Source organism: Eulemur rufifrons, chromosome 5 (assembly GCF_041146395.1).
Source record: "Eulemur rufifrons isolate Redbay chromosome 5, OSU_ERuf_1, whole genome shotgun sequence".
NCBI lineage: Eukaryota > Metazoa > Chordata > Mammalia > Primates > Lemuridae > Eulemur > Eulemur rufifrons.
This window is the reverse complement of record NC_090987.1, coordinates 5,623,156-5,767,334: the sequence shown is the minus strand read 5'-3', so window position 1 is coordinate 5,767,334 and position 144,179 is coordinate 5,623,156. Positions and strand designations below refer to the sequence as shown.

General features: G+C 40.4%; 3 pseudogenes; 1 reads left to right on the top strand and 2 right to left on the bottom strand.

Annotated features, from left to right (window-relative positions):
- Window positions 1-50,615: 50,615 nt before the first annotated feature.
- LOC138383214 (cytochrome c, somatic pseudogene) lies at window positions 50,616-50,978 on the top strand (annotated as a pseudogene).
- A 2,645-nt stretch (window positions 50,979-53,623) lies between these two features.
- On the bottom strand, window positions 53,624-54,428 carry LOC138383212 (farnesyl pyrophosphate synthase pseudogene; annotated as a pseudogene).
- A 35,912-nt stretch (window positions 54,429-90,340) lies between these two features.
- On the bottom strand, window positions 90,341-125,978 carry LOC138383524 (low molecular weight phosphotyrosine protein phosphatase pseudogene; annotated as a pseudogene).
- Window positions 125,979-144,179: the final 18,201 nt, after the last annotated feature.

The window sequence follows — 144,179 nt, the reverse complement described above, 5'->3', positions numbered from 1 at the left end:
CTGGTTTGGTAATCTGGTAATTTATATTTGTATTTTGGTAATTTATATTTTATTGTAAGGTCATCCCTTCCATCCAGATATTCAACTTTATATGGCCAGAGTTGAGGAGGGGAATCTCTTCTGATGACGTACTTTTTAAAAAGACGTAAAATAGTTTCAGAAAACCCTGGTGAACTTGTGCCAAGATAGGCCCCTCCTAAATTGTACCCTTAATATTTTTTGGAAAAAAAAAATGACTTCCTCCCAATATTTTCAGTTAGTTTGATAATTATGTCAGCTTGATTATTACAGCATTGATCTATACTTGAATCTCAATTTTACTTTGTTCCTGGTAATCTGTAGTTACAATTCCTTTATCCTGGAAGGCTTCATCCCTTAAATATTGACATCAACTGCAGATGCCCACCCTACTCAGTCAGTGTTTACCTGACTGAAACCTATTGAATTCTTTTCATCTAATTTAGCCTGAGTTATATAAGCATTTTCATATTCCTCTTCATATTTGTTTTCTGGACTTTTAGTCACTGGAGAAAATTGCAATTAAAAATTTATGATAAAAACCAGTTTTCTCTAATATAATAAAAACTATTAGTGTAAAACTAATGGACAATTTAGCTACAAAGTCCCTGAGAGCAAGATGACAGAGAAAACTGGAAGGACTAATGACTTACTGACCCCTTACAGCACGAGGGACTTGGGGAGGTGTCCTGGCTTAGACTCATAGAAATCCCCGTTTATAAAGAAACGGTTGAAAGTCTGACTAAGAAAGTAACCCAGGCCGGGCGCAGTGGCTCACGCCTGTAATCTTAGCACTCTGGGAGGCCGAGACGGGAGGATTGCTCAAGGTCAGGAGTTTGAGACCAGCCTGAGCAAGAGTGAGACCCCGTCTCTACTAAAAATAGAAAGAAATGATTTGGACAGCTAAAAACTATATAGAAAAAATTAGCCAGGCATGGTGGCGCATGCCTGTAGTCCCAGCTACTTGAGAGGCTGAGGCAGGAGGATCACTTGAGCCCAGGAGTTTGAGGTTGCTGTGAGCTAGGCTGACGCCACGGCACTCTAGCCCGGGCAACAGAGTGAGACTCTGTCTCAAAAAAAAAAAAAAAAAAAAAAAAAAGAAAGTAACCCAAAGCAACTTACTCACTGTCATTGAATTCAATAAGAATAAATAGAACAGATTAGGTTTCATGGTAGTTTAAAATGTAAGTTTTAAATGTACTAAAAATCCAATTTAAAATGTAATTAATTATGCTCTTTATTATTAATTCCAAGGAGAAAAACAACTGAAACATACTCATTTATTAACTGTGCAAGTGGGTGTTTCTAGATAGCTTAGAGTGACAAGGCTACACTAGGGCAGGTGGGACTTGGGGAAGAGGAGACTTCGCAGACTTCCAGAGCTGTCCTTGTCCCCCTGACCTGTTTAGAAACAGAATACCCATGATAGAGCTAGGTGTATGAGTGATATTCTTGCTAATTTTGAAAATTATGAAGAGATGACCCTACTGTGGAAGCAACCAAGTGTAAATACTCAGCACATAATACCCATGTGTTTGTTTAAAGGTTTAAAAGTCAGGTTGATGCCTCTGCAGTAGGATTTTAAATTGCCCCCGTCTCGAGTGGCTCTTAGGATTACATGACAAACGGCTCCCTTAAGTGATGGCAGGAGCCTGAGTGGAAGGTTGGGGTCGGATTGGGAGAGACTGTCTAACTGGCCTCCATGCTGTGTCACAACTAATTTCTTGGGACGTGCCAGGATCCAACCTAGGCGCTGGGGGGAACACAGGAAATGAACAGTGACAGTGTAGTGTAGTATCGTGTGGTTGGTGCATCTGCTTTCCAAGCAGGTGAGTTAGTTGGTCTTAAGATCAGAGAATGTGCTAGATGACTAGACACAAAAATGCAAGAGGTCAAGGGCATGCACTGACTCCTTTAGTCCTCACAAAACAGTCAAGGAAACAGAGGCACAGAGAGGTTAAGAACTTTTCCAAGGTCACGCAGGTAGTGAGGGAGAGCTAGGATCTGAGCTCCCACTGCTTTATTGCTAACTTCTCTTGTCCTGCTACAAAGATGGGGAGTGTAAAGGCATATGGTAAATATTAACTTTAACTACTATTACTATAACCTTGACCTGAAGAGAACATAGCTGGAGTTTCTTTTCCTCGTTTTAAGAATAATCTTTCCAAAAGAACTGAATCCAACTTCCAAATATTCATCCCTTGAATCTTCCCAGTTCCCTGGCAGTCATCAGGCGCCACTGCAGTTCCGACTGCTGGTACTTCTGGCCAGGATTGCTGCGGATCTGCGAGCTCCTCGTCCTGCCTCCAGGCCTGCCCTTCACTTGCTCTCTCCACAGGCAGCTCCGTCACTCGCTAACCTGATGGCATGTGTCTAAGTCGTCCAGCTCCGGCAGACGGGTGAAGACGAAGGCGTTGAGGCCAGTAAAATGGAAAAGGGAACAGAGTAGAGGCTGGAGGGTGGGGTGGGAAGTGTCAGGAGATGGACTCTCCTTGCTCCAAGACTTTGTCCAAGCCCGAGCATTTAAATCCACTGGATCACAAACAAGCCGAGATGGTGCAACAAGTATTCCCTATCCTTCTTAGTCAAGCAGAACTGCAGTTACTGGGTAGGAGAAGACAAAAGAAGTGGACACGTCTCATTCATTCTTCACATTCTCCCTGGCTTTGTCAAGTGACTTTGCCAGACTTGCACTCCCAGGGCTTCAGTTACATAGGACGTTGGGCTTTGAGTCCCCCCCCTGCCCCCCCCACACACCCGTGGACGAGGGGTGCCGTTTGCATTCCAGCAACTTGGGTTCCAACTCAGTGTTTCAAGGTCATCCCCCCAGTCCCAACCCCTCACCCCCTTTAACCCTCTTAGCTTTAAAAAAACTTACTATTAAAAAACTTTAAACTATTATTTCCACCTAAAAAGAAATGATTTCTGACTAGGTCCTAAATATTATATCTGTTTTAAGGTAAAGGTGAGGAAGTGGGAGTCAGTCAGTGAAGGGCAGGTAAGGAGACGGTGGATCCTATGAAATCCTATCGGGAGGGAGGAACTATGGCTCTTTCTCAAGAGCTCTAGGCATTTGGGGCTGTTTCTGGTGTTTTGTACCCAAATCTCACCAGGTGCTTGAGTTGGTCACCATGGTCTTCGGTTGTTCTGGATTAGACACCAGATTGCCTTAGTGATGTGGGAGCCAAGGAACATTCCAGAGCCTACTGGAGCTGTCGTGAGTCTTGCCCGCCCCCCTCTGTTTTGGATTCTCTTCAGTCGGCTGGACTGGTCCCCCCTCCACCGGGTGCAGCAGGACTTGCGCTGGCACTGATGTCGCGGGTGGTAGGTGGCGGCTGCCCGGCGTCTGTGGCTGACTTCCCCCTGATCGAACCACTCAGTGTTGCCCTCCTGGACAACTGGAGGGCTGCAGAGACTTTTTTCCTTGGAATTACCAGAAAGCAAATTCAGGATTTCTTTTTCTTCTGACATCATTTCCTAACCAGGTTTAGCTTCGTTTGGAGCCCAAGCTTTGAATAAAAATAGCACACTTGCTGGTGCTCAGCTAACTCTTTAACGAAGCAATCAGGCTTAGGCGGTGACTCAGGCTCAAAGCCTGTGCCTAGGCAATTACCCACCTCCCGAGGAGGCAGGGTAGGCGCTGGGCGGGAGCGAGCGGGGTGGGGTGGCGGTAATGTGTCACTTGAAATTGCACTTCATTCCACTCCAGACGCGGCCTGCTTCACTGCTCGTGGGAGCGAACCAAGGGCATGAACGGGTTTTATAACACTCAGGGTTGCCAGGGCACCCAGCCCTGCCGTGCAGAGGGCACGGAGGCCGGGCCAGGTAGCCAGGGCTGGGCCGCAGGAGCAGAGGAAGGCACAGGTTTGGACGAAGGGCGATTTGAAAAGAGAGCAGAGGCATTTACAAGCACAGCCTTCTAATGTCACTCAGTGAGAGGTGCGTGTGGGGACATGAGTGGCCGGAGTCAACACACTCCTCCGAGATTCCCATTCTGTCGTTTCCATTCACTTTAGCTGGAACGCAGCCATGCAAGGATGACACGCAGGGACAGTCAGGCCTTTGCACAGTGCTCCTGGTGGTGAGAGGCAAACGCTGTTTCCTTCTTGATTCTCCTATTCAGCTAATATTTATCCAGCATTTACCAATGCATGACATCCGTGCATAGGCAAAAATATATGTGTGATACCATTCACTGAGAGATATTCAAAGAGCTTGCTTTACGTAGAACAGTGGATGAAGTTTTCAGCCTGGGAAAATTACTTTTTCTGATTGCAAAAAAATGTATGTCTGGTCTGAGAAAATATATTCTCTCTGAAAGAAATTCAAACATACAAGATAAAAAGGTAGAACTACTCCATAAATCCTCCCTCCTCTCTGTTAGCCGTAGCCATGGTTAACAGAGTTTATCTTTAAAACCTTTTGAATATACTTAATCAACTCTCTGAGAGATTTGTCTTTAAATTTAAATTAAGAGAACAGTAACAATATAGAGGACGTGACAATATTGGCATTCCAGTCGAGGAAAATAATCTCAAAAACCTTCCCCAACCCTATTATTTCACTAAAAAGGATTTTATTTTACTAGAAAAATGTTATTGGTTAATTCGTCTATGAGATTCATAGTGAGAGCAGGCTCCTGAGACGTCAGATGTGTTTTCTGACGTCCTGCTGGCTTGGGGCTGCTCACCGGAGCTGAGTTCTTGAGACTCTGCCTGTCCGGTCCTCCCTGGAGTTGCTCACCCAGGTTTAAGGCAACACAGTGCAAGCTGTCTCTCTAGAACACAATGCTGCCCGGGACCCTCAAGCTTGAAATGGAAGAGCTAATTTTCCCCAGACCAGTGAAGCAAACACTTGATGTGACAGCATCCGGTTTCCTGAAGGCCCGGGAGACGGATGGCGATGCTGTAATCTAAGTGGCAACACGCTTATCCCAGGAGGTGACGTGTTCGCTCCTCCACAGGGCTGGCTAAAACGGTGCTCGAGACACAAGAGTGTGTCCAGGGATTTTCCCCCCACCAAAGATATAACCCAGTAATTGTCTACGGGAAACAAAAAGCCCAGAAGTAAATAAATTAGAATTCATTCTGCTAGGAATATCTCTGCTCTGAATGTCGAGAGCAATAAATGTGTCGAGTGACATCTGTAGTGAGAACCTCAGGGAGCCACGTGTACTGTCATTGTGGACACTGTAAGTCTGAGGCCAAAGTGGAAATGGGGATTTTGCTACTGGCTGGGAGAATAGATGTATTGTTAGTTTGTATTTTTAAAAACAATTTAATTGTTAATGGCTAAATGAGAGTGGAAAAGTGAGGAACATAAGGAGATACAAGTAAAAATAGTGATCAGGCATCTCTGCTGGATGAGTTACACACACACATACACACACACACACACACACACAAACATACACGGCTGCCAGATTTAGCAAATGAAAGTTAAGGACACCCAGTTAGGTTTGAATTTCAGGTCGACCACATCCACCTGCGTTTCCCTCCCGGAGTTCACCGTCCGTCCTGCGTGCTCCCCATGCTCCTCGGTCACCCCTCATCACAGACTGCGTGTCCCTGTTCAGCTCTCTTCATCCTCCCGCCCACGGTGAGCTCATTCCACCATTTCACCCCCAGGCGCTTCGCCGAGCCTGGCTCGAATCAGATGCTCGGTTAATAGATGCTGGATGCATCGGTGGAAGGGGGAGTCGGCAGAAAGCAGGTCCACGCCTGAAGACAGCCCCGCAATGCGGGCAGTTGACCCTGGGTCGCGGCGAAGAGCCAGGCTGGAGCAGCAGATGGCACCAGCGGAGGAGACGGGGAAGACGCATCTAGATTTCCTCCTGCCCTCGCTGGATACTGGGGCTGGTCCTGGGCACAGGGGCGGCAGGTGAACGGTTGTGTCTCAGAGAGAACATTCTCCCAGCGACTTGAAAGGCCCTTATGGCGAGGTGAGGTGCGAGGCGCTCCGGCCATGAGATGCAGGGAGAAAGGCAGGGAGATTCGTGCTTCACAAAGGAGCTGGACCTGTGGGTGTTTCGTGTCTGTGGTCTCTGGGTTTCAATACTGGTTATGTCCTGCAACCAAAGGTAACTGATTCAGAGCAGGGTTAACCCTAGGTCTCCCCTCCACGTCCCTGCCTTGGCCCTGTTGTGGCCATCATCATAGGAGGAAGAGGAAGATGTCACAGGCTCCCAGCTGGAGGAGGCCGTGGGTGGGAGTGGGCAGAAGGCAACTGTGTCATAGCAGTTATTCACCGACGCCCCCTTAAAATAGCAATCACGTGTGTTGGTGTGAACAGCTAGTCGGGCAGAGGGCGAGTTACCTGTGGAAGAGGAGGAGCTAGAGGACAAACCTGTGACCCAGCGTTTAAGAAGGAAGGGCCAGGAGAGCTGGGGCTGGCAGATGGCCCCGCTGGTTTTCAAAGGTTCCTCTCCAACCTCTCCCCACATCCCACAGCGAGAAAAAAATTCTCCAAAATTGGCTGGTGTCTGAGATTCCTTTCATGGAAAGCAAATCCTTTGATTCCACGTTGGAGACGAGAGGTTTACTCTAAAAGCCCAGATGAGGAGACTCTTGCAAACAGCCCCAATCGATATTTAACTAGTTAATAAATTTCTGTCCTTTTAAGTTATAACGACAAACCCGATCATAGGCAGCACAGCTCCTGAACTACCAGGAAGAATTATAAGGAGATGATCAAATGGCTGCCTTTTATTAATAGATTAACACAACAGTACAAAACAGGGAATGAGGAAATCTTGAGACTATTATTTTCTGTATCTGACATGACAAAGCTTCCTTAATTCCTTAAACACGCCTTAAGGAAATGAAAATTACTTTCTCATTCTCTAAAAACAATTAACAAAGTAGTGGAGGGCAGAGAGCCTAGGGGCATGTGAAGTGAATGAAGAAGAAGGGCTGGAGACAAGGTATCTAAAGGAAGGCTAGATACGGTACATGTTTTGCCAGAAACTGAGTACTTACGATTTGGGGCACTGCTGTTATGAAGACAGAAGGTTCTGATGGATGTATATTAGGATTCCCAGATAAAATACGTGATGCCCAGTTAATTTGAGTTTCAGTGAAACAACCAATACACACGGGACAGTTATATTGCGTAGGACATGCACATATATTTCACGGGACTGAAAAACCATCCTCTTCCAGGAGACAGTGATGTTCTACAGCAGGGGTTGGCAAACTATGACCTGTGGCCCACATCCAACCCTCCCCTGATTTTGTAACTAGTCATATTGCAACACAGCACGCTCCGTTGTTTAAGTGTCGTTCATGGTTGTTTTCACACTGTAACGGCAGAGTTGAATAGTTGTGAGAGACTGTATGGTCTGCAAAGCCTAAAATAATTACTTTCTGTTTTAAAGGAAAAATAGGAATTTTCTAGGTTAAGAGGTTTAGAAGAAAAGTGTTCCTGGTCCTGAGGTTCCAGAGAACGTGGCAAATAAATAGAAAGACTGCAATAAGTTTGCTGGGTGGGGGGAATTATGAGCAAGAAATTTAAGCAGAGATCAGATATGGAAGGGTTTTGTGTACCATTTTAAGGAATGCTTTTGCTCTCTCTGTGCCATCTTCCTAGAATGCTCTTCCTCTCAATTAGCCTATTCATTAAAGCTAAGCTCATATTTCACCTTTGGCATAAGAATTTTGCTAAAGTATTTTTTTCCCATTGTTCTTTTTATTTATACTTCTGCAATTGCACTTCTCATAGTGACTTGTCATTAGCTGTTTCCCTCCCTTGACAGCAAACTTCTTAAAAGCAAGAATTAGTTATCTCTCTGGGTACTAAAGTGATTAATTCAGTTATGTATAAGTAGATGTTCAATAAAGACAAATTGAACAAATATGTATAGTGGTTTCCCTGCAGGAGTGTAAAAATAATTACAACACTGTTTGGCTGCAACAGTTGAATGCTTCCACAGACACAATCTCTCAGCACTTGAGTGTCTAGAAAATAGGAAATACACGGTCCACATCTTCCAGCGTTGGCTGCTACCATTTACACCTGCTTCTTCACACTGCTGAGTAATGGAGCAAATCTTTTCTACTTTATTATTGCTCTGGCCTTTCTTTCTCATGACTAGTAATGCATTGGCCAAGCTAAGTGTCAATCATCTTATGCTTTGCTCACTTTCTTCCCCTTCCAATTGTGCTAGCATGCATTCCAATTTTAGCTTGCTTAGTCAGGATGAATGCTCCTGACTGCAGGACAATTTTTTTTTTTTTTTTTTTTTTTTTTCCTGTGCAATTTCTTAGAGCAATGGTGATACTTCTTTGGTAGCTTTGTTACAATCTAGTAATACCTGGGTATCTATTTTCCATATTGGAAAAACAACATGGTCAAGTGATTCAGTATTGAACTCTATATTTAGTGACTAAAGAAGACATTTAATTGGAAATATCACTTGTTCCAAACCTGACATTGTACATATGAGAAACCCGAAATTCAAGCAAAGATCAAATGACAGGCTGCTGGTTTGCATGCAAATCCAGGAAATCACTTTCTATCAAGTTGCAAACTTCTGTCAGAAGATTTCAGCTAATGTCTTTCTGTCTCCCACTCTTGGCTCTTGTTATCAGACAACCATCAGTTTTATCATTGTTTCTTCATTTGGAGACAGAACTAGTAAGACTTGGTCAACCCTATGATTCATTTCCTTATTTTTTTTCACTGAGTTCCCATTCAGAGTTCTGCCAAGTGCTCCCCTGTGTGGGGGAGGGGCGCAGCCTGTGTGCTCTCGACCTAAGAGAGCTGGGGTGGGGCTATGACTCATTAATTCCCTAATGTCTTTTCCCACTGCAGATAAAAATCACCGCTGATTAAATGATGGGGCAAGGTGTGGAATGAAGGTTGGCATGCCTCTAGGAAAAAAGTACATTTCCTTTTCCAAAGTAAAATATTTATTTTAATTGGCTTGCAGTAAATAGTAGAGGTAATTGTAACTCACAAAAGAGAAGTGCACTTTGGTGAACTGGTATAGCATAGGAAAAAAAAAAAAGAAAAAGAACATAGAGATGGAAAAATTTTATATCAATCCTGATATTTGTGACTTAGAGTGATTTTACAGGATTATAAAATTTGCTAGAATTACTAGCTCTGTAGTTTAGAATCACAGAATTTCAGAGCTGGAAAGTAGTTTGCAAAATAACTGAATCAACCCCCTTATATTTCAGATAAGAAAAACGAGGCCATGAAGTGTTCAGGGATAGGATGAGCTCCCCAATTCCTTTACCTTCCCGTACCTCCATTTGAAAGTTTTAGGTGACTCACAGGTCTTGACCACCACAGAGCTCTAGAGTTGCCCAAACACCGTGGAGAAGCTGCAGCTGCCTACTCCTCCCTCACGTTGCCTCTGACTGCCGGGTCTGGCCCAGGTTCCTAGGGTGTCCAAGGCAGGTTAAGGGGACAGCCCCCCTTGAGATGCACCGTGCTCCAAAGACTCATCAAGCTGATCAGGACTCCTCCCTGGATAGGTGGGGTTTGAGGCTCCCCAGGCCCCACTGTGTTTCTCAATTAAATTTTCAGGTTGGTTTTGGGCTTCCCAGGGTTCTAATGATGCTATGGGCATTCAAAACGTGGTAGAGAGGATGATGTGTGAGAGGAATACTTTCAAAACATAATGATGTTACTCTTCTGCTTAAATGACTTTGACAGCCCTTTCTTGCCAACACCAATGTTTTAAATTGTAGGTTTTATTGTTATTCAGGGATGGTGTGGTAAGGCCAACGGATTAGGGGATAATTGCAATTGAAAAGGTCATTTGTTACTAATAGTTCTGGGAGTGGGGGTGGCTCAGGAGGCAGAAGTGTGACCGAGAGCCTTCACCGTGGTTTCCGCAGGAAGGCAGGGCAGGCTGGGCAGGTTAGGACCGGCGAGTTTGAATAACGTCAGTGGGTTCTGGGGTGTAGAGGCTGCCTCTGGTTGTCTGGGGTCCGGCCCTGGGGTGATTAGGGCAGAGGATACCGTCTCCTGGGGTGTAGGTACCAGGTGGAGGATGTAGTGGGGTGTGTGGGCTCTGGATGGGCCAGTGTTCATATGAAGGGTGGGTGGGCACCTGGCTGCCCTGAGAGGGGATGTCTCTCCTGTCAGCGAACATCGAGAATGCAGAAAATACTGTTCATACAAGCAGCGTTTGCAGAAGTGTGCGCCTCGGCACAGTTTTCCCGGAAGATGCTCTGGAGAGAGGATTCTGTCCTCCGTTTTGGGAACTGCCACCTGTGGGACCTTCAGCCGCTGCCCCTGGGGCTCCTCTGGCAGCGCGTGAGCAGGTGAAGGTCGTGCGGGATGCACTGCTTTAAAGAAACCTGTTAGTTTTTATTTACCACTATTTTCCAAACTTGTTTAACCATAAAATACTTTTGGAAAACATAACATGTAGTTTTTAAGACATCTCAAATATGTTGTTTAGAGGTAGAATCTAGACTTTGCTTTGTTCAAAACCTGGCACTCGCTTTCTCTCCCAGGGATTGGGCAGGAACCATGCGTGGCAGGCAGGCTGGTTTAATTAGAGTCAGGATAACCAGCTCTCCTCATCACTGTTTGAGCCTGCAGGGTTTGCTCAAACCTGTTTCCCCATTATTCGGGATCGAACCTTGAGTTCCTTCCCCAATCCAAGTCTTTCCAGCACCACCTCCGCTGTGAAGTCCTTGCCGGCCTCCCCAGCCCACAAAATATGTGTTGCATGCCAGGTGTCCAGCACTGTTCTATAGACTCTGGAAATACTAACTAACTTGGTCATCACAGGGGTCCTATGAGGCAGACGCTGTATGCATCCCTGTTTTACAGATGAGAAACCCGAAATGCAGAGATGTTGAGTGACGTCCAAAGTCATAAACTGAAAGGTGTTCAGGATGTCACTGGCATTCAATTAATGCTATTTGGATAAATGAAAATATCCATGGGGATTAGGTAGTTACTTCCTAATAGATGTGTGTATGTGTGTGTGTGTGTGTGTGTGTGTGTAAATATGTGCTTTAAATCAGAGAGAAGGAATATCTTCCTCTCTCTCTCTTTTAAGATCCTGCAACTTTAAGATGCTACTTGTTCGGAATAATTCAAATGGAATTTAAATTTAGCATTTCCTTCAGCTTAGCAAGATGATTCTCTGAGTCCTTCCTCTGAGAAAGTAGAAGTTCACAGGTGAAACAAGAATACAGGGAAAATGTTAAAACCACTTAAGAGCACCCTTTGTAGAACTAACTTTTATACACACACACTATACTACTGGTTCATTCTTATATGTTGATTACAACTAACATTTTAAGAACTGTATCCATTAGGGTCCAACCAGAGAAGCAGAACCGGTAGGAGACAGACATTAAGAGGTTCATTGCAAGGCATTGGCTCCCGTGACCGCGTGGCCTTAGCTGAATCCACAGGACAGGGTGGGCACCTCTGGAATGGGCTGGAGCTGAGTCAGCCTCATCCAGATTACCCGGGATAATCTCCCTTAACCAAAGTCCTCTGCCTGTGGACTCGGTTCACATCGGGACAGTTCCTTCGCAGCAACCCTTAGAGCCGTGTTTGATCGGGTGACTGGGGACTGTAGCTCCACCAGATCCACACATCCAAAGGCTGTTACAAGAACCTTTGCTAACTGTCATGTCATTAGTATCTTTTATGTTCCCAGTTGTATATGAAAAGAGAAATAATTTATTTAGAAATATTCTATTGAACACATAAGATGCTTTAATCATTTGAATGGACTTTCCTTCAGCTGGTAATGAGGGAATGTGACACTGTTGGTACTTCCTTGCTTTCCTGTCACCTTCCCATCCCTTTCTGCCTACGCTTGCTTCACTCCCCCTTTGTGTTTCAGGTGTGAGTATCTGGTTTGCATTAACCCGGAGCCTCAGGCCCTGTATCCCAGAGGGGATAATCTCAGTCACTACCCAGGGGGCTGCCCGCAGGACTCACTGCAGGAGCCAAAGCACTGGGGCAGGGGCCCGTGCACAGTGGGTGGCTCTCTTTGTAGTAGTCACGGAGGTAGTTGCTGTTAATTTCCCTCTGCTCAATTTCCTCTGACCAGGCCCGTGAGCCACAGAAGTCTTTTGCAGAAGACATCCAGAGGTGGTGACATCACAGGTTGACAAATAATTTACCAATTGCCTTCCAATATAAAATGTGTCATTTTCAAAGACCTGTTTTCCATCACCTCTCTGAGGCACTAGAGACTCACACACTCCGTCCGCGCAGTGGGCTGGCCTAGCTTTGGAAAATTCTGGGCTACTTTGCTCCCTTTCACGGGGAGGAGACTCGCACAAACCTGGCAGGGTGACATGGGCCCTAAACACGGAGTCTGTCCAAAGACCTTGCTAGGCAGTAAGCCAGTTTTTCTAGGTAGCTCCCTTTGGACATTTTGTAAACAAATGTGTTTTATTGTTGTCTTGAGATGGAAGAAGATACTAGAATGCAGAGCAAGGGGGTTTTCTCCAGCCTCAGCTCTACAACCCGACGAGATGGTCCAGATGTCCAGGCCTTCGCCCTGCCCGCCCTGGACAAAACTGGCTGTTGCGGAACACGGAACTCACCCTTCTTGCTAGGTGGGTACCAACATGGGTGCGGTTGTGGGGAAAAACTCTGATTTTCTTCCCAAATTCTTCTTTTCTTTTTCCTGGTACTCCTGGCAACGACAGGAAGACAAATTTCCTTTGCCAGCAGTGATATTTTCCTAAATTGCTTTCAGAAGAGTACAGCAAATTCCTGCTGGGGAGAAGAGTGACAGTTGCTGGCGTGCAAACAGGAGGCGAGGGCTCGCCGCACCGGGGAGTGCTCCGAGCTGCTCGGAGGCTCGCGAGGGGAGGGTGCGGAGTGGAGAGGAGGATGTTTTCTTTGCACATCCACCTCCGTACACTGTCCGTGCCATCTGGTGGAGATTGTGTATGTTGTTGTCCCATACACAGGAAGAATTATCTCTTGTGTTCTGAAGTCTTGATGGAAAGCTCCTGACAGGGCTGCTGACAGTGTTCGTGGAGCCAGCAGAGCAGGTCCCCAGCCTTTATCTGTGTCCTTCCCACCCACTCCATGTCTGCCTCACCTACGAGACCGTGACGTCCTCGCAGGTGAGAACATGGGCTCGTTCCTCTTTGCGTCACCACACTGCCTGGAGGAGAGCTCAGGAGTGCCCGGTACTCAGTAAATGCTGCTGGAATAAGTGGATTCGTGGATCCACTAAAGTGTTCCTAGGTTTGCCCAAAGGAATATATAGTTTAAGATGTTTCTTAGGACCCGAAGCTACTGAGAATAAGAATTCAGAAATGGTTGTCACAGGCGAAGTGTGCGGTGGAAGAGAACTTCTGCCTTAGAAGAGACTTCAGATGTGGACCAGGCACCTGGACACAACATCCATGAGAGGAAGCCACTGCTCTTGTGGTGCTGGATTTTGGCAGCAGCATTATATGGAATGATGTATGTATCGGGATAATGAAAAATACACCACCCTGCTTTTCATTTAAAGGTTGCTACTTAGCTTAATGATAACCTCAATCTAGTAGGTAGGACTAAGAGAATTACCGACTGTTAAGAATTGATGGTAAGTGCCATGAGGAATAATCATGAGATTGGGTAAAAAAAAGTCACTCTGTTTAATTCTAATCTGAACAATCGATGTGTTAAATCTTCTCAATAGTTTATTCAAATCAACTCTCATATAAATAGGGTTGAGTTCACAGATTGAGACCATTTCCTGAATTCTAATTCACAGAGTTTCACGTAAGTGTTTGTGGCCAGAGGTAGGTAGCTGGGGGTAGTATTTTACCCTCTGCAGGACTTTCATCTCGAATAGCACCACAGGTCTGTCGGTGGTGTCTGAAAGTCAAAGTGAAACTGTGTTGCTTGTGCGTATCTAGTTCCTGAATTACAAGAGAGACTATTGATTTTTATTGCTGTTCTTTTTCCTGCTGAAAGATCCAATATTCAATAGGCTTTACCAAGTACACCTGTGTGTGTTCACGTTATTAGTTAAACTAATATTTACTGCTCACCCCTCTAAGCACTTCACATGTATTGACTTATTTAATTCTTGCAACGGTCCATGAGGAAGTTATTATCATTCTTTTGTTTTAAGATAAGGAAACGGAAGTACAGGGAGGGGGGTCACATAGCTGTGGGTGGCTGAGGCCAGGGTGCCCCAAGCTGTCTGGCTCCAGCATCCACACTTAACCGCTGAGCTCTGCAGCCTCTGATGCACAGAGGCTGCTGGTTAGAGTTCCTATCTGGCCCATCTAATATGTTCTTTCAGGGAAATGATGGAGATCAGAGGTAGACAACATTCAGACATTGATAGGATGCCATCCATACACATCACGATGAGGCATAGTGTACTTACTTCAGCTTTTGAAATCTACTTACAGGATTATTAGAATGGTCAAAATAGGGGTCACTTCCGAAATAAAACCTCTACGACCAGAGGAACAGGGTTCATCGCAACGCCTGATGTGCTCTCTGGACATGGACGAAGGAGCCCTGGTGCTGCTGAGGGCTGGGACCCAGCCTGCCCCATTTCCCCTGCTGCGGCCTCACTTCCTTGCCTGGCTGAGAGTGAAACGCTGGCCTCTAGTTGGGATGGAAACATTTCAGAGTCTTTTGATATTTGTTAAAATTCAGCCAGTCATTATTGACATTTTCCTGGAAATTTGCACAATATTTCTTTCATTTGTTTTAACACTGGGACACATTCCAAATGAGAAGGCTCATTGTTTTTTTTTTTTTTCCTTAATTATTTCTGAATTTCGCCTCTCCAGTTTTAGATGAATAAATATGGAGAGAAAGAGATGAAAGAACATAGAATCTAGAAAACTGACATGTATCTATTAACCATGCCTAAGTTGACAAATCGAGCCTCCTGAACAGTCTCTATGTGGGTGACACCTGCCTGTGTCATACTCGGGCAGTGCAGCTCAGAGCGTGTGCCAGCATGCGCCAGACTTAGGGGTTTTGTCTGGAAGGCATGCAAGAACAAGAAACAAAGGGCATTAAACAATAATGACTAATATAAATACAAGAACAGCTTCTAAAATAAGGGCTGGTTATAATATGCTGGGTGAGAGTTCTGACAAGCCCAGACACCAGGCAAAAGGAATTCTCTGTTTAGAAACACTGTCCTAACTGTACCTTCTGTCAAGAAGGGTTACGCAGCAGCATGCTGGCCAAAGATTTGAGGACGCAAAGTACACGTGGTGAAAGAGGAAGAGTCATCTCGAGACGGTTTGGCACTCAAAATGGATCAGACTGGAGCCCAGGAACTGCTACACAAGATCTCCCTACCTGACACCAAGTGACCTTCACTATCTTCATGACAATGGGCTGTAGAAATTGCATCACAGCCAGAGGGTGCAGGTGGAGTTTTCCTAGGATGCTGCAGAGCAGGAGCAGTGTGGGGGATCCAATAATACTGTGAGGTTTCAACAATAGTGAAGGCACCTCCCATAGTGTCCCTTTGCTAAGATTGCTGGTATCATCACATACTCAACAAGAGCCCACCAACCATAGATGTGTATTGCACAAATGAAGAACCTTGGGTGGCTAACATGAAGTGTAAAAAAAAGTTTAATTCAATAGAAACCAAAGAAAGGCAAATAAAAATGTTAAGTACTTTTCCACTCACCAATTTGGCAGAAATAAAAAAGATATTGGTCAGTATCTGTAAGGCATCAAGAAATGGCAGATCTGGCCGGGCGAGGCGGCTCACACCTGTAATCCTAGCACTCTGGGAGACTGAGGCGGGAGGATCACTTGAGCTCAGGAGTTCGAGACCAGCCTGAGCAAGAGTGAGAGCCTGTTTCTACTAAAAATGGAAAAAATTAGCCGGGCATGGTGGCACATGCCTGTAGTCCCAGCTACTTGGGAGGCTGAGGCAGGAGGATCACTTGAGCCCAGGAGTCTGAGGTTGCTGTGAGCTAGGCTGACACCATGGCACTCTACTCAGGCAACAGAGTGAGACTCTGTCTCAAAAAAAAAAAAAAAAAAAAAAAAAAAAAGGCAGATCTCACCAGTGTGCTAAGAGTGTAACCTGATATGATCTGTCATTTACTGTCTTCTCAGGAAGCTTGCTATGTAAATATATATAATAGTATGTAAAACTGTAACTTATTTTTTTCTGTACTGCTCAGGAATTGCAAATGGAAGCAATTTAAGTGTCTTCATAGTAAGAAAATTGTACAGTGAATTATGGTATATCCATACAGTAAAATTCCCTGTCGCTATTAAAAAGGATGGTACAGATAGATGAATATTTAAAGATGTGAAGGATACTCAGGATACATTTGTGGTAGGTAGAATAATAACCCCTCAGAGGTGTCCACATCTCTCTCTGGAACATGTGAATATGTTCTGTTACATGGCAAAGCAGGATTAAGGATGCAGATGGAATTAAAGTTGCTCATCAGTTGACTATGAAAGGGAGAGATTATTCTGGAGTATCTGGGTAGGCCCAGTGTAATCACAAAGGTCTTTATAAGTGTAAGAGTGAGATGGGAGAATTCGACTCAGAGTGATGCAAGATGAGAAAAACTTGATTGACTATATTGCTGAAGATGGAAGTGGCTATAAGTCAAGGAATGTGGGGAGCCTCTAGAAGCTGGAAAAGGTAAGAAAATGACTTTTCACCTGGTGCCTCCTAAAAAAAATCCCACAACCCTGTTGACACCTTGATTTCAGCCAAGTAAGATCCATTTCAGACTTTTGATCTCCAGAGCTGTGAAGGTAATACATTTGTGTTGTTTTAAATCACCAAATTTATGGTAATTTGTTATAACAATAGGAAACTAATACAACTTTGTTAAGTGAAAAGCATCCAGTTTTGTAAGTACTATATTGCTATGGTGTGAATGTGTTCCCTAAAAATTCATGTGTTGGAAATGTAATCCTCTTCCCTCAGGAATGGATTAATGGATTAGCAAGGGCTCTACTTTCATGAATGGATTGATGTTGCTATAGTGGGAGTGGGTTTGTTATCACGAGAGTGGCTTTGTTATAAAAGTGAGTTCTCTCTGGCTCTCTTGTTCTTGCCCTCCTGCCATGTGATGCCCTCCACCGTGTTATGACACAGCAAGAATGCCCTCGCCAGATTGCCAGCGCCATGTCCTTGGACTTCCCAGCCTCCAGAATCGTGACTTAAATAAACTTTTCTTTATAAATTACCCAGTTGGTGGCAAATTGTTATAGCAACAGAAAATGGACTAAGGCATGCATTGAAGATTGAGTTAAAAAAATAAAACATACACACACACACACACACACACACAGACACACACAGAAGAACAGACTGAGATGTTATACAATATGGTTAAATTAATTGTGGTTCTAGTGAGGTTGTAATGTTACAGTTGATTTATATTATTTTTGTATATTTTATTATCTACATTTTCTGCAGTATGAATGTACCATTTTAAAATAAGAAAAAAATTTTTTTTTAAAAACAGAGATCACTTAGTTCATGTTGTTTCAAGTTCTATTATAAATTTTCAGTATGGATCTTTTACAGAGAAACTTTAATTTGTCATTCTTTTTAAGATTCAATGTTGCTTTGGGAATCTTTTTCTTGTGGGATAATCTTTTTCCAAAATTATAGGCAGCTGGTCACTGATAGTCATGCAGAAACCCCAATAAATATCTTTTATTGAGGGATATTCTCAAGTAAGCACTGAAAATTTTTTAGTATATTACTACGACATACTTTTTACTATTCCAACTGTAGTCCTATGTTTTGATAATGTGACAATTCATTATTTAAATGTTTATTGCATTCTTCTTGTGTGCTGAACATGGTGTTTACTTCTTAAAACATTGCAAAGCCATATGCCAGTGGCAATTATAACTACTTTGTAGGAACATTGAAAACAATGATTATACTTTGTTCCATGAAAAAGCACAATGAAAAATTCTATGTACCTCTAGTTATAACTCTATAAAAAAGAAAACATAAGAAGATTCTCTTTATTTTGGTTATACCTATCAATATAATTTTCATGCAATGCAAGTCACAGCATAGGGATCATGTTTTTCTCTACTTGGCCAATGAAAACAACAAACATGCATAAAAGAAGTACTATGGCGGCCTTAAAATATCTAATATTAATATTACCTAAGTGCTATGGACTGAATTGTGTCTCCCCCAAATTGATGCATTGAAGCAAAACCCCTTATGTGGCCATAATTGGAGACAATTAAGGTTAAATGAGATCAGAAGGGGTCCTGATTGGATGGGAATAGTGTCCTTGTGAAAAGGGACACCACAGAGAGCCCTCTCTCTCTTTCCCAATATGCACACAAAGGAGAGATCATGCGAGCACACAGAGAGAAGCTGCCATCTGCAGGCCAAGAGAAGAGGTCTCAGAATGAAACCTAACCTTGTTGGAACCTCGATCTTGGACTTCCAGCCTACAGAACTGTGAGAAATAAGTGTTTGTTGTTTAAGCCATCCAGTCTATAATATTTTGTTATGGCAGCCTGAGCTGACTAAAACACTATGATATATTTAATACCTATTTTTTTTATGTCTACATCAATCTTGGGAGGGTAGCTACTATTACTATCCCAATGTGGTAAACTCAGGCTTGTAAAACTAACTTGTTTAGTGTCATATGGTAGAACCAGAAATCACATCAAAGTCCTCTGATTCCAAAGCCTATACTGTTAATCATGGTTATTCTCAGATATTATTTTAATTCTTAAAAATAATTGTGTTACTTTTATAATTATTAATCAATCTCTGGCCTTCCTATCACCTAAAATAGTGCTTACCAAAACTACCATAGCTTTACCTTAGCCTTTTAGTTTTTGAAACATCATTAATTATATTTCAGTAAGTTGTCTTGATACTATATAGCTAGGTATAGAAAGAACAGTAACCACACTTTAGAGGTGGCCAGGAATAATCATGGTCCCCATCATTTTTTGCTGGGGAATTTTTTTTAAATTTCTTTTTTATTTCAGCATATTATGGGGGTACAAATGTTTAGGTTACGTATATTGCCCTGCCCCACCCGAGTCAGAGCTTCAAGTGTGTCCATCCCATGGCTGAGGAATGTTAAAAGAATATCTGAAAAATTAATGCTTTCGAGAAGATTGTGCTAATGATCCTGCTATTGTTAGGTCACCCCAAGGAAAATAAGTCTTAGCCCATCAACTTGGTGATGCCACAACTCCTTTGGGACAGGGGGACATGTTCTCAAAGGAGGCGTTGAGTACTCACTATTTTAGAGATAAAACATGATTTAAAACACCTGTAAGGAAAGTTGTTTGCTAGAAACACAAGCATCACAAGGAAGGCTTGTTGTTTATTCACAGTCTTTGCTTCCATATTTCTGTGTTTGATTATTGTTTAATATTTGGAGATCATATTGTTGTTATTAAAGTAGTGGTGTTCTTACTGAGGAAAAAAGCATCCAAAATGGGTAAAATAGTGGAGAGGAAGCACTACAAATATTCAGACATGAGTTAGGTAAGCATGGAGAACTTCTGACTTGGAGCCAATTTGAAGAGGGCTGGGAGGGGTATGAACAACATTATAGATAATAACAGCTTGCACAGAGGCAAGGACTTGTCAAAAGTAACCTAACGACAATATGACCTTGCCTATCAGATAATAAGAATTATTACAAAACCATAGTCAATTAGGAGAGTGTGTTTGTTGCAGAATTCAGTGCTCTGAAGTACTAGCCAACCAGACTGGTGCTTCAGAGAGCCCAGACACATACCAGTCTTTTCAATAAATATGAGACAATTGGTCATCCACATGGAAGATATTGTATCTCTCACTCACAACACATACAGGAATAATTTAAAATCTATTAAAAACCTAGGCATGAAAATCAAATCCATTAAAACATTTCAAAGAACTATAAGAGCAAGACTTATGATTTTATGGTTAAAAAAAGTATTTCCTAAACAAGATTTATTTATATGAACAAATGATAAAAATACAAGTATAATTGATTAGAAACATTTTTTAAAACTTCCATTAAACAAAGACACCATAAACAAAATGACAAATTGATAAATAATATATGCAATACTCAAAGAAAGAGTAAGAATCAAGAATCCACAAAGGGTGATAAATAAATAAGGAAAAGATAAATAATCCGATAAAAAGAAAGACAGAGGGTACAAACACACAATTCATGGAAGAGAAAATACAAATGGTCAAAAAACATTTGACAAGATGCTCAATCTCACTGTTAATCTGAGAAATAATAATTAAACCAAATATTCAAATTAAACCATTTCACATCCATGAGATAAGCAAAAAATCCCAATTCTAATAATAACAAAAGTTGAGAAATACATGGACAAACTTGACTGCATTTATTGCAGGAGGGAAGATAAACAGTTGCATCCACTACGGAGAACAATAGGGTCAGATCTAGTAAAGTTAAAGGTGTACCTGCCCAAGATGCAGAAGTTCTACTTCTGGGTATAGACCATTGAGAAATTCTTACATGTGAACCAAATGATACATAAGGAACTATTCATGGTTTATAATGATGACAAAGCAGAACCATCCTAAAAGTACATCAGAGACTTAGAACCCCTAGCAGCTGTCCTTTTAGCACTCATTTTCAGACCCTGCATTTTTTCATTTTTTGCTACTTAATGCATTCATGCAAAGCCAAATTCAAGCCCTTCCCATTTCCCTCCAACAAAATCCCTACCCCACTTCTACTTGGACTTTTAAAACTGTCCAATTTCAGCTGCTGCTTCTTATGATGCCAGTTGTGTAATGGGGTAAGCCTGATTCAGAAATATTAAGATAGTCAGATCTGTAAGTCCAGAGGCATTTCTGATGCTTGTCTGCAATTGGAAGCTCCACCCTCTCCCACTCTGCATTCATGAGATGTTATCCTAGAGTTTGCTGCTTCTACATGAATCAGGAATAAGCACAGAGATTTTGATTGACCAGTAATGGCTGACAGGGGTGCACACCCTAGACAGAGCCAGGAGACACGGTCACCCTGGGAAAGATCGGCTGTGACCAAGAAGGCTTTACTGACAAGCTTTCTTAACAGACCCGCCAGTGGTTAGAATGTTTTGACTCCCCCACAAAGTTGCCCATGGGTGGAGGAAGGACAGGAAGGAATAACATTTTAGATTTATCACATTTTTATGAAAAATAAAAAGATAAATATTGGAAAAATTCTTTGTACATTTTAAGAACTAAACTATATGTTTTATATGTAAAATATGTGTAAATAAAAGAAGGATTTTTTTGGTAATTTTTCTTATGATATTACTGATCTGTCAGCTTCCTCTCCCACAGCAAACAGAGGACTCAGGATGACATTCGTAGGGGTGAGGTCACAGCCTGAGCCTATGTTGCGGTCATGCTAGACTTCAAGCATTTCTGCCAAACCCTTGGGAGCGGCCTTTTTTAATGTGTAGCTTCTGACAATTAGGAAGGAGAGAGGTGGACCCAACTTGTGTGACAAAAATGCCCCAGATTTATAGAGAATGTTGGATGGAGCTATCCACTGTCACCCGGCCCTCTGTCTCAGCTCTTCTCACCCAGGTCTCAGACCTCCTGCCTCCCCTATACACATGCATCTTCCACGGGAGGCTCTCAAGGCTGGGGACTGAAAACAGATACATCTAATTTTACAAAAATATGAGAGAGGCCATTGGGAGGACAGGGAAACACACTTATGGGGACCAATACATCCGCGTGACCTCAAGGGTTTCGTGTGTGTGTGTGTGTGTGTGTGTGTGTGTGTGTAGGGATTCTCTCCTCGTTGCTGGATAGCACAGTGTGTCGCAGTGTTGTGTGCACTGAGGGCCCAGCACACTGGGATCTCCCAATGGTAGTGCCAGTGCAGAGCAGTGACTTTGGCCCCAGGCGAGGACTCAGTGCCCTGGGGCGTTGGCACGGGGGCCTTAACTGGCACCCATGGAAAATGGCACCAATGGCAGCGGAGCTTTCAGACCGCAGCCACAGCATCGGGAAGGAGCCAGAGATAAGGATGTGGCCACAGTGGTAGACTAGGGATTAGGTTCTTTACTACGGGTGAGGTGCCTTCAGGAGATTTCCAGTTTTAAGGAGGAACAGAGATACTATCCTGATGAGAGGGAGAAGCAGCAGAGAAATATGGTCTGTACGGCTTTTTGAAAATTTTAAATCCCCAAAGAGGTATGGATTAATTGGCAAATTATTTGCATTTCATAACTTGCTAATTTACAAGGATTATTTCTTTTTAAAATCTCAATTTATATATTTGTCTAATATTAATATAAATTATATTTATATGGTGACTACAAATGTAGTCTTACCTGATAGGCATCAAAGTGATGCGATAATTCTTAAGCTGGGTCACATCAGAATCACCTAGCAAGCTGTAAAAATATGTACGCCTTGATCCCATCCTTAGAAAGTCAAATTTAAGGACTTGAGATGAAGCCAAAATAGTTGTAGTAAAAAAAATCTCTTAAGGAGATTTCAGTATTCATTTCTTTATTGAGAACTAACAATAAACTATATAATACTGTTATATAAAATTATAATTATATGATACTTATTCTCCACTTAGATGATAAGGTCTATAGCTATGATAAAATGTAACAGATAAGTCATAAAAGAAAATTATAATTAATTATAACGTTGTCTTGCATTTGTATCACACTTTTTATTTTTTCAAAACACTTTACAACCATTACCCTGCTTTGCTCTGACCATAATCAGGAATGAGAAGAGTGAAGTGTTCTTGGGCTGTTCCTTACAAGAGACAGTGATGGGGACAAGGCATTTTACAAGGTACAGGAGAGTCTTGCAAAGACAGAGGCAGGTAAATACTTTGCTTGCCAAGCCTAAAGGCAGTGTGGTTGTGAACACGCTCCTGGCACTTAATGGAGACTGCCCAGCGCCTTGTTTGCTGTTTGCGTGAAACTCTTTTACAGGAAAGTTGTAGTCGTTATGGTTAACTGCCTTTTTATCGGTACCTTCTATAATCTAAAAATATTTCCCAATTCCCCACAAGTGACGTCTGCACCTGGGAACTACCAGGAACACTTTTGAAATCTATTCACTTAAGACTCTACCACTAAAAGTTGATAATCTGGTTCCGCCAGATGAAAACCAGCTTGCCCAGGTAACCTCCACTTTCATTAGAAAGTCCAGAATTAATTTAGCATAACAGCTTTGCCTATTAGGAGTGTTTTAGTTCTTGTACTTTAAATAAGGTTTAGAAGCATCCACAGCCCCATCATGTCTCCTGTCAGTTGCCTGACTGAGGTAGATACTGTTATCACACTGTTTGCATATTGTTGAAAACGCTCCTGTAGAATGAAAATGAAATTTGACTTTAATTTATAGATTTGGGAGTGAATATTTTTGAGTTCAATATAGGCATTTTTCTATGAGTATTTCTAAGAGGGAAAAAAATCAACAGAGACTTTGGATAATGAATATATTAATAAAATCAGATGTCAAGGGAATAAACATCTTTTAATTTTTTCTTTGTTAAATTTTCAATTTAAAAGTAATTGGTTAAATATGCATTTACTTCTATTATCATTAAAAAGTCATTATTTTATGTACGCAAATCAACACAATGATTTTTAAAAATTTTTTATTTCAAAAACTTAAGAGAGTACAGTGTTTTTTGTTACGTGGATGAATTGTTATAATGCTAAAGTCAGGGCTTGTAGAGTACCTGTCACCAGAATAGTGTACATTGTACCTGACAGGTAAATTCTTTTCCCTCACCCCTTCACAACCTCTCCCTTTCTTAGTTTTCAACGTTCATTACACCACTTTATGACCATATATACCCCTTGTTTAGCTCCCACTTATAAATGAGAACATATATGATCTATCTTGGAAAATGTTCCATGTGCTGATGAGAACAATATATATTCTGCAGTTTTGGGGTAGAAGATTCTATCAATGTCTGTTAGATCTATTTGTTCTGGAGTCTCATTTAAGTCCAGTGTTTCTTTGTTGATTTTTTTGCTTCAAAGATCTGTCCAGTTCTATCAGTGGAGCATTGCGGTCCCTGGCTATTTTGATGTTACTATTCAGTTTTTTCCTTAGATCTAGGAGAATTTGTTTTATGAATCTGGGAGCTCCTATGTTAGGCACGTATGTATTTATGATTGTTATATCTTTTTGTTGAATTGATCCCTTTATCATTATATAATGATCATCTTTATCTTTTTTTTTTTGAGACCATTGTTGATTTACAGTTTATTTTATCTGATATGAGAATAGCTATTCATGCTCTTTTGGTTTCCATTTGTGTGGAATATTTTTTTCCAGTCCTTTTCCTTGAGTCTATGAGAGTCTTTGTGAGTTAAATGGGTTTCTTGAAGACAGCATCTCACCATTCTCCCGTGGTTCTCATGGGTGGTCCACAGGCTGCAGAGTGTGTGGTTGCTCCAGCTAGTTCTGTCGGCAGAGAGGATTGTCCCTAGGGAGGCTTGAGTGCTGCCCTGCCTATGTCTGCAGGTGCTGGTGATTGTTGGCCTGTGTCAGCTTGAGCACTGCCCCACTCAGATCGACAGTGGTGTCATTTGTTGGCCCTTTTAGGCTTGAGCACCAACCTGCCCTTGTCCACAATTGGTGGCGTTTTTCTGCCTGTAATGGCTTAAGCGCCACTCCACCCAAGTCTGCAGGGAGTGGTGTTTGTTGGCCTGCAGTGGCCCGAGCATTCACCTCATCCAGGTCCCTCGGCAGTGGTGGGCATGCAGCTCCTGCCCACGGGACATGCAAGAGGGCCCATTCTCCCTGCTCCCTCCCTGGCCCTGCAAGGGCAATGGGAGGCAAAAGCAACAGATCTGACCCTTAGATAGACGCAGCACTCCCGGTTTGGGGTCTCAAAATGGCACCAGCCACAGCACCTAGGATTTGCAATCCAGTGGGTCCTCTCTGTGCCTTCCTTCCAGAGCAGTGCTGCCGCACAGACAGACTCCAGTGAGCTCCCGCTGCCAGTTCCACAGCCTGCTGTGGTGGAGGGTCCCTCCCACAGCTCAGATAGCAACATCCATGGGGGAGTAGGGAGCCGGGGATTCTCTCCTCTGTCCCTTCCCCACCTGTGGGTCCCTTCCCGTGTACCTCCTCTCTTCCCTCTCCTTCACTTTAGGAGCCTCCTCTCACCTCTCTGTTGATTCCCAGGGCTCTCATCTTGATGATTGATCTGAAGGTGAAAGCCCACTTGCCACCTTCAATCCTCTCCGTGACAGCGACGTGTGCAGGATGCTTCTATTCCAACATCTTGGCCCTTTCTCAACACAATGATTTATTATTATTTGACACTTCTTTATGTAAACTGATCATTTAGTGATTTTGCTTTTTAGAGGAAAAGTTAGTATTTTTTTGTGGGAATTAGGTTTCACAGTGCAAGCATACGTGTACACACACACACACACCCATATGCACGCACACAAAATAAGCAAAAATACTGACTCCTCTCATCTGACCCCCACCAATAAGACTGGCTGGTTCTACCTCTAAATATCTTGAATCTGTTACTTCTGTCTTTCCAGACACCATCTTCCTGGACAACTGCCCCAACTTCCTACCCACATTTGGGTTCCCCACTTCCCCTGTCGCTGAGTTCCCACTCCGTTCATTCACACAGTTAAAGTATGAATTAGACCATAAGATTCCACCCTCACCTAGCGGTTTCCCATTGCACTTGGGGTGACATCGAAACTTCTTGAAACCCAGCATTCTCTCTCCCTCTCATTCACTGTGCACGAGCCACCCTGGCCTTGGGGTTCCAGGACCTGAAGTCTGAGCACAACTCTTGGCCTGAATGGTCCTCACATCTCAGCTCAAATGTTGCTTTTTTGGAGGTGCCTTCTCTGGTCACTCTGCCCTGTTCTTCCAGAGCCTTTGTCACAATGGATAAGTGCATAGTCAGGAATTTGTTCATTCATTTAACACGGCTCCATGAGGGCTGGGCTCTGTCTGCCTTTGTCCATCCATTACTTTGTCCAGAGCAATTAATAAATAAGTATCAGAAAGTTTCAAATAAGGCTGGAACTTGGGCAAAATGGATGATTTTAAATTACACAATATACACAAACACTGGTCCCAATCATCTCAAAGGATCTTCTCAACGGCTTACTTATCGTTTTTCATCCATATGTTCACAGTGCTCCCAATTCTCCTTTCTTTTGTCACGTCTTTACTACTCAGTTCTCCTAATCTTAGAATGAAGACATTGCAAACAATTCAGTCAATACTAATCTCTCTGGGCAGCATCTCCTGTAATTCTCACAGCAGCCCTAGGCAGTGTTACTATCTGCAGGACAGCATTTTTAATTTTTGTATTTTTACCAAAAGGTGTCATACGTGTACGTCTGACCACTTCAGTTACATAGTGAGGAATTGAAGACATTGTTCTTACTTTTCCTTGGCACGAAGTTCTGAGATGAATTGAACGCATGCATCTTATCTGAGATATATATATACACATATATATGTAAAAATAAAAATTTTCTCCCCTCCCATAATTTCTAGTATTGCTTTTGAATGAGGAGGATCCAAGTTCATTTTTGCATGAGATATATATTTTTAACAAGTTGATTTTTTTAACAAGTTGATATTTTTTCACATGTTGTAACCATCTGTCACTCAGTAAAGTCTAAAAATCAGATATATCAGAAACTAACCTTTTTTTTTTTTTTTTTAAAGAAGAAAATAGAATCATTTTTTAAAGACCATTATACTCCCTACAAGGGATTTAGGTTAATGTTGTTTTGAAGCAACACTGACCTCCTGTGGCCAAGAGAATCCTTTAATTTTTTTTTTTTTTTCAAACCAAGAGGTTTTCTTCTAATAAATAATTACTCTATCATGGTAATATTTATTTTCAGTCTATAATATTTATTTTAATTTAGCAGCATTGATATATTCAATCTATAATTCTAGCTCACCAAGGCAATATTTGTTCTTTGTCGCTTGTGAGGGGAGAATACAACCTGATGTTGCAAAACCTCAGAGTACGGAAGGGACAGTATTTGGAGTGTGTTCACTCGAAGTATGTTGCCTCCCCCCCCATTTATTGCACTTTTCTCCTGTTCCATTTCTATAAGTGATGCTGTTTTATTGACCTCAAGAAGGCCTTGGGGCCAGCTGTTTCTTATTTAGCGATAGATGATTATTTTCACCGTGTATCAATTTACTTTTCAAAACACCTTACGTGTGATTCTGTCTGTCACCTGCATCCTCACCACTTTTGTCTTCTGCTTCCTTGAAGAAGATTCCCGGGCGCCTTCTCTGCTCTGCCTCGTCCTCTGCCCAGACCTGGGCTCACGTCTCCTCTGCCAAAGCCCCTGCCACGCGCCGCCCGCCACCAGCTGCTCCCAGGGGTCTGTGCTACTAAGGCAGAAACTGGGAGTCAGAGCTTACAAATGTTTATGGCAATTTGACAGAGGAATGTTAGGTATGTTTGAATCTAATGATAAAAAATTGAGCTTGTGTTTTTGTAGCTGTTGTCTTGTTTCCATTTCACGTTCTAGAAATGTGTTTCTACTGTGTGTTGCAGCAGCAGCGGTCAGCCAGGGATTGGAAGAGAACTGGCCTTTCGCCACGCAGGCCCGAGGACCTGAGTCCTCTACTCCATCCTGCTGGACACATCCTTCCTGCACAGCCTTGTGTCGCGAGTTACTCTCTGACTCAGAGATTTGAATGTCTTCTTGTTTTTACATTGTATCACATCTTAACTCCCCACAGGATTTCTAGTGACCTTTACCATCATCCTAGTGGTCCGACCTTGTTAATTGAGCCGGCCAGGTTCTCCAGGCCGCTGTGTACGTTCCTTCACCTCCATTCTTTGCTTACATTCCTGAGCCAACCCCGGATGTCTTTCCTTCTCGGGGACCCGTCCCAGTGGGACCGTTGCTTCATGGTCCACTTCATGAGGAGACAGACACAAGGTATCAAGTTTCATACCCAAGGTCCATAGGTTGTAAGAGGTGGAGAGTGGGTCATGGCAGTCTAAATTGTTTTTTGATCTCTCTATTATGAACTCTAGTTTAGAGAGGAGGACATTGAAAGTTTGGTGCCCTGGGCCACAGAGCTGGTGAAGAATTGACTTGAAGCCATGTCAGCTGTGTTGGTTTCCTTAGGCTGATGTAACAAATTACTACAACCTGGGTGGCTTCAAACAACAGATTGAGCATCTCGTGGTGCTGGAGGCCAGAAGTCTGAAATCAAGGTGTTGGCAGAGTGGTTCTCGCTGAAGGCTCAGAGAGAGGATCTGTTCCATGTCTCTCCCTTCTGCAGCTGCTTCTGGCGGTAGCTGGCAATCCTTGGCGTTCCTTGTCTGTGGTTGTATCACTCCAATCCGTGCCTCTGTCTTCACAGGGCTTTTCCTCTGTGTTTATCTATGTCTAATCTCCCTCTCTTTTCTCTTATAAGGACACGAGTCACTGGATTTAGGGCCCACTTTCAATCCAGAATGTTCTCATCCGGAGGTCCTTAGTTGTGTCTGCAAAGACCCTGGTTCCAAGCAAGGTCACATTCACAGGCACTGGGCCTTAGGGCTTGAAGATTTCTTTTTAGGGGGGACTATTCAATCCACCATATCAGTCTAACTATGAAGTCGAACATTCCCCTGCCATGCTGCCTCGGGTCAGTCGCTTTGTGCCATGCAACTGCGTATTTGATCACATACGTTCTGTGTATAAGCTCAATGTTTCACAGGCTCCATTTTATTTAAGCTGCTGTAATTAAGGAGCATGATTTATGCATCACCTGTGGTCATTCAGTGCCTCACACAGCACAACACATAAAAGGCACAGTCCCAGGAGGGAATGTCAGGCATCAGTATGGTAAATCTTTGGGTGAGAGAACCTTCCAGATCTCTACATCACAGCATGGAGACAGGTAGCCACATCATCTATGGATAAAGTCATTCCTGTGTGTAAGCAAAGGAGAGGGCGTTCTTCCACACAAGACAGGAAGCATATTGGGAGTACTGGAAGCTTCTACTACATGCCGGGCCTGTCACCCATTTCATTTTATTGTTATTGAATTAATGCTTTGTTCATTAAAGTTCAGAGCAGCAGGAGGGAAAAAATGAAGTATCCAAAATAGCTAAATTGCAGTGGATTTGAGCATAATAGGTTAGGGTAACAAGATTGAAGAAAACAACTTTTTAAAATTTATTTTGAAAACAATTATTGAAAAATAATCGAGTCTCAAAGTATCGTAGGTCTTATTAATCAAATAAATGCTTTTACTGAAAAGACAAAAACCTAGAACTGTGAGAGAAGTTTCGGTTTTTTTTGTATTGTCATTCACATGGAAAGCTTTTAAGCTGAATAATAAAACCGCTTATAACTTTTAGTCCTAAAGTTTCAATGCTTCTTTCTTTGGTGACTTCACTTGAGGGAAGTTAAAAATAGTGGAATTAATTCTGAGCACAGCAAAGCCTGACTCAGAATCTCAAAACCCGATTTGCATTTTAAACATTCAAGAGTAAGGACTTTTGTTTATTTGCTTTTGTTTTTTTACTCAGCCCTTGAGAATGTGATGTTGAAAGACAGCACTTTTAACCGATGCGCGCTGTGGCCTGTCATTGGAGGCTGACGGGACTGGCGGGGTCTGCATGGAAGACCCCCCCGGGACACTCAGCTTTGGAGTTGTTTTCCAAGCGGATTGTTCCCCGTAGAGAATGAAGAGTAAACATATCTCACGTTTAATGCTGTCTTGAAAAGAAGCAACAGCTTTTTAAAACGACTAAATCTGTGATGAGAAAATAAGGTAAGGGAAAGTAAAGGCCTGCTATTCCCTTCTGTTGGCCTTTTGATAACTTGTTTTTATGTTTGAGGTTCTGTTTTGCGGATATATGTTATTCGACATATCCTTATTTTAAAATCGCTCCTCTCCTGTTGTGTATTGCCTGAGTGCGTGTTGGTATTGCACCAGCCCAGACACAGATTTCTTAGTTGTGTGTTATCTGACTGGCCGGGAAAGGGCTGTTGTTGGTTTATCAGCAGCACCCCCTAGCGGGTATTCTATGCATTTCACAATTCTAAATAGTTTTAAACATTTCAAGGACAGGGTAAATTTGATTTATAAACAATATTTTATTCTGTTTCTCAGGTTGTTAATTTAATTACTCTTATCTCTTGCTCTAAATTTCAGTCCTGCCCAAAACACATTTTTCAGGTTTTAAATTTAGGGATGAAGCCTGTGGCTTGGAACAGACTGAGCCCCGGGTTCATGTCGGGATTGAAGGCGTTTTAATAACACTGCACGCTAAGTTGTTGCCAGAAATCTGTGCCAAATCCTTGCACTTGACTTGCTTTTAAACACTTGGATATTTAATTCTAAAATAAACTTTTCTCAAGATTAAAGTATTTTAAATTGCCTTTATTGTTATTTAATGGTATAGTATTCCTTTTACCTTTATTTGAACTCCCAATATAAATTCTCAAGCCTCTCTCATTAACCACTAAAATGTATCTCTTGTGCAACACCTTATAAGCTCATATTCAATTCAATTAAATTCTATGTGAAATTACTTGGAAATTAAGTTGCTTAAATGAAAATTTCATATGCAAGGGGTATAGACTCCTCAGAGCAAATTAGAACTACCATAGGCTTTACATGCCTAAGAAAAAACCCAAAAATCTGCTTGTTTCAAACCAAAGAAGTAAAACTCAAAATTAATGCATTTCACATGAACCGAATATCTGGGTTTGGGCTTTGCTCTCACTCTAGGTATTTTGGCATGCTAAGGAACTACTGTTAAAAATGCTTCTTGACAACTTCTTACTTTTTGCTATAACCTCTTTTTCATCCGCCCCTCGAAGTTTTGCCATTTTTGAGTAATTTAGAATAGAAGGTCACTCAGAGATCATTTAAAGTACACTTCTGCCCAGACTATATTAGATAGTACTTTTGGAGGTCACTACATGAATGAATGCTTAGTTGTGAAAATGATCAGACCTAGGGCAATTGGGTTAGAGGCTCAGGGCCTTGTTCTTGATGAACCTCAAACACTCTGAGGACCAGGGTTGGAGATGTAGGGCAGGGACTCCCAGGCAGCTGCTGGGAGAAAAGAAGGGAGTCTGGTGGTGCTAAAAACACTAATTTGCATTGTACTCATTCTAGTGCACTCAGCTATTCTCCACGCAAAGCAAATTAATCATATGCCACTGATTAATATATCTTCAGTATTTTTATGAACTCATTTTTTGTTTTCCCTCCGGGCTGATTTTGTTTATTTTTAGAGTTCAGTTTCATGTATTGGGGAAGTCCATAGTGTGATTTGTGCTAGGCAGCTTTGATTTTTTTTTTTTAAATTTAAATCCTATATTTAAAAGAACTTTCTAATAAGTGTTTGGAAAAAAGGTATATATTGACATTAAATCTTGAGGCCTGAAGAAATGAATTTAGGTATTTTTGACTACTTAGAGGAGAAAGGTGTCAGGGACAGTGTCTCTGTTTATCCACACCCATTTGTGAACGTTTGGAGGCTGCTGCCTACTTAATGCACTCACTCTGGAGATCAGAATCCTTTTTTTTTTTTTTTTTTTTTGAGATGAAGTCTTGCTCTGTCACCTGGGCTAGAGTGCCGTGACATCAGCCTAGCTCACTGCAACCTCAAACTCCTGGGCTCAAGCGATCCTCCTGCCTCAGCCTCCTGAGTAGCTGGGACTACAGGCATGCAACACCATGCCCAGCTAATTTTTTCTATGTATTTTTTTAGTTGCCCAGCTGATTTTTTTTTTTCTATTTTTTTTTTAGTAGAGACAGGGTCTCACTCTTGCTCAGGCTGTTCTCGAATTCCTGACCTCAAGCAATCCTCCTACCTCGGCCTCCCAGAGTGCTGGGATTACAGGCATGAGCCACCGCGCCGGCCTTGGACTTGCCGTTTTTATTCATGCTCTGTCTTGCTGCTGTCACGCAGTCTCATGGCTCTCAGCATCATCTTTATGGAAATGACTCCCAAATTTACATTTTTGGTCCAGATCTATTTCCTGATTTTCAGACTTGCTTATCCAACTGCCTACATGAATCTCTGCTTGGGTGATCTCTGCTTGTCTAACATGTATCTAAATCTCCTGTTCAAAATGAACTCCTGATCTTCCTTCTTAAAAGCTTTCCATTTCTCTATTTTTTCCCAAAGTCTTTATTTTTTTTCATAGCTCTTGGTATCTTCTCACATATTGCGTATTTTACTTCTTTTTCTATTTTTTATTTATTTCCATGTTTTACTTATTTGTATTTACTGTTATTGATCTCTGCCCTCTGGAATATAAGCTCTGTGAGAGCCGGGATTTTTTTTTTTCTGTTTTGAGCAATATTGTATCTTATTTAAGTATATGGATATAGCTGAACATATAGTGGCAGTCAGTAAATATTTGTTAAATGATTAAAAACATAAATGCAAAGGATGAGTTATATAACGTCAGTGAAGTGCTTTGGAGAAAGAGATCGTAATCTTGTTCCCATTTTTTGGTACATACCAGGAACCCCACGTCTCCTTCATTCCACTTTAAAACAATAGCCATAAACCATATACGCGAATATGCCACTGAAGAAGGGACGCTGGGGACAGCAATTCTAAGAACTGTGGGCCCCTAAGTGGCAGCAGTCAGGAAGGGAAGTCCTGCCGGCTGCTCGCTGCGGCCGACTCCGGTAACTCCCGTAGCCCGGGACCCTGTGGCAAGCTGGGAGTGTGGCGAGAGGTGATTAGGAAATTGAGAAACAGATTGGTTTTTATTGATTTGAGAACTAGAATTATTGAATTCTAGCACAGAGCAACATGAGAAACAGGCTGCGTGGTATTGCTAATTTAAAAATAAGAGTAAATTACTTCATTTAAAAAAAAAAAGGGGTTTTAAATATAGAAAAAAATCCCAGCAAATGGAACAGAGCTTTTTTCCTTCTTACCGCGAAAGGTCGCAGCAGTTCTAATTCCAGTGTCCAATTACCAGGCGCAATCACCGCGGCAAAGCAGAATCAACTCAATTTCAATCTCGGGCATTTGCCTCACCTTTAACTAGCTTTGCTGTGACTCACTGCAATTTTCTCATCAAAAAGCTAATTTTAGGAGCAAAATGTCAAGAAAAGATGAAAAAGAAGAGGCTGGTTCTGCGGAGGCTGGGACTTTTTGAAAATTTGGGCTGCGCTCATAAGCTGCCTGTCACATCAGTCACCCACGGGGCCTCTGTGCTGCTTGGCTGTGATCCCAGGGGACGTAAAGTAAGACTGAAAGACAAACGTATTTGTCCCTTTCCCGAATCGCACATGTAGGGTGACACTCTGATCCAGATGGTCACTACATTTTGACCCGACCTAATGATTTTCTTTCTTTTTTTTTTAAATTTTCAATTGTACGAGCAGACTTGACAGAATGAACATCGAGCACGGTGGCTCCTTACGTGACTGCAGGTGCCCCGTAAGGAAATAATAATACTCCTAGTGGGTGAAACCTATGCAACGAGGGAAAAAAATAGATTTTCATTTTCTAGGCTGATATTTCTGCTTTTCACTACAAAAAAGGACCGTTTGTTTGTTCCCCGAGTGATGGTGAAGAAGCCATGGCAAGTCCTGGCTCGTTCACCGGCACAGCCCCCAGGGCAGGGCGGTTCTCCCTGTGTCTGGGGTCTCAGCAGCTCTCACGTCCCTGCACGTATTTTGTAGAGAAAAGAGAAAATCCAAATCCCTTCTGCGCAATTCTGGAAAATCTTCTTGAATCAACATGAAAATTACAGAAGAGTTAAACGATCACCTTTTGTATTCTTGAAAAACCAGAAGCCTCGGAGCCTTGTCCTCTGAGTGTTGGTTCAGAGCCTTTGCTTTTGGGCCCTTAGCCGCGTCTGCTCCCTCCCTGGGCCCTGCCCGTGTTTGTCCTGCCTGTGTTTGTCCTGCCTGTGTTTGTCCTGCCGATGAGCAAAGGTACGAGCTGCTGTCGCCAGTTACCTTTTTAGCCATTTTGCTTCAAGAAATGCTCTTTATTTACTACTAATCTGTTCTGTGGATGTATGAGAGAATGGAAATGTAAAAAACAATTTTTTTTTAAATGTTGCTTCAGTCTTACTGCTCTTTATAAAATCATAAAGTTTGCAATTGGGTGGAGTTAGACGTTTTTGTAGGTGAGTAACCCAAGCCCTGGAGGCCTTTCCTCACCGTCACCAGGTTAGTTGGTGGCCATTTAGACTCTCCGGAGACCCATTGCTTCGTGGTCATAGTCATCTGAGAGTTGCAACTGTCCCTGCACCCTTAGCGTCCCCTCCTGCTCATGACGGAAATGCTCCCGTCCTCATCCCCTGTGCTAGTCCAGGACCCTTGCCTGGCTCCTGCTCTTCAGATGTGACCACTGGGATGGCCAACGGCATTGTGAGAGGGTTCGTGTGCGTGAGTGTGTGGGACCAGGGAGGCTGGAGAGGCTTAGAAGGCTAGCCGTGGGTGGTGGCTAGCTGCGAAAGAGGAGAACAATGTCAAAAATTGAGAATATAAAAAATAATTCCCGTCACTCATAACTCTGACCATAGATGGGCCTTGCACTATTGATTTAAGTGACAAATCATGTGTAAAGTGTCACAATTTTTCATGAAGGAAAAAGTTAGAGATTATTATTTTTTATTCTCAGAAAAAAAAATGTGACCCATTGAGACAGATTAATTTCAATTTTTTCAATCCATTTTTTAATTTAAAATGAAGACTTCTTCCAATGGTGGCGTGAGAAAGCATTTAATAAATTGTAAGGTTACAGCAGATTGCTTTTGGTTGACTATTCCTAGTCAACAAATTAGGAGAACTTGAACACATTAACACTCAAACTTTATTCTAATGAAAATTTTCAGATAGACGGTACTAAGCACCTACAAATAAATAAAGAACTCTCAGCTTGCCATCTTGGAAGATTTTAATGAACAGACACAGTTCATGTCTATTATTAGCACACAAGCACTGCCAGGTTCTTTGCTTTTGAAATATGCTATCATTTGCAAAAGTTTAATGTTTTAATATGAAAATTCCACATTAAATCTTCATCAGCATTCATAAATCACTAGACCTATTAATACCAGGGAAAGCATTGCAGAAATGCAGCAAATAACAGCTGCAAGATGTTTCTTCTCTTTGTGCTTTTGGAAAATTCCTTTGAAAAATATATTCAAAATAAAATATTATACATCTGTATGACACTTTTTAGTAATCCAAATATTTGTATTATATTACATCACTTAATCCTTGTGACAATACCGTATGTCTTGGAGGGAGAGGGCTGATATAATTTTACAGGTGAGGATTTAATCAAGGGCACGTGAGTAGCAAGTGAAAATTCAGGGTTTGCGTGAAGGTTTTTATAGATCCTGGGTCTGTATTCTTTCCATAACGTTACAGTGATGCCTTTACACTTTTATCCGTAAACTGTCTTTATTTGTTTACAAAACATTCATAATGTTGGAGTGCTTGGGGTTGCATGTTGTAGTTCCATTTGGACCACAAACCCTGTGACTATCACAATAACCACATGCATCGTTCTGTTGTCCGTGTCTCTGGCTGCAAGGCAGTAATACATCACTGTGAATTAGTAGTGATGCTGATTTTGCCTGGCGTATTTTTACAGGACTGTGAGTCTCTGAAAAAGGTAAAATGGTAAAAAAAAAAAAGTTACAGGCCAGTAAAGTTTTATTTTATCTGCAGGGCTGCCATAAAAAGTGTACTCTGGTTTCTGGTACTCCCCTCTCCTTGGAATGAGCAATTTATGCGCGTTCAGTTTTTGCGGAGATGACTTACTCTTTGGAAACAGCCCAGTCTATTTATTTGAGCGCTTGCTTCGGCGACAGGTGCTAGTCTTTTGCTGGCAGCACGCCCAGACAGAAGAAAGCCCGGGCTGCGGGCTGCGGGAGTAGCTGCCTCCACGGATCCGGCCAGGCCCCGTGATTGTCTAGGCCAAGTTTACCTTCCAGCCGCACGAAGAACCAAAGATCAGCCAGAGGGACCGTGTTCTCCCAAAGCATTAGAATCTTCACTTAGCTTGAAATAGTCTGGGCCTTTGATTTTCTGCGGTGGTGATAATTTGTTCCAGCTGGGGAAATTGGAGGGGGAGATCAGCAAAGGGCCCGTGGATCTACTTTTTCTTCGCCTCCACCCCGGATCCAGACGGGGCCGTGATCAGTGGGTTGAGCTCCCAGAGCAGGGCAGGTTCTCCAGATGGAAGGGGGCAGAGTGGGACGGGCTGGCGGATTTCACAGGAATAGATTTTACTTTGCAGCGGGGTAAGTGACGCCAGTAGCAAAGTAATGCTAATGTTTTTGGAAACTGATACTTGTGGTCCTTATGAGTCTTATAATGCTGATGAGCATTGAATTTTTTTAATGTTGATACTGCAGGATCACAAAGCAAGCAGATCATCTTATCTTTAGCACAAACAAGATTCTATTGCAATTACCAATCCTCATTAAAAAAATATGTTTTCTTCCTTTAGCATTCTCTTGGTCTTCTTTGACATGATGGACTGTTTAGCAGAGAGAATAATTAAAATAGACTGTTGAGCTGTGCAACTATTCACAAATTCCACTTCAAACAGAAACACAGTGCACTGTTGTCAGAAGCTGATAACAGACTGGCGAACTCAACCCCGGTAAACTCTCACCAACCATCCTTGGGATGGTGGCACCAGTCGGGGGGGAAGTTAGAACTAAATCATGAGCATAGCAGCCGTCAATTTAGTCCTTATGGCTAACTGACGTTCTAATTGTGCCAGTCAATCTGGGAGGGTTATTTCATTGAAACTTATTTTATTCTTTGGTATTTTAAATACATTCATTTAAAAAATAAAATAAAAACATAAAAGACAAAAATGTATTAATCAAAATAAAAGGATTTGTTCTGTGAAATTTGAATTCTATCAGAAGGCCACACTTAAGAACCTACAAGGCCACATGTGGCATTAAGGCTGCAGGCTCCCCACCCCTGCTTTTGCCCATTTAAAAAATTGTTTTCTTCTTATTAAATTACATGAGTTTCTTATCTATTCTGGATACAATTCATTTATCAGGTATATGATTCAAAATTATCTTTTTCCCAGTTTGTGCTTGTTTTTTTTCACTTTCTTGGTGCTATCTTTTGAAGTGCAAAGATTTTAATTTCAATAATATACAATTAATTTCTTCTGTTATGAAACATGCTTTTAGTATTGTATCTGAGAACTTGTTGCCCAAACTAGGGTCACTACAATTTTCTGTTATGTTTTCTTGTAGAACTTTTATAATTTTAGATTTTACAGTAAGATGTACAATCCATTTGAAATGAATTTTTGTGTAAGGTATGTGATAGTCTCTACTTTTTTCTGCATATGGCTATACAATTATCCCAGCACCTCTGTTGAAATGACTTGGCACTTCTGTCAAAAATCAATTGGCCATTAGTGTAAAAGTTTATTTTTGGGCTTAAAATTCTGTTCCATTGATTTATGTTCCTGTCCTTATGCCAGTACCACTCTCTCTTGTTTTCTGTGACTTTATACGTCATTTTGAGATTGAGTAGTACAAGTCTTCTAACTTTGTTTTTCCTTTTCAAAATTTTTTTTGGCTGTTTTAAGTCCTTTGCTTTGTGAAAACATACTTTTTAGGAGCAGCTTGTCAATTTCTACAACATACCCTGCTTTGGTTTTGATAGGAATTTCATTGAATTTACTTATTTTATCAGAGCATTTTCTCATGTTTTTATAATTATGATACTTTTAACTGGGATAGTTTTGGGGCATTTTTGGTGGGAAGAAGGAGGTTGGAATAGATTACCTTTCAGTTTCCCTTTTCTTCTTAAAATTCACTCAGTAATTGCCCTATGACACACATATCAGAGAAGATGGGCCTTTGCAGTTGAGAAACTTGTGGCTATACATTTGTCAGTGGTGACATCTTGCTGAGTTCTCCCTAGCAGATTCCAGGGGTAGCTTGGACAAGAACGAGTGGCTGAGGAAATCCTGGAGGCTGGCGATTTCACTGATGAGTTGGTCAACACCGGGAGTGATTACTCCTTATGCCACCAACGGTGCAGGTTGCCAGGATGATTCTCAGGATGACACAGACACATGCTGCATCACTTGGTGGGCTGGGCAGTCAGCAATTGCTGTCGGGAAGGCATCTGCCAGACTGGGGGAGAAAGAGCATCCTGCCATTTCCTGACAACCAGCTATGTCAGAGACGGCACAGCCCAGTGCCAATGGGAGCACGTGAATCGACTCTCTGGCTTCTTCCAGATCGAATGGTGCACGATGGGTTTACAGCCCTCGTTTCTGATGGCGTAAGGTTAGAGGCAGTGACCTTGGGAGAGTTTACACTCAATTTAATTTTTATTGTTTCATGAAATGGGAATTGTTTTCTGCCAGTCAATAAAGCAGCAGGCACCCTGCTGTATAACGGATGTGATAGACTGCTACTGTTTGTTACAGCCGTTCAACGGCAGGGTAGTCTTATTAGTGGGGATTTTGGAACTCCAAGACTTTTGCCAGCCTCAGGGCTAATTCTTTATCCATGTCAGCATTAATGCTGTTACACATAACAGGTTATGGCCACTTCAGAAGGAAGGGAAAGTTCAAAGTCTCTGAAGTTTAAAATGCACCAAAAAGGAAAGGCACAGAGAGTACCAGAGACCTGAACCAAGGATCTGAGCTGTCAGGACATTCAGCGGAAACATGTCTGGAATGTAAGCCAAGCAATCAAATGTTCCAGGAAGTAATGGCAACACCAACCTAGCAGGTAAAAGAAATATGACTGAAGAATTCAGCTACATCACAGAGGAGAAGCACAATGCTTCAGGCAAAAATCATTATTAGTTTAGAGATGGGAAAAATGATCAGTCGTTTTCTCTGCATGTTATGTGAAAAAAAAACAAACGTCCTAAATATTCCCAGTTCCCAATCACCTGTCCAGATTGAGGAGAAGCCCTGCTGAAGTTTATGTGAAAGGGCAGGTTACAAAAGGAAGCATAGCTTGATGTTGGAGGGCCATAAAGACTTCCTCTCATACTTGTGTTGGATAATCTGAGAGTGATTTTGCATTCTTGGTCAAGGACCAAGGAATCAAGGGCAACTAAATGGCCTCAGATGGATGAGGATGAGAGTCCCAGGTCATGTTGAATACAGGAAACAGAATATTCACAGAATTGCTTCCTTGAAGGTGATATATAACATTGAAGAATACTGCGGGCAAATAAGTCTGGTAATGCTAATGGGCCAGAGAATATGTGTGTGTGTGTCTGTGTATGTGTGTGTGCATGTGTATATGTGCATGTGTGTACATGTATGTGTGTATGTGTGTGTGCATGTGTGTGTGTGTCCATCTGTATATGTGTGTGTGTCAGAGACAGAGACAGAGAAAGGGGAAGGGGAAGGGCCTCCACTTATTCTTTAAGCCTGTATTCATAAGCCTAAGTTAGCCTGGGACTATGATGGTTATTATTAATATAATGGATCCTTCTATTTTTATACTGCTTTACAGTTTAAAACACATACAGGATATTTTAGATCTTGATTCTTATTAAACAATTTAATGAAGATATACATGATAATATCCTCATGTTGTAAATGTGCAAATTCAGTTACTTTTAGTAAATGTATTATATAAACTTGTGCAGCCACCACCACAATCCAGTGTGAAAGCATTTCCATCTTCGAAGTGTAACCTCCTGCCCATTGGCGTCCTCAGTCGGCCCTAGGCAACCACTCATGTGCTTTCAGTCTGGGGACATTTTAGATAATGGAGTCACACAATGTGAAGCCTTTGTGTCTGGCTTCACTTAGCATATGCTTTTGAGGATCATCCACGTTGTAGCATGGATCAGTAGTTTATTCATTTTTATTGCAGGATAGTTTTCCATGCATAGATATGATACATTTTGTTTACCTATTCACCTGTTTTTTGTTACGAATATTGTTGCTATGAACATTGTTTTTTTTTTTTTTTATTTCATATTATTGTTATGGGGGATACAGAATTGCAGGTTACATACGTTGCCCACGTACCGCCTTTCCCCCCAAGTCAGAGCTCCAGGCGTGCCTGTTCCCCAGATAGTGCGCGTTGCACCCATCATGTAGGTATATATCCCTCCCTTCCCCACCCCCCCTTCCTGAGTCAGCACCTTCAAGCGTTACCATTCCCCAAACGGTGCGCAATGCACTCATTGTGTAGGCATACCCCCATCCCCTCCCCCCACCCCCCACCTCAGTCTGATATCCGATTGGTGTCGTTCCCAGATGTGTATTTAGGTGATGATCAGGGAAACCAATTTTCTGGTGAGTACATGTGATGCTTGTTTTCCCATTCTTGGGATACTTCACTTAATATAATGGGTTCCAACTCTCTCCAGGAGAACCATAGAGATGTCGTATCTTCATTATTCCTTATAGCTGAGTAATATTCCATGGTATACATATACCACAGCTTACTAATCCAATCGTGTATTGATGGGCATTTGGGTTGTTTCCACATCTTTGCTATTGTGAATTGTGCTGCTGTAAACATTCAGGTACATGTGTCTTTGTTACAGAATGACCTTTTTTCCTTTGGGTATATGCCCAATAATGGGATTGCTGGATCGAATGGCAGGTCCACTTGAATCTGTTTAAGATATCTCCATAATGCTTTCCACAGGGGTTGCACTAGTTTGCAGTCCCACCAGCAGTGTATGAGTGTTCCTGTCTCTCCACATCCATGCCAACATACGTTATTTTGGGATTTTTTGATAAAGGCCATTCTCACTGGGGTTAAGTGATATCTCATTGTGGTTTTGATTTGCATTTCTCTGATGATTAGGGATGTTGAGCATTTTTTCATATGTTTGTTAGCCATTTTATATCTTCTTTTGAGAAGTTTCTATTCATGTCATTTGCCCACTTTTTGATAGGGTTGTTTGATTTTTTTCTTGCTGATTTTCCTGAGTTCTAAATAGATTCTTGTTATCAGTCCTTTATCTGATGTGTAGTATGCAAAATTGTTTTCCCATTCTGTAGGTGGTCTGTTTATTCTCGTGACTGTTTTTTTGGCTGTGCAGAGGCTTTTTAATTTAATCATGTCCCATTCATTTATTTTTGTTCTATGAACATTCTTGAACATGTGTTGTGTAGCTGGGGTCTTGCTGCCCAGGCTCAAATTGCCCAACTGAGAGCTTCCCATCCCCCTGACACTGGGTGTGGCCTATAAAGAAACTTTATTTTTTCTATTTAAAAAGATTTTTGGCCGGGCGAGGTGGCTCACACCTGTAATCCTAGCACTCTGGGAGGCCTAGCCGGGAGGATGGCTCGAGGTCAGGAGTTTGAGATGAGCCTGAGCAAGAGAGAGACCCCATCTCTACTAAAAACAGAAATGATTTGGACAGCTAAAAAAAAAAATATATATATATACATATATATATAGAAAAAATTAGCCGGGCATGGTGGTGCGTGCCTGTAGTCCCAGCTACTCGGGAGGCTGAGGCAGGAGGATCGCTTGAGCCCAGGAATTTGAGGTTGCTGTGAGCTAGGCAGATGCCACAGCACTCTAGCCCAGGTAACAGAGTGAGACTCTGTCTCAAAAAAAAAAAACAAAAAAGATTTTTATTTAATAATATTGAAGAAGGAAAATCATGTGTGGATCCTGGTACCTGGCATGCCAATAATAAATAAGGCCAAAATGAAAGTAAAAGGAATGTTCTGTGAAATACAATCATTCTTAACAATTCATCTTGCAGTAAATGTAGAGGGACTTTTGCCCTGTCCCCATCTCTCCCAGCAGATGCACGTTGACTGTGAACGAGAATCCTTTTCTCTTCATCTCCCTCACAACTTCCAGAATTGTGACAGAGACCGGGTGGTCCTTGGACCGCTCTGCTGGCTCCTGAGACGTATTAGTCCCTGCATCTCTGTGCGGCCTGGTCTCTTACCCTGTCCTGGTTACTGTCTTTCCCGCCCTGTCACCTTTCTGCCTGCATCAGAGTCTTTCGCAGGTTTAATGTTCTGATGCTTAAGTCTGGTTAGTTCTCCTGTTTACATAATTGCTCTGGCTTATTCTCAATGAATAGATTTGGCTACCCCTTTAAAAAGTGGTTTTTCTGTTGCTCATGTTTATTAATCCTCCAGAATCTTGCTCTCCCAAGTTATCAAGTAGTTATTTCTTTTATTATTCTAGTTCCCATATTTCGTGGTTGAGTAATCTTTAGTTTGCAAACCCCAGGTCCTAACTTCTAGCTCACACTTTCATATTGCAAAGAAATCCTTCTTATTGATTTTGCAGTTTTACATTTTGAAATACAACATCCTTATAATAATTTTAAAGATGAAGGATATTAAGAAATAAATAAATAAAAAGCCATTCCTTCTTATCCCATCCACACTCCAGATGGGATCATCTTTAGAAGTTTGATGTTTATCCTTCCAAACCTCTTCTACGCATATTCAAATATGCCAGTTTATAGATATTTACAAACATAACATCCCATTAGTTTTTCTAATGCGTATGTTTCACTTCATTTTGATTGAAAATAGTCATCCTTAACTTTTACATATCTAATGCTTCTAGCAGAGTAAATGCTTAATAAAGGGTAATAGTTATGATTGTTATTATTAGAATTTTTACATGAAGAAAATATACTGCAGCATTTGTGAAATTGCTGCAGTCAAAACAAAGTGTAGTTAAGGAAGGGTCTCCTACTCTAGTGGGCCTTACCTTTGGCTGCACATTGGAATCCCCTGGGAGCCGTGGAAACTTCCGAGGCCTGGGTCTCACCTTCAGCCATCCTGATTTAATTGGTCTGGCCTGTCCAGGCCATGGTGAGTTTTAAATGCTCCCGGGTGACTCTAATGTGCAGCCAAGTTTGAAAACCATTGTTCTACACAGAAGGCCCAAAACAAAAATTAAGGATTGTCAATGTTAAACTGCAAAATATATTTAGATGCTGCCCCTTGGAAAAAAACTCCTTTTCTTAATTAAAGACTTTTGATAGTCACATGACTCCTCACAGGATTTTTTTCATGGAAAACAACCAGCAACTCAACCACCACAAAACACCCAGGATGCAGGTCGATTGTCTTTCCCAAGGTATGACTGTTGGTTCGTGATGGAGCAGGAATTCACCTGAAGGTCTGAGAGTGCATCTGTGCCTTTTCTGCTCCTCTGGGCTGTGTCAGGCACAGGCACGAAGTCTGGTGGCCCCTCCCGCTTTCCTCAGCAGGAGCTGAGGGTGGGGGAAGGCACTGGGTGGAGAAGGAGGGAGTAGAAGGCAGGGGGTGGCTCATCTGTTAAGGCCAAATGTCAACTGGGTGTCCATAAGGAAGTGGTAGGTAAGGAAAGGAAAGAAGAGTTGGAAGTGGGATGGGAGAGGGTTGCTGGGGGGCTGTGACATCACTCCAGCAGCACCAGACATCAGTGATGCCAGTCTCGGATTGCAAGCCAACGTCCTGTAGGGGTCTGTTCTCAAGTGGGCTATGTTAACATCCAGCCCCACTCCCCTCTCCTTCCACGTCGGAAGTGACCTGAGCTAATTGCTGGACGGGCAGGCTCCAGGTTAACGTGAACTGTCGGGCATGGCTTGCACCGATGATGGGGTGAATGCAACAAAGGAAGGCTTCCAAGTCCCTTAGATGGGGCAACCCTGTAAGGGGTTCAGGTGTTCACAGTCCTATTTTCTTTAGGTGAAGGACAAATGCAACCAATTATACATTCAGCCACAAAACTTTTAGAGAGGTTAAATTATACCCTCAGAGGGTTAGAGGTAGTAGCTTTTGCAAATAATCAAGTCCCTAGTTGTGCATTTATAACCATTTATTTGGGGTTTGGACAGGGAGAGGGTGAATGTGCTCCTTCTGGATACCATGTGCATGAAAGAGCCATTGGTAACCGATATCTGCTCCTACACGTGAAGGGACAGCCTCCCTGGACACTCTCACACTGGGCAGAGGCATTTTGTCACTGAACATTCCCTGGGGATTCTAAAAAGAATGATTCTTTGTTCTTCAACAGAGTCAGAATAAAGTACAATGCTGGAGGTTTAAAACTAGGATTTTGTATGTATACATTAGTGTGCATGAATAATTTATTTAAAATCTATTTTGTGGATTGAGATATTTCCCCCAATTGCCCTTAAGAATTTTTATTGCAGTCTGGTTGAAATGATAAAGAATGAAAACATTGTATTCCTTTTCTCTCCAGCCGATTCTCATGGACGTACAACACAACGCCCATGTGTTCACACTTGATGTGAACTGAGAATGCCCCTGGGAGCCTCAGATGGTTTGCTAAACTTTGGTGCTTGGGAAATCCTACAATACCACTTTACTCTGAAATAGTTTGCTACTGCCGATCATGATAACATCACAAAAGTTGGTGATAGGGAAGGACTGGTCAGTTTGTCAAGAGGTCCTGCCAATGAAAAGGAACCTACTTCCCTTATTTAAGTCCCAGTTGCAAGATCCAGCTGCAGGCTGGCATGGCCCCAGGTATAATTACGAGACTTGATTCAGTTACAGACCTGAACGAAGGAGAGGGTCAAGCTTGCCTGCGGTCCAGAGTCCAAGCAGTGAATTCCCAGGAAGCTCAGATTCAATTATGTGGGGGAGGCCTCTGCCAGTTCCAGTTGTGTTATTGCACTTTTGAGACTCCTATCTGCGGCAGAATGCCTGCTGGCCGTTACAGTTGATAAACTAAGCAGGAGTTTCCCGCTCTGGAGGGAGCAAAGGCTTCTGCCGCCGAGACCCAGCGTTGGCAGCTGCCCCTGGCAGGTGGAAGTCCCGAGCTGCCGCACGAAGCCGGAGGTTATCTGGCCGCAGCTCCTGATGACCCGGGCTGGCAGCCAGCATCGGATGCAATTCCGTCTCTTTCTGGATTGATGCAGAAGACTCTGGAGGGCCTGGTAAGTTGGAGCCTAAGATGGCAGGAGTCCTTGGGAAAGTGACATGTAAAACATCGGCAGCTAGAAGAGGGGCTGGCGGTTTAAATGCCGCTCACACTGCACTGATGTGGCTTTGACAATAAAGACAGGATTACAGCTCTCGGGATTAGGATAGGATTAATCTAGTTCTTTCTTCAATACCAAAGACACAAATGTCCTGAAGGAAAAACTGATGCTCTCTTAAACAAATAAAGCTAATCATTCTGTAGAATGATAATTCTCCTAAGGAGATCATCTTTTGTGAGTCAGATGATTTGGAAGAAATTCGTTCCCTGACCAGCTTAGGTTCGTGATTAATGTAAACGTTTCTCAAATTGCCACTGGTGCCAGCGGTGTGGTACTGACTGAAGGAGCACTGAGTTCTGGCTGACGTGCAGCGTCGGAGTTTGGGAAGCAAGTTTCGTGTTTACAACTCAGAGTTACCGATGAAATACTAGCTTGGAAGTGTTCCTGGTTATTAACCTTTGAAGAAAGGGAACTCATCAACATTTTATTAAACCTATTTTCCTTAATGTGGCCTTCTTATTTACTAATCATTATTCAGCTTTTGCATTTCACCGCGGGCAAAAGTTTAGGAGCATTTTGTGCCTATTCTCTTCTCCATCTTAACAAGCAATCATCATTGATATTTAAGATGTTAAAATCGATATAGAGAAAAAGGATGTTGTAGTCCGAAATCTCCATTATTTTTGGAACTAGCCTTTAGATGGAAAAAAGGATAGTATTGATGAAGGGTCCATTCTCGATGAAGATTGTAACTGTGGAAGTTCAGCACCCTGAATCTTGAATTATGTGGTCAGTAATTATGGCGGCCATAAGGGGGGGTATGTATGTGGGGGCAAACTGAAGAAAGGTCTTCTGACTGGAGTTACATGGGGCACCGGCGTTATAAATGAACGTGTAAGAGTTCGAACTTTGGAAACTGACGGACTTGGGTTCAAATTTTGCTGCTGCTGCTGTGTGCACTGGCCGTGAGACCCCAGCTAAATTACTCAACCTCACTCAGCATCAGTTTCCGCATCCCTAAAATGGGGACAATGACAGTGCCAACGTTACAGGATTACTGCGAGGATTCAATGTTCATGTTCCTGGCAAATGGTATCTTCTCAGTAAATGTATGCAATTGCTGGGGGGTGAAATGAGGGGTCAGAGGAGGTTCGCACCAGGTAGAAGGAGAACATCGATTTTTGACAAGGACTGACTCTTACAGCCCTTGGAACTTCCAAGACATTTTAAAAGAGGATTAAGAAGGAACTTGCCCTAGAGATATACTACTTGGGGCTAAGGAGAAAATGAATTTTACTGGCCCAAGAATAGCAGAGTATAATTTATGGATTACATCAAATCTGGTTGCTGGTAAAGGCAACAATATATCATAAAGTCTTACATCTGCATTATACTCTTCACAACTTTTCTCTCTTGCATTTTTGGCACTGACTTTCCCTGGAGTTTCAGCTATTTTAATTTAGGTTTTCTCTAGGGAGGTTAGGGGATTGTGCTAAATGTTGGTGGTGGGCTGGGTTGAGCTTTCCTGGCAGAAAAGACAGTATGAGCCAAAACACAGAGACATGATTTACTGAAGGTCACAACTAGTAAGTGGTAAAATGAGAGTGTGTCAATGTGTGTCTTGCCTTATGGATGGATGAGTGAATACAGGAACTATAATTTACACACAATGCTTTCTTTCACTCCAGAATACCTCCTATTACTCCTCATTTTCAGTTTTCTGAATATCAAGAGTAATTTTTTGCAATGCCCAAGTAATTTGCAATTGAAACAAATCAATTCATTGATTCAATGAATATTTATTGAGATTTTTACTAGGTACATTGTATTATAATGTCTGTGTATGGCAAAGATGCCATAACGATAGATAATGTTATTTAATAAAGATGACAAGACAGATACATAAATGACAGTGGTGGGCACAACCGCACTTTTACCTTTGAACAGGGATTTTTATCTAGGGGGTGCGGGTCAGCCGCACTGCCTGCGTTGCAGTGCACACAGTGGGCATTTCCCACACGGAGCCCGCATAGCCCTTTCTCCTCCTGAGAAGCTGGCTGCCTCCTCCTTCTGCCCTTTTTGGTGGGGCCCTTCGAGATCATTCCTGTCAGCTGTCTCCTTTCTGTTACTGTATCATTGTGCCCAGCTACTTTCCTTTATAGCACTTGTTCCATGTTATAATTTTGGTTTACTAATTTATAATTTGTTTCAACTACCAAATTGTACATCCCACCAGAGTAAGAACACATCAGTTTTGTTCACTACCTCATACTTATACCCAGGGCTTGGAATGATGCACGGTCTACAGTGTATGCAAGTGTATACTGAGTGACTAAACGACTGATCTGGCAAGTGATTGAATGTGGGAAGCGAGGTAGCGTATGGCTTAGAGCAGGGCTCCTTGAAATGCATTCTCCCCAGTGTTGTGCTGGTAGATTGGCCATCCCTACCACACCTCTGTGCCCCAAAGCCCTGATTTATAGTGAAGGTTTGTATGACTCTACTATGGCCACTTTCAAGCTGCCAATGGGACCCATGTCACAGAACTTGTCTCCAGCACAGCACTGAGTCTTCCTAGCCCTGGTGGCCTCCAGTGGTCTAACGGTTGTGCCTCCAGGGGTCTGGTAGTTTCAGAGGAAAAAGTTATAAAGCATCCCATGAACATTTCACATATTTGTGATTTATGCTTCATTATGATTTTCATAGAAATGCCACTACATTCTTAATAATAGTTTTAGTTTTAGAAGCTGTGCATGAACTGCATGGATTGGATTGGAGTCTGTCTTGTCTAACTTCCAATTGACATGATGCATCTCATCTCAGCATATTTGCAGATTATTTGCATGGTACTGTTTAGATTTATTAAATTTGCAAGTTAGATTGTTAGTAGTGTGTTGCATCATACTTACAATTCACAAAAAGTGGTCAAAGGCTGAAAAGTGTTTCATAGAAGAATACAGGTAGTGATGAAAATAGCAATGCATATATTAAAGTTAAAATAATTTCATAAATGCAAATAGTAAATGGGCCTCTAGTTGAATATGGAATTCAAATCTACATATGCTTATAAATGTTGACTCTTTGAGTGTGAAGATTTTGAACAAGCAGTCCAAAGGTTATATGTGAATGCCTTAAACCTGGATATATTTGGATTTATAATCCATTCAACCCTGGTCACTGTGGTGTGATGTCTGAGATGGAACTCATTTAAAGGGTGGCATTAGCTCATCCAAGCTTTGAGTCATTTTGAAGCAAAACACCATCACCCTTTCCCCTTCCCTTTGGTAAACCAATTGCAGATTTGTAGAATAATTGCAAATTAGTATTTCCAATTTTTAAGATGGACTTTTTCTCTCACTAATGATGGAGAAATGACCAAAGCTACAGAGGGATCATGGAAAGATATTTTATGTATACATATATATAAAATGACATTTTGCATCTTAAATACATCTCAAACTTATCCACTGGTAAAATTTATACATTTGATTGCCAAGATGCTTGTAAAACCAGCTACGAAATCAACTCATTTTGTCCAGGGAACAAGGCAATCAAACCGCTGGCAAGATTCCATTATCAAACATTCAGATCAGTGTTGGAGGTTGTACAATACCAATGGCTGATAATGGAAAATCAAGGACTGTCCGGCACATGTGCTCAGGGATACAAGCTTTATGTTTGACATGAAGCACCAAGTACAGAACAGCTCTTGGTACGTGTGCTGCAGAGATGAAGGGAGGTCAGTCGATAATTGTTTTTTAGCTGAAAATGCATACTCCAGGAATTTTGTATGTTTAGTTAACTTTGTGAGCTATGATAGAGCTGGAAAAAGGTCAGGGCATCCAGTATTTTTAAGGTGGCAGAAATATGTTCCATGAACAAGGGCTTTGATATAAAAATACAGCAATTACACCAACAGTCTTTATTCAAAGGGAAAGATTAATAACCAACAACATGACTCTGGTTGTTGAAGGAAATAGTGAAAATTGTGGGTAAGATGAAACCATAGACATCAAATGTTTTTTCTTTATAATATTTTGAGTGAAGAAATGGACTATGAAACTGCATTTTTGAAAACACTAAAATACATTGCTGCTGGTGGGAAAGTTATTCATATAAATTTACACTGAGGTAAAATCATTTCACATTATTGATAAAGCCAGGAATAATGATTCTGTGATATGAGGTGGTTTAAGGATGTATTACTACTTGGCTTAGCCTGAACCTGTCACCTATGACTGAATGATCACAGGTTCACTGTTGGGGATGTAATATTAATTTTAGGATTTATTAAAGAGACCAAACTCTGCCACCCCAAGACCCTGACTCTTTCCCAAGCTGGGATGATTTTCTTTGCCACTCGGAGAGAGAAATCAATGAGGTCTTATTGGGGATATTTATAAACTGCATATATCCTAATGCTGCCACAGGCAAAAGCAATGTTTTCCAGAGCCAAACCAGTCAAAAAGAGGATTAGGAATGTATTCATCATGACTTTCTAAATTTGTGTAATTCCTATTTCCAGCTTTAGAGTATGAGAGCCCTTTGGTTTAGCATCTCTCCAATCCTGTAAGTGATTTTTAGTAAGAATTTCTTTACAGTTTCTGAATCCATGATCGTGGTTGAGCAGAATCTGTCGAGCTAGCTGATGGTCACTGTGGAGACAAAAGTGACACCATCGTAGACGCTGACCTGCCAGGCTGACTTCTGCTTAACCCCAGTCCTGGGAATGCCTCCAAGATTTGTACCTTACCGACCATCCCCAGTGTAAGAACACGTACTCACCCTACTTCTTGCTCTTATGTCAAAGCAACCTTGATGTTATCACACAACTTATGGGCCGTGACGCTTATAGAATTGTTGCCCGTCCTAGAGGGTTGACCTTAATTGCTGTGCACATTCTTTCCATGTGGTGTATAAGCTCCGGGTCTGGAGGGCAACGGCTTGGAGATCACGTGTCTTGCTGCTGCCCAAAACCACGCTTCTGTTTGTAGGTTCCCACCTTTACCAACAAGACAAACTGTATTTGCCTGCCTCATTCTCATTCTTTGGCTTCTCAGCATCTTCTGCATTTGGGGTGGCTTTGCATCCATGGCCCTTTCACGAAACAGTCACCAACAGTTGCCAACTCTGCAGAGGACCACAAGTTTGGATTGGAATTTTCTACCTACTAGAATAGAGTAACCAACTGTCCTATGAATCAGGAAATCAATCTTCTGAATTGCATATCATCCTTCTCAGTCATAGAACAGAGAAATTGTTTCACATTTAATGTTGACTTATTTTTTAAACATTGTAATAAATTTTTCTCCTAATGTCACTAAACATAGTAGTCTCTATAAGCACCAAAATGCATTAATGATGTGCAGATGCTAAAAGTGTGAGGGGCACTGTTCACAGCTGCCAATTCCAGATGGTGAGTGTGAAAGTAGGAAAACTATTGATCTTTATAGTTTATCTTATATGTAAAATTAGTGTTTTGTATTTGTTTGTAATGTGCACAATATTGAGTAAATATACTTACATGAACCTACATAGAATGCAGGTACATGCTCAATGTTTTTTTTTATGGTGGGGACCCACAATCAGAATGTTTGAAGACAGCTGATACACTCATTAGAAATCATTCTTGTACATTCCTATATTGCCAGCATTGTGCACTTCTTTTAAACCACTGAAAAACAGTGCCAAGAGAGCAGGACGTCCGGCTTCTGACTGGAAACCTTCGTGCTGTCAGCAACCAGAGAGAGAATTAAATATGGGTGATGTTGAGAAAGGCAAGGAGATTTTTGTTCAGAAGTGTGCCCAGTGCCACACTGTGGAAAAGGGAGGCGAGCACAAGACTGGGCCAAATCTCCATGGTCTCTTTGGGAGGAAGACAGGTGAGGCTGCTGGATTCTCTTACACAGACACCAGTAAGAACAAAGGCATCACCTGGGGAGAGGATACACTGATGGAGTATTTGGAGAATCCCAAGAAGTACATCTCTGGAACAAAAAGGATCTTCGCTGGCATTAAGAAGGGAGAAAGGGCAGACTTGATAGCTTATCTCAAAAAAGCCACTAATGAGTAATAATTGGCCACTACCTTATTTATTACAAACCAGAAATATCTCATAAGTTTTTTTATGTGTATTATAATTTATTGGTCTCATACACCAGAATTCAGACCATGAAAGAGGGACAGAATATTTTTGTTGGACAGTCCTGATTTAACTAGACTGCCTTGTGGTTAATTCGGTTTTTTGAATTTTGATAGTAATTCCAATACAGTAAATGCTATCACTGTTTTATCCCTCTGAAGATATGATTGGATTAATTAGTAGTGTTCAACTTTTCACAAGGATGGTAAATTGCCATTTCAAAACCTGTTGAAGATTGGTTTTATATTTAGATTTATATAACTGGTTATGTGAATATATTTAAATACTAGGGAAATCACTGTCTTGGAACCAAGCAGGACTCACCGGTGTTTTAACTTGTGTTCATTAGCCTGTTAAAGGCGAGGGCTGGAGATAAAGTAGCAATGTTTACTTTATATATTTTTGGTCTTCACTATGCCAACCTAATCTCCCTCTGTCTACTAAAAGGCTGCCTTTTATTTATTGGAAGGCATTTTAGTGTGGTTTATGTGTAATATCAAATAAAGAATATTTAACACTTCTCACAAAAAAAAAAAAAAAAAGAAAAGAAAAACAGTGCCCACATCCCATATATTTTGCAGCCCATCCAACTTTGTGTTTTAGCTGCTGGAGACACGTGCTGCTGGTCAGGGCGCCCACGGTGGCCCGTGCAGCTGCTCCCCCGCCCAGGTGTGGCCTTGCAGGCCCACGTCAGCTTTCCAGCTGCTTCTCCTTAAGCTGTACTGAAGCCACGTTCCTCATTCTCAAGTAGAGCCAGGGATTTGGTTGAGTGCGATCGCACACCCGGGAGCAATTGAAGACGGCTGACCCGGAACGGTTGCACTGCTTTTAAAAACGCCCTCAGCCCCTCCCGGCCGGCCTGCGTTCTCAGGCCAGCACCTCTGCTGAGAATGCGCGTCTCCCCGGGGAGCAGTGCGTGGCTGAGCAGCCTTGAGATTGATCCTAACGTCCGGTTTTTATTCTCCAACAACCACGAGTTCCTTCCCAGGAAGCTGAGTGCTGGTCTCCTTCGTCTGAACATCCCTGTGTCCAGTTCCCTGCGTTTGGCAAATTAGAAGCTGTGGGGAAGGACTTCGTTGTAACTGTAGATACGCACCTTGCATGGCAGAGATGAAATTGCTGGAGGTAGTTTTCTTTTATTTTTTAATATAGTTTTTACAACTTCTTTTTTTTTTTGAGACAGTGATGTAAGAATGAAACAAAAATGGACAGTGCCAGAGTCTATGTATTATCTGGTGGGAGCTGGTCTCCCTGCTGGTCTCTCCTCCCAGCACGACCTCTCCGCGGTGGCTCCATTCCCTCCCAGACAGATGCTGTTCCTAAACAAGCGTGCGTGTCTGCTCTGTAACCACAAAGTGAGAGTGTATGATAACCTTTGTTACGCTCATTTTTTCAATGAACAGTGTCTCAGAAATCGTTCTATGTAGTATATCTAATTCTCCTACTCCAAAGGTGGGTGTAGAATTCTATGGTGGGGACATATTGTGCTTTCTTTAGCCTCCTCTGATGGAAATGTACATTGTTTCTAGATTTTTTGCTGTTAAAAATTATGGTACAATGACTGTCCTTGTACCCCTGTGAATAGACATGTAGGGTAAATGCCTAGATATGTGTGGGCATATTTGCAAGATTGATTATGATAAATACTGCCAAACTGTCTCTGTAAAAGCCGTAGAAATTTATTTTCGTGCCAACAACATATTCGAGAGGTTGTTTGCCCGTACTTGCTTTCATACACAAAGATTACTAAATATTTTTATTTTTACCAATTTAATAGATTAAAAAAGTATCTTCTTTGCCTTTTATTAATCATCAGTGAAGTGGAGCATCTTGACAAGTGCTTAAAAACAACCTGTATTTCCTTCTCTGAAAATTGCCCATGTGAGCCTTATTAGGTTTACTGGTATTTTTCTTACTGGTTTGCAAAAACTTTTTAACTAGTAAGAACATTTGTTTTTTCATATATGTTGCATATACTTTTCCCAGTTTGTCACTTATTTTGACATTTAAGTAAAACTATTTTGCACAGCAAAAGCTGTTACTTCATGTAGTCAAATCACACAATTTTATCTTATAATTTCTGGGTTTTGTTTCTCACTTGAAAGGCCTACTGGTATATTGCTTAAATGTTCGTCGACAAAGATTTGGTTTCTCTTTCTGTCTTCCCAATGCTCCTGTAGCACCTCACAGAGTGTGACTCTTAAGGATTTACTAACACGACTTCCAGATAAAATGGAGTCAGTTTGAGCTCTACAGTGGAGCCCAGAATGATTCCTCCTCCTCTCAGAGGTCCACTTCTACCTCCTCCTGACCCTTGTCCCGGAAGTCTGCCTTCTCTTCCTTACCTAACCTCCTTAGTGGCCTCTGGAACCAAGAATCTGGCCTGGAGCCCAAATGGGAATTGTATGCAAAAGCCCATCTAAGTCTTAGCAACAGTGCTGTACTTGTCTTAAATTTCTAAAATTAATGAATATACAACAAGAGATTTGTTATGCTACACATACTGTGTTCTTCATCACTTTTTATGATTAAAAATTATACTTCTGGGGTCCAGGACAACTTTTTTTTTTTTTGTTACACAATAATTTATTGAGAGCCTCTTCTCCCCATCCTTGGAGTCTAGGTCACCTCTTCTGCTTGTAGATTTTGTGTGCTAGCTCCAAGAAGATGCCCCGGGGAAGGGGTGCAGCGTACTGCTCGATGAGACTCATAATGTGGCTGTAACTGTCTTCCTCATACTGCAGGAACACAGCCTGCAGATCCAGCTCCTCGTATAGTGCCTTCACCCGGGCTACCTTCTCTGCCTCCTTCTGCCCGTAATTCTCCTGCAAGATCTGATGCTGTTCCGGAGTGGCCCATTGTAGACACTGAACCACCAGCCAGCTGCATTTGTTGTCCTGGATGTCAGTGCCAACCTTGCCTGTCCCACTCGGGTCCCCAAAGAGGTCAAGGTAATCATCCTGAATCTGAAAGAACTCTCCCGTCTCCGGCAGGATCTTCTTAGCGTTGGCATGCTCCTTCTCCCCGTCAATGCCTGCCATGTACATGGCCGCAGCTACAGGAAGGTAGAAGGAGTAGAAAGCTGTCTTGTACTTGACAATAGATTTGTACCTCTTTTCAGTAAATCTTTCAAGTTCCACATTGCCCTGGGGGGCTGTGATAAGGTCCAAGGTCTGCCCGATCTCAGTCTGATATGAACTCTGCAAGAAGAGCTCGATCAGGTTCAGGTAATAGGGCTGCTCCCTGCAATAGTGCTTCAGCAGGCGGTAGATACATACTTCCAGAAGCAGAGCATCATTGACGGCATCCAAACCTATGCCTGGCTTCTGATACCAGCAGATCTGCCCCCGGCGGGTTAGGGATGAATCCATGATGTCATCTCATCAGGAAGAACACTTGCAGCAGTTCCACACCCCAGCCCATGGTCAGGGCCCGCTGGAGACTATCAGCATCCTGTTTCCTTGGCTCCACCAGCTCCCTGAATGCTACCAGCACCGTCATACCCCGGTTGTATTTGCGTCCAATGGCATTGTACTCCAAGACCTCCTTAAGCCGGGCAATAGCATCTCCTGGCTCTGGGTGCCCCATCTCATCCTCAGTCAGCACCCTGACAATCTCGGAGAAGTGCTGGATGAAATCCTGCTTTTCTTTGGCATAAACGCAGGACAACTCTTGAAATTCATCACTAAGAAGTGTATTGAAATATCACTGTTAATAATTCTGGCTTTATAATTCTACAGCTTTTGAAAAGAAAAACCTGGACAGTTACTGAACGTTCATAATGTCCAAGGCCTCCAAGAGGAGCAACACATGGCCCTGCTGTGGATGAGTGTACAGTTCCAGTGGAGAAGGTACGAGCTGAAGGATTACAGTACAAATGGTAAGTGGAACCGCGTGGAGGCTGTGCAACATTGAGGAGGCTGTAAATTGAGAAAGAGGTAACAGAGGGGGTAATTTTGACCTGAGGCTTGAGCAGGTGTAAGAAGTCTGATTCTCTAAATGTGTTCTATTCTTTGCAATGGATGTTTCTTTGTACAAGGTAGATTTACATTTGTTTTGTTCCATAAAGGTAAACATTTGTTCACTAAAGGACCTATAAGAGTGAATGGTGACTATCTGGAATTATGGCTCTAATTCCAAAAAAAAATCTTAGGTTCCCCCTGCCCCCATTGTAACGTTAATACGAATTTTGTTGATCATGATGTCTAACAAATCGGCCAGCAGAGGGCACTGCATACTGACAGTCTCTCGACACTGAGCGCTCGCGTCTCCCAGTGCTCCAGGAGTATCACTGCCTAACTCGGGGTGTTGGCAAGCGCTTTACTGCTCCGTTTCAGACACAAATACGTCAGAAATTAAAAGAGGGTTGTGAAGAAGGAAATCAGATACACAGTATAGTAGTATAATATAATTTCCCTCTATTTGTTAACAAAGAGAAAAAAGTCTGTATATCCATGCCTACATGGTTATGGATATAATAGAAGATAATATAACACTAATTTCCTGTGTACAGCCACAAGAATTCTTAATTCTCTTAGAAAATGTTTTTGGTTTCATATTATTCTCAATCATAAACTAAAAATAAAAACCCCCAATTCTTAATATATTACTTCCAGACATTGGGATAGGTATTATTGTTTGAATAGTATCAGAATGTTGTGGTTCTGCACAAATTCTTTTCATAACTGTTCACAATGATATCTATTTTTGCATATCTTAATTTATATCTTCCTCCTATGGATTTGAGGATTCTAAAACGTTGTTAAACCAGTGTCTTCTCTCCTTCCTCTCCCCAGTATAAAATTTTAAAGGTGTGTCTTCAAACCCATTTGTACTTGGTTAATGTGGCAATGTGGAGACCCCTTCGTTTGCGTGCCTCGTACTGTGAGCTAATGCCTGGGGTTTGTGTTTTTTATTTAGGGAACAAACTAATCTGGCCCCATGCAATGCTACTGACTTGATCTAGGTGATTTAAATATGGATTCCATTACATTTGCAGAGTTAATGCAGTCTCCAGGGACTAAAGTCCAAATCATACAGATACAGTTGAGAAGCTACTGAAAATTTCTTACAGTAGAAAGCACTCAAAGTGTTTTTTTTGTGTGTGTGTGTGTGTGTGTGTGTACAAACAACCTTATCCCCTGTAAGCTTGTGTTCTGGTGATTTCGTCCTTAATTTATCAGCTGTATTTAATGAGTCTGTTACACGTTCCCACTAAGTGAACCCGTGGTATTCTGACAGGTGTAAGGAATCGAAAGTTTTGAACTTCTCTGATGCCTTAATCCATGCTCAATTTAACTAACAGCTTTACTCAGGCTTATTGCTTGCTATATAGTAAGTTTAGTTATGTAAGTAAGATACAACCTAATTAATACCATTAAATATTACTGTGGAATCTTTTCAGGGGAATAATTCTAATTCTGACTAACACCAAATACCAGTTCTGCAGTATGTTGAGATTAAAATATAGATTAAATCATGGGTTGCCTTTTAAAATTGGAAAGACAATTAACTTTTGCCCCTTAGTTCTCTTTGTGGTGAGTCACCACCCGGCACACGTGGACACTGGCATTCCGCACCATGCGCACAGTGCCCTCTTGTGCCTGGCGTCTGCATGCAGAGCGAATCCTGTGCTGTGTATTTTCAGCTTCTTGTTTCCTTTTGGCTTGGTGAGGCTACAGGAATAGGAGGGAGGCTGGTTCGTTATCTATGAGTAGGATATTGGTACAGACAGCGCCAGGAAGATTAATACAACCTTGGGCAAGGGGTCATAGCTTGATGTTCTAAAGATTAGCTTCCAGTCATTAAATTTTTAGCCATTTGTTTAAAGTGATTATTGCCTCTAAATTACTGTTATTTTAAAAGAGCCTTTCTCTGTTTGCTGCAGATCAACAATGACTGGTAAGAGATTCTGTATAGAAGAGTCATTGCTCCCTAATCACCTGTAAATCTTCAGCTCGGGCCTGATCAGTTTTACACTGGGGCATGGCTGGTGTGGACGCCAGTCCTCCGCTGTCTAAATAACGCGAATGTTCTGAACACAGGAAGAACCCGAGGGTTCCACCCCTTATCCCACCCAAGGCCAGGTGAACAGTTCCCCTCTTTAGCAAGCATTCGAATGCTGTCCCCTAGGGCAGAGGCAGTGCGTAGATTTCTATGGTTAACACCTGGGTTCTGGAGTCAACCAGACCTAGGCCAGCCAATAACAAACATTGTGAATCTAGGGAAATAATTCCACTTTACTGCTTTAGTTTATCATCTGCAAAATGGGGATTGTAGAAGGTTGCTGTGATAATTAAATGCCAGTAGGCTTATAAAAAAAATTGAACAGTTATTCTTAAATGTCAGAATTGGTGCTGAAACTGGCCTTTCCTATACATCTTTTTTTATCTTAATGGACTTTATTTTTTAAAAGAATTTCAGATGTGTAGAAAAATTGAGCAAATAGTACAAAGGTTTCCCATAAACTCTTCTCCCTTGCACACAGTTTCTCCTATTAACATCTCCCACTGGTGTTGGTACATTTGTCACAATTGATGAACCAATATTAATACGCAGTTACTAACTGATGTCAACAGTTTACATTATGGTTCACTCTGGGTGTGGGACACTCCATGGATTTTGACATGAATAACGACATGTACCCGCTGTTAAGGTATCATACAGACTCGTTGCCCTGAAAGTCCTGTGTCCCACCTGTTCGTCTCTGCCTCCCCCTCGCTCCTGGCAACCACTGACCTACTCTCTGCACGGTTTTGCCTTTCCCAGAACACCACATAGCTGCAGTCACACGGTATGTAGGCTTTTCAGAATGGCTCCTTTTGTGTTAGTAGTTTGCATTTAAAGTTCCTCCATGTCTTTTCATGGCTCTATGGCTTTCATTTTTATCTCTGAATAACATTCCTTGTCTGACAGTAGCACAGTTTGTTTATCCACCTACCTCTTCTTTCCTGTAGTGTTTTAACTGCTTCCTTTCCTGGGCTGCCCACTACCGTGAGCCGATGGAGGAAGAAAATTGCAACTGGTACATCACCGTAGCCTTAGAATCGGGGACAACACTGGCTAAATAATAGCTCTTCAATAAATATTTGTTTAAATACGAGAAGTGGAAAGCACATTTGAATTGCTTACAGTAGCATTTATTTTGGTAGGGGGTGCTCAGGGGCAGGTCTTTCAAAGGGCTGCCATAAACGATTGCAGGTACGAACTTGCTTTCTTCTTGGGCACCTGGAGGGTTTGGTGGTCCAGGGAGCAGAGTCCCTGCTGCGGAACCTGTGGTACAGTAACACGCTTCCCGACACGAGCTGCGCTGGCCCAGGGACACGGGCCAGCAGGACACAGATTTCCGGCTGTTCTAGGGACTGCTGCTGTCGGGAGGACCCCGTGCCCCCTGGAAGGTGGCTCGGTGGAGATCGTCACATCGCTGCCCAGAGAAGAGCTAGCGTGGCCAGGGGGTGTGGAGGAGAAGTGGCAAATGATGTGATCAATCGTGGCTGCCTGGGGACCCCTGCGAATACATCTGTAAACCATGGAGGGTGGGAAGAGCATGGCAGCGAAGTCTTCATTATCCAGCAGCTGCTGCCGGGGAAGTTTAGAATTTCCACAGGCAACGTGGGGCGGGAGGTATTCTTCAAACCAGTATTATGAGCATGAGAAAAGAGGGGGGAAGAATACGCTCTGGTGTAGCAGGAACCTGAAAGAAAGCTCTGTCCGAAAGGTATTTGTTAACGGAGGAATGTTTCTTCCGTGGACTTGTGTCTTCAGAGAAAATGTGTAATTATTCAAGAAGAGTAAAAGATTTGAGATGTAATCAGTTTTACTATTTTTTTTTTTTTTTCCCCAATGGAAAAGCAGAGGGTCAGAGATCCATGCCGTGGTGAGGCACGAGAGAGGCCTGCCCTTCGGTGACCTGTCACAGCCGCTCAGACTTCATGTGGGGACAGCGCGAGGGAATTTGGGGGAATTGATTATGAAATGTGTTGTTAATCGCCTCCTGCTCACGCTGTCGGTGGAGGAGGGGATTCCACCCTGGGGCTATGGAGATGGCCGAACCCCTGGCACCTGACACTGGACAGGTGACACTGGCAGCAGTTTACTGGTCACAGAAGCTCACAGCCTGGGGAGGAGACTCCCATGGCAGGCGGGACACTCGGGCTGCTCTCGGGAGCAGAGGAGAAAGCAGGTGTGGTGGGAGGCGGCCTTTGTAGTAATGAGGGTGCAGTGACCCCTGGCTCCCGTGGGAGGACGGGACTGGCGTGTTTGAACAAGTCCACCGGCTGGCGGGGAACTGAAGCCCGTGACTCGGGGGTAAGTGGGAGGTATGTGTGGCTCCGTGATGGGAGTGTCCTTTAGCTGGGGGATCTTTCCCACGGGAGCACAGTGGGGACGGGACCTAGTGGTCGGGCCGTCCAAGGCCTTCCTGCTTTCACCAGATGCCAGACAGCACCGTCATTTCAGGCCTCACACCCACGTGTGCGGGTTAAGGGTGTGCAGGGGAGAGTGAACGGCTGAGGCTAATTACTTAAAAACAGTTACATGGCTATCCACGGTAACCAGCTTACCCGTTTCTGCCTCGTACGTGGCAGCCCACGTTTCAGGAACAGTTCCATCGTGTTCTCCCCGTCACTTGCTCTGAGCTTCGTCACGGAGAATGCATAGAAGGCGCACAACTCACTTTCCAGCGCAAATGAAGGGAAAAGTTCCAAAGCGATACTTGGGGCTCCGCAGCAGGTGATCCATGAGTAGTGAAAGTTTAGTGCCCCAGACACGAAATGTGAAGTTTGGTTTTGTGTGCGGGTCCTGTGTGCCCTCATACACCCACATCTAAAAGCAAGTTCGTTCATGTGGACCACAAAGCCCGGAATAATTTCTTTCTGCAGAGTGGATATAGAGTTTTCATTTATTTTTAATAATTTATTTTGTCCTCTGGTGGGTCTTTTTAATATACGAGTGGATCTTCTCCAAAGGCAGATAGACACAGAGCATATATTTACATGATACTGCTTGGGATCTTGGCACTCGTTGAATATGGTGTGGCTGATTTGTTCCTTCATGTCAAAGATCTGTTGATAAAAAGTGTTATTTATTGTCTTTGAGTCTTTTTTATACTAGTATAGGATTGCTGATTTTTATTTTTATTCTTGGGTATTGCTATATTTTATTCCAAGAATCCATCAGATGAGATATAGGTGAAATGGTCAGATTTTGCTAAAAAAAAAAAAAAAAATTACGTGTTTTCTAGATTTTCTTTCAGAGACACTGAAGACCAAAACTCTGGTTTCTAATTGTTACCACTTGTTCTTAATGTTTGACAGCCTGTTTACTCCCCCAAGGCTTTCCCTGTTCACTGGTAATAAATAATAAAGTCCCTAGTGTGTCCCTTTCTTGCAAGGAGAGGGGGATTAGTGAGTGGAGATGTCCAATGCACCCACTAGCAGTGAGGAAGAGGCTGTCTTCACTCTTGAAACTGCTTGTGCTTCTCCCTATTTCTAATCAGCTGCCAGAGGTTCTGCCAGTCTCAGCCCCTGCCTGCCTGGCACCACCATGGCCCTGCTGAGGAATTGCATCCAGCGTGGGCAAAGGCAGGATTGGGGCCAGTTGTTAAAATCCTGAGCAGAGTTAATGCATACCGAACAGAGATTTACATTCTAGCTTGAGGGTCATTAAAAATGAATGCTATGCTGAGCTATTTTATCTTGGCTTTGGATTTGGAAAAGCCTCTAATAAAAGCCTCTAAGAAAGTCTATGAATAACTTTTGAAAGTCCCTTCATATTCATAATAGATTTTTTTGCAGCAAAGAATTTCCAATGTCCAGTTGTAATTGGTGACCAATAGTCAGCCACCAGGGTGGGCATTATTACTCTCTGTGACTTCTGAGGCATCTGCTTAACCTGGACAGGCAGAAAGTGAGACTGTTTTATGTCAGTAAATTAAATCTGTTGCAGGCAGATCAGCCGATTATGGTCGATGACAAGCTTGGTTGCCGCTTTCCGTCAATAATAATATTGTAAGTATGTAGGGGGACGGTGGGGGGTGTGATGTGTGTCAGTATCTCTATAATGGACTTCTCACCAAGATGTGAGTATTCAGAGATGTGTTTGGCAGATAATAGGTTCAGTTTTATGAGCTTTATTGTTATCTTCGTGATGTGCTGATACCCAAAATCTCAGCCTGGGCATAGCTATAGCAACTGGAATTGCCTGGGGTTATAGATTGCTAAATGTAATTATTCAAGCACAGTTGTGTTGACAGGTGACTTCAGAAATATAGAGATTCTAGACATGGCTCTGCAAAGTTTGGTGGAGATGGCTCCTTGAATAAATAAGATACAAAATTTATACTGATACCATGTAAATGAGCTTCTAAGAGATAGCCCTATTAGTGAAAAGAATGCATGTTGCATTAAAGGTCAGATGTACTACTTTTAAACTCTGAGACAGGAGAAGAATAGTTTAACAAGCATTCATGGACAGCATTTTTTGGATGTCACTTAACGTTACAGGTGAGCACTGAAATAATTGCAATCCCAGTTTCTGACTTCACAGACTTTAATGAAATGACTGAAATGACACATATGTAGACAAAAAAGTCTGCGATTAAATATAAACCCCGATTAAATATAAACAAAGCATTAGTTTAGATGACTAGAAATTGATGCAAAAATATTCTCTTTAATCCTTGGGCTCATTAGAGAAAGACAAACTGTGACCAATTAACTGAACCCAGCTCTGGGGTATCCGACCCATCTGTATCTCCGCTTCCCTTTACTGGGGCATCTCAGCTGGACGGGGACAAGGAGAAGCTCCAAATATGCCCAGGATGTTACAATTTTCATTACAATTTGTATAATTTGTGCTCTTTCAACAGGGCTGTTAGATTTAGCAAATAAAATTACAGGATGCCCTGTTAAAATTGAATTTCAGATCAACAAAGGATAATTTTTTTTCACTTTTACTAAGCTTTTATTTTAGAGCAGTTTTAGGTTCCCAGAAAAATTGAGCAGAAAGTACAGAGAGTTCCCATATAACTGCTGACCACTGCCCCCCAGCCTCCCCCACCAGAGCGGTACATTTGTTACAAGTGAGGAACCTGCATTGACACATTATTATCACCTAAAGCCCATAGACGACTTTGGGATTCACTGTTGGTGTCGCCCTTCTGACGTTGCACGGGTTCCGGCAGATGCGTAGTGACGTGGACCCGCCACTGTAGTATCATACAGAGTGTTCTCACAGCCATGAACATCCTCTTTGCCTGCTCCTCCCTCCTTCCCCCAAACTCCTGGCAACCACTGATCTTTTTACTGTCTCCAGAGTTTCGCGTTTTTCAGAATGTCTTCAGGTTGGAATTAGACAGGACGTAGTCTTTTCGGATTGGTTTCTGTCACTTCGTGATACGTATTTACATTTCCTCCATGTCTTTCCATGTGCTCGAGAGCCCATTTCTTTTTAGCCCTGAATAATATTCCATTGTCTGGATGCGCCACAGTTCATTTATTCCTTCATCTGGTGAAGGATATCTTGCTTCCAAATTTTGGCAATTATGAATAGAGCTGCTATAAGCAGCTGTGTTCAGGTTTTGGTGTGGACAGTAGTGGTTTTCAACTCATTTGGGTAAATACCAAGGAATGCAAAAGCTGGGTTGTACAGTAAGAGCGTGTTTAGCTTTGCAAGAATAATTTTTTTTTCAGTGCATGTCCCCAATTTTCATGGCACCCCTTCCTGCCAAAGATTGGAGTGGCTTCGTGCGGTGCCATGGGCATAGAGGTCACAGTGTGTCTAGAGATGGTTATGAAAAATAGGGCAAACTTTTAAATTTCCATCTAGCCCTCCAGTTGGGGTAACTCACCCCTAGTCCTTGGCTAGATTTCTTGGCAGCCAGTGGTGCCAGGAGACTGATCCCAAGTCAAGGAGGGCTGGACCCATGCACTTTTTTGATCTGGGGTGAGCCTGGCACCTCAAAGTCCCTCACTGGCCTTGGACTCTGGCTATAGAGGTGCCCTAAGTTCCAGCACTGCCTCTGTGACTCCCCACGAAATGCTTCCTGATCCTTCTCTCATACCTTTCTGCTTCCTGGTTGCCAGGCCTTATTCTGGCTGCAGCTAACTTACTTGGTTGCTCTGGGCTGTTGCTGCCTGTGATGATCCCAAAGATTCCTTGGGGTAGATTGAAGTTTTCAAGGTTGAGACCTGAGGCCTGGAAGGCATCAGCCCTTCTCTGTGGGCCTGTTTTAGGTTTAAAAGGAAAAGCAGCTGCTCGCACGTGAAGATGATCCGCAAACACACTCTGGTGTTGCGAAGTCTGGGATCCGCGGAGTCGGTCAGGACTTATGGCGGCGTGGGGCCACAGCAACCTGTGAACCAAGGCTCTAAAGCGGTGCTCCTCGGCTCTGCCACACCATAGTCGCCGGGGGGCTGTTAACACCCCATGGCCGGGCCTCACCCAGACCCATGAAGTCAGGGTGCCTGGGGTGGGCGCAGGCACCAGTGCTGTGTGCAGCTGAGGGCAGCACCCCTGGTCTCGAAGGAGCTGCAGCTGGTCCCTGGCTGGGAGGCACCTGTGGGAGGGACAGGGCCTTTAGGCCTGTAAGGTGGACGTGTTCTCATTCTGGGATCTGCCAGGGGCCACCGGCGTCAGAGCCAGCAGCAAGGGGCCAGGACTGCTATGAGGGAGAGCCGTGGCCAAGAGGGCACCTGCCCAGCAGGCTGCCCCTACGGCCGTACCCCTCTGGGTTCCGGATGTCTGAGACACCAGGCTAACCTGTCCTGGCATCCTTCCTGGCCACCGGGGGGCGGGGAGGGGGGCGGGGAGGAGCACAGCAGGTGGGTGTTTGCACTCGCCACCCCGCAGCCCGCTCTGGCTGTGGGCTGGTGTGTGTGGCAGTTCCCGAGACAGAGTGGATGTTGCCGGAAGCTGAGAGGCGACTTGCGGAAGTCACTGATTATTTCTGTGCCTCCATTACCTCCTCTTTGGAAAATCTCAGTTCCCTAAAATTCCAAGAGTTAATCTGGTCAAATAGGACATAAAATATGTATTTTTCCTTCTGTGTGATGAAATGAAGATGAGCTTCAAAGCACTGTCCCCAAAACAAAGAGGGTGCCACCTGGGGAGAGCGCCCGCTTGTGCCCAGGGTGCCTGGCAGGCCTGGACTCGTTGCCATTGTGACACGGAGCGGGCCGGAAGCTGACCTCGTCAGTGGCCTGAGAGGAGAGGTGTCCTGTCGGCCAAGCTCTTGAGCCAGGTGAACCAAACCCAAGTTTTGTAAAATCCTCATGCCGGTTGACTAACTGTGGAAACAACAACTTGATCGTAAGGTTTGTGAGTAAGCATGGAGTCTGAGCAAAGGGATTTAGGTGCTTCACATGCTTGTCACCAACATTTCCACAAAAGGGGCTCTTTCGCTGGAGGATTTTGGCACTCATCGTCCGCTGGCTGAGACTTTTCTCGGGGACTGTCCTTGGCAGGCACCGTCCCTGCAAGCCTGTGACTCACATTGTTCGGTCCTCCGGGGCAGAGAGACTGCTATGTGGGTTTGAAAACCTAAATATACAATTAGGTTACTGTCTAGTCTTGCAATGTTTGAGCAGTTTTTTTTTCAACTTGCTTATTTGTGCTCTGGTAGACCCTTATATTCATGCTTTGGTTTCAGTGATTCTCCTGCTCTTATTTCAAAATACTCGGGTCTCATCTCAACCAAAATAGGCTGTTAAAAACTAGGGAAATGTATTGGTGATTATATTTGCAGATTAAACACCTGAGGATCACAAAGAAATCAAGTAACGTTTATTCGTTAAAGACACATAAATAGATACAATGCAGAAAGACCAAGAAAGTGGTTGTCGTGGACCTGGGTCCGCGGTACGGCCACCACTGTTGGCGATCTACTGTGTGTCCGACACGGAGTTTGTTATTGATCAGCAAGTGCAAATGTGATGTCCTGTCGTTAAGGTGCTGAGAGAGGGAATGGATGTGTCGCAGGTAATTTTCATTAGATCGTCAAAGGCAATTTGAGATCTATGTAATATTTGGTGATAATTTTGTTATAAAATGTGCACTTTTAAGGCTTTTAAATGGTGATAGATACGGATGTTGAATTGAAATTTCAACTAATAATCACAAAATTAGTCACTGCATGATACACTAATACATAAGGCTAGGGAAGAAATGGCTGTAACAGTGGAAGAAGCCTCTGCTGTGTCTAAATAGAGGTTAATGCTTTATGATTTATGAATTTTTATTAAATAGAAAGTACATTGTATGGCAACGTCTATGAATTCACATATATTTTAATGACTATGTTTTCCTTTGTCACTTGAAAACAGAGTAATCTAAAGACATTTAGTATGGCCATGGACTGGCATTGAAGATTTAAGATGGATTTACTCTGATTTGCTTTAAATAAATGCTTTATTTTTAAGTTATTATTATTACAATTTAAAACCTCAGAAATTTCTGCTCTTCCAAAAGAGGACATGGAATTTTTCAGAATTTGAAGCTAGGGGATATTTATACTTATATTCCACCTTTGGATGGAATTTTAACCTGTATGTGCTGTTGCAAATAAATCTTCTAAAAAAGGAATGGCTAAAAAAATTGCAGCTAGATGTGCACCGAATGTTTTTCTAACAGGCAGTTAAACTGGATTATATAAATCAAATGTAATGATGGTTTTTAAGTCTCCATTTTCTCCAGGTCCATTTCATTTTATGATTCTGTTGTCAGGTTTCTTTGGTGACACACAGACTTTCCTCTATCTTTTTTCTGCATTCTTGTCATTTTATATCTGCTTCAGTCTTTAATTTGAACTTGAGTCACAGTAAGTCATACTTGTCATCTGTTCTTTCCTTTTTCTCCTTTTGGTTTTGCTTCAGTTATTCCAATTCTGCACCTTATATATTCTTTCTGAAATATTTCATATACAAATAGCTTTCATTTCAAGTACTGAGAACTCTTCTCCAGGTTTTCTTTACTTTAGAATATGCTCCAAAAAGTACTGAGTTGAATGGAACTCACTGGATTAAAAAGGCTGTGATTAAATATTTTAAATTTTGATTTGTGATAAATCAAAGATGATTAGAAGTACAATAAATATATTTGAAAAATAATTTTGGCTCTTTTAGCCCAAATTGGAATAAGATTTGTGAGGGAGAAATTTAATCTGCTCTTCTTGCCAGTGTATCTTGTACGGACATGGCACTTAGGAATATGGAAAACATAAATACAATGTTGTCACGCTGGAGACAGATTGTGGCAAATGCTTCTGTTGCAGTCTACGCACATGTTTAGAATTTTGAACCAACTTCTGGTATGGAGCTCTGTATTTATTATGAAAACAAGACTTCTCATTAAAAATCAACAGTACAGAAATCCTGCTCCTCAGAGCTTTCCTTCTTAATTCTTGAGTGTCTGTTCTTCCCAACTTTGTGTGCGTCCATTGACTGTGGCTCTTAAACTTTAGTAAGGATCAGAATCCACTGGAAGATTTTTAGAACAGGTTGTACCTCAGAGTTTCTAACTCATTATGTCCTGGCTGGGGAATGGTTAATTTTTTTTAACCACGTGCATGTAATAATACTTCAATCAAATTTCTTAGAAGTTTTCAGGTGTTGCTGATACTACTGGCCTAAGAATCACATTTTGAGGCTACTGGTTTATAAAATGCCACATGTTAAAATTTTTCTCTTGGTGACTCTCCACTAAATCTATCTCAGTGGAAGCAACTGATTAATTTTGTGGTGAAGAGTGTGGCCTCTAAAGTCAGACTACCTGCCTTGAAATCTTGGTTTTGTCAATAACACAAATTATGACTACTGTTGTTACTATATTGCGATGTCTAAATTTGATCTAAATGTTACATGCATGTGATTAAAAATTATATGGTACAGAGGCATTTGTAGTGAAAAGCAACCTCCTCGCCTTCCCTAATTTCGTTTCTTGGAGGGAACCATTTTTAACTCTTTCAACAATTTTCTCTGATATTTACCTTCACATTGATAAATAATATGCATGTTATTTCTTGATTTATTAATTTTAGACATTTCCTTATTTTGTAAGAGGAGTCCTTGAATCAATAAACCAAACTTCTATTTCTATTCCAATGTGATTCATATTACTGTTTTTAGTTTCTTGATTAATTTTGAATTCTAAGTAATATTTTACCTTTTTAATTCTTGTTTCATCAAATACAGACAATATCTCCCGATTCCTTACTGTGTGTTGTGAGGATATTAATAACATCATTCTGGCCGGGCGCGGTGGCTCACGCCTGTAATCCTAGCACTCTGGGAGGCCGAGGCGGGTGGATTGCTCAAGGTCAGGAGTTCGAGACCAGCCTGAGTGAGACCCCGTCTCTACTAAAAATGGAAAGACATTATATGGACAACTAAAAATCTATATAGAAAAAATTAGCCGGGCATAGTGGCGCATGCCTGTAGTCCCAGCTACTCGGGAGGCTGAGGCAGTAGGATCGCTTAAGCCGAGGAGTCTGAGGTTGCTGTGAGCTAAGCTGACGCCACGGCACTCACTCTAGCCTGGGCAACAAAGTGAGACTCTGTCTCAACCAAAAAAAAAAAAAAAAAATAACATCATTCTTTCGGCTCTTTCTACTGATGTTCCAAGTCCTGTGTTCTGTATTTTTACATTGTCAACATAACCTTTCAGTCCACTCTTTAATCATGATTGTTGTCTTTGTGAAAAGTTTGGTAAGAACTTGAAAATAAAATAGTTTTCTTGACCTGACTGCAAGTAATGTACTCTAGAGGGTTATGTAGTACACAGTGATGACATTTTCTTTGTTTTTGAACCCTTTGTTTTACATGGAGTTTCTATTGCTTTTCTTTTTGACTGGACTGTATACCATAACCTCATTCTTTTTTTTTTTTTTTTAATTTCAGCATATTATGGGGGTACAAATGTTTAGGTTATTTATATTGCCCTTACCTCATTCTTACATAACTCAACATAATGCCATCTATTCTCTTGATATCCCCTTTGCCCAAAGTCTTCCCTCTGCATCCTTATTTTATTATTTTATGTCTTTCTCTGATCTTAAGTGATTGCTCACTAGGACTGCTACACAGCCATCATCCTGGGACTCTTAGTTGGATCCTACATCCCCCTCAATCCTCTTTCTTAGTCCGTCCTCTGAATTACACCCCTAATTAACTTCCTGAGAGGAAAATAAATGTACCGAGTCCTAGCATATTTGAAAATGTCTTTATTTGGCCCTTTCTAGTGATTAAGTGGTTGACTTAGATAGAATTTTCCATAGAGAATGATTTTCCCATCAGAAATGTGAATATATTGCTACATCATCATCTACCATCCAGTATTAGTGATTCTTTCCTTTGTATATGATTTTTCTTCTACCTTCTCTGGAAACCTTAATATCTTCTCTTTATTTTCAGTGTTGTAAATTTATGTAATTATTTTTTTCTCTTTATTATCTCTGTTGGGAGTCAGTTTGATGGGAAACTCAATACCTTCTCTGATTTTATTTAATAACTATCATCTATCTGTTCTTTTTGTTCTGCTTTTCTGTAAGAGATCCTTTATTTAAACTTCTTCCCATCTTCCTACTGGTTGTTGGCAACCATGTTTTTACTTTCTAAGAGTCCTTCCTGATTCTCTAATTTTTCTTTTTTCATAGCAAATTATTATTACTTGTGGATGGAATACTCCTTAGAGGTCTCTGAATATATCAAGTAGACTTTTTAAAGTGTTTTTTTTCCCCACCCTGGGATCAATTTCTTTGTTTTCTTAAATCTTGGTCTTTCTGTTGCAGGATTTCCTCAAATATCTGGTGATGCTTGGTTGCACATTCATATTTAAGAATGAGACACTAAAAATCTCTGAGAGCTGAGACTGCATGGGTTGGTTAGTTGTGTGTGTGTTTTCCCACTTAACAAGGATTTATTCACAGGAATACATGTAAGTGAAGAAAAGTAACTGAAAAGCTAAACACATGAAATGAAGAAGATCCAAACCAACTTTCATTCTGTAGCTTTTAACTTTGCACCCTCTGCACATACATGTGGGGCACAGAAGGCCACCAACATGGGCCGGTGCAGTTGGGGAAACCTGGCTCACATCCTGACATCCTGCGTGCTTAGTTTTGATAGTGTGGGGTTTTTTTTTTTTTTTGAGACAGAGTCTCACTCTGTCACCCTGACTAGAGTGCCATGGTGTCATTCTAGCTCACAGAACCTCAAACTCCTGGGCTCAAGCAATCCTTCTGCCTCAGCCTCCCGAGTAGCTGGGACTACATGTGCGTGCCACTGCATCTGGCCAATTTTTCTATTTTTATAAAAATTATAGATGTTCTTCTTTTACTATCATTCTAATGAGGTCTGAGAAATAGGGGCAATGAAAACATGTTCTCAATCTTGTATCCAAAATATAAAATGTCACATATAAAAGTTTATATCCAAGATACATTATATCTTGGTGAACTCACAAGTTAGAAAGAATTATGATTGAACAAAATTGTAAAAGTAACAGGAGACTTTCATACATGAATCGGTATTACACAGTCAGCTGTTAGTCAATGGGTCTCTGACAAAATCCTTACTTCATTTCTGTCAGTTAGGGGAGACTTTTTTTTTTTTTTTTAAACATGGAAACCGCTCTAGAACGGCACCGTCTGACAGAGCCTTCTGTACGATGGAAATGTTCTGTTCCCTGCACTGTCCACGATGACGTAGCCACTAGCCACAGGTGGCTACTGAGCACTTGAAATGTGGCCAGTGCTACCGAGGAACTGAATTCTACATTTTATTCAATTTTAATTACTTTAAATGTGAATAGCCACATGTGGTGGTGGCTGCCTTGTTGGACAGGCAGTTCTAAATCCTTGGATTGTCATTTATCATCAGGATTTACCTAAGTGGATTCTTTTTCTATAACACATAAGAACTTTTAATTTTCCTAAAATATTTACCTATTTTTATTTTGAGCCTATCTTCATTTCTTATGGGCAGGGACAGCGTGGCTCTTGCTCACTCTAGTGTTTTCAGTGCCCGTAGCACCGCCAGGCACATAGTAGGCGCTCAAGGGTATGGCTGACTGAGTGAACAGAGAAGGGAGGATCTTGCTGCACATGCAGATGGGACTTTATCAGGCCATTTCTAGGTGCAGATTTAAGACGAGTGTTGAGCTGTAGAGGACAGATAGATGCATCACTTTGCACTTCAAAGTGTCATGTAACAAGAGCTTTTGTTATCATAGAAACACTTTTTATGTTTCGTGTGAAGCTTTTATCCTACTTGGATGACACATTTGCCCTTTCCTTTGTGCCCTTTTTTCCTGAGCTAAATCCTCTCTGTTCTTTCCGACTCCATCCAGGTGACACTGCTCTCTAGGAAATGTACTTCGGCTCTGCCCTCACCTCCACCCCACCCAGCCCATCCTGTCCCGGGTGTGGTTTGGATGCAGCCACGCTCGGGGGTGTTGGCTGCTCTCACCTTGCAAGGCTGCTGCGGTGTCAGGCCTTCTCCATGCTACCGGGAGCCTCTTGGAGACAACATGGCATCTCACCTAGCTCTGGCATCTAGCGTCACACCTGAGAAATGTGGGCGTGTGGCCAACTCTTTTGTTCATATTCACTGCCAAACTGAACTGTTTTATACGGTGCTAATGGCCTAGGAGGTAAATATTTAAAATCCCAGGGTGTGTGTGGTTGTGGCTGCTGTTCTCTTATTTTAAGTGCAGTTACAGGAGATTGAGAAAAAAGATGTATCTTACCTTTCTTTGTGTTTCATATGTATGATATTATTTAGAAATATAGAAATACAAATGCCAAGAATTCATAGTTAATAAATAATGTTAATCTTCATCTGTGTATTTACCAACGTGATCGAGCTTTTCTCAAGCTGGCATTACTTTGTCTATGCATTTTCTCTTTTTTGGAGGCACGAGTAGAATGCTAAATGGCATTTTGTGTCTTGGTCGAAGGCGGTGCTTGCTAATTGTGGAGCTGACGTGAAAGGCAGCTGCGGTGCTGAGGGGGCCGCTGTGATGTGGGGAGCGCGGGGTGGGCGCCACCCTCTCAAGTGAGGTTCGCATATCTGGGAAGCACATTTCACCGAAGCAAGCAAATGCTGATAAACCGCCTCTTAGTAAGAGCAGGAAACAGGCAAACAACTCCGTGTTTTCTTTAAAATGAGACGTGCAGAGAGACATGGGCCTGATAACAAAACAGCCCAGGATGTTTTGTGTCTTTCTAGGAGAGAGGAGGGGAAGAATGACACAAGCTAGGGACCGTCACAATAAAAGCTGTAAGAGGATTAAATATCACAGCCCGAGGAAATGTTTCCAGACCCTGATTTCCCGGAGCTGCTGAGACAACATGAAGGGAAACAGCTTAGACGAGTTTAGGCAGAACTTCAGGAGGCAGAGTGGTACGACTGACGGAAGGACAAGGATGGTTGTGCGGACCTGAGTTGTCTCCACCTCGGCCCAGAACTCCGGGGATGTGGTCTGAGGCAGAACAGGGGGCGCCGTGCCGCCTCAGATGGCACCACGGGGTTCTGGGCTGAGGCAGGTGCTCCTCTTTCTGGGCTGCTGGGCGAGCTGGATGCTGCCCATGGGTGGCCATCGGTGGCTGTCGGTGGCCAACCCTGGCAGTGCGTCCTGCTCCCCCTCGAGAGGCAGCCACCTTTGTCCCCCACTCCATTGGTCTTGGAAGAGGATGAAAGGCCTTTACCTCTGAGGCCCCCGAAGACACACTGGACTATGCTAGAAATGTACAAAATTCTATACCAAGGCTCGGGGGAATCTTGGGAGAGTATTACAGCATAGGTTGGGGTTCAGCACACCCTTCCTGTAAAGGGAAATGTATTAAGGGGAAATGTTTGCTAGGGCTACCATAACAAAATACCACAGTCTAGGTGGCTTCGACAACAGAAATTTATTTTCTCATAGTTCTGGAGATGGGAAGTCCAAGATCAAGGTGCCAGCTGGGTTGGGTTCTCCCAGAGCCTCTCTGCTTGTCTTGTAGACGGCCGCCTTCTTGCTGTGTCCTCACGTGGTCTTTCCTCTGTGCACTCACATCTCCGTGCTAATCTCATCTTACAAAGATAACGGTCATAGTGCATAAGGGCTCACTCATGTGACCTCATTCAGCCTAATTACATCTTTAAAGACCTATCTCCAAATGCAGTCAGTCTGAGGTACTGAATTTTGGAGGGACGCAGTCCAGCCTGTAACAGGATAGATGCTAAATCTTTTAAGCTTTTGCAGCTACTCATCTGTGTGTGAAAGCTGCCCAGGCAGTACATAAATGAATGAGTGTGGCTGTGTTCCAATAAAACTTTATTTATGGACACTGAGATTTGAATTTCATACCCTTTTCACACATCATGAAATCATCTTTTTACTTTTTTCCAACCATTGAAAATGTAAAAACCTTCCTTAGCTCATAGGCTGCCTAAAAACAGTCCACAGGCTGAGTGTATCAAACCCTGGGGTAGGAGAAACATCTGTCATCCTGTCCAGTGAAATGCCAGATGTGGCAATCCGCCCTCACAGTCTGTGTCTTGACCTGCTTGGGTTTGTGTGGGTTTATGTATCGTGACAAGTATTTCGTAGTGAACTCGGCCTGCTGTGGAGACACTCAGCTGTCTGCTGGGATACACTTGGACACAGTGAGCACAGCCATCAGCGTGAGAGTATTGACAAAGTCCTCCCTGCCTGGTGCCAAGAATGGGAAACACATCACACACCCATTCTCCCGGATGCTGGGTTGAATGCCCCCTAATAAGTCGCCTGTTTGAACTCCCCTCTTTGGGATGAGGAGTCACAGGTATTGCCTTCAGTTTTAACATTCTCTGCCATTTGGGGCTTGAATTGATTCCAATGATGCGGGGCAGTGCCTAGGGGGAAATTGGTAGTTCCTGTGATCCTTCCACAGGCGGCATTGCATTTACCAGCGCCAGGTGTGGCCGATGCTGGAGCAGGGATCCTGGGCCTTTGATAATGCTCTATGTTCTGTCCCCGGAGGGCCTGCATCGTCCTTCTCGCTCCCTAGTTTGGGGTCTGTCCATTGAGCTTATGGCTGGTTCCATCACTAACTGAAGAAGAGATAATTTTTTATATATGTTTTTATTCCAAGAATATTATGGGGTACAAGTGTTTAGGTTACATACATTGCCTTTGCCCCACCTGAGTCAGAGCTACAAGCGTGTCCTCCCCCAGATGGTGCACACCGCACCCATTAGGTGTAAATATCCCCATCCCTCCTTCCCCACCATCTGCCCGACACCTGATGAATGTTACTACTATGTGTGCACAGGAGCGTGATCAGTTATACCAATTTGCTGGTGAGTACACGTGGTGCTTGTTTTCCATTCTTGTGATACTTCACTTAGTAGAATGGGCCCCAGCTCTATCCAGGATAATACAAGAGGTGCTAGAAGAGATAATCTTTTTCAGGGTGAGTCCTAAATTTTGGCCATATCCCTCACTGAAGAGTATCTAACTTCCTTGTATCCTTCGTGGCGTTTGCCGTCTTTGTGGGATGGTAATGCAAGCTGGAGCTCTGCGGGGAGCGCACTGAGACAGTCCGGGTGTTACGGCCGGGTCTGGGTTTGTGTAGGGTACTGATGTTTGGCCTGTCAGCAGGGCCATTCGTTTCTGCTCAGTGGCACCTGTTCTGCACTGGCAAGCGCACCTGGAAGCAGGTGTTCCAAACCTAAGAAGGTACCTTGTCCGTACACATACGCTCTGAACTTCATATGCTATTCAGATAGCATTCTAAATCTGTCCTGAAACTGATTCTGACTAAAGGGTTTAATCAGTTTCCCTGTCTCCCTTTGAGTCCAGTATGACTGCTGCACCCTCAGAGCAGGCACGTTAAGATATCTGGTGCAGGTCAGTAAAAGTCAGAAGGAGATGCCAACTGAGGGTCTTGGGGCGTGATCACAGTTCTCTCTCCACCAATTTCTGCAATGTGGGGAAAGCCAGGCCTCCAGTGTTGCCCCAGAAATGTCCGCAGCACAGCCCTTCTTGATGGCCTTCTGGTAGAAATCGAGTTTTAGGTTAGCATCTTGAGCAGTGTGGCAGGGCTAGAATAACTTTTGATTAACTCTCATGATATCAAGTGAAACTGCAAAATGTATTTAGTTCTCTAAGGTTGGTAGAAACAGATACTTTCAGAGATACTGCCCTTTGCTAGGGTGCCAGAGGCCATGGGTCAGGAAGGGAGAACCATGTACCATGAGCTTAGGGCCAGGCACTGCCTGGTTGCAGGTTGCTTGGGGCCAGGCTCTGCAACAGGAGCTAGAGCCAGAGGAGAGGCCGCGAGGATTTGCAGTGGTGTGTAAGTGGCATCCAACACAATTCCCCCTGCCCACCCCGCCCCCTATGTACCACTAAAATCTGCTTGTGTAAGCATCATAGAGTTCTCCTCAAAGTAGTGGCCAACTGTACTCTCCAGGAAATGACTAATACAATTGGGTTAGTTGGCAGAAGAAGAAACTGTAGTACTTGCTGCTTCAGCTGCCCTCGAGACCATAATCAGGAATGTCAGCTTTCTCTCCACTGCCCATTCTAATTTTCCTCATCATTGGCCAACACTTTAGCTGGTCTTCGCAACATGTGTGAGCTGATTCAGGGGTTTTCCCTGGGGCTGGGTTTAGGGAGGTGTGTTCTTTTCTTCCTGTTGCTAGAATTGGTTGCTGCAAAGCCCTGTTCACTATTAAAAGCATCAAGGGTAGCCCAGCATTCTTTTTTTGTCTCTTGATCCACTAGCATAAGGAGATACAATGACCTGGTGGGAGTCATAGCTTTTGATTTGATGGAGCATGACCATACCCTCTTGTGGAAGTGATTGCCCTGCTGGAAACCAAGCCCTCTCGTCAAGCAAACCTTAAGGTTGCAGGGGGCTGGAAAGCATAAATCCCCCCAGTGGATCTCTAGGATTAGTGGGTAGAAGGATCAAACCTGCTTTACCACTTGGTTCCCAGGGGTTTCTTTTAGCTGTTGGGGACACAATGCCATACCTCAGTGTATTAGGGTTCTCCAGAGAAACAGAACCAATAGAATGTAGAGAGACACATACACACATAGATACAGATGTATAGATATATAGGTATACACACAGAGATACAGTTACAGATATATAGATATATAAGAAGGGGTTTATGACGACAATTGGTTCATGTGACTATGGAGGCCAAGAAGCCCCAAGATATCCCATCTGCAGGCTGGAGTACCAGGAAAGCTAGTGATAAAATTCAGTCTGAGTCTGAAGGCCTGAGAACTAGGCAGGGGACGCTGGTATAATTCCTGGAGTTCAAAGCCCTGAGAACCAGAAGTTCTGATGACCAGGGGCAGGAGACAACAGATATCTCGAGAAGACAGAGCAAATTCACCCTTCCTCCACCTTTTTCTTCTATCTTGGCCCTCAACATACTGTGTGGTGCCCTCCCATGTGGATGAGATGAGGGCAGATCTTCTTTACTCAGTGTGCTGATTCTAATGCTGATCTCTTCTGGAAACAGCCTCCCAGACATATCGAGACATACTGTTTTGCCAGCTATCTGGGTATCCCTTAGCTCAGTCAAGTTGACACCTAAAATTAACCATGACAAATCAGCCTTTGATTTAGTGCAGACACTGCAGCCTGGAAGATAAAGCCTGTGTAGTAAACTGCATTGGCAGACCTGTTGGATTGGAATGTTGTGAGTAGACTCTGACACTCCTAACTTACTCTGAAAATTCCAAATTCTTCCAAGGAGCAAAAAGCTTATGCATTCAGCCACCAGTACCTAACCCTGCTTGTTGTTGTTGTTGAGGGTCTTGGGGACAGTGCTGATCACAGGAAGATGGTAGCCACTTGTTCCCCACTGTTCAACTGAAGGGCCTTTGCCTGTGGCCTCGCTGGTTGGGGAGAGGGTTGTTTAAGCTTGTGAAGGGGTGGGTTGGCTCACCCACAACCCAGCACACGCTTCCCTGCAGTGCCCCTGCTGCCTCGTCTAGCCTGCCCTGCACAACAGCAGAAAACCACGTGTGCCTGCTGAGGTCTTGCCCTGGCTAGTGAGGTTTGGTGGTTGACAGTCCTCCATGCCCTTAGATTTATTGTCTGTAACTCGGTCTTTCGTGGCCATAACTTGCCTTGGTGTCTGTGAACAAAACTTAATCCCGAACTTGAGACGAGGACTCTTTGGCCTTCTCCTAGCTCGTGATGCTGAATTTTCACTGTGGACCAGAAGGTTCTTCAGGTCATCATGGAACGTGAGCTGCCTTAGCAGCAGTGCCTCTAACCCGTCTCTCAGCCGAGCCTGCGTCTCCAAAGTGTGTTGCTTGGTTCCTTTTCCTTCCGCTTCATTAACAATTTCTACAATGTCATATTTTTAGGCATTTTCTACACTCCTCTGATTTTCATCTACCCAGTAGAGGGTAGAGGAAAGTAGTTGGAAACTTGGCATGCCCTTCCCTGGCACTTTCTGCCTCGCTAAAGAACTGCTCCAAGGCAGGCATTTGCAGACGCTAGTGCATTCACGGCTCTGAAACCATGAGCAGATGCTGTCACTAATCCTTCAGAAAAGCCATGGCTCTCTGTCCTTTCTATCTCTGGACCTTGACTTTGCTACTGTGTCCTCTTGGTGCAGTAGAGACAAGGTGTAACATCCTTATCCCTTGATGCAGATAACCCACTCCAGCTGTGCAGTCTACGTTTGTGACAGCTAATAGAATCCACTGTTGTTTGGTGGTCACTTGTACCATGTCATCATCTCTGTATCCCAGCACAGTTAGAGGACCAGCCAGCAGCAGTTTCCAACAGAACTCTGCAAGGATGGCCGTGGGTCTGTCTCCTCACGCGAGAGATGGCCTGGCTTCTATAGGACATTCTCATCAGAGAACCAGGACTTAGATATTTATTACTTTCTTTCCTTTTGACCACATGTCGCCTTCTTTTCAAGGTTCTAAAGCTATTAACCATGATCCTCTCCTTAGAAAAACTGTTTTTCCACATAGGAAAGTGTTGCTCTATGGTTAGCTCAGCACCTTGCAAATTATTTAAAACTGAAGCCAGAATCAAAGGGGAATGCTGTGAGAACAACTTCTAGGTACTTAGGTGATTTGTCTGTAGCCTCCTGGAGTTGCCTAGACCACATATTCTCAGGTTGGCTCTGGCTTATTAATTAGTTAAGCCCCTAATCATGTTAATACACGTCAGAAATTTAGGTCTGGGCAGGAAAAAGACAATTCTGTTTGGTCCTTGTTACATTTGATGGCTGGCAGTCAATTGATTTACAATTTAGAAATCACAAAGAGACCAGAAATAAAGATTTAGATTTGGAAGCTTTCAGTGTCTATGTGATGATCAATGCTATAAGAGTGGATGGTATCATTCGCGAGTACAGAAAGAGAAGGCAGAACCCTGAACGCCAACACCAAGGTATGAGAAGAAACTGAGAGAGCAGAAGGAAACACTAGTAATATTAAGAAATCTGAGCACAAAATTTCAAGGTTTGAAAAATAAGTAAAGTCCAATGTAGCAGGAAAGCTATGTGAGATAATGCAAAGGTGTTCACCTAGGGGTAATTGATGTCAGAGCAATTCCATTGGAACGGCAGAAGTAGAAGTGAGATTTGAGGGCTGGAGCAGTGACTGGGAAGTTGAGATGGGGAATGTAGGCTGATTTTTAAAATATGCCTAGTTGAGAAGGGATGGTGGAAGGGCAGTGGCCGGGGAGTAATACTTAAGGGAAAGAGGCATAAAGATTTCATGGATAAATTTGAGGTGTTGGAAGGAGATGGAGGATAATAGAACAAAGCCCAGGGGGAAAAGGCATGAATGGGATGGAGAAGACTCGTAGATGAACTGGCTTGGACAGCAGGAGGGGCACTTATTTCTGAATGGTGAAAGTAAGTATAGAGGCAGATGCGGGCAAATTTGTAGGGATGTAGGGGTGGCAGGGAATTGAGGCAGTTCATGTCCAAGGACCTCAGTTTTCTTACTGAAGTAGGATCTCAGCCAAGGGGGGATGAAGAGGTGGGTGTTGGTAGGAGGTATAGTCAGGGGGCGTTAGGACTGGACCTCACCAGGGTCATACCGGGTCGTCAAGTTGTGACTTTGATCTTTAGGAGCAACTGTGTGTGTGTGTATGTGTGTGTGTGTGTATTGTGGTGCTTCTGATACAAAGCAAACCAATTGCTTTACTAATCTGGCAGTTTGCATTATTATTTCCTCAAATCTAGTCTCTGACTTTAGTGGGGTTGTAGTCAGAGAGGAAACAATGATAATGATATTATTTCCTGATCAGGTATCCTTAACTAATGTTAAATCAGTTCTGTGATTTCTGATTTCAGAAACAGAATGTCTACTAGATTCATACATATAACAAACTTACTAAGTGCCTACTAGATACCAGGCATGATACATGCTTGATTTTACCAAGAAATAATTAAACATATGGACTTAGCCACTTACAACTAGCTTCCCTCCCTGGCCACACCCCTTTCTCTCACCGTCGCTTTCCAACTTAACATATCTTAAAAATCAGCCTACATTTCCCATCTCAACTTCCTATTCACTGCGCCACCCTCTCAAATCTAGCTTCTGTTGCCACCAAGAAAATCTAAAATATGTTTAAAAAATAGTTGATTTTCATTTTTTGAGGACACACATTCAAAGAAAACACAATAGTGGCTTCCCAAGTAAGTAGCTGTGGGAAAACTGGAAATGATTGATCAGAAAGTAAACTGGGGAAATTGATAGAATAGGGCCCCTCAAAGCTATTTCTTTCTTATGTTTAATGACTTAGAAAATATTCAAAGTTAGGACATACTTCCTATTAATGTATTATTTTGTATTTAGTCATTTTTGGTTTTTCTTATGTTCTCCTATTTTCCTGTATTTTTTTGTTATTGCTATCAGATGATTAAGAAATAAGGTTTTTTCCCCTCTTTTTTTCTTAGCTAGTGCTGGTTAATTATTGAACGAAATTTAAAAGGTCATTCCTCTCTTATCCTGTTTGCGATCTCATATCTGTATCAGCATTTCCAGGTAAGAAAAATAGATACTGTGGAAATGAATGGGCAACAAATTGGCTCATTCTTAAACCATTATGTGAGGACAAAACTCAGAAAGGCTTGAGTCAAACTATTTGAATATGAATAATTTTGATGAGAATGAATCACAGGGAAGTCATTATCAGAAATGTCTTGGAATCTTCTCTTCAGAAAATGGGTGAGAAAGGCCAGATTCCAGAGGGTGGAAAGTGACTCTGTATGAAGTGTATTTGTGCCGGTCTTTTGAAAAGCTAAATTAGCTGGTTATGTAGAGAAACATAAAATAAATGTGAGGTTATGTACGTTTGTAAAATAAATTTAAACTCAATTTAAATTCTTTAAAAATACTATAGGTACATTGAAACTACCAAACTGGTACGTCATAGTGTGGGGGGCTAAAATTTTGAAGACATTAGAACTTATAACTATTCCTATTGTTCTGAATGATTGAAATAGCTTCGATACAGTAATTTCAGGTGTGTGAGACTCATTCAAGCATAAAGTGTATGAAAATGTTAAAAACGTGTTACTTACAGTTGCCAAGATAAAGTCCTGTGTAGGTGACCACCTAGCTGGCAGTAAAATATGCTTGTCAAGTGTAATCATGTCTACTTTGGCAGCATTTTACTATAAAAAGGGGTCAAATAAGTCACTGGTTATAGTTCTCATTGACTCTTTTGGGGGAAAAAAGGTAAGTCTCTTTACTGCTATTGATATTTTACTTCTTTGGATGAAATATTTCCCATACTAACCAACTACTCTTAAATTCTGAGAAAACCTTGTTAGTTCATTTAAAGATCAATCTATTTTTCCATTTATAGAGTTTCCATACATTAAGCAATAATTTTAGAACAAAATAAACCTAAACAACCAAACAAAGCTTCATGTATTTTTATTTAAAATCTGATAGTGACCTCATTTTCGCATTCTACTCATATTCTAACCACCCACAATGTTCAGATTTAACCCTACTTTTTGAGCTGAGGTTGGGATTTATAATTTTAAAATGAATTTGGGGATGTCATAAATGTATTCTTGTTAAAAGTTCTAACTGAAAGGTGGCCTTACTAATAACCTATCAGAGGAATAAACTCGCAGCACAGAATTGTCCCTTTGAAGAGAAAACTCACAGCATAACTTCCCCTTTGTTTGATCACACACCTGTGGCTTAAATTGTTTTAAGAATTTTTTAAGCAGCTCTGTTTAGGGGTGTGAGCTCTCTGCCTCAGTTGCTGCCAGTACCACATTTCAAGGACTCTGATAAAACCGGCCGCACAGAGAAAAGAAAAAAAAAAAAAGGAAAAAACCAGATGCAGCCACTTCTGTTATTAGTCTGTAGCAAGGAAAAAAGAAAATCACGTTTACCCTTTAAAAGCACCAAGCTGCTTTGCCTCAACTGCCCGGGACTTCCACTCCTTCACTCATGTGCCGTGGCCACTCCTTCCTTCTCTTCCTCTCTCTTTCCTTTTCTTCCTCTGGCTCCTCTCCTCCTCCCCTCCATCTTTGTGTGAGAAGTCTTTCTCATCCCGTGCACGAATTCACACCCTAACAGTACCTGTGAACCTAAATCTCCTCTGATCCCAATCCGTCTTATTCCTCTTTTCAGAGGTAACCATATGTAATTTGTTGTGTAACAAATTACCACAAATTTAGCAGCTTAAAACAGCCCATGTTTATTATCTCAGTTCTGAAGGTCAGGCCAGCTGGTTTCCCTGTTGAGGATCTCGGAAAGCTAAATCAAGCTTCTCCCCTGGGGCCTGGGGTCCTCTTCTGACCTCGGTCATTCCTGGCAGATTTAATTTCCTTCACGTGTTTTGCATGTGGCTCCCTCCATGTTCAAGCTGGCAAAGTTCGAGTCATTCTCAGGCTTTAAATATTCCCCTACCTCTCTCTGTATCTCTTTGAATTCCTCTTTTGCCCTCAGCTGGGAAAAAGCTCTGCTTTGAAAGGCTCATATGATTTACGTTGGGCTCATTGGATCATCCAGGATGATCTCCCTATTTTAACGTCAACTGGGTGGTCACCTAAATGAAATCTTTTTCATGTACCTCACGGAAGTGACACCAGGGCTGAAGGCTGTGAGGCAGAAATCTGCCTACTAGACTGTGGCTGTCCATTTGGTGCTTCTGAATTTATTAATGTTTTGGGGGTCAAGTATGTAGCTAATTTTTACAAATTGCTCACAGGTACTTACCAAGAATGTTGCCTTAACTATTTTCAGAGTTTTATATATAAATTATATATAACTTACTAGTTGTTATTTAAATTATTTAAATCTTGATGTTTTCCCTTCATATATATTTCTAAATTCAATACATACTGCTGTACTTATATGCTATGGATATTATGAATACAAACATATACATCAAAATAAGATATAAAAGGAGAACATGCATATAATAGGACTAATTAAACAGGCATTTCCTACATGTTTTAAAAAGTCCCCAATGACATATTTCCTTCTGTCTCAAGATACAAAAGAATGTTTTTCCACTTTCTGTCTCCTATTTTAGCAATGCTTCTCTGAACTACCTGAAGCCTTTAAGACATCCTTCTTTCATGGGTAAAACTGAATATAGTCAAATGTAAAATTCATGTGACTTGCAGCTCTGATCTTCTCAAACCCACATTACACTGATTTCTGGTGTCCAATGTGATGACATTAAGCTAAATATCCTCTTAACAAAGTGTTTGAGCATGGAATACTGAGGATTTTACTTGCTAACAAGTTTTAAGTCTTGTAGGACTTGTTTTTATATCTATGTGCTTTAGACTGAAAATGAACATTTCCTACTACTAGCTTGTTTCTGTCTCTTTGTCCTTGTGTCTCCTGCATTTTTTTGCTTTGGAGATGTTGATAGATGTTGCAGCCATGCTATTAGGACCATGAATATTCCTAAACTATCTTCATTGTGAATTGTACCTGTTAAAATTTTGAATATCTCCTTGTCCTTGTAATTTTTTTTGACCTTGAAAAGCTTTTTGTTCTGTATTTCACAGCATTTCTTAATAAGATCATGATCTCTCCTTCCTCTACCCTCCTCCCCCTCCCCACCTCCTCTTTCTGGCTATGTTTGGGTTTTATTTCCAAATATACTCTAACTTTTCCTTTCAGGGCCAATCTCAGTTCCATTTAGATTTTTCTTTTATACACAGTTGTTTTTGTTTTGTGATCAAATGAAAATTCTTTCTTAATTGTTGAATTTAGCTCATTTACAGTTATTGGTAGGACAGATAAACTTGGTCTTAGTTCTCTAATATTACACTGATATATTTTCTAGTTTTGTAGATGTTAAAAGCATTTTTCTTTGCTTCTGTTTTTGGGGTGTGTGTGCATGTGCATGTGTGTTGTGTAGTATTCCTGATACTACAGGGTTTATATTTCTGTGGTTTCATTCTAGGGGTCATTATACTTTACATTCCCACAAAATGTTTGGCTACAGATTGTTCTGATCTTTTTTCTTCTTTTGGTGAGTGTTATTCATCTGTTACTATGTTTTACTCATCTCTTCTCTCTGTTTTTTATTATTGCATCGATACCCTACCGGGTCCCTCTATGTATTTTGTTCACCTTTGAATGAATTGGGCTTTCCTGGACCACTTATTTGCAAGTTTCTTGAAGGGTATCAGAGCAGAATTCCATTCTTTTTGCTTTTCTTTTCCTCTGCTTTGGAAATTATGACTTGTTTGCAGCCATATCTCATCTGGTTTTTGGGGAAAAAAAACAACAACAACAACAAAAAACCTCCACTGCTTTTGATGGAGTTTGTTTTGGCAGCTCAGCTCAATCTGTTTCTAACAACTGTGGTGGCAAGAAAGGGATCTACCTCTTGCCCTGGGCACGTGTTCGTGTTTTCGGAAGGATCATGTTCACTTGTACTTTCTGAGCTGTGCTGCCTTCTGCATCGCTCTGGTTCTAGCTCAAGAATATTTTTCCAGCTCTTACCAGAAGGAGGAAGGAAGATGCTTCCTGACTTATGAGCAATGCTCATACTGGGAAGTTGAGTAGGGTAAGGGGAGGCTGCTGGAAATCAAAACATTTTGGATATCAGTTCTTTGTGTTATATTTCGCAAATATTTTCTCTCAGGTGGAGCTTGCCTTTTGTAATGAAGATTACAGTTTTTATGTAGTCAGGTTTATCCATTTTTTCTCCTTCTTGCTCCTCTTATTTAAAAAAGTTTCCCCCCTCTCCCAAAGGTTATAAACAAGTCTCCTATCTTTCCCCACATTACCAGAGTTTTGTTTTTTCACACTGAGTCCTTTAGTGCATGGAGAATTGATATGTTATTAATGCAATGCAGGGATCTAAACTTATATTTTTAAAAAATGTATGGCCAATTGTTCCAACACTGTATGGGCAAGTTGAATAGTACATCCTTTCCCACTGCTTTGAAATGCCACCTTTTAATATTTTCAGCTCTAAATAACTGGGATTGTTCCTGAATACTTTGGTCCAGAACCTTTATTCACACTGTTTAATTTCCTACAGTGCTATATTATACCAAGCAAGTGTTCCTTCCTTCTTCTCTCAAAATTTCTTTGCTATTCATGTTGTGTTTCTCTGTTACATGACTTTTAGGATCAGTCTGTCAAGTTCTACAAATACTAAGATATTTATGGAACTTTCATTGAACATATAAATCAAGGAAGATTGATCAGCAGTATTGGCATTGAGTGGCCTCCTGTAGGAGTGGATACCTCTCTCCATTTAGTCAGCTTACCCTTCCGGAAAGTTTTAGAATGTTTACCTGGTTCTTGCACATTTGAGAGGTTTATTCATAGGTGCTTTATAGTTTTTTTTTTTTTTTTTAAATTATGACTCTTGCGAGTGCAATTTTTTGTTATATTGTTCATTTGGTTGTTCCAAGTATATAGAGAAGATACCAGTTTTTTGTTTGTTAATCTTGTATATGATTGTTTTATGGTCTATGCCTCACTCTTGGCATTCTTCACAGTTGGAACATGTCCCTGCTACTTCTGTCTTCCTCATTCTTCAAGGGTTAGCTAAAATCCTAGCTGCCTTCCTAAGAGTCTTTCTTGAAAACGCATTTTCTCACCAATTTCCCTTTGCTCAGAAAATTGACTTTGCAATCTATTTATTTACACACATAAGGTCTTTACTGTTTCTCCAGTGTCTTGTTTTCTCCCCAGATTATAACATGTGTAAGGATTATGATCAAGTGTCAAAATTATTTTTATACCAATGATTTAGTTATGAGATTGTAATTTTCAGTAATTTTCTAATATGCATTGTTATATCCACAGACTGGAATTACTGTAGCATATTAATTAGTTGGGTTCTAAGAGTTCTAAAAAGATTTATAAAGAACATATGCTTTTCAAAGGAATCTGCTTGTTTCTAGTTTTTTGTTTTTTTTTCCTGCTGAACCAATTGATGATAACAACTAAGATAACTCATTCCTCTGCTTGGACGGTTACCTTCTGGAAAGAATTTGAAATGAGAGCAAAACTCTGAGAAGGTGGTCTTCTAATCACACTTTTCCATCCACAAAGAATGAATAAGAGTCATGGGTTGGGAGGTGTTCACTTTCGCATGCAGTTTCATTGGTCCTGGGTATAATACACCCTGAAGCATTTTGTCATCATAAGCAGAGGAGGTTTATGAGTCTGAGACCCAGGGGGTCAGATCTGGTGTGCTGCTGCATTGCCTATTACAGTTATTTACATTCACACTGGAACTGAATTGGTTTCTTGTTTCTTTTCATTTAATAATGTTTACATTGTGGAAATAAGCTGGCAATAAAATTTCTTGGCCATTTTTAACCTAGCCAGTGATTTCTGCCTTCTCTGGAAATAGAGGTGTTGCTTGGTTGATTTTGCAGCCTCCTTTTCTCATTCCTCCCCCCTCCCGAGTCTCTGCCCCCTGTTTTCCAATCGGGTTCTAGATGCTGATCTGTTTACCTACATCACCTGCCCCAAGGAGCCTGGATATTTGTATTTGACTCGCTTTATATTACACTTGGGGGATTAATTACCAAGTACAAGCCTATAAAGAATCTGGAAGAATATAAAATGCTTTGGTGCGGGCTCAGTGGAAGGGAAGTTTGAATCAGCTTCTACTCATTAAAGCAGTGGGGTTAGAAATCACACTTTATAGGAGACTGTAAGTGACTTTAAGATGAGGTTTCTTTATTTTCTTGTGCAGGGATCATGAATATCTGATTCTGGTTCAGTTTACGGGTAGAAGGAATGTATAATTCTTCAAATTAGGATTCATGTGTTATGTGTGAATGTATCATCTTAAACACAAGCCATGCCCTAATTTTTATAGTGCGGAAGTGTTTTTCTCAGGGCAAGCGAGAACCTAATAGCAAAATCACTGGGAGGCGGGTGTATTAAGGGGCAGATGAAGAGTCACTGCGCCACCTGGCACGTTCTCCTCAGGGGTCTTGAAAGATAGAGAATTGTCATTCATCTAGAAAGAGAAAAAGGAAATATCTCCTGAATACATACATCTTCCAAACCTGTGTTAATGAATAGAAAACCCTTCTTTCACTTAGGTAATCTCTTTAGATATACCTTCAAGATAACTGCAGAGCAGCCGTAGGAGTTTGTGGGTGATGGAAATATTTTGTATAATATTTTCACTTTAGAATGTGACTCTGGTGTGAGTGTTAAGCCCCGGCTTGGCAAGCATGTAGAAGTTAGGGCCTGAAATTAGCATATTCTTGAATGCTCATGCTGGGCCTTGCAACTGAGATTTACACATACTCCTTTGCAGCCAGGCGGCCAGAAGTACGCATCCCTGGAAGGGTAGCTTGGGGGAAAAAAAACTTCTACACTGACACATGATAAGAAGACCTAATAATCTTCATTAGCAGCTATGCCAAACAGGGAGTTTTGCATTTTAGTCAGGTTAAATGGAAACTAAAACAAATGAGTGGTCCGAGCACACAGGCTAATTAGTAATTCTCTTGTATCAGAACTCCTGGCAGAGCCCTGGTACCGAACTGCATGATACTTGGCCACGTAACTCTTCTTCTTAATTGTCAAGATTTGTTTTTTTCAAGACTGGCTCGACTTCATTCTTATGCTGTGTGTTCTGTGATAGCCCTGCCTGGAGGCTGCTATAGCACGCATCTTGGCTGTGTATATAAATATGGAGATTTCTATGGAGAAATAGTCCTTTCTCACAAGTGGTGGAATAACCAAGGTGGGCTGTGAAGAAACACATCTTGCTGGTTCTAAATCGGAAAGTGTGAACCTGAGTGTGTTCAAGTAGGAGTGAAAGCACCCTGGCTGAGTCCGCACATGGAGCTACCCCGTGGGGGTCCCGCTCACTTGCGTGACCCGAGGAAGGGCTGGCTGGGCCACTGGAGAGAAGACAGTGTGCTCTAGAAGCAGCCAGCGTGGTCCTCCACTTAGACGGGAAAAGTTACAGGCAGAAAAGGCTTTCCTCTAATTCTTCAAACCAATCAGGAGCTTTGATCTGGGTTCTGCCGTTAGAGACTTTGTTAGTGGCCCAAAGGAAAGCCCTATATTTGGCTAGAATAAAAACGAAGCTTCCTGGTAAGGGTGGAGTGTTCTGTGTTTCCATCAAGACCTGGCGATCTGCTCCCTTTCAGCCTAGCTTTCTGACTACTATTTCTGGAAACCAGAGCCATTTCAATAGGATTCCGAGTTGTCAGGAAGGTCATACCACTTTGATCTTGCTGAACCACTTCTCCAGGTAGGAGCCAGTGGGAACCTGGGGAGAAACCCATTATTTCTCTGTTAGATATAAAATATTCCCACTGCCTTGTACTAAATTTGACACGGACAAGTGATAGGCCATGCTCTGATACTAGGTGAAATAAATGACGGGTTATACGGTTACGAGCTGTCCTTGCACTAGACTGTGAGCATCTAGTTGACGCCATGTCTTACCTGGGTGCTCCGCAGGGCCTAGCACGGGGCAGGATCTCAATAGATAGGAGATTGTAAATACATAAGCCCTCAGGTAGCAGGGCACATAGTTATGTTAAGTAAAAAGCCACCGTAGTAATTGTGATTTTTAACTGAAAAGATGTGGCAAACATTTAGAAGTTTAAGCTTTATATCTCTAGGCATAATAAAATAGAAAATGAAGTGGACATTTTAGTCTTCGTATTATGTCTAAAAGTTAAGCTCTGTCAAAGTCTCTGAAAGCTAAATGTGGATATAAATGAAGACCACCCCAATAAGAATGAGCAGGGATTATCTATTCAGAGTTTGCTCCAGCAAGGGAGTCGGCCACCATCGCTTGCATTTGGAGCGGAAAAGGGAAGGCTCCAGGAATGCCCTTGTTGGGAGCTGCTAGCGTGGGGAGGCTGCAGGTGGGGCGTCCTACGGGAGTGGTTAGGGATGCACACGGGGCTTTCTCTGTTGTTGCTAAGTTGGATGTGGGGGCAAAAATTAGGGAAGCTATTAATTACTAATCAAAGCCTGGACACTTTGAGCCAGTCGTTACAGGGGTTATTTTGGCTTCCTTGCACTGGTTGCTCGAGCTGGTGGTCTGACTTCCTACAAAGCTGACTTGTAGAGAGCGGGTTGACTCCCTGACGGGTTGCTGAAGATCATGGGTCAGAGTTCTATGTTCAGATGTGATCTGGACATTGTCTTTTTCTATATTTTGTCTCTCCTGGTTTTGAGGACGGTACAGTAACAGTCAAAACATTTAAACACACATGGAAAACCCTTTAAATTATGGGAGAATACTTAGCTAAAGGTTTGTTTATACATAAAAAAGATTTTCCTTTTGTTGACGATACTTGGTAACACTCTTGAAATGGAGTGGTTCTGACCTTAATTTTTAGGAGCTATCTAGGCTGTAATAATTAGAAATGTTCAACTAAGAGAATTTTCCAAAGTGACAGTGAAGGAGTCCAATTTATTTAGCTTTTGCAATTAGAACAAAAGTGATTCCTGAGGACAACAGGGATGATAAATCATTTCAGAGCAAAATGTGGAAGAGATGCAAAAAGGAAGGATAAAAACATTCTGCAAAAGAAAGTCAGGGGAAATGCGGGCTCCAGAGGTTACTGCAAAATGAATGGATGCCTTAAAGGTCAGGTGTGCTATCAGCCAACACACAAAGTGGAATTAGAAAAGACCAATTGAAAATTACAACAGCACAAGAAATAATTACGAGGAGAAGCACTGATGAGATTAAAAAGTGTGTAACAAGAAAATAGCTTGAAGTCTGAGGCAAATCATTAAAGCAGATACTTTATCAAGGAAAATGCCAAGATGATGGTATGCTTTGTGGGAAACACAGGTTTTGATTCTGGTAGTTTGACTAAAGATTGAAGGCTTCTCATTATGAAATAGATGAGAACTTTCTTTTTCTTTTCTTTTTTTTTTTTTTTATTTCCTTAGAGCTTTTAAAGAGCAAAATTACTAAAGGTTCAATAATAAACTGGCCTCAAAATAATAAAAGAGAGGCACAGAAAATCTTTAGTGGCTATAGTTCTTTAAATTTTGATCCATAAAAATTCAACATTATCAATGTATGCTATTTTCATTTTGAGGCTCTTAGTTGCTTTTGTAAAATTTTTGCATTAAAAAAAATTAGGTTGGTGATAATATATTTTCATACCCAGTTTATTTAAATACTGAATTATTTTCAAAGAGAATACTTTTATTTTTAATAAGACAGAGTATGAATAAATAACAAAATACAATATCATTTTCACTAAAAAGTCTCTTCTCTCCCCAAATATATCTAAGAGAGCTGGGTAAGAAAAAGGGAGCTCAGATATTAAAATAATTTATTCATTATAAATGTCACAATTTTTATTAAAGGAAATTTAGATACTATAGACAAATAGAAGAGAAATATTAATAATTTGAGTATTCAATAAAATCTTCTTTAAAAAGTTTTAAATTGTCTTCCAGCATCTTTCTCTTATGTATAATGTGTTTTTAATATATAATTTTAAATATCCTTTTTAAACTGTTTTCTTCATTTAAATAATCACAACATTTATGATTTAGGGCCAGGCGCGGTGGCTCACGCCTGTAATCCTAGCTCTCTGGGAGGCCGAGGTGGGCAGATCGTTTGAGCTCAGGAGTTCGAGACCAGCCTGAGCAAGAGCGAGACCCCATCTCTACTAAAAATAGAAAAGAATTATATGGACAGCTAAAAATATATATAGAAAAAATTAGCCGGGCATGGTGGCGCATGCCTGTAGTCCCAGCTACTCGGGAGGCTGAGACAGGAGGATCGCTTGAGCTCAGGAGTTTGAGGTTGCTGTGAGCTAGGCTGACGCCACGGCACTCACTCTAGCCTGGGCAACAGAGTGAGACTCTGTCTCAAAAAAAAAAAAAACAAAAAAAAAAAACAAAAAAAAAACATTTATGATTTAGGAAAACGATCACACGATTTACCTGCATTTCGTACCTGGAAGGACAAATTGGCTACCTTTACTTTGCCAAATGTTCTTTTATAATTATTTTAAAGGAAGAGTCCTCTTGTGTTCAACATAATTTGTTAGTAAAATAACTGGAAACTTTCACAGAGACTTTCCTGTACTTACATTTCTTAACTTGAACTTTCACAAAAAATTTTGAGAAGGTAACTGGTTTAAAATTATGCAGAAATGTTTCCTTTTCCACCTTTAGGGTTTTGATTTTTTGACCTCCAATGTATCCTTTTCCTCTTCTTAAAAACTTTAAAAATTTTATAACTCCCTAGTTTATTTTGAAAACAATCTTTTCTGATATGTACCCATATGAATTTGGGTTTAAATGGGAGCAAATAAGCAGGCCTCCTCATGAAATATACTAGATGAAAATCAAGAAGTATTAAAGTTGCTCAAGATTGAGTCCATAAATCTTTCTCTCTTTCCTATTTTTTAAATGCACGAGTGTGCACCATGGGTGTGTGTGAATGAAAACACTTGTCATCTAGAGTTTGAGCTTCTGTGGAGGCGGCTATTGTTATTCAATAACATGCCCTGGGACAAAAAGAGAGAGGTGAAGGGCGGCAGAGGTCACTGTCCTTCATCAAGCTAGCCACACAAATTTACTCAAGCGGTAGGTAGACTAGACTATCTAAGTCTCAATAGGCTTACATGTTGACTTGGGCCTTCAAGTGATCTTTTACTTCACTGTGTTTTATTTTGATGTCCTATATGTTGTTTGTTCACCTAATTTTTGTAATTAGGGCAAAGTGAGAGGTTTGACTAGTCCAAGAACACTTAATATACCCCATCAACTGTCTGAATCAAGGATTTTTATTCATTCTGCCAAACACAACTGATTTCCACCTACAGTTATTTTTTAAGATAAGAAACAGTCCACTGAAGAAAGAGCTGGGGCCGTGGGCTATGGGACGTTACTGCACTTCAGCACACTGACCGAGACGTGCACAGCCTCAGGGTCTGCATTGGGTGTGGCGGACACACGGCTCGGACCCAGCCGGGGTGGGCCTTCTCCAAGAACGTTCTGCAGCACCTGACACATTGCTGGTACACAGTCCCAAAATTGAAGTCATTCTTGTAAGAGGGATCTTCAATAATATTAATAAGTTGTTTTTGTGGATCATAGCTCCCAAGCAGTTGCATTTTAGCTTTGCAGTTTTTAACTTGATTACTTTTCCTATTCAGATCTCTCAGGTTGCTTTCACCCATACACACTATATAATCAAATATAGCCAAGTTGTCTCTGGTAATCTGCCTTGCTTTGTGGGCTGTGTGGGTGCCATGATTTCTCAGGCAGCTCACAGCTCTTGGGTTCCGGTCAGAAACAGCCCCGCTGCTAATGACCCAGTTCTCTGAAATGTTTCATCAGTTACACGTTTTTTGAAAACTGATTCTGCAGTGGGTGCCCGACAGATGTTTCCCAGACACACAGACAGCACCGATTTTGGGCGCTTGCTCTGCCATCTTCCTGCACAGAGGTGCTGGAGGCCACGCTGGGCCTCGTGTGGACCTAAAACTTGTTGTTACGCAAAATTTCAAACACACACAGGTAGCGAAAAGAATCTGATAGACTCCTGTATATGATCATTCATTTAGCCATGAGTCCTACTTTCTAATTTAAGTTCGAATCATGTGGCAAACTCGTGGGGAAACAGCATTTCTGGAGGAATGTTTTGCATTCGTTAACAAGATTATTCCCATAATGAGAAACGGCAGTCATAGTGAATTATTTTGCTTTAAATCTTGATGAAGGAGCCCTTATGGAAGAGGACGATCAACTTGTCCACATTTTTAGCTTCCTTAATGTGGTTAGTTCAGTCTGTTTTGGTAATTTTGAGTTACGATGCTCAGCAAGACTTTAGTGATTAGGTGTGACGGTGGTCAGGATATAGAAATATGTAGATGGCTGTATAAGAGGAGATTTACGACGGGCATTCGCTCATGTGGTTATGGAGGCCAAGCGATCCTACGATCTGGCTTTTGCAAGCTGGAGAACCAGCAAAGCCAGCGGTACAATTCGGTCCTAGTGTGAAAGTCTGAGCACAGTTCTAATGTCAGAGGACAGAAGATGGATGTCCCAGATCAAGGAAAGAACAGATTCGCCCTTCCCCCTGCCTTTCTGTTCTATTCAGGTCCTCAGTGGCTTGGATGATGCCTAATGAGGGCAGATATCTCATTTACTTAGTCTCCTGATTCAGAGGCTAATTTCTTCCAGAAACAGCCTCCCAGACACACTCAGAAACAATGTTTCAGCAGTTATCTGGGCAGCGCCTCAGCCTAGTCAAACTGACACATAAAATTAACCATTACAACAGGTGTTTATCAGAAACCCTCACTTCATACATTCCTCTTTTCGAGTTTTAAAATTTTAATTTTAACTTTGACTTTCCTGTTCTTGAGTTCTCAGTTTTGATTCTTTCTTGGTTGGTTCAAGGAGGTTTTTCAGTATTTTGTGAAAGGAATGATCTAAAATACAGTATATGTTGTCCTATTGTATTATGGCATTTAGCATAAAAGAAAAAAATACAAATAGGAAAACATTTTTTCCTCATCAGGTAACCTCTTTTATTTATTTTTGCCTATGCTGTGGATTTTTTTTTTGTTAGATAATCCTTGCCATTAAAATCATTGTGGTTCATCTGTTTGGTTTGAATTGAGTTGGCCTGGAGTATGGTGATCTTCTGTGAATATTCTAGTTCTTGGGAAGGCTCTGGATTATGTAATTTTCACGTCTTCCCACTGTCTATTTATTCTTTTCTCTGCATCCCAGAGGTGGTCTTATGCCTCCCTCCCCCAAGTATAGTAATCATGGTTGCCTCTTCTCCAGCACTAGCTACATGCCAAGAACAATGCTTTCCACGTATTATTGGTTTATTTCAGGTTTGTCATCTGTATCCCAGATTCCATTTTTTTTTCCACAGAAGCAGCTTAACTGTGTACTACTTCCAATATCAATTTTTCCTCTACTATTTTAATTATGGTAAAATATACATAAAATTTACTACCTGAAGCATTTTTTAAGTGTACAGTTCATGGCACTGAGTACATTCACATCTTTGTATAACCATCGCCACCGTCCATCTGCAGAACTCTTTGCATTTTGTAAAACTGAAACTCTGTACCCATTCAGCAATAATTCCCCATCCCCACCCCGCCAGCCCCTGGCATCCACCATTCTACTTTCTCTATGATTTTGGCAACTCGACGCAGCTCATATAAGTGGAATCATATAATATTTGTCTTGTGAATTGTTTTACTTAGGAAATTGTCCTCAAGTTTTCACTCATATTGCAGTGTGTCAGAATTTCTTTTTAAGACTGGATAATATTCCATTGTGTGTATATGTGACAATTTGCTTATCCAGTCATCTGTTGATGGATACTTGAGTTGCTTCTACATTTTATCTATTGTGACTAATGCTTCTGTAAACATTGGAGTACAAATGCCTGTTTGAGACTCTGCTTTCGGTTCTTTGGGGTATATATCCAGGTGTGGAGTTGCTGAGTCATATAGTAATTCTATTTTAAATTTTTTTGAAGAAGCACCATAATGTTTTCCATAGCAGTGGTACCATTTTATATTCCCACCAACACTGCATAAGCATTCTAGTTACTCTACATCCTTGCCAAAACTTCTGTGATTTTTTAATAATTAGCCATTCTAATGGGTATGAGGTGGTATCTCAATGTAGTTTTGATTTGCATTTTCCTGATGATTAATCATGAACATTTTTCCTGAGCTTATTGGTCATTTGCATATCTTCTTTGGAGAAATGTCTTTTTAAGTCTTTTTTTATTTTTGAATCAGGTTGTTTTTGTTTGTTGAGTTATAAAAATTCTCTATATAGTATGGATATTCATCCATTATCAGATGTATGATTTACAAATATTTTTTCACATTCTGTGGGGTTGCATTTTTTACTCTGCTTAATAGTGTCTTTTAATGCACAAATTTTTAACTTTTATGAAGTCCAATATGTCTTTTTTTTTTTTTCTCTTATGGCCTGTGCCTTTGATGTCATGTCCAAGCCATCACCAAATACCAATGCCAAATTTAATGTTCTTTTCTATTTTAAGATTTATTTGCAATTTTCCCTTATTCTACCCATCTTCTTTCCTGTTTTTTTTTTTTTCCCTGTATAGCCCAGTATGGTTTGGATGGTTGGCCTGTCTAAATGTCATGTTGAAATTTGATCCTCAGTGTTGAATGTGGGGCCTGGTGGGAGGTGTTTGGGTCTTAGGAATGGATCTCTCAGGAATGACTTGGTGCCTCCCTGCAATAACGAGTGAGCTCTCACTTTATTAGCTTATGCAAGAGCTGGTTGTTTAGAAGAGCCTGGCATCGCCTCTTCCTTCTCTTGCTCCCGTTCTCACCATGTGACACACCTGCTTACCTTTTGCCTTCTGCCTTGAGTAGAAGCTCCCTGAAACCTTCACCAGAAGTAGGTGCTGGTGCCTTGCTTCATGTACAGTCTGCAGAACTGTGTGCCAAATAAACCTCTTTATAAATTACCCAGCCTCAGGCATTTCTTTATAGCAGCACAAAACAGACTAATACATAGCCTATTAATTCTCCCCTTACGACTTTTTATTCCTATTTCATAAAGAAGGTGATTTTTGACTTTTTCTTCTCTTCTCTTTTATTGTGATAATATAAACATAAAGTTTACCATTTTATTCATTTAAAACTACTAAGTGAAGGAAGCCAGTGACAAAAGGACAAATATGCTATGATTCTGCTTATATGAGATAGCCAGAGTAGTAGAATTCATAGCGACAGAAACTAGAATAGTGGTTGCCGGAGCTGGAGGAGGAGGGAATGAGGACTTATTTTTCATGGGAACAGTGTTTCAGTTGGGAAAGAGGAAAAAAGATCTGGATGTGGCTGGTGGCAGCGTCTGCACAACAATCTGGGTACCTAATCTTGAGTCTTCTTAAAAAATGCTGACCATTTGTAGATATTTCGTCTGGTTTTGGTGCTAGGTTGTATTTAGGTCTGTGTTCATAATCTTCGGGATAATGTTCCCTTTCCACATTTCTGCATTTTTTTTTTTTTTTTTTTTGGTGAGCCTCACCAATATTTCTCCACCTTTTTATTTATTTATTCTCATATCAGGAGAGATTAATGATCTATACGGACTTGGCATTTGAGGCTTTAGCCTCATGTAGTATCAACTTGGATGCTATTGAATATGCCCTTCTCTGATTTCTAGAGCTGGATGGTAGGTTGACATGTGTATTTTCTAGTCCAAACCCCCGGATCTAATAAGTTTTTATCTGATGCATAGCTTTATGAATAAGGCAGTATGTTCTCCTAGCCCCATCTCATGTTCTCTGACACTGAACATATATACAGAGTATTTAAAAATTTAAAATAAAACTATGCATTACTGCACATCTTTCTGTCTTCTCTTCTACTTGAATTTTCTTGCATGGGCTGTGCTTTCCAGGGTCAAATTTATGATTATTAGCTCTTCCCCTCCCTACTCCAGCCTATTCCTGCTGACATCCAGATGTTGCAATCTAAAGTTACATTGGTTTATAGGAAGAAAAGTATTAATGGACAGGGATGAACAAGACACTGGTTTTCTTAAAAAAAAAAAAATCCCAATATTAAAGTAGTGGTTATACCTGAAAATGTCTGGAAGAGACAGGAAGGTAACAAAAATTAATAAAGTGATCTTGGTTAAGTATATGGGGAATTGAGGAGTCATGCCCAGATAAAGGAAAAATTTCTGTTCAACTCTAATAATAGTTGCCAGATTTTTTTTTTTATTTTTCTTGAGAAGGCAGAAATCTAGATTTTTGTGAAAGCACCCAATTGTTTGAACACTAAATAAAACTAAGGTATAACTATAAATGTACAAAACACTATGTGTACCCAACAAAATCTGGTCCATAGACAAAAAGGACAGCTGCTGAGTATATGGTTTGCAGTCAGAGCATGTCTGAATGAGGGAGGATTCTCTAGGGAAAGAGTATTGTCACCTACTTTGGGATGATGAGTTTTTCTTAGCATCAGTGTAATCATCAATACCTAAATTTGTCATGTGGTGTTGAATTCTATTTCCTGCTGTTTCCTGTGCTTTCCACAGCAGAAACAACAGACAGATCTAACATTTCATTTTAAACCCATGAACAATTTACTTATTGCAGAACAAGTATTTAAAATAATATAGTAATATAAATATTTATAAATATTAAAATATTTGATAAGATAAACTTTAGATTTAGTTTAAATGAGACATTCTGAATTTTTTGAATATTTTTATATCTTCCAATAATGGATTTCATGTCCAAGATGACCATTTTCTGGACCTGGCTTTGTACACTGGTGAATTTTTGCCTTAGTTGTGTGACTTTCTGCTTTATTCACAAGTACTAAAGTCAAAACAAACTAGACAACTAAGCCTACTTTTATTCTATTTCCCTTCTTACATAAACAAAGTAGCTAAGTATAGAATATGAGGCCTGTCTTGCTCCTGTCTTATTTTTAATGTGTTTCTGCTGTAAATGGGAACAATGCCTCTAAGATTCCATTTCTTATGCAACAGGATGCATCATTATTCTCTTTATAGGAATGTGTTACAAAAATGGTTTCATTCTTTCCCAGCTCCAAGGCATGCATTGGCTACTGTATCATTCAGTTCTGGCTGTCGTAACAAAATATCACAGACTGGGTGGCTTAAACAATAGTAATTTATTTTCTCCAGTTCTGAAGGCTAGAAGTCCAAGATAGAGGTGTTGGCAGGGCTGGTTTCTGGTGAGGGCTTTCTTCTTGGCTTGTAGAGGTTTGCCTTCTTGCTGTGTCCACACATGGTCTTTCCTCTGTGCTCACATGGAGAGAGAGAGAGAGAAAGAGGGTGTGTGTCCGCACGTGTGCTTTGGTGTCTTCCTCTTCTTAACAGGACGCCAGTCCTATTAAATTAGGGTTCCACCCTTATGACCTCATTTAACCTTAATTACCTTCCTAAACACTTTATCTCTAAATATAGTCTTTGAGTTTATTTAATCAAAATGAAAATAATTTTAAATGGCTAACTGTATAATTATTTTATAAATGTCTATCAAGAGAGAAAGCGTTTCTAGCAATCTAATTCACATTTTCAAATTGAATCTTGCAGATGGCTTAATCCAGAAGGGGTAGTGTGGTGTTCGCTTTTGAAGTAATTGCAATATAGAAAATGGCTTTCAATTGGGAGAGAAAAGCATATAGAAAAAAGAAACTAAATTAGTAAAATAGTTGACATTGTACATCTTCCTATTCTAAGTGGAAGAATCCTGTTTACTAACTGTTTCTGTTGTCACAAAGCCTTAGTACATAGTCTTCAATAGCTCTAAAGCTTTCTTTATGTGACCACAACCCAAACTCCTGAACAGTGAACTATGCTAATGTGAATGCTTTTCTCCAGGTAACCAGTTAGTTAGCTAGCTTCTGCATGTTCATTTGTTAAATTGTTCATCATTTTCCCTTTCTGTGTGTTGGGCTTTGGGCTAGACCCTGAATTCTCAGACGTGTAATGATTACTAATTATGGGGGAAAAGGTATCTGATTTTATTCTATGTGTCGGTTAATTTACCCTAAATGTTTAACTGGGGCAGCAGAGAACTAGGAACACTGAAGATTTCTTAGGCTCTGTTTGCAGTTTTTACTCTTTGCTGCACGCAGATATCTCAAGCCACATAATCAGAAAGTCCCACTCAACCACGCAGCTCTGACGTTGATCTTGGGGCTGCCCGTCAGACACAGCCTGAAGTCTGGAGGAAGAAGGGAGAATGGTCAGAGCACAGGGGTCCAGAAGGCCTCATCAGTCCTCCTGGTAGTGCAGTCAGAACTCTGCGCTTCGCCAAGTGGGACGGGGAAAGTGGATGCCAGGGAAAACTGTCCTGTTTCTACTCTCTGAAAGAAGAATTATGGCTCAACAATATACATTAAAACTAAGTTCTATCTTGATGATTAAATATTGAACTTCCCTGAGCAGTATACAATAGGATTATGAGCAAGTTCCAAGATGTCAAGAAAGGTGTCTGGTCAATAGTGTCATCTGGGTTTTAGTGTACCTGAGAGTTTGTGTAACTTAGTACAAAATGCATTATTTTCTCCCCGTCACAGTAACTACTTCAGTGAATCTTATAGTTTATTTCTTACTAAAAGACTTCCTTGTTATACTTGATTTAGTAGTCATACCTTTTCTTCTACTAAAACTTTATTTCAACTTGGGATTATATGGACAAAGAATTTGAACTTTGTGGTGGTAAAATGAGAGGGGGGTGGAGAGAGAGAGAGAGAGACAGAGAGATGCACACACACACGCACACAGAGGGTGAAAACTTGGTGATAGAGGACAGCAGTGTGGTCCGTGGCTCAGCCCCTTAGCGGCCCAGGCAGGCAAACCTTTGTGCAGGTGTAGGATTCTGATGGAGACGTGTCTTCATAGACCTTGACTCTACTTTTTAATCATGTTTTATTTATTTTCTCAACAACAGAGGATTTTTTTCATGAAGTTCTGCTGACAAAGCTTCCATCATTTTCCAGCGAGGCTGGGTGTTTATTTATGTGACTTCTGTAAAAGCAGGCATAGGGTGATCTGAAAAAACACGGCTCCATGAGATAATACAAGAGCCAGAAGGTTTTCTCTGTGTATATGTCCAAAAACACAACACAAAATAAAAAAAAACCTCTTCTGAGGGAGCATGGTGGTAAATGAAGGACTACTGCAGTGTTCTAAGTTGCAGTTGAAGCGTGTGTATAATTGAGTGATTGGCTTTGCATATTTTTTTTAAATAAAAACTATAATGCAATATACAGTCTCCCCTTTTCAGAGACCATTTAGCATATTTAATATTTAAAACATAAAAACGACACATTATTGAAATAGTGGCATGAATTCAGATGATACCTCTTCCTTTCTCAGCTTGTGGCAAGATGAGTAGAGGCAAAACTCTCAGTGAAATGTAGGCCAAGAAAGGAAGTTTGTTTGGTGATAGAGAGGAGAGAGAGGGATTGTTTCTACTGTTTGAATTGTTCTTGTGAGAAGAATGCTATGGAAATACCGAAATGTCCAAACAATATTTTTCTCTCCAAGGCTATAGTGTTTAGCAGCCCTTTTTGTCTACTTTTTTTCTCTTTCCATTATATTCTCTGAAAAAAACTTTAGTTTTCTTTTTTACCAAAAGTGATATTTGTAACTAAGTGGCAATATGCATAAGAGAGGTCAAGAAGTGACTGTGTGTGTAAGCTACTTGCTCACAACTGATAGGTCCCTGATATGCAAAATGACTGATAGTAGGAATCCAGGGAACACATTGATATGAATACTTCTCATGTAGATGGTGATGCAAAACAGTATCGCCCAAGGTGGTAGCAATGACTTGGATGTTTGTGTCCCTCCCCACATTTGTGCATTGAAACCTGATATGATAGTATCAGAAAATGAGGTCTTTGGGGGAGGGGATTGGGTCAGCAGGCCAGAGTCCTCTTGAATGGGATTAGTACCCTTATAAAACAGACCTCAGAAAGTTGCCTTGTCCCTTTTTATCATGGGAGGACATAGTAAGGAGTCATCTGTAAACCAGGAAACAGGCCCTCACTGGACACCAAATCTGCACTAACCTTGATCTTGGACTTCCCCATCTCCAGAACTGTGAGAAATAAATTCCTGTTGTTTACGTGCTACCTTGTCTATGGTATTTTGTTACAGCAGCCCGACTGGACTAAAACAGCAGTCAATGTGTAAACAATACACAGCTGCTTCAAATAACTTATCCATTTTCTAAAAGTATAGGCTTCAAGTATTTTTCTCCTGTGACCCTGTGAAGTTCCCCTTGTCCTGCAGTTTTCCTTTAAGATGTCAAGTCAAGCTTTCATGCACTCCTACCACAAAATAGTTATTTAGAGCTTTGCTGAACTGAAAAGAGTTTTTCTTTTGGGAAGGAGAAAGAATATCAAAGTTTGACCAACGGGAGAAAATATTCATAAACCATACATCCAATAAAGGGCCAATACCCAGAATCTACAAATAACTCAAGCAAATCAAGAAAAAAAACAAACAACTTCATTAAAAAGTGAGCAAAAGACATGAAGCGAAGTTTTTCAAAACAAGATAAACAAATGACCAAGAAACATGAAAAAATGCTCAGTGTCACTAATCATCAGGGAAATGCAAATTAAAACCACAGTGAGACACCACCTTACTCCAGTTAAAATTGCTTTTGTCAAAAAGTCCAAAAATAATAGATGCTGGTGTGCATGCAGAGAGAAAGGAATGTATATACGCTGTTGGTGGGACTACAAATTAGTACAACCTCTATGGAAAACAGCATGAGATTTCTCAAAGAAGTAAAAGTAGACCCACCATTCAGTTCAGCAATCCCACTACTGGGTATCTACCCAAAGGAAAAGAAGTCACTTTATCAAAAGACTCCTGCACTCAAACGTTTATTGCAGCACAATTCACAATTGCAGAGATGTGGAATCAACCCAAGTGCCCATCGATTCATGAGTGGATTAACAAAATATGATATATGTTTACCATGGAGTACTACTCAGCCATAAAAAATGAATTAATGTCTTTTGCAGCAATTTGGACGGAACTGGAGACCATTATCCTAAGTGATAGATCTCAAGAATGGAAAATCAAACACCACATGTACTCTCTAATAAATTAGAACTAACCGATGGGCACACATGTGCACAGAGGGAAGTAAAAGTCATTGGAAATCAGGAAGGGAGAGGGGAGTGGTGGGGAGGGGCAAAAACCTACTTAAAGGCTACAATGAACACTACTTGGGTGATGCGCACACTAATATCCCTGACTCAAGCATTACAAAAGCTATCCATGTAACAAAAACATTTGTACCCCCTTAATATTTTAAAATAAAGAGTTTCAAAAGGTTTGAGCTGTAGCAAATACCTCTTCCTAATTTTAAATAGCCTGAGATATTTTGTTACCACATCAAGTAAGTTTTTAGTATGTTCCTTGTCCTGAATACTAAGCCCCTCTAGTTGGAAAACCTAGAAAACCGCTTTCCCCATGGTCCTGGCTTATGTTTCAGGCCAGCTAATGGTACCACACATTTGAGTTTTCATGAAGAAAGGGGGCTTTTGTGCACGTTTATACACTGTTACTTCTACACTAAGAGAAATCACAAACAGCCGTGGGTGGGGAAAAAACAGACATTCTGGGGCACCAGCGTATGGGGCTAGAAATGATTTTTGAAATATTAATAGAAGGTTTCCAGATTGTAAAATAAATGGAATCAGAATTCTTAGCTACTCAATTGGCATAAATTATTATTCTCTCTGGGCAAGTTTAGGAGTAGCTATTTGTATGATTGTACACACACACACACACACACACACACACACTTAGTAGGCTCATGTATCTTTTCCATAGGTTTTTTTAAACCTTATAACATGTCCAAAGTTTAACTTTCTTCATTTTGTGATTATTTAGAAAAAGAGAAACTTCTATCCTTGGAAATGTTACTTAAACATTTCTCTGGGTTGTGCAAAAGTTGACAAGTGAGCAGCCATTTTTCTGGAATTTGGTGCAACCAACATTTCCCGTGACTTTATTGGAGCGACATTTTTGGGACCTCTAATTTGTGAAGATGATCATGGTGGGGATTGGAGGAGGAAGTGGATCAGTTTACACTATGAACTCATAATCTTTAGGGAGGTAAGTTACCAAAACTCTTCCCAAGACCAACTGGGAGACCTATCAATGTGAATTATGTTAGCACTAGCTGAGGGCCAATGGCAAGAAAGGGAATGAAATCTCTTGAAATACATTTTCCTTAAGTAAACTGTGACTCTAGGATGGTGACTCAAACTCAAGGCATGGACCTAAGAGTTCAAGGAGTGAAGTGGTTACAACACAACTGATGCTGGAAAATTCTTTCAATTCAGCCACCTTAGCATAGTGGTTGTACTGTGAGGATCACTACCTGAGCATGAGAGCGAGGAATAAAGCAAACTGCAGTTTCTATACCCAACCGGGGCTCTCCCTTGTGCTCGTCTGGGGACATGGACCAGAGAGGGCATCCTGGCATCAGTAGACAAACACCATACATCAGATGATGCAGGATCACTCACGACAGCCACACCGTGTGGCAAAGGGAAACAGTAGCAGCTTTGAACTCATTAGGTTCCACATCTCTTTGCTGGTGTTTGGACACAGGTAAGAGCCGTGGTTCTCGGGCAATTTGTTTGTGGGGTGGGAGTGGGGTGCAGGGAGGAGGATCTCACGAGAACAATGAGGCTTCCTGTTAGGCAGTGGGGATCAAGTGACTTATTTGTTAGGGATTTAAAAAAAAAAGATGATGCTACATTTGTTGAAATTTCTTTACTGAAATGTGCCCTTCCAGTTTCATAGATAGCGATTGTTTAACAAAGGACGTTTTAAGACAGGATATGCCATGATGTGAAGGCACCATCTTAACACTTTGTCAATTTTTTAAAATCGGTAATTCCTGCCACCCTTTATCTTCCTCCACGCTTGCAGTCATGAATTCTTTCTATATTCACTGCTCGCTGAATAATGGTATCACAGAAACATGAAGAGAAAGGAATTCTCAGTTTTTAAGTTTCAAAGCAGATATTTGTAGTCCGTAGCAGAAGTAATTGCCTCGAGATAAAATACTTTTTGAGACCTAAGAGCCATGTAGGTTTTGGAGAATAAAATAGAGTTGCAGTCGACTGAATGTTAGGCATTAAGAGAAGTAACAGGAGTAACACAAATTATACATGAAAATCCTTAAATTCCAGGAAATGTGCATTAGAAAGCTCAAAATTCAAGAGTGAATTTGGTCTTTTCTCTCCTGCAGTTTGACTGTGGAATCCATTTCTCCAGGGTAATGGAGATCACAGTTTAGTTTGAAAGGGGCAATGTGTATGTAAAAGGCATTATAGGGCAGATTTTTAAATCCCCTTGTTTAAGTTGAGCAAATGTCCTTGAATTTGCATACATGCCACCAACATACTGTGCTCATCAACTTTCTGCATAAAAGGAGTTTACAATCCCTCTCATTTGGAGAAGGGAGAGAGAGTCACAGTTGAGGTCAGGATGGTTAGATGCCCGTTAATGCGTCTGGCTGGGCCTCCAGTGATAGAACCTGTTTTGGGGCTCGGAGGCCTCACCTCCGAGTTATGCCAGGTGGTGCTTGAAATGTAAGTATGGGACAAGAGTTTTTCTTGCATTATTGCAGCATTGTGCTTCAGCAGAAGAGTAGAAATGGAAACATTTTATGTTTAGGCAGGGAGGGGTGGAGAAAGATCCCTTAGCCTCCCATGACCAAATGCAGGAGGGTGAAAAAGTGGCCGATGTAGATGCTGAGGTTGTTGTAATTTCTGCTTAGACAGCTGTGGAATGTTCAGGTGAAGAGACTGTTAAATTGTGGATATTATAATCTAGTGGGATGGTATGAAAAATGCAAGTATTAAAAAATGTGGCTATCAGAAGGGAATGGGATTAAAAAAAATCTGAACAATTCCCTCTGATGATGTCATTCTAGCTAGTTCCTTTATTCAGTTCATACCACCAGGATCCAAGGAAGAATCTGCATACATCTGCGAAGTAAGCAAAATGTTCACATCCCAGTTATAGACTGACAATGGCACACCTGTTATAATAGTGTTGAACTTGTGGATACTACATGTATCCTCAGACACTTATGTCAGCACATTCTAATTTAAACTGAAGAATCCTGCATGGGCTGAAAAAATTGTCCAGACAGAGTTAAGAACTTAAATGCAGGGGGTCATCCACAGAACAGCAAAGAAGGAAGAGGATGCTGAGGAAAATGAGCAGATGTGCAGATCCAACCTGGATGGTCAGAGCCAGATGAATTTTATTTATTTTTTAATGGACTGGTGGATAAACTGTGATGACTTTCGTATTAATGGAGATTTGTGGCAGTTGTTCTCCTGCTTCAAAGGTATAGCCAAACTAGTACTATGTGTTCTTTCTCATAGACTTGCTATTGTATTTCCATATATTGATACATGGCGAATGAATTGTCTCTTTGATAGTACACAATTGAAGTTGGGGGTCAATTTTTACTTGGAGGATGTATCATTTTATTCAAGGCCACAAAAATGTGAGATGGAAGAACAAAGACAATTCTTTAAAAGATTCACTTGTTATCAAGTTAATACCTTTGTTTCTGGACAGGGCTGGCAATTTGTAGGTAAAACCACAACCAGTTTCAACATAACATTCATATTTCTGTTGTTTGATATTTGCAGAATACTGACAGTATTGTCAAAAGAACAATGCATTGGAGAATCTTTGATGTGTTGTCTGAGGCCCTGTCCACCCTCTATGGGCAAAACCAAAAATGAAGGTGTCAGAATCCTCTTTAAGAGGATTCTCCATCATGCCATAACTGAAAGTCTCTCACTCTCAGGCCGTGATTTCTTCTAGGTTGTGTAATTACGTCTTGTGAAAACCTTAATATTGAGAGCCAAATAAAAGCTTATCTGTTTTGGTCCCCCATTGTGAATCTATCTCATGTTTGAGAGTTATTTCCTCAATTAGGCCTTTGAACATTAATATATCGCAGAGCTTAAACACAACCACATTAGGCACTTCCATTTAATGCAGAGCTTTTAGTATGTTCCATGATGAATATTTTACATTTTCCTTTTTTTCTAAAGATCTAGGGAATTGTTATATAAGTTGTAAGTAATGTGTTTGTAAGAACAAAGCAATAAGGTTTAAACAGCTCAAAATCGTGCCTTGAAATCTCTAATTCATAAACAATTTATCAGCATTTCCCTCTGCTTTCCTCTGGAAAAATGTGAAATATGATGCCTTGTTAGAATTGTAGATTGGCAATGCTAATGTTTATTCTTCCCCAAATTCACTTGTAACAAGTTAGAAGAGCGAGCATTGGCCTAAGTGTTAGAAGATTAGAATGGTGTGGCCTAATTTCGCTTTGTAGCTGTCATCTCAGACGAGTCAACACAACTTCTCTGACACTAAATTTCCTCTTTGAAATGGGCAAACTAACATCTACTCAATGTTCTGACAAGTTGTGAAAATCAAAGACAATATTAGATGGGACTGTGTTTGGAAATAGGAGTCTATAAACATAATGAAAAATTAGTGAGAGGATCCGGAAGATAACATGAATTTTTTAATATAACAAACTATGTTCTCAATTGCCCATAATGGACTCCCTTCCCCACCCCCAGGTTGATGTCTGGGGTTTGCATACTTCAGCCTAAGTTGTCCCATCTCCTCCTCTCAGAGGATGACATTCTGGAGTTACGCTATAGTTCCTGAGATACATCAGATGGAGCCTAATTGTCAAAATAATCCAAAAGTCGTCGGTAGTTACTAGCAATTGTAAGTCCATGATTTTTACATCTGTGTCCCTTCCTTCCTGTAGTGACTATTTTGTTATGTCCAAGGTCTAGTGGACTTTGAAGGTGAGACTGACGAATTCATAGGCATCTCAGTCTACCTTGATAGCAGAATTCTCTCAAATCTGTACTTTGGAGCACAACATTGTTTCAAATTTGAGTATTGAATCTTGTAGCATTCTTTTTAATTGAAGGTTTTATATTTCCTCCTTCTCTCAGCAAAACCCTTTCGAATTTTTTCAGTAAACAAATCTTTACATGACAAAGGGAGATAGCTGGAGATATACCTTCACAAAACCCCCGATGATGTTCCCCTGACGTGTGCTGTCCCAGTTTTATAAATTAGAAATCTGGTCATCTCAGCTTAGTGTCTAAGCAGCGCCAGCTGTCTTCTCTTTCAAACACTGCAGAGATGCTTTGAAGCTGCTTCTGTATTGTTGGCAACATTAGCACAGAAAGATTTGAAGACTATAATAGCTGGAAAAGGTTACACAGCCTCACATAATTGACTATGGCAATATAAAATATTGCCTGCTCTGTTTTGTAACAAAGTAGATATTGCTTTTCTTTTGGATTTGAAGGAAAACAAAGTAAAGCAGAATTGCCTTTGCTGTTAACTTTCCAGGTTAAAAGCTGCAAATTTGCGTTATAAAGTATGTCTTCCCTGAGTGTGGGTAGTAAATTACCATCCCGTCCTGCTGCACAGACAATATGTTTCCAACTTAATGAATCGGGCGTTTTGTAGTTTATCCAGCTATTTAGTGTATGGCAAATGGGCTCAAAAAAGAGAACAGCATTGAGGGACATGAGCCATTTTAGTTTATTTACCTTCAAATAATTATCAGGTAAAATAATTATGTGGGTTTTTTAAAATCAAGGAATAAAGTCCAGAAACTTTTTTTTTTTTTTCTTATCATAAAGAAGTCAAAATGAATCACAAATAGCCAGGCGTTGCTTTGCACTACTGCAGTAATTGTTAATCACATGCTAAACCCTACTGAGAGCTCTGATCTTAGAAAGTAAATTTTTAGTGAAAAAAAGAGATTCTTTGTTTTTTGTTACTGTTGCATTATTTGAAATCAAAGGGCAAGTTAGACTTAATCTGACTTTTACTTTGCATGGCTGTAGGTTTATTTGTTTGCTGGAGTCTAATAGGCATTTAGGAAAACATCTGTGAAAGGCCCAGATTCGTTCTTTCCGTATTCATTACTATACCTTTAAAAATGAATGTGACAACACACCCTTAAAAAACAAAACCATTATGGGAACTCCTCTGAGGAGCTGTTAATAATTCAAACATTATTCAAACACTCTTCACAAGACAAAACCACTATGGGGCACTTTAGAAACAGGTATAGGGGCAAAATAAATATTTCCTTAGACTCATATGTTAAACCAAGAGTCACAAAATCAAATTCCTTCTAAGAAAGGAGATAAACACCATACTAATGGCCACTAGCAGGGTTTGCAAAATGAAAGAACAATAAAAAGACTACTTCCCAGGTATTTTAGAGGTAATAGAAATAAACCTCTAAAGAGAAGCATAAAATATTTATTGAGGAGCGCACCATACACTCTAGAATTACACAGGGCTCCTGACAGTGATTAAATGCTCCACAGCTGCATGGAGAGATGCTGAGGTTTTAATGTACAAGATATTGATTACATGATGAATCCCAACAGTTTGTTTCCTGCAGTTGCTTGCAACATGGGGAGAAATGAAAATAACATGTAAAATTTTGTAGGCTACGTTGCATGCAAAATGGAGCAGGTGATGAGCTAAATGAATGATGGATTTCCTTCTCCCATTCATAAAGGTTAGAGTTGCATAATGAATTAACCTATTCGAAATGAGGAAGTATAACTATAGCGTATGGTTATTAAAGATGCCAATGAAATACTGGGACTTTCAGTTCAACTTTAAGACCAGCGTCTATTTGGTTTTCATTTAATATTTCAATGTGCTACGGTACCCACGAGGATTTTCCCCATGACAGCATTCAAGTGTATAAAATAGGTTGAGGGTCCTTAAGTAAACTAGAGAAAAATATGAAGAAAATTGCACATTTTGAAGTGACTTGATGGTATTTACAAAGTTCTTATGTAGATAGTACCATATAGACTATATCAAATTTTAATTACTTCCCTGATCCCACTGCCTTTTATTTTCTTTATTGCTTAACATCAAGCTTTAGTTTTGAATATAGTTAGCCCCAAATAAGAAGCAAATGGTTAAGAAGGAAAACAGAAACACAGGCTCAGCATCGGGATGGCTGGATAGAAATCAGAATTTGACTATGAGGGAAAAAGAATTAAGACGCCTAAATGTGATTGAAAGAACTTTCCCACCCATGTTTTCCCAGCCCACTCTGTCCATCATGCTGGAGTTTTCATCACATTCCCCACTGACCAATTCCTATAAAGGGCAAATTCCTTCACAGGAATAAAAAGGGGCAGCTCTCCTGCTTCTGTTTCTGTGATTTTCCTTTAGTGCTCATGGAAAAAAAATAAATGAAATCAAGTGGCAAAGGGAGCATCAAGGTTGAATCAGAAAATAATATAAGACCTTGTAGAAAGTTTTGGTAATACTATTGTCCCTTTCAAAGATTTTACCCTAATGGATGGTGAAACAAAAAGGTGAAGTAGAGTTCAGGGGTGAGGGTTTATGGTGTATGGGTTTTGGGTGGAATTTTGTCCCAGGGCATTTGTCTTCTTGCATTTCTTTATACAAGAATATGATTTAATATACTTGTAGAGATCCTAGAATATATCTACATTTATATACAAATATTTTTTATCCAAATTAGCTGTGATTTATTGTATTAGAAGCATACTATGTTATATACTTGCAAGTATATCATATTATAGATGTGAAAATATTATGCTAATTTTAAAGGTGAAAGTGAGGTGCTTTCTTGCAGTGTACCTATGGGGAATGGTAAACTGGTTTATGAAGAATGATGTATTCAATAATTATTCTTGTCTAGAACTTAAAGGATGGAAGTCATTGAATATAGGTAAGGTTTTCAAATTGAAACATATTTGTCACAAGTAAAAATATTAGAGAAGGGATAATATTTATAAAGAATATTCTTATTAATAAAACTTCCAGACATCTATAAAATCAGATCATGGTTCACCCCTATGTGTCCAATCACTCAGCTTTGATGATTATCAACATTCCCCCACCTGGGAACTATTTTGAGGCAAATCCCAGACAGCATAGCATTTCTCTCATAAGTACTTCAGTATATATTCCTAAAGGGAATGTTTTTCTTTAAAAAAAATTGGAGCTACTATAATCACACCTAAAAATTAGCAATGATTTCTTAATATCAACAATGATTCTTTAATATCCTCAAACATTAGTGTGCAGATTTTCCCCAGTTGCCTTTATATGTTTTTTAGACTTTGTTTGAACCAGGACTAAATAAGTTTGCACCCAGGAGACCCATTTTTTATAAGAATAGCTCTTGGAGAAAAGAATTTGCCTTTTGGAGCTTAGAAATTCTACAAATACATCTGATGGTCCTACCTTCTCTTTATAGATTTGGCTATCTTTCTTAAAAATGTGAGCCTACTCTTAGGTATTTTCTTCTAAAGAATCACTCAGACCAAGAAACCTTTTGAGGTGTTGGCTTTCTTTTATGAATCCTACAAAAAAGAAATGCAACTCTCTAAGAGATGACCCAAGAGTCTGATGACATTTAATTTGGACACTTAACGTTTACGTGGTGACCACAACTACTATGAATCTAAAGTGTATTCTTTCATCTATTTTATCTTGTCAAAAATTTCATGACTTTGACCTTTTCTTTTCCCACCATCTATACATATATAGTAGAATTTTAAAAGTATTTTTGGCAATCAAGATTTTCTTCTGATCATTGTGTGAAAAAGAAACATTTATGATCTTGAAAAAAGCATATGTTAACTTCCTTTGAATTCTTTAGATCAGCTAAAAGATGAATTTGCCATTTTAAGAATATGATATTGAAAAGATCTGTCTTCAAAGTGAACCCATGTAGGAATACTTTTTTATCTTAGGGAATTTATATTTTTTAAAGGAAACAGCAACCAAATTTGAAAACCAGTATGTACCCAATGGATCAGACTTTTCAAAGAACTATGTCTCAAAAAATAGAGCTTTTGATTTCTTAAAATGATCTCTGAAGTACCATCTCAAAATACATAAATCAACAAATTGAATTTTAATGGAAAATCAAGGGTGGTTTTCGAAAGGCTCTTGAATGAACCTTTGAAAAATACAAAAGCAGAGAATTATTAGCTTGTTATATGAGCATTGACTCCAACATTTTTATTTTTAGGTATGAAAGGATATAACATCAAGGACAAATGAGGGAAGTAGCTTGTTTAAAATAACACAACTGGCACATCCCACATTTTTGCCCTCTGTGGACTTCCTTGTTAGCCTGCTGAACCACCTGGCTGACCACCCATCACTAACATTTTAATTGCATATTCTTCATACACTTCAAAACAGTCATAGTTGCCTCTGTGTAGTTGTCATTGTATATTTATATTTTGATTATAAAATCATGCGCTAGAAGATTAGGCTACCATGTTGTATTCAATACATTCCAGAAAACATTCAATAAAAATGTAGATTTTCTCCCATCCATTTGGTATATTCAAAATATAAAAACACATAGGTTTTATGTACATTAAAATTTTGAGAAATAATTCTGTGAGATTTAGCATATTATTATTCCCATATACAAGTGGAGGACCTGAAACTATGAGGTTAGATGACCTGGCCAGTGTTGCACAGTAACTGGCAGGCATGGTTTTCAGGTTTGGGTATCGGCTACAAACAACATGTGCATTCTACTTCAATGTACTGCCTAATAATCTATATTAAAATAGGACAAATGCAAATTGAATGAAAAAGAACTTCAGACCAAGGAAAGCTTCTCTTTAAGCAAGAAAAAGTGAAGAAATAAGTCACTAAGCAGGAAAAAATGGAGAGTAATTGCTAAAGTGCCAGATAATTTTTTTAAATTTCAGGATATAACAAGGGTACAAATGTTTTGGTTACATGTATGGATTGCTTTTGTGTAGTTTGAGTTAATAAGTGTGCCCATCACCCAGATGGTGTGCATTGTACCTGCTGGGTGTGAGTTTACCCATCCCTTCCTCCCCACTCCCACCTGCTTGATTTCTGTTGAATTTTACTACCATATGTACACGTGAGTGTGGATCATTTAGTTCCAATTTAATAGAGAGTATATGCGGTGTTTGTTTTTCCATTTTTTTTGATATTTCACTTAGAAGAATGGTCTCCAGTTCCATCCAGGTGTTATAAAAGGTAATAGTTCCTCATTTTTTTATGTTTGAGTTGTACTCCATGGTATACATATACCACATTTTATTAATCCACTCATGTATTGATGGGCACTTGGACTGATTCCACATCTTTGCAATTGTGAATTGTACTGCCGTAAACATTCTAGTGCAAGTGTCTTTTTTATAAGAGGACTTTTTTTTTTTTTCCCTTCAGGTGGATGCCCAATAGTGGGAATAGCTGGATCAAACAGTAGGTCTACTTTCAGTTCTTTGAGGTATCTCCGTACTATTTTCCATAGAGGTTGTACTAGTTTGCAGTCCCACCAACAGTGTGTATGTGTTTCTTTCTCTCCACATCCATACCAGCATCTGTTGTTTTTGAACTTTTTGGTAACAGCCAGTCTCATTGGAATTAGGTGATACCTCATTGTGGTTTTGATTTTCATTTCATTTATGATTAGAGATGTTGAGCATTTTTTCATTTGTTTGTTGGCTGTTAGTTTTTCTTCATTTGAAAAGTTTCTGTTCATGTCTTTTGCCCACTTTTTAATGGGGTTGTTTAATTATTTTTATTATCATTTTGCTTGAGTTCTTCATAGATTCTGGTTATTAGCCCTTTATTGGATGTATAGCATGCAAATATTTTCTCTCATTCTGTATGTAGGTTGTCTATTTGCTCTATCAATTGTGTCCTTGGCTGTTCAGAAGCTTTTTAATTTCATCAGGTACCATTAATTTATTTTTGTTGCTGTGATTGCCTTTGGGGATTGTCTTCATAAATTCTTTGCCTAGGCTGATATCTGTAAGAGTTTTTCCAACATTTTCTTTCTTAATTCTTACAGTTTCATGCCTTAGGTTTAAGTCTGTTAACCATCATGAATGAATATTTGTGAGAGGTGAGAGGTGCGGATCCTGTTTCAGATTTCTACATGTGGCTATCCAATTTTCCCAGCACCATTTTGAATAGGCATTCTTTTCCCCATTGTATGTTTTTGTCTGCTTTGTCAAAGATGAGATGGCTATATGAGGTTGGTTTTATATCTGGGTTCTCTCTTTTGATCCACTCGTCTGTCTCTGTTCTTGTGCAAGTACCACGCTGTTTTGACTACTATAGGCTTGTAGTATAGCTTGAGGTCTGATAAATTGATGCTTCCCAATTTGTTCTTTTTGCTTAATAGGGCTTTGGCTATGCGACTTCTTTCCTGGTTCTACACAAAGCATAGAATTATTTTTTTTAGGTCTGTGAAAAATGATATTAGTATTTTAATGAGGATTGTATTGAATCTGTAAATCATTTTAGGTAGTCTAGAAATTTTAACAATGTGGATTCTGTTGATCCATAAGCGTGATATGTTTTTCCATTTGTTTACATCATCTGTAATTTCCTTCCCTGGTGTGTCATAGTTCTCCCTGTAGAGGTCTTTCCCCTCCTTGGTTAAATATATGCCTAGGCATTTTGTTTTCTTTGTTGCTATTGTGAAAGGTATTGAGTCTTTGATTCTCAGCTGATTCTCAGCTTGACTGTTGTTGATGTATAAGAATGCTACTGATTTGTGTACATTGATTTTGTAACCTGAAACTTTGCTGTATTTATTTATCAGCTCTAGGAATCTCTTGGCAGAATCTTTGGGGTTTTCTAGATATAAGATCATATCATCAACAAACTCCTCCTTACTGAGATGCTCTGGCCGGTGGTGTCTCTGGCCTGGCATTTTGGAGCCCTGTCGGCAAACCTCTTTTAGAGTGTGATAAGGGCCTTACATTTACCATAGTTTTCTGTAGTTTTTCTTTCCTGTGTATTTTCTCAATGGGGAAAAAAGGTTAACCACTTTAACTATTTGTTAAGTTTCCTGTATAGGATAATTACAAAGAATATATCGTCATCAAGAAAGTTATTTTTCAGGCCGGGCATGGTGGCTCACGTCTGTAATCCTAGCACTCTGGGAGGCCAAGGTGGGCAGATCGTTGGAGCTCAGGAGTTCGAGACCAGCGTGAGCAAGAGTGAGACCCCGTCTCTACTAAAAATAGAAAGAAATCATATGGACAGCTAAAAATATATATAGAAAAAATTAGCTGGGCATGGTGGTGCATGCCTGTAGTCCCAGCTACTCAGGAGGCTGAGACAGGAGGATCGCTTGAGCCCAGGAGTTTGAGGTTGCTGTGAGCTAGGCTGATGCCACGGCACTCATTCTAGTCTGGGCAACAGAGTGAGACTCCCTTTTTTTTTCTTTCTTTTTTTTTTTTTTTTTGTCAAAGTCATTTTTCAGCAAAGGCTATACCAGTGCATTCTAATGAATACAGGACATTACTAAATCTTAAATTGAAATGCATGTAGATAGTTCAGTAATGTATTGTTATGCTTTAATTTTGAGTGTGTATGCATTTTATTCATGACTCAGTGGGAATATTTAAGTTGTGCATGGAAAGGACTAAGAAGAGAAACACTATGTGTCTTGTTATATGCACAATCTGCTGCTTGAGTTGTGGTTTGGTTTCTGTCACTCTCTGGCCTGCACAAGATAGTTTTGCTTAGGAGGCTGTGTATGTATGTGTACTTATACAAAGACCTTAAAAGTCCCCTGAGTTTGGGGTGCTATGGAGTAGTGATCTCATTTAATGTAATAGAAATTGGTCTCGTCTGGGATGCTCCTGATATGTCACTGAAACAAAATATTTTTATATTATTTAATAATATGCTGCTTGAAACAAACTGAAAAAATGATTGTGCTCTCATAGATCTCTGCAAGGATTCCATGATGAAGGAGGAAGCTGTTTGAACTCAATGAATTCTTGGAGCACGCCTTCAACTTACATGTTTTTTTCCCTTCTTTAGCCACATCCCTTTATTTCATTTCATTAAAAGATTTAAATATGGGCAAGATATGAATAGACATTTCTCAAAAGAAGACATATAAATGGCTAATACGTATATGAGAAAATATTCAACTTCATTAATCAGGGAAATGCAAATCAAAACTAAACTGAGATATCATTTCACTCTGGTTAGAATGCTATTATCAAAAAGACAAAAGGTAAAGGATGCTGGTGTGGATGTGGAGAAAAGGGAATACCCATGCACTGTTGATGGGAGTATAAATTAGTACAGCTGCTGTGGAAAATAGTATGGAGATTGCTCAAAAACCCCAAAATAGTACTACCATATGATCCAGAAATCTTACTACTGGCATATATCCAAAGGAAAGGAAATCAGCATATTGAAGAGATATCTGCTCTCCCATATTTATTGCAGCACTATTCATAATAGCAAAGATAGGGAATAAAACTAAATTCCCATCAGTGGATGAAGTGATAAAGTGAATGTGGTGCATATATACAATGGAATATTGTTCAGCCATAAAAAATGAAATTTTGTCATTTGCAGCAACAGGGAGGGAACTGGAGGTCATTATGTGAAATGAGACAGGCACAGAAAGACAATTACCATGTGGTCTCACTCATGCAAACACTAAAAAAAAAAAGTGGCTCTCATGGAGATAGTTGGTGATTACCAGAGGGTGGGAAGGCGGGGAAGGGGAGGTGTAGAAGGGAAGAAAAAAGGTTGGTTAATAGGTACAAAAATACAGTTAGATAATAGAATGGATAAAAACAATTCAACAACTATTTAGAGGCAAATCCCAGACATCATAGCATTTCCTTCATACAACTGCTTTCATAGAAATAGTGTTCAATAGTACAGTATGGTGACAACAGTTGGCAATAATGTATTATGTAGTTCAAAATAGCTAGAAGAAAAATGTTTCCAACATAAAGAAAAGATAAATGTTGGAATTGATAGGTATCTCAATCACCCTGATTTGATCATTACACGTAGTATGCATGTATCAAAGTATCACCTCCAAAATGTGTACAACTATTATGACTCAATAAAAATGTTTTAGAAAATCAATTGAATTTCTCTTTAATAGCAATGAACACATCAATATCAAAATGAAAATTAGGAATGTTCTCGCCACACATGCCAACCATGCACCATGCGCCTGCCAGGCCCACTGACCACCTGTGATGACCCCTGGGGAATGGGGAGACACAGGAGAGCAGGAGTGTTAAAGGATCACAGCTTATCTGCCCCTCCCTCTCCTGCCTGGTGAGTCTTCCAGAGGAGGACTCGAGAGCACCATCCAGGGACCTCTCCTGCCCTTCACTGAGCGACAGAGTTGCCAGCAGAGGAGAACAGGTGCACCCCAAAGCTGTCTTGAGCTGAGAGAAGAGGTTCCAGATGAGAAGGAATCAGCATAAAAACTCTGGAAACATGAAAAAAGAGGCTGTTTTGACACCCCCCCAAAGGATCATAATAGTTCCCTAGCAATGGATTCCAACCAAAAGGAAACTGTTGAAATATCAGATATGGAATTCAGAATATGGATGGCAAACAAGATCAAGGGGATTGATGAAAAGGTTGGAAACCAACAAAATAATTCAGGACATAAATGGAAAATTCAATAAAGAGATAGTAGAAGAAAAAAAAGAACTTCTGGAAATGAGACACTTAGGGAATTTCAAAATACAGTAGAAAGTTTTAACAGACTAGACCAAGGAGAAGGAACAATTTCAGAGTTGGAAGACAAGGCTTTTGAATTAACCCAATCAGTCAAAAATGAAGAAAAAAGAATCAAGAATGAACAATCTCTCTAAGAAATGTGGGACTATGTAAAATGAACAAATAGTAAGAATCATAGGTATCCCTGAGGGAGAAGAAGAAAAAGCTAAAAGAATTGAAAACCTATTTGAGGGAACATTGGAGGAAAACTTCCCTGGTATTGCTTGAGATTCAGACATCCAGATATAAGAAGGTTGGTGAACACCTGGAAGATTCAATCAAACAGGATATCACGAAGGCACATTGTCATCAGTCTGGCCAAAGTCAAAGTGAAGGAGAAAATCCTACAATCCAAAGTGTCTGTGATGACTTCATAGCACATGAACACCATGACTAATCAGAGTCGCTACATTCAGAAGAGACATGGCACTGGGGGTTTATGCAAGGCTTCTAGCAGTATTTCTATGTTTGGTGCTTGCTCACATGCCTACTTGGTTTGGTCCACTTTGGTTTTTCGACCATCTTAACAAGTTTCTTCTTGCAGTGTGGCTTTCCTCTACCTCCTGGAGATACGTAGAGCAAACATAAAGCTGGCTAGGACTAGGGTCATTCCTGCTGGGGATTTTTAGTCAAGCTTGCAGTGGATGGGTTCACTTTATAAAGTATTCTAGGGCTTTTACTTTGATAACTTAAACAGCAACGACGACACATCCATCTCCCTCCCCACAAAAAACCTTAGCACGATAGATATCCCCTTCAATAATTGATTGCTGGCTCTGGTCTTTCAGAAAAATCAGAGAAAGGTAGCAAAGGGTATTTGTGTTCTGCTAGTCTGTCTAGAATAACAACATGAAGCCATTTTGGGAAGCTTAGTTATGGTGATCCAGGCCACAGTGTACTCAGGGCATGAATGTTTAGCCTTTGACTTGGCGATTAGTTCTTAAGAGTTCTCCTGTCAAGTTTGCTTGGCTTTGAGGGCTCATTGAAAAGAAAACAAGCACCTCAGTTGAGCTCCTCCAGTAATTGGAATTCCCATAAAAAGTCAAACAGTAATATGTTCCTAGCCTTCCCGGGGCCTGCACCTGCAGCCTATCCCCATAATTTCCTCCTTGTGCCTGCCCTGGTGATTATCCGCGAGAATCCTCACTTGTTTGGCATGCCGCTGAGCTCGCTGCAACACTGTGACTTGGTTCGGGCATCGTCTAGACGGTCCTACTTCAAACTTTCCAATAGGTAATCGCTTATTTTGCAGTGGGGGAACTTGGCCCGTCGGACGTAAATTGAATGACTCACAAAATGCCGAATGACAACCCAGTAATGAAGTTCTTTTATATCTGATACATTTTCCAGAGTGAGCCTTTCAATGATTAAGACTCTCTCCTAGAATGTAGCTAGTTCTAATCCCCAAAGGAAAAGAAAGCCAGAGAATTAGATTAAACAAAGTCAGAAATTTGATTTTACGTATTCAAGGTTTTAGCCCGATGTGCATCTCCCCTCACCCTACCCCCAATAATTAGGGAAATTAGCAGGAGTAGCAGTGGTTGCTTATTTAACTGTCAAACTTGCAGACTCTGACCTTTTGATAAATACCTGTTTGAGTCTTTTTTTGTTTGTTTGTTCTTGAGACAGGGTCTCACTCTGTCACCTGGGCTAAAGTGCAGTGGCATTATCATAGCTTACTGCAACCTCAAACTCCTGGGCTCAAGCAATCCTCCTGCTTCAGCCTCCCGCGTAGCTGGGACTATAGGTGTGCACCTCCATGCCTGGCTATTATTTGTAGAGATGGGGTCTTGCTCGTGCTCAGACTGGTTGCTTTAGTCTTGATACAGTTCCCTCAAGGCTGGTCATAATCTGTCTAAATATTTCAATTGTTCCAGATGCCTTGGATATCTGGGCACATTTGGATAATATTTTAAATACTACTTGTTCATTATAGAGCAATTTAATAGGATATATGAGTTCTAGAATTGGCTTGGGATTAAAAATGCTTTACTTCCAGTCTTTGAGCAAGTAGAACACTCCTTCCCTCCTGGCAATTCTAGAATCCACATACCAGTTGTATATTTCTGTCTGTGGGAAAGACTTCTTTTAGTTGTTTTTTGACTGTCACATAGAACTAGGAAGAAGAAAAGCCCTTAGTTGGTCATCTGGTACCTTCCACTGTCTTTCTATTAACCCCTACAAAAAATGAGCCTCTTTCATATTTAAAAAAGGCTTCTAGAGGTTGAAGCACTAAAAATCTTTATTGGTTTGCTTTTCCTCTGGAATCCTATTGATATAACAAGCTTATGAAAACCTTGAAAATAATCAGTTCTCTAAGGTGTCAGATTATAAGAAATATGTTTATACCAGATGGGTAAATATATGATTTTTGTTTAAAAATTGTTTCACTATTTTTTCAATTTAATTTTAAGAATATCATTAAAAAAATTTAAAGTGTACTTTGCAGGTTTTTATAAAACTTCTTTAAGAAATTAGAAAAATGGTGGAAAAAATGATCAATTAACAAAACTAGAACTTGCAAAATTGTTTTGAGAAATATCCGAGCAATTTCCATCTGAGGTTTTATTCTCCTGTCATGCAAACAGAAAATTGCATTACAAGAATTCTTGTTTTTTATAATTGCCTTAAAAAGAATAAAATCATATACTTTTGACAATTTCAGAATTACAACATGATTGCTATAGTACGTTCAGCTGTCTTTCTAATAGTCTAGCTAGCCAAATGAAAGTATAAAAAAGTAAAATGAGTTGAAAGACTCTGATGCAAGGTCTAAGCACAAATAGGTCTTCCAGCAGGATAACTGGCTATTCTCTAAATGTACACATACCTATGACAAGATGCACTATTCCATTGAGTTATGAAATCTGTTTCAGTATTGATTTCTTACATTTTATTTTATGCTTTTGATAAAACCAATTTCAAGAGCATATTACTAAAGCATATTGGTTTCTTCTGAACTGCAGTTAGGAAAAGGTTGAATATCTTCTGTGCTTGTGGAGTGTGTATGAACATATGTATAATACATAATTTATATGTTGATATAACATATATTTATGTATTAGCTTTCATAAAACTTGCATGAATTTTAGAGGAATCTGAGCTGTAGCTGAAAATGAAGTTCGTGGATGGCCCTTTATTGAATGATAAACTTAGAAGTAAAATGTAACATAAAGTGAAAGTCTTACTAAAAGAGTTTAGTAAGTAGTAAAAAAAAATTGAGAATTTACTACTAACAGTGTAAGGGTTTCAGCAGTATTCAACAATTTATCATTCCCTCATTGGCTGAAAATAATACGTGGGTGAAACCAAAGGAACTATGTAATGATACTGGGTTATTAATTCTTCTTACAAATCCTATATGCTAACACCTCTTCGACAATCAGAGGGTGGAAATGGTCATTGGATATGATAAGACTCTCTTCCGTGTAACTTTATTTAGTTTCATTTTTTTGTTTTTTTCTTCAGGGATTTCATAAATATATTGTTCGTGCAAAAGGAATAACACTACTCTGAATTTTATATCACTTGAGATAATATTGCAAAGAAATATTACACCCAATTTTATCTTCACTACAAAGCTCTTTGGAAAGTAGGTCAGGAATTAGTATTTTATTTTAAAATACCATTTAAATATTTAAACAACACATGTGAGAACATAGTTCATGTCATAGTTTTGCTCCCAAAGTGACGTTCCCCATATGTAACCACTGTTAACAATTTACCTTCAACCATTTTAGTATTTCTAAAATCTACATTAGTTATAGACCTCAATATTCATATGCAGAATGTTTACATAAATATTTGCATATATTTTGGTACATATATGTTGTTTTATTTCCTTATTTACCTACAAACTTGGATTGTGCTATGTGTTTCATACAACTTACACTTTAATATAACTTGTAAAGGCCATCTCTGTGAATTGCAACATGTATATATAATTTAACTTTTTAAAAGTTTCATTCTTTTGCATAGATGTTCCCAATTTATTTAACTAATTGCTCCCTTGCAGACAGATACTTAGATATATCTGTTTATACATCATGGTAAAGATATATCTGATTTATTTATTTATTTTAGCATATTAAAGGGGTACAAATGTTTAGGTTACATATATTGGCTTTGCCCCACCCGAGTCAACTTCAAGCATGTCCATCCCTCAGACGGTGTGCACCACCCCCATTAGGTGTGAATATATCATTCCCTCCTCCCCCTCCCATGTGCCCAACACCTGATGAATGTCATTACTATATATGTGCACATAAGTGTTGATCAGTTAATATCAATTTGATGGTGAGTACATGTGCTGCTTGTTTTTCCATTCTCGTGATACTTAGTAGGATGGGCTCCAGCTCTATCTAGGATAATACAAGAAGTATTACCATTTTTCTTTTGTGGCTGAGTAGAACTCCATGGGGGGTGTGTGTGTGTGTATTCCACAACATCAAGAAGGAAGGAATCCTCTCAGCATGTTTTATGAAGCCAACATCATTCTGATAACAAAACCACGAAAGGATGCAACAAAAAAGAAAACTATAGACCAATATCTGTTATGAATATAGATGCAAAAGTTCTCAATAAAATCCTAGCAAACCAAATTCAGGTGCTTTTCAAAAAAATACATTGTATATTTTGTGGCTTACTTATATTAGTAGTTCTGGTAGGCTAGATTCTTAGATGTGAGATTTTCCTGATTGTTCATAACAGTCTCAGTTTGTTTTCAAACTACTTCTATTTCAAATCTATTTCTGTTTACCGCACATCATTTTTCATTGTTCACTCTGTCCACAAATGCACAGATCTAATGGCACTGTCGGTAGACGTGAGTAAATGTCAGTTCCCTAAGCAGCTTCTCAGGTGCAGTTTGTGTCTCTCAGCTGTTGAGGGATGCTCCTTCTCAAAGGCCAGTGGGCTGAGAGTCTTTAGTTCAAGTGTGCAGTGAGGTGACCGTGGACTCTCTAGATTCTTTGGGCACGGTGTAAACTGTTGATCCTATTGTAAGGGCACAGCTCACTGTGTTGTCTCCCAGGTGGGTATTGGAAACTTCCTCAGGGCTGTGCACAGAATGTGATTTCTCCAAGGTGACTCCATCTCAGGAAGTGAGGGAATCAGGTTTCCCAGGCTATAGCTTAAGTTGCATGATTTTCCCTCAATGTTTAAATAATTTAATTATTTTAGTGGGGAATTGGAAGAGTCACAGGCATGACAGTATCCCGCTCCATATAGTTTAGGTTATAGTATAGTTCATTTATAGTTTAGTTATAGTATAGTTTCTGCTGTTGCTGGTGGATATATGTAGTAGAGGTGCATGCAGCCCAAGCTGAGGGAGAATTTTACCACTGTTTATCTGAAAGAGCTTCAGAAAACAAAGATTTCCATCCCTAATTATGGACTGAATAAACAACTCAATATTACTCAATACCAAATCTTTGTTCTTGGCACATACTTTCCTGCTAACCCCAAGCAGGTCAATGAACTCAGATTTCTCAGGGTATGTTTTGTGGCTTATGCAGCCACTGAGAGGCAATTCAACTCAAAAATCATATTTCATCAAATATGAAGAAAAGTAGATTTTCTTTTTCTTTTTTTTAAATTAGGAAGGATGATGGATGACAATGCTTGCACTTGAAATTTTCCGGTGTAAAATAATATATCATGATGTATGGAAAAGCCCCAAGGATTCTTAAATAAGTATTGTCCAGGTAAGAATGAGACTTAAATTACAATGTGAGGATTTTAGGTTACTTACATGGAAAAATTCCAGAAATTCACATATTAAGACAAATTGAGATGATATACTTGTGAAAAAAATAAAAACAAGAACAATTACATCCATTTCACATATATATTGGATTACCTAGAATAGGGGGAAATAGAAAATGTGTTTAATGACAGAATCAGGATTCTAAAAATTTACTATATAAAATGGAATATGCAATGGCTCTAACCAAAAGAAAATGATTAGGACAAAAATAAAGTTCTAAACAACAGCACAAGTGCAAGATGAGGAAGAGATGAATTACTAGCAGAGATGAATGGGATTTAAGTTGACATCATTGGTGTTATGGTTATTCTGGAATAGTTATGTAACCAAAAGTTTTATTTAATGGAAGTGGAGAAGCTAAAACTACATGTTATGATGGAAGGCCTGGACTGGCTATTGCCTCTGAAGACTGGCTCTATGGCCTTAGGATGTTAATGTAATACTTCAGAACCTCTGTTTCCTCATCAGTCAAATAGGTATCCATAATAATTAAATAAAAAAATTTAAGAATGGATCTCATACTACCTATTTGTAAGTTGGTCATTTTAAAATGAGATAAACTTGCTTTACAGCAAATCTTCTTGAAAGAGTCGTCATCTCACTGCCGCTCCATTTCTTTCCTCCAGCTCCTACCAGGTTGCTAATGCCACCACCACCGTGGCTCTTGTGAAGGCTCCATGACCTTCACCTTGTTATACCCAAGCCCAACTCTCAAACGCCTCAGCCAGAGCAGCATTTTACACGGGCGATCACTCTTTGCTCCTAGAAACAGGGTCTTCATTTGGCTTTGGGCACTCATTTTCCTCCTGACTTTCTGTCTCCTTTGCTGGTTTTTCCCATTTCCCCCGTTCCTAGAAAGTGGAGTGCCCAGGCCTCAGTCTTTGTACTTCGTGTCTGACCTGCCATTCCCAAGCTGATTTCACTGATCTCATGGCTTTAAACACCATCTGTATGCGGATGACTCCAAATTTACCTCTCCAGCCGACACCTCCCGAGTGCCAGGTTGCCTATCAGCCTCCCTTTGTGAGAGCTCTACTTGGATAAGCACCTGAAACTTGATTTACCCCAAGCGGAGCTCTTGATGTAACCCCAGAAAGCCTCTCCTTTCTTAATGTCCCTCAGCTCAGTAAATGGCAGCCACATCTTCCCAGCTGTTTGAGGGGAAAAATTTGGGTTTATCCTTTACTTTTCCTTTAAAGGACTATTTTTTATCCTTCAAGAAATTCTGTTGGCTCTACCTTAAAACCATCTTCTGAATCTATTTCTCACTCCCTCCTTGGCTAATGGCCGGGTCTAATTCTCCATGAAACCTTGCCTGGGCTATTGTGATAGCCACCTAACTGGTCCTCCTGCTCTGACCCTGCCCCTGCTTCAGTCTGTGTTCAACACAGCGGCCACAATGATCCCGTTAACACACGTCAGTTTATGTTACTCATTTGCCCCAAACCCTCTCCTTCCATCTCATTGGAAATAACAATTCTACTTCTTATTAGGACTTACAGAGCCTCACATCCTGCCAGTTACCTCTCTAACTTTATCTTCTATTCCTTCTGTTGCCCCAACGCCCAACTCCATGCTAGTAACCTGGCCTCCTTGCTTTCCTCAAACATGCCAGACATGCTCCTACATTATGTTCCTCTGCAATTCCTTACCCCTGGAATACCTCCATCTCTGAAGTTGTCTCTAAGCCTGCTTGTCCCTTATCTGGGATAGTGTGGCGGCCATTCAAGTACTATAGGGGTAGTTGAACTTGTCGGTATTTAAAGCTTGTTCTGCTTCTGAGACCATAACTTTATTAACGAATGAAGGAAATTAATTTTATGCTATGTGACATTTACTGAGTTCCCACTGGTTGCCGAACAGTTCAATCGTGGCAGGTTAAAATAGGAACATTCTTCTTGTATACAAGGAGTTTTAAAACTTTCTTTTTAATCAGTAAATGCCTTTTACTAACTTAGAAGCTCATGTCCAGCACACAAGTCAATGCAAGTGGTTTGACTTAGGGCTGATGATGGGCTCATAAACACCCCTCTGCTCACACCATTATACAGAAGAGGTGTCATTCTGACCGGGCAGTACCTGTGGGAACCGATTGCTACATGCTTTGACCATCACCTCTGGAGTTCTTCGGGTAAAGCAAGGCAGGGGGGTTTCTGAAGTTCCATCTCCTTGATTTCCTCTTGCCACACTTCCTGCTCAAGGAGGTTGTTGTAGTGAGTTCAGAAGAATCTGAGTGCTCAGTTAAAGCACTGTTAGAGAGCTACTACTCTGGGCTGTCTTTCTGGAGTAAAGGTTACTTCTAGAGTATCTTAGGATGAACTGATCTTTCTCTTTAAATTTGGGAATGAAGTCTTAAATATCACTTGTTCATTCTCCTGATAAAAGATTATTTTAAAAAAGCAGGAATCAGATATTTCTTGTATGAATGTGTAATACTCAATGAAAGAGGTTTAGGAAATCAGGCTGACACTCCCTCTGGGGATTGTGAAATGGCTTGGGGACTCCATTTTCGAGTAGCTGCTTTAAGGGACTTCAAGTGCTGTAGTTATTGGGGGACTAGGAGAATTGTTCAGCTATTATTTTCACTATCAGCGTTAACACTATTTAGAGAATAGTGTCAGAAAGAATAGGAAAAATCTGGGCAGAAGAATTCAGAATATAGTACTACCCTTGGGGAGAAAAATATTAGGTTCAGAAACTATTTGCTGGTTATTCCAGTGCTTTGTAATTAATGTACTTTGTAAGATTCAGCTAGAAATAGAAGAGCTGATTCATGGTAAGAATGATCATTGATTAGTGATCTTTCACTCATTTCCTCCAACTGAGCTACAACAGTAACATTTTTTAAAAAAGGGATTTTCCAATACTCATGACAGAAAGGCAATGGTCAAGCTAAAATCTTGGGAGAATAATCACTTCTGAATGCTAAGGGAAAGTTCACGGCCCTAAAGCTTTTCTTTGGCCTCTTACCCCAGTCAATATCCTGTCGCTGTTAATTAGGAACTATCTGTGCCACAGCCGACTTGTCACTCTGCAAAGCTCCTACGGAGGGATGCAGGGCGGTCAATGCTGCAGCTCAAAAGGGAACAAAAGTCAGTTTTCAAAGGATCCAAAACACACTAAGTGGCGACCCAAGTTCTCCTCCCTCCATTACTGCTGTTAAGCCAGAAAGCTAATTAAAAATCTCTGCTGACACAAATGTGTGTTTGGTCTTCTAAACTATGTCATCTCTAAGAGACTGACAGATCGAAATCGCTGAGAGGAGCTTTGACACTACTGTCTTCCTGTGTTCGTTTATTCTGATCTTAAAACTACCGAAGTTCTGTCCTTACTCGAGACCCAAATATTAGCTTAAGAAATTTCCCGTTTGCCAGGAAACATTTCTAATCCCGTGGACAAAGCCAGGAATGTGATTATTTCTAGTCTCATTAGTGACTAAAGAAAAACTGAAACCATCACCATGAATTATTTGGTTACCTCATTATCTGTTTTCAAATCCTATTTTTCTGGAGCCTCAGCAAAAAACAAAAACAAAACAAAAAACCTCTTCAATAATTTTATCTTTTGAAGATAAACTTGATGGTCCATAAATGAAATGAGGAGGACCAGATATTTTGCAGTTAGATTTAATTATATATGATGGTGGCAGAGATGGGGAAGTTAGTGAAATATGACTGAAATATAAAGTTACTTTAAAAAGTTTCATCACTTGGTGGTATAAATATAAATCACAAAAATGTGGCAAGTAAATTATAAGAACTAATTTTAATGACTTAATTGCCATTTCTATATTTTCTCTTGCAATGGCCTGATAAATTTTGAGACAAACATTCAAGAATTGTGTTAGATCATATAATGAAATCTTGTATAGTTCACAGTATCAGTTGCGGCATGTAATTATATTTGCAGATCCTTGGTAATACGTAGGGGCACTCTTGCTCCACGTGAAGATGCTTAAAAAAGGAATAGTTACTGGAGTCCCGGCACAGTGCTGCATGAGCTATTTGGCAGTGCAGGAGTGAGGGAAGCAGGATCTGAGAACATTTGGAAGATGGTTAGTGAGTCTTAACCATAAGGTTACCAGACAATGACTCGGTAATCTGATTTCTAAAGATGCATATGACTAATATTCAATGTATTAGGCACAAGGACTTTTGAAAAAAATCAGGCTCTACCTGTCTATCTTATTTATAAGAAATAAGGAAAATAAATGAGGAAGAAAACAAAACCATCTTCATAAAGTTTAAACTGGCGTGAGGATAGAAATGTCTCTTCATAAAAGACTGAGCCTCCCCAGTAAATGCAGCGTGGCGAGAGGGAGCTGGCCAAAGTGGTAGGTGTGTGCACGGAGAACGTGCCTCCCTGCGGGGGTGTGGTGCGCGGAGAACGTGCCTCCCTGCAGGGGTGTGGTGCACGGAGAACGTGCCTCCCTGCGGGGGTGTGGTGCACGGAGAACGTGCCTCCCTGCGGGGGTGTGGTGCACGCACCGATACACATTGCACGGGGGCGGAGAAACCAAGGCGAGAGACCACGGTGGGCTTCTCAGGCTGTGAATTATTTCTGTAGTACAGCCGCTAAGATGATTCTACATGAAGAGGAACCAGAGTAAATGATCATCATTTAATTGTTTCTGTTTGGTAAAAATGATTGTGTATAAGTTCCACTGTTTCATATCTTGTATAGCTAAAGCCGACGTCCTATGATCTGCTTCATAGAGAGCTCAGGCAAGGTAATGGGATGACTGAGCACACGTCACCAGTGTGTTAGGTGAGGTGTGAGTGTACACCGTCCTCGTCACATATGCTTATCCCTGTTTGCAAATTTCCCAGAATGTCCGTCTGTCTGTCCGTACTCTATTGGGGGGTTGCCTTGCTGTTAGCTTTTTTGGTGTGCGCTGATCGGGCTGTTGGACAGGTTAACTTGATTAGATTGTATTGCTAATGTTGAACATTAACTTTCATATTTTCTCCAAGATGTATAGAAGTTCCTAGAATATCTGTGTAAATGTGTAAATTCTTGGGCATTTTTACGTATAGATATAACTTTTCTTTATTGGTGACCATGCTTACTATTTTATTGAGAAAAATAAAAGCAATCAGAAGAGAATTTCCACAGGTTCTCATCATTGCGTTTACCCACCAGCAGTGGTACCATTTATTTACCTCAGCCTTTCTGCTGTGAACTGTGGCTGAACTCTCTGCTTCCATCCTGTTATTGCACTCTGGGTCCCGCACCCTCCACCCAAGAGCATCCGTCCAGCAACTCTTCCTCCTACATCTCTGCACTGGCTACTCACCTCCTCCAGAGTAAAGGCAACACCCTTACAGTGGTCTTTTAGGCCCTACATCATGGGTCTCCCCCGATACTCTGTGACCTTAGCCCTTAATGCTCAATCCCTTCACCCTGCTCCAGTGACACCACCTTGCTGACCCCAAGCCTGCACCTGTTTCAGGGCATGTGCGTTTGCAGCGCCCTCTGCCTTGAATGGCCGTCCCCTGAATATCTTCCTCCACCTTCTTCTTCAGCCTTTGCTCAAATGCCACCTTCTCAGTAAGGCCCATTTCACTGCCTCCTCTTGAAAATTGCAAACTCCCCCCAATTCATAAAACTCTTTGTTCCTCTTTTTCTCTTTGCCTGTTTAATTTTACTCTGTAACTATTATCACCATCTATTATGTTAGGTATGTTACTTATTTTGGTTCTTATATTTTGTTTCTGACTTGCATCCTTCCACCCCCAATACCCTTGCAGATAGACACCCCAGAACACAAGCTACTGACGTCAGGGGCTTTGTTCTGTTCACGGTGGTATCACCAGCACCTACAGCAGTATCTGACACATAGAAGACCTCAGTAAACATTGAGTAAATATGAATAAATGTGATTCAGTGAATCATATATTATAGAAAAATTACCTGCTTTCTCTGGTTGTATATTTAGTATATGTTTTCTGTTTCATAGCTATGCATAATTCATTCCTTCTGTTTGTTCTTAAAAGACAGAATTATAAGCTCTTTAAGTAGAATAAAGGGAAAGACCTTTACGTTTATCATATATTATTTGTTTTATATGTCATGTAGTTTACGTTTATAATCTAAAATGTATGCATTTTCTTGAAACGTATCTTAACATTTTTAATTTTTATTTTATTGTGGTAAGAATGCTTAACGTGAGATCTACCCTCGTAACAGATTTTTGAGTGTGTGATACCGTATTGTTAACGAGGACACAATGTTGTACAGACGATCTTTGGAACTTACTGAAATATTTTGTAAGCATATTAGACATTTTTTTTTCTTTTCTGCAAAATACAAATTCCCAAAGAGGCAACAACAGTAAAAACACAACACAAATAGAAGAGGCAAGCCAGGGGCAAACACAGGGCTTAGCAATTCTGAGCTATTAATGGGCCTAATGCTTCTCTGTGCCCACCTTTCTCCCTGCTAGTGGCTGGATGCCGAGGGAAGGCGCATCGCCTCCTTCCAGCTGCCGTGGCCACCTTTTCCCTACAATACAGCAGGAATGCTTCCAGAGAGAAGCAGCATTCAGGCTACTCGGCTTATCTCAACTCAGAGCACCTTCCACCTGGCTAGCTTCTTTACCCAAGATACCACCAGTGTGCTGGGGTTAACACAACCAAGATGATGCTACACAAACAAACACAAAATGGCAGCAGCAATAAAACCAAATAGAGTAATGTTCTCATTCTTTCTTTCCTGTGCACTGTTTGGGAAATAAATCTTTAATTGTAAGACAAGAACAATTTCAATAATAAGAGTGGACACTTCTGTGGGTGTTACCACATGTGAAGTCTTGATCTCAGGCTTTACAGATTGGATCCTCACAAAACCCCAGTGTGTTTGTGGAGGGCGGTTGTTATTCCCATTCTGCGGGCACAGAGGGGTTAAGAGATTTGCTCTTGTGGCTGCATCTATTAAAGCAGCAGAGGTGGGGTTTGTACTGGGCCACCTGGCCCTCACATCCGGCTCTGACCCTCTGCAGCGTGTGGCCTTTGCAGGGAAATTATTAATACCTTCCTCTCCTCCTCCAGCAGTGGCCTCTGCCTTTGTGCCGTCCACACCGCCTGGGGCAGCATCTCTGAGTTTATGCCCCTCAAATGGGGCCTCACAGTCTCGACCATTCCTTTCTTCCTCCCTCACATCTACATTGTTTTTTATATTTATCCTTTCATTTACCGATCTGTTTCTCAGACAATACAAAAGGAAAATATCAGCAAATATTTTAGGAGAGATAATAACTTAAACTGCTTCTTCCATGGAAGGTGCTTTAACACGGGCTTTCCCAGACGATGCTTTAAATCCAAGGAGGGGTCTGATGATTAAGAATGAAGATGTGAGATGGAGTAATAGCCACAAAAACAATGGTGATCTAGCACCTCTTGTACTATCCTGGGTAGAGCTTGGAGCCCATTCTGCTAAGTGAAGTGTCACAAGAATGGAGAAACAAGCACCACATGTACTCACCAGCAAATTGGTATTAACTGATCAGCACTTAAGTGCGCATTTAATAGTAACATTCATCGGGTGTCAGGCAGGTGGGGGGGAGGGAGGGGATGGGTATATTCACACCTAATGGGTGCGGTGAGCACAATCTGGGGGATAGACAGGCTTGAAGCTCTGACTTGGGTGGGGCAAAGGCAATATGTGTAACCTAAACATTGCACCGCCATAATATGCTAAAATAAAAAAGAATTAAGGTGTGAGAGCAGGACGTGTGTGTGTGTGTGTGTGTGTGTGTGTGTGTGTCTGGCTGATTTAGAACCAATGGCCTAAATAACAAAGATGAGCCTGCATAGTTCAATTAATTTTCTTAATCATCTGCAATTTTTTGTCTTGTGTTTTCTTTGCTGTAGATCTGAAAACAGTTTGGTGGAGTATCTTTTCAGGTTACTCAAGACTATGAAGATTCTGATGGCTTTGAATTTTAAAATCTTAGAAAAAATCCCTATTATTTATAATAACATGATTCTAATCTTTGTTTGAAAACAATAAGTTTGCTTTTCTTTTTTACTGTATTGAGGAATTTAGGGACCAAATTTAATCTATTTGGCACTCTGAAAGATACTTTACATATTAAAAGAAAATTAATAGGTGTTTCTACAGGTCTAATACATTCATATGGGGAGCATAAACTACAGATTGTTCTGGAATGAGTCCATTATGCCATTGCAATAGGTAGAATGGGGATGGGGGAGCAAATCTCAGTTCTCAGATTCGAAAAAATACAAAACTTTTCTTTCCTAGGCCTCTAGGCAGGCGGTCAGTGACCTGGTGTGGTTTCTCTGTGGTGTTTCTTCTCAATGTCTGCCGTCTCCCAATGAGTTGTCAACGCAGCAAATTCTAAGGGGCACATATCATCATGGTACACTCGTGTGAATGTTTTAATAGGTTTTAGGTAAAATTTTTCTCTACTTTAAAGTATACTATACTGTAAGGTGAATGTCAAAATAAATTAAAATTCTGATCCTATCAAGCATGTGGATATAATCAGCTTCCTCACCCCCTTGTGACAATAAAGGAACATTTACTACCTGGAAACTGCTCTCCATTGTTCTGCCTGACCTTTTGAGGGCTCTGCTGTAATAGTATGTTAAATTACAAAAACTGTGATCCTAAGTAAAAATTATAGATTTTTGCATGGATTCATCTGAACTGTAATTGATTGTCTAACATGGAAACCATGCTATGTGAATTATTTGGCACAGTGCTAATATTGGCTAATTTAGAATGTAATTATAATCAGCACGGATCCTTTCAACTGCACTTATGAACTTCGCCACAGTGGGAAAGCTTATAGAACTCCCCACAGTGCAGAAATCACTCAGTTCTTGGAAGATATATAGTCCAAGTTTTTAATTATATTCGGCTGGAGTTCTTTTTAATTTTATCTTAGTAAAAAGGAATGGATTTTAATATGACAAAAGTGATGCTTAAGTTGTAAAGGAAGCACATTAAGCTGAGTTTATAATACTTCCCACTGAGATGAGTTTTAACATTTAAAATGAGAAAAAGACTATTCTTTACATTGAAAATTTGATCAATCTAAATGATAACCAGAATAAAAATTAAATACCATCCTGATAGGATAAGCTTATTTCAGATGTGTACTATTCTCACCTATTTATACAGACTTTGAGGTCTCCAGAAGAATTTATCTCCTGAAGTCCCAGAAAAACAAGATGCAACCTTCCTGCCCCAGATCATGGACTGAGAGACTCACTAGTTTCCCATGTTTTCCCCAAAGAGTCAATATTGATGTTTCCTTTCCTAATAGCAGTGGCAGGAAGGGAAAGTTACCTGATCTTATAGTGATATTTTATATCTAGATAATTATAATATTCATATTCAGAAACATTTTGTTTTCCTGGCACATGAAGTATATTAATAACTGGAATTGACTTGCTAACAGATTTTTTAAATCATTTTCAAATACCTCTTTGCTCAAGTATAAGTGGGTTTTTATAAACATGAGAAACTTTGCTTTTTAATATAAAAACAGCATTTATAACCTTGAATATGATCACTGAAAAGAGTACAGATGGGGAAGGATATTTATTTAGGGCTTAATATTGCCCTTGAAGACCGTCCGGGGGAGATGGATCAGTGTGGACAATCCTTACACCAGGGGCTGTTGCTGACAGCAACCCTGTGAATTTAGGGGCAGTGGCTGCTTGGAAGACAATGGGCTTGGGAATACTTTCGAAGCTTAATGCTCGAATTTCCCCTCATACTCTAGAACAGTGAATTTCAAACTTCATCATGCAACAGAATATACCTGGAGGACTTTTTAATTATACAGAATATAAATCTTGGCCAATTGCCAATATTTTCTGATACGCATTTCTCCTTCCATGCGAGCTCCAGTGGCCACCTTCAGGTTTTTAGACATTGATCCTATTCCCCCTCATCAAAGCTTTTGCCCTTGCTATTTTTATACCATTATAGGGCTTGCTTCATCATTTCATTCAAGTTACTACATGTAGGTTTCTTCCTCAGGATTCAAATTGTCTCTCCCCCACGTCGCTGACTTGGCTATCATTTTACTTGGCTATTTTTTCATAGAATTTATTGCTGCATGGTGTTATATAATACATTTATAATTCTATTTCTAAATTGTCTGTTTTCCCATTAGACTGTGAACTCAGGATGGAGAGCTATTGTTTGTTATTTCATCTTTAATACATGGAAGAGCCTGCCATATAATAAGTGCCAAATAAATAGTTGTTGAATGAATAAATTCACTGAATGAAAATATGACAGCTTATATTTTCATTTTTTTGTCAGTTAACGAATAGGTTGTAATAAGTATAAAACTGATTTTGGCTCCTGGATAGGAAACAATTTGAATTAGTGTATACATTTAAAAAATTAAATCATGTGCTACTATTTTAAATATGTACAAGACTGTTGCAGTGTTTTGAAATTAGGCATGGTATAAACAATAAAAAATATACCCAGTGGCTTTAACTACATGAATAATATTTGAGTCACCAGGGAATGAATAACAATAGTTTTGCCTTAAGCATTGTTTGTTTATTAGCAAGTGATATGCCCTAATTTCTTGACAACAGTAACTGGGTAGGGTAAATATTGACATTTCAACTTTGTTTCAAATACCCATTTCATATTAAGTTTAAAAAATAATAATGAAAATTTAAATTTAGTGTTTATTAAATTTATAAAATATCCTAACTTAGCACAATTTGAATTTTTAAATGCTCATCCCATTTACAAGAGAATATGATATTTGGGATTTGTGTCTAAACAGTGAGATAGGAGAGCTGCTGCGAGTAAGAATGGAACAGTATTGGCTGTGAAAAATGGTTGAAGCTGGATGATGAAAATGTTGAAATGAGTGATTGATGAAATGTTGAAGCTGAGTGATGAGTGAAAGGTGGTTTATTGTATCACTCGGTTTATATTTGTTTTAGATTTTCTATAGTAAATTGTTTAAAGACATAAAAATATATACTCACATTTTATCACCAAAAAACTTAAAAGAGATATGTTTTAAAGTTTGAAAATATTTTCAAAATAGCTTTTATGATTTTGGGGAGGTTTTATTAAGTAAAGATGTAGCAAGCAAATTTATTACATATTGGTCAATTCAAGGACCAACTTCAGAAAGTCTTTGATTTATGCCAATCATAAGCTTATTCCTATAGGTTATTTATTTCTGTTTAAATGCATATATTGCAAATTTTATGCAATGTATAGATTTTGTATTTCTGTCTGACTATTAGAAATAGTCCAGGAGTATGTGTAATTTATACTCTAAATCCATTGGGTCTTATAGTAATTTCATGTACCAACAGTGTTTAAAATTATGCATGCTGGTGATATTGAAAATATGCTTTGTAAGGGCCATTATTTTAATATTTAGTATATATGTGATTCTCATTAAATGATAAAACTTATTTTGTAGATTTAAAATAATTAGATTATTGTGCTTAGCTGGCATATTAAGACCAATACCAGTGCAGTTACCTGAGTGTTGATTAGTTCTTGCGTCAAATAGCCTACCTCAGGTCTATCAAATGGGCACGATGTTTGCATTTACTAAGATGTTTTCTGCTAATTGGATGCCAGTGGATTGTCAAAAGTGTAGTTATTGAACATTAGTATGGTAGTTAGGGAAAAACAGCCCAACTGCTATGTAATTATCTCCAAGTTGTAAAGGGTATAAATATAAATTATGATGTCCTTAGGGCTTAGGTGGGAGGTTTTGAATACAAATACCTTGGGACTTGAAGAGGTACTGAGATACTGTGCATACAGGCTCATAAGAACTTCTGCATATTGAATGTCAAAGTTGCACAGAGAATGAAGATAAATGGCACTGAATGTCATCATACGATTTTGTGTTAAAATATTGATGTAATTCAATTGCACAGATGCAGTGTGTGCACTCAGTCACAAGGGAGGCAGCTTGTCCCAGCTCTGACATCTCACAGCTTGGTGACCTGAAGAAAGTTACTTAATTTTATAGGCTTCAGGTTTCCATTCATAAAATGGGATAATGCTACCTCACAGTTTGGTGATTATTTATTGAATCTGAAACCACATGGATATCTCTTTATTAGTAAAATGATGTCTATACTTGATACTGTTAATACATTAATTATAAGGGTTTCAAGGCATGGTAACAAATATGCCGCTTTTATTCTGTGCAGAGATATATTCTGTAAGTTAGCAAATGCCTACTAAAAATTCTATTTTTTATATTCTCTGCTGCTGCTTTGATTAGAAGAAACTCACAGGTGACCGAGATAATTCTTTAATTAAAAGCAATAGCTAAATGATTCAGTAAAGGTGAGCTAAGTCAGAAAGGAAATCTCCAGGTAAAGCACTGCAATTTGCACCTGCGGGGGCACGGAGCAGGCGCTCAGGAGGGAAAGGAGAAAACTTCCTTTAAAAGGAGCCAATCTGCCGAAAAGGTAACGTAGCCTATGGGGAAACCGAGAGCACACCCTGAAGTGGGAGAGGGAAAGCTGGCATTTGTATTTTCAGGGTGTGCCTTAGGTGCATAATCAGGTTTGGGGAAAATCCATTAAATATTCATGAAAGAAGTCAAATGCATGCACAGTGGGCAAACATATAGGTGACATACACTCTATCCTCATTTTAGGGTGGAGTTTTAATGTTAAAATGAGGTAGAATTTTGGCTCTTTATGTCAAAAGGTGAACTTGAGGGCATGAAGGTGTTCTGTGCTCAGTCTCTGTAAACAGGCTGAAACTGGCTTAGGGTCTGTGGGCTTTTGTCAAGACAGAATGTTTGCAGGGCCGGGCTGCCATCCGGTCAGGGTTGCTGGTGGGCCCACAGGGTGCGTTGTGGGGGCTGGCACCTGGTGGTCCACCAGGGTCAGTTGGGAAATGTCAGTTGCAGCTGTTTAAATATGGTTTTTAAGGGCTAAATTTCTGTTCACTTACAGAAGCTCTGACGTGGTTGGGGCAAAGGCAATATATGTAACCTAAACATTTCTACCCCCGTAATAAGCTGAAATAAAGAAAATATCAAAATTTCCAAAATCATAAAAAAAAAAAGACCTCATGGTAGTTAGTAATACAAGGGTACGTGACCAACCCCTCTCCCCACTAAGGACAGTGGATTCTGTCTGTGGTCTGCCCGGGGAGTCCATTTCGTCCATCAGCCGGGTGTATTTTAACAGCTGTAACTCTTCCTTGATGCCTCTCCTGGGGGGCGGGGGAGCTCCATGTCCCCTCCCCTCAACCTAGCTGGGCTCTGGGATTGTTTGACTAATGCACTTGGGCAGAAGCGATGCTGTGCCAGGTATTGCATCCAGTTCTCAAGAAAATGACAAGTCCCACTTTCAGTTTTCTGGACAGCCTTTCTTGGAACACTGAGCTACCATGCAAGAAGTACAGATATTCGGACATTGCTGAGCTGGAGAGGTCGCCTGTCGGCCCTTCAGTTGACAGGTCCAGCCGAGCTCATGCTTCTGACCGTCCCCTGCAAGGTCCATACACAAGAGGGAAGGTGTCCCGGATCCTTGGGGCAAACTTTCCGAGGGCTGAGTACCACCCTGTGACCTCAGTCGTCAGTGCCACATGGCGCATGAGAACTGAGCCCGCCTCTGCTTCCTCACCCATGAGGTCAGATGTTATAAAAATGAGTGAATGAGCTTAAACCAAAAAGTTATGGAGGTAATTGTTAGGTGGCAATAGGCAAAACTGGCTCCCTAAAATTCACTCACGATGAAGAAATAAAGTAGCCATAAAAGAAAATGGTGCTAAACAATACCTGCCAAGATAATCTTTCTGTATTATCTTTATGAGATCATTCTAATATAAGTAAATCTGAAGACTAGATAAAAGAGTTAATATTTGAAAGAAAAGATAATTTACTCATTTTCTCTTCAGGTACACATTTTAGTATATTATCAAACCCTTTGCCCCCTGTAAATTCTGATTACTGTTGTTTGAAAAAAGTATTTAGTTCCTACCTACTCTACAGGGATTTACAATACATTAGTAGATTCGAATTTAAGATAGTTCTGGTGTGGAGACAAAGAGGAAATTAGACATCGAGGGACATACAGTAAACTCATGAGCGAAGTATAGCATTTGTGTGCAAAGCAAAAGTTAAGTGACTTGCGTTAGGCTCTATCAGATTTGTAAACCTTTAGGATGCTTAATTTTAAGGGGCATGAAAGTTGCACTTCAGAGCTGGATTCCTCATTTTCACAGGCTCCAGTTGCAACACTTTGACATGCTAATGGCAAGCTCATCGCCTCCTGTGTCTTTGAAGTCAAGGGGATTGTGTGCCTCAAAGGTGATCCTTTGCAGAAGGAGTCCGACACGTGGGAAAGGACTCCTGTGCTGAGGAGCTAATGATGTCTTTCCAAAACTGCTAACCAAATGTGCTACCTTAGCAGCGTGAAAGAAACATTTTTGTTTATGAAGGAGAGCTTGTGCTTTAAAGTATTGCTCCATCAAAAACATTTGTTTTTCTAAGGCTTCTCTGTGATTAAAAAAATATGTTGCAGTGTGACCAATGCTTATAAAAGTGTCTCAATGAATAAGTTTAGAGATATTCTTCATTCTAACTTAAAATTTTTTGTCAAGATTCTTTGTTTTCCTTCTTAAGCTCCTTGCTGACAATCGTTTGGTTATTTTTCAGTTCTTTAGGATACTTACGAGAGTGGTTGGTGAGAACAGAAAAGGGCAAGATAGAAAGCCATTAATTTAGCTTTTCTGCTAAAATAGTTCAATGGAGTACAATGTGGAAATCGGCAACAAGATTCCTCAATTACTGTTACATTTCACTTTCGGTACAGCAAGAGTTGGTTAATTATATTTCCCTTTAATTCCATGGATTTGCAAAAAAAGCACTTCCAATCAATATTTAATAGACGTTGTCATTCTTTGTACAATTTGCATCTAACATGGTATCTGGATCATAATGATAATTATATTTGCTGAATACAATTTTTAAAATCACCAATTTTTGTTGAAATGTTTTAGAATTATGAAAGGAGAACCAACATATGAAATATTAATACAAATAAAGTTTAAATATCTATCCAGTGAAGTTGTCAACACTGTGATGAGGAGGTTTTAAGTATAATCATTTCAAAGATAATGGACATAAAAACTTGGAATTTCTAGATTTTTAAAGAAGTGCTAATTTAGTAGAAATTTTGAAATTTCATAAGTATGCACTGTCCTTTGAAAAGTAGTGACTGCTTGACAAATGTAGATTTTTATTATTACTGACATTTTGAGAAAATATCTTCAACTGATGATCCTGCAATTGTGAAAAATGTCATAAGTTTTTCATGCACCCAGTTCTTTTGTCACAAAGTATTATCAGATTTTCTGCTTTGAAAGTGTTTTTGGCTGAATAGGCTAGAATTTGCCTTGTGTATAGGCATAATGGAAAAGTGATAGGTCACTTTTTAACTTCTTTCTGAAAATATTTACATTTGAATATTGACAATTCTATATCTGGTATGATATAGGAAACAAAATTAACTTAATTGATTATAATTTTTCAAAAATGTTTTAATCATTTTATGTGTGCAGCTTTTTTTCTGAACAAAGTTGAGAAATCACAGAGAACAAAATTAATGGAATCCAATTTAGAGATACATGAAAAGTTTCTTCAGTAAAATATTAATAATTTGATGTCCTGGGAAATACAAATGGTAAGAGTCAATGTGCAATGTCAGGTAGCACTGTTGCGTCAAACTTGAGGTTAAATATCTTAACTGATGATAATTAAATATTTGATACACCCAAATTTCACATGCCTCTCAAATGTTAAGATTTTTAACTAGACTATCAGGACGTTAGCATATCCCAGTAAAAGTCTTTTATTTTTACCTTAAAAATGTACATATATTTAATGCTAACATATACACAATGTAAAATTTACCGTTTTAACCATTTTTAAATACATGGTTTAGCGGCATTAAGTACATTCATGTTGCGCAACCATTATCAATAACCATCTCCAGAATTTTTTCACCTTCTCACACAGAAACTCTGTACCCATTAAATGATAACTTCCCATTCTTTTCTGTCCCCAGCCCCTGGTAACCACCATTCTATTTTCTGTCCCTTATAAATTTGAGAACTCTAGGTAACTCATTTAAGAAAAATCATAGAATATTTGTCCTTTTGTGACTGGCTTATTTCACTTAGCATAATATGTTCTAGTTTCATCTATGTTGTAGCTTGTGTCAGAGTTTCTTTCCTTTTAGAAACTGAGTAATATTTCATGTGTGTGTGTATCTCACACTTTTATTCATTTTTTAATGAATGAGTTTTAATTTAATGAGTTGTTTCCATCTTTCAGCTGTTTTTTTTTTAATTTTAATTTTCATTTTTTATTTCATCTTGTTATGGGGGATACAGAATTGCAAGTTACATACGTTGCTCCTGTACCGCCTTTCCCCCCAAGTCAGAGCTCCAGGCGTGTCTGTTCCCCAGGTCGTGCGCATTGCACCCATCATGTAGGTATATATCCCTCCCTTCCCCACCCCCCCTTTCCGAGTCAGCACCTTCAAGTGTTACCACTCCCCAAACGGTGCGCAATACACTCATTGTGTAGGCATACCCCCATCCCCTCCCCCACCCCCGACCTCAGTCTGATATCCAATTGGTGTCATTCCCAGATTTGTATTTAGGTGATGATCAGGGAAACCAATTTCTGGTGAGTACATGTGATGCTTGTTTTTCCATTCTTGGGATACTTCACTTAATATAATGGGTTCCAACTCTCTCCAGGAGAACCATAGAGATGTCGTATCTTCATCATTCCTTATAGCTGAGTAATATTCCATGGTATACATATACCACAGCTTACTAATCCAATCATGTATTGATGGGCATTTGGGTTGTTTCCACATCTTTGCTATTGTGAATTGTGCTGCTATAAACATTGGGGTACATGTGTCTTTGTTACAGAATGACCTTTTTTCCTTTGGGTATATGCCCAGTAATGGGATTGCTGGGTCAAATGGCAGGTCTACTTGAATCTGTTTAAGATACCTCCATATTGCTTTCCACAGGGGTTGCACTAGTTTGCAGTCCCACCAGCAGTGTATGAGTGTTCCTGTCTCTCCACACCCACGCCAACATGTGTTGTTTTGGGTTTTTTTGATAAAGGCCATTCTCATTAGAGTTAAGTGATATCTCATTGTGGTTTTGATTTGAATTTCTCTGATGATTAGGGATGTTGAGCATTTTTTCATATGTTTGTTACCCATTCTTATATCTTCTTTTGAGAAGTTTCTATTCATGTCCTTTGCCCACTTTTTGATAGGGTTTCTTGATTTTTTCTTGTTGATTTTCCTGAGTTCTAAATAGATTCTTGTTATCAGTCCTTTATCTGATGTGTAGTATGCAAAAATTTTTTCCCATTCTGTAGGTGGTCTGTTTATTCTCGTGACTGTTTCTTTGGCTGTGCAGAAGCTTTTTAATTTAATCATGTCCCATTCATTTATTTTTGTTGCTGCTGTGATTGCCTTGGGGGTCCATCTTTCAGCTGTTGTAACTAATGCTGCTATGAACATGGGTGGACAAATGTCTGAGTCTCTGCTTTCAAACCTTTTGGGTATTTACCCAAAAGTAGAATTGCTGGATCATATGGTAATTTCATGTTTCGTTTTTTGAGGAACTGCCATACTCTTTTCCACACGGGCAGCCCCATTTTGTATTACCACTAGCAATACACAGGGTTCCAATTTCTCCACATCTTTGCTAATACTTGTTGTTTTATTTATTTATTTTTATATCATAATAGCCATCTCAATGAATGTGATGTGGCATTTTATTATGACTCTGACTCGCATTTTTCTAAAAATTGGTGATATTGAGCATCTTTTCATGTGGTTATTTGCCATTTGTATATCTTCTTTGAAGAAATGTCTATTCAAGTCCTTTACCTTTTTTTAATTTTTTTGTTGAATATTAGGAATTCTTTATATATTCTGGATATTAATCTTTTGTGAGATGCATGATTTTAAAATATTTTTTCTATTCCTTGGGTTGCCTTTTCAATCTGTTGATAATGTCCTTCGCACAAAAGTTTTTAAGTTTTGATGAAGTTTAGTTTATCTATTTTTTCTTTTGTTGTCTGTGCTTTTGGTGTCCTATCCAAGAAATCATCGCCAAATCCAGTATCATGAGCTTTTCCCCCTTATGTTTTCTTCGAGGAGTTTTATAGTTCTCACGTTTAGGTCTTTGATCCATTTTGAATTGATTTTTGTATATGGTCTATGGTAAGAGCATTCTTTTGCATGTAGATATATTAGTTTCCCCAACACTATTTGTTGAAAATACTCTCTTCTTGCCATTGAATGGTTGGTGTCCTGTTGAAAATCATTTGAGCATGTGTATGAGGGTTTATTATTATGCTCTCTATTCTAATCCATTGTTCTGTTTGTCTGCATTTATGCCAGTACACACTGTTGTAATTACTATAGTTTTGTAGTAAGTTTTGAAATCAAGAAGTATCCTTTTTCAAGATCGTTTTGACTGAGATTCCTTGAGAGTCCATATTAAGGATGGATTTTTCTATTTCTATAAAAAAGTAATGAGTGAAAATCTTTTTAGAAACGATTACTTACATAAAATATGATTTGGCAGAAAGAAGTTAAGCATTTTGACTTTCCTTTTCTTTAGTGATCGATCATGAGATCTTTCCTACCTCAACAGAAAAATGGTAATACCTACAATTCTTCACATCCAGAAGCTGAGATAAAGATTTAAGTTCACGGATTTTGTCTCCAGCTATTCATCTAAAATAGTTCTACTCTGGGTCTGGGGAGACAGAATTGTGAGTGGTCAGAGAACTTAGAACTTTGCTTTATTTCCATGCAGTCTCCAAATTCTAAGTGGTAGGAATAAATGAATGCATGGTTAGCCAGTAGCCCCACAGTGTTGGGGAAAATACAGCCCAACCTGAGAGACAGGAGGTTTATTTACTTTCATTTTAATATTGTTACAGTGTGTCTTGTTCAGCTATGGAGGTTAAGTATCATTCTTATTTCATTACACTAAGTGAATTTTCAGGAAATCAGTGACAGAGACTCTTAAAATTTTTCTCAAACATCCACTGTAAAGAGGAAGGAGAGAGATTGGGAGAGTCACGAATCAGGGTCACAGGAGCCTAAATCCGACCTTGCTGGTATAGATCTCTTCTCCTCATTTTAACTTTTACCACTTTGCAAACATTAAATTTTGAGTTTCTTGGATAGTTTTTCATAATCATAAACTGTTAGAACTAAAAGCATCTTATCAAGTGTTTAATCTGACTCCCACTGGCGTGTTTCCTGGTATTCTTTCTTCTGCTGGGAGAGGAGAAAAACATCTTGGTCTATCATTTCTCATTGGATTTACAATGTATCTTTTGTGCTAGTTCATGGTATCTGTAATCTTTGTGTGTTGGCCCTATCTCCTCATTTACGATGTGAGGTCCTGAAGGATGTGAGTTATAGCTCTGAAGGACCTCAGCTTCCCTTGCAATTAGAGTAAATTTTATTGTTTGACTGACTGCTAGAATAATGAAATTTAATTAATGTCAAATGGAAAAATACCCTCCACATTTGTGGAATGTGGGTTTTAAATGATTTTGACCTCTGGAGAAAGGACAAGTTACAGGTTTTTTTTTTTTTTTTTGGTCATCTTGACAATTCTAATCCCAATGTTGTTAACACCCATTATACTCAGTAAGACAATAGAAAATTCTCCTTACTGAGCTTCTGAACTAAAAGTGTGGCACATGTGGCCACAATTTTTTTTTTTATTATAGATGTGCTTTATTATTGAACAACCTGATTAAAAGAATTAACACAATTCACAAAAAGGTTTATTGCTCCCCGTAAATATTTGTATCCCAAGAGGTAAACTTCCCAAGACAAATCAAACTTCAGTAGCATAGGTGTAACTTACCCCTACTGCACAGCATACAAATACTAGATAGTGACTAAAAAAAAAAAAAAAAAGCCATGATAAAAACCAAAAACCAACACAATCTCCCCAAACAAAACCTGAATTCCAATAGAGCCATTTAGAGATGAGCAGCAATTTATACCTCATTAATAGGATAAAGGAGAAAAATCATACGATTTTTCAATAAATTCGTAAAAAGCATTTGACAAAATCCACTTCTTTATGATAAAAACAATCATCAGAGTTGGGATTAGAAGGAATTTTTTTCAATATGATAAAGGGCAGCTATTAAAAACTACAGCTAATATCAGATTTAATGGTAAAATATTGATCACTTTCAACTTAATTGGATACAAAGCATGGATGTTTGCTCTTGTCCTTTTCTTTGACATTTTAGTGGAGATCTTAGCCAGTAAAGTTAAGAAAGAAAAAGAAATAAAAGGCATCAAGTTCAGAAATGGAGAAAGTGCTGAGGTGGGAGAATTGCTTGAGGTCATAGGTTTGAGACCAGCCTAAGCAAGAGCAAGACTCTGTCTCTACAAAAAATAGAAAAATTAGCTGGGCATGGTGATATATGCCTGTCGTTGCAGCTAATCAGGAGGCTGAGGCAGGAGGCTCACTTGAGCCCAGGAGTTTGAGGTTGTGGCGAGCTATGATGAGGCCACTGCACTCTAGCTAGGTGGGGTTGACAGAGTGAGACTAAGTCTCAAAAAAAAAAAAAAAAAGAAAAAGAAAAAGAAAAAAATATTTTATTTGTAGATGACATGATTGTGTCCATAAAAAAAATCCAAAGAAATTAAAAACTATATCTTACCTAGAGCAAACAAGTGAATTTAACAAAGTTCAAACTAGAAACTCAATGTAAAAATTCATTTGTTTCTATATATGGAGAAAGGAAACAAATTTTAAATATATTATTTCCATTAGAATAAAAGAATACTAAGGAAAAAATTTAGTAAAATATGTGTATGACTTTTGCAATAACATATTGCAAGGAAAAATTAAAGAAAATCTAAACAAATACAGATGCACAACATGTTTATGAGCCATAATCCTTACTATATTGTTAGGATACAAATTCTGTCCAAATTGGTCTATGGCTACAATGTAATCCCAGTCAAAATCCCAGCAGGCTTTTGGTTTTTTGGGTAAAAATTGACAAACTGATTCTAAAATACAAATGGAAGTACCAAAAATAGTCTTTTCAGAACAAAGTTTAAAGAATGATACTGCTTAATTTCAAGCCTTATTATAAAATTGCAATAATCAAGACAATATCAGTGAGGATGACAAACAGATCAATGGAACAGGATAGAATCTAAAAATAGACTCCCATTAATATGAGCAATTAATTTTTGCAAAATCACAAAAGTATTCCAGTGGAGATAAGAATATTTTCAAGAAGTAGTGCTGAAATAACTAGAAAATTGTATGGAAAAAAGATAGGTGGACCCAGTCTCATTACATGAGCCCTTAAAAGATGAAAATTTTCTCTGTCTAGAGTCAGGAAGACGGGGTGGTGGGAGAAGACAGAGGGATGTGAAGCAGGAGAAGCGCTAGATCCACTCACGGAGGAGCAGAGACCACCCCCTGCCTCATAGCCAGCAAGAAAATGGGAGACCTCAATCCTACAACTACAAGAAACTAAATTCTGTCAATAACCAGAACAAGCTTACAAGTGGATTCTTCCCTAGAGCCCCCAGAAATGAAGGCAGCCCTGCTAAGACTATGATTTTGATATCTATTTTCCAGCTATCTCATGGATTGAATAGTCCTCGCTGAAGTATTACTGTACCTACTTGTGGGTTCACCCACTTAGTCCAGGATGTGGCTATTCTTTCACGTCACTAAATGTTCCCGGGCTCTCCAGCATCTGGACACACGGTAGAATTGCAGTTCTGGCCCTTGTGGTTGAGCAGGATTTGTTTGGTCCAATGAATGATGAGAAATAAGTGACCATTTAACTTTCAGTTAAAAACCATTTAGGGCCAGCAAAGTTCCAGATAGCGCTGGTCTGGCAGTTTGCGTCCCAGAAGAAAGACAGCGCTGAGAAAATGTGCAGCTAAACAGAGAAGAACAGGTAGTTTGTGAAAGAAATAGAACCTCTGAGATTTGGGGGTTGTTAAATAAAATTTACTTTTCCATATGTTTGAAATATTTCATAATTGAAAGAATTTTAAAACTGAAAGATGAGGGTCACAGCACAGTAGTCTGACAAACTTGTAGGCAAAGAAAAAGAAAAAAAAAACCTTAAACTTCACATAGAAGAACATACGAGAAGCACATGTTGAATGGGGTCTGTTGGGATTTTGTCTGATCTGGGCAGCCTTCGCATTAGACGGTGGCCAGCCCGGCAGGTGTCATGGTAGAGCTGAGCTCAGCGTAGAGCGATATACAACAATCTGATGGGCAGGCAGGTGACACCAAGGAGTGTCAGCAACCCCCAGGGGTTCTGCTGCACTGGGGGCACTGTGTGCCTGGAGATCCTGACATTGCACGTCAGAAGGGTGGTCAGTTTCAGAGATTGTTACCAGCACCTGGGTTATGGTTCTGTTGGAGTAGGGGACGAGGAGACAGGGCTGAGACCACATACAGGGAATTGAAGATCGGGTGCAGGTGTTCAAGTAAACAGCCCTCAAGCAGAAGCTAACCAGAGGTGTTGACAACCACAGACAGGAACCGGCTTCAACTGGCTTGTCAGCTCTCTCTGCCACCTTAGGTGAACTTTGGCTAATTACAATATCATTTACATTGTGGTTTTAAAGTTTCCCTGCCCTTGAAATCATCATGATAGTTCCAAAATAGTCATATAAAGTATGAAAATGGGAGGGAGCCCAATTCTAGGAATTGCTACCCAAATACTTAGTAAAAGCCAACCCCTTGGCCTTCAATCTTCCTCCCCTCCGTGAGTAAGACACAAAACACGGAAAACCACTTCCTCCCGGGCCAGCTGCGCTCTTTCCAGCCTTCCCGCTCTCCTCCCTGAGAGTGCACTTTGGCTTTCAATACACACCTGTCACTTGCTTGGCTTATGTGGTATGTCCTGAAATTCCTCTTCCTACGAATGCCAAGAACTTGGAAAAACCTCCACTTGGAGGCCAGTAAGTTTCCGGTACTAAAGTTCAGGGACTGTTCTTCAGTTTCTGAGAGAATCAGGGAAGCAAAGACAAATCCACCAAGGAAACAAGGCTAGAAATTAAGATACAAAGACAGATGACAGGGAACCTACAGTAGATCTGGTGACCACGCAGATGTGCGTCGTCATCAGAAAGGCAGAAACCTGTGTGTACTGGGTTGAATAGCGTCTCTGCAAAATTCATACTTGCTCACAACCTCAGACTGAGATCCAATTTGGAAATGGAGTCTTTGTAGGTACGCTTGGTTGAGATGCTATCACACTGGCTTAGGTGGGTCCTAAATCCAAGGACAGGTGTCCGTATAAGAAGGCTGTGTGAAGACACAAGGAAGTTACTAACGTGGAGACAGAGGCAGAGAATGGAGTGATGCAGCTACAAGCCAAGGAATGCCCAGGATGTCAGCAGCCACCAGAAGCTAGCAAAAGGTACGAGGGATTCTTTCCTAATCCTTCGGAGGGAGCATGATCTTGTCAACACCTGTGACTTCAGATACCAGCCTTCAGAACTGGGAGAGAATAAATTCCTCTTCTTTTTTAAGCCACCCAGTTTGTAGTATTTTGTTATGACAGTCCTAGGAAATGGATACAGCCTGGTTCCTGGACTCAGTGGGAAAACGGAAGCAGGACTAGTAAGATGACTAATAACTTCTGTATTTCTCCTGTTAGTAGGGGAAAGTTAGTCTCAGAA